Consider the following 144,179-nt stretch of genomic DNA (forward strand, 5'->3'; position numbering starts at 1 on the left):
TGCTCTAAGAAAGTAAATTGTGTTTTATTTAATAACAAATAATTAATCAAATAATACAATGCGGTTCCACTATGAATTGACAGTTAACACTATAAAAGTGTAATTATGTATAATTGAAAGAGGTAGGTAGGTACCTTTTATAATTGTTACAATACGTAAGTTAGCCGTCTAAACTTTCAAAACTGTCTATCTCGCTCTAAAAGTTAGCACAGCTAAGAGTGGTGCTGTTAAAACATCCCACTTCTTGCAACAATTAGGTTGTAAATTTTATAATACCTAACTACCATCCATAGTCGCCGATAGCAGTATAGAATAGATGTGCAGGTCCCTTGGACCTGACGGTTAAAATATTATTAAATTAGTTTTTTTTTTATGTAGTTTAGTTAAACAATGCCGTCAATCATACCTACAAGTATTATCATGGCCCCGTTACTTAAAACGTTGGGTGATTTAATTCGATTTGAATTATTGGTAAGTACAAGCTTGTTTACTGGATACCAGGCGGGAACAGCGGCAATTTTCATTGCCGATTTCAGCAAAATTCATGAATTCAAGAATGATAACCTAACCTAACCTAACCTAGCCTAATATCTAGCCTACTCTAACAAATAATCCGGTATATCGGCTATTTTCAAAATTTGTTTGTCGTTAGCTTCCACTAAATTGACGAAACGAACCAATTATTTTATGTAGTACCTACCTACCTAATTTATGAATTGAATCCACCTACCTACCTAATAGTTTCTAGCAATTTTTATTCGTACGTGTGTACGAAACTTTACCAGAATATATTAAAAATTAATGTGGTTGCGTGTTTTCCGGATTTGATAGCGGCCACCAAACAAAAAATGTTGCAAAATTATAGGACTGAATATTATTAAATTTCAGCATACGCTATTCGGCGGTCACATCAAGTTTGTCTGGTATGATTGTGTGTGATTTGTTTCATAGCGTGTTTCTGTTTATTTTGTCAGTGGCAAGTAAATTAATAGATTCAAATAATTTTTAATTAAATTTTATTTATATTACATAGGTATAATGAACATGACAAATTATAAATTCAAAGCATTCGCGACATGACATAAAGTAAGTATTAACAATTTTCAAATAAAAATACGGGGTAATGTAAGCAATAATTACAAGATAAAAAGAGCTTTTTATATACCACGTTTTTAAATTTTCTTTTGAATCATATAAACTTGACAATTCTATGTATCAATAAAAACTTTTTATTGTACTTGATAGAAATACTGAATAAATATTAGGTATAGAATACAGAAATGTCATTTTGACGTATATATTAATAATTTTGTTGCTAGGACCCCCTTAGCAACCGACAATAATAACTTTCCATACAAAACAGAATTAACTGAAAATAAATTCAATTCTGCTTAAAGATGGCCAAAAGTATTAAAAAAAATGCATTGTCGTCGTATTCTGATGTATCCTAAAAGTTTCAAATGTCTAGCTAGTCGGGAAGTTAGTTAAAAATCTTGGACAAACTAGAAAAAATTTGTACTGCACAAGAAAAAATCTGTACCGGACAAACAAGAATATGAGCTTATAAAAACGTGGTAAAAATAATAAAACAAGAAAAATAAAAATACATGAAAGCACACAGAGTGAACTAGGTTGATAGACCCTATCTTAAAAAACTGATAAACAACTCCCACCTAATTTCACTCACGTAAGTGGAATATATCAATATCCGAAGTGATTTGATTAAAAATAGTTATTGCCCTCCCAATTGGCATTACTAATAGCATGTTAGTTCTGCAGCGTGGGAGAACAAGCAATACATATGTACCTACTACCTACATAATATAATTTAACCTTCATTTTCTTTCTGTACCATTATAAGACGATGGCGATGATTTTGCCAATCGTGATTCCGGAATAAACAGAGATGGAAGGCTAACAAGATAGTCGTCTAGTAGGTTTTTTCGCCACCGACAATTAATACACACCTTATCTGAAGCTAATTTTGAAACCCTAACTAAACTAAGATGATCTTGGCAGAATCTAGACCATGGGTGGCCAACACGAGGCCCGCGGGTCGCATGCAGCCCGCTAGGTGTCAACTTGTGGCCCGTGGAGCAGTGAGAAAATAAAAATAATATCAAATGCTGCCGCTAGATGTGCTAATTTCGCAAATTGAGATTCGATTTTGGCTCAAGATTTTAAAAAGCACCGTGTACTTTTTACTGAATTTGCAACGCCATTCTCCGTAGACGTGAATTTATTACCGGTAAATTGACAAATGGAACATTGTGAAATATGTTGCGATGGACAGTTAAAGGAGAAATTCCATCAGGTTGGTTTGGAAGAGTTTTACAAAACATATTTGGACAAGGAGAAATATCCTGCATTTTACAAACATGGTCTAATGATGACTTCGCTATTTCGTGTGAACAGCGTTTTAGTCGGATGAAGCATATCAAATCCCGAGTGAGAACACGAATCACTGATGTGCATTTGGAAAACTGTTTGCGTGTAGGAACAACCTCATTCGATATCGATATTGATGCACTTAGTTCTGCCACACAAAATCAAACTTCTCACTAAAAATTATTATTTTGTTTATTTTTTATTATTTGAAAAAAAGTCTAATCTAATAAATATGTTTGATTCTCATTTTTGTTTTATTTTATTATACCTAATATATAATATATATTTCTTTTTTGTTTTGTATAATAAAAAAAATCGGTTGTGCGGCCCGGTAGGAAATCTCATTTTAAAAATCTGGCCCGGCTGCTGAAAAGATTGGCCACCCATGATCTAGACCTAATGCTCTGCCGACTGCCAACGCAAGTTATTGACAAATTTAAAAAAAATATATCGGCATACGGAAAAAAAACTTTGAGAATAATAGAATCAGAGTGGACATCGCACATGGCATGCATTTACAGAAAAAAATATGAAGTCCCTTTTTGATTTTGTACTTCTCGGAAAAAAGGATAAAAAGGAAACTCTACAAAAATATGTTCGAAAGTATTGGACCACTTTTTTTATACCATTTAAGTATTTACCGATATTTAGTTGAAATTCAATATATCGCGAGGGGCGTTCGTTAAAATCTGAGAATGCCTATAGGTAGTGATTTATCCCAGAAGAAAGAATGGCCAATAATCCATACCTACATGATGGCATAAAAGTCTTTGTGGTACAAGTCGGTTATGGGAAAGCCAGGCGGGGATCGTGCTAATTGTCATAGTCTATTTTGGCAACATTCATGAATTCAAGAATGAAAACCTAACCTAATCTAACTTAACCTAACCCAAACTAACTCAACCTAACAAATAATCCAGTATTAGTCGGTTATTTTCAAAATGTGTTTGCCGCTGGCTTCCCTATAACCGACTGGTATACCATCGTATCTAATGATTTTTTATGTAGGTACCTTCCTACCAGGGAACTCAGAAATAATGGGAACTGAAATACATAACGGGTAAGGCGATAGCAGGTAACCGACTCGAGTAAGGAAGAATCCAGGTTAAACTTACACACGTGTCAAGAATACGTTTTACGTCGAATACTGAAAACTGCTCTCGGTTTATGCATTTACGCTCATTTAATGTTGGTGTATTACACACACTATTGCACGTGCATAATGCGTGCTTCATTTTCGCAGGATACTCACACTTTCAAAAACCTGCATCAAAATGCGGCGTATTGAATACAGCCTATCGGTATTCTATTTATTATCGATTCTGTGCTTCCTATGTATATGAGTGTTTTGAAAAATACGTAACCTTATTTAAACTCATCGTTCAATTTTATGTTGTTAGTGAGTTTTTAAAGTCTAATTGAATTAGTGTGTCGTTGTCATTACTCATTAGTGTGTACCTACCTATTCATTAGTAGTAGGTAATATCACATTATCTTCTTATTTCTTTTAATATATCTGACAAGTGTGCTCTTTTTGTCATATCTCCAAATCGTACCTATTTCCAAAAGTCACCCTTCGCCTTTCACTAATAGATACTGAAAAAAGTTTAAGTCGAGATTACAGACAAATAAATAAGTTCCTAAATAATGCAACAGCCACGAATTTAAACTTAAAGGTTGATAATATTTTTCGGTACTAGTCGGATATCCTGGATACAGCGGCAAACACATTTTGAAAATAGCCGATATACTAGATTATTTGCTAGGATAACCTAACCTAACCTAAACTAACAAATAATCCAGTATATAGGGTATTTTCAAAATTTGTTTGCCGCTGTATTCCACATAACCGACTTTTACATATTTTACAACGTTTTTATTAGGTCGTATTCTTATTTGTCCGGTGGTTGTTTATCCGGTACAAATCTTGCAATCGATTGTTAACTAACTTCCCAAAAACTTTCCTTAATATATCAGAACACGATGCCAATGCATTCTTTTAATACTTTTAGCCATCTTTAAGTAGAATTGAATTCATTTTCAGTTAATTCTGTTTTGTATGAAAAGTTATTTCGGAAGAAATCCGTTAAAAGTAAAAACTATTATTGGTTGCTAGGGGTTTGGGGTCCTAGCAACTAAATTATTAATATATATTATGTGCGTTACTATGGAAATCAATATGAAATGTCAAAATGACATTTCAGTATTATTTCTATCAAGTACAAATTTTTTTGATCGTTTAAGCTAGTCAAGTCAAGTTTATTTGATTCAACAGAAAATTTAAAAGCGTTGTATATAAAAAGTTAATTATTTCTTCTGGAATTGATTAATGAAAATAAAATAAATTCTGATCATTATAACTATTAGATTTATCCTGTTGACCAAACGCAAGCAAAGTATTTTCAGCTGCCTATCGGTCAAGTTTCTCTTCTAACGACCCCCGCTAAAAAAATAATGTCCATTTTTTTGCCGGCAGCGTCCGCTCCTCGTCACGCTAAAAGACCAATGGTAGAATAAGAAGTAAGTGCCAATAGACTGAATTTATGGGCCGGAAAAAAACCGATTGAAAAAATCGATATAAGGAATCGATTATCGGCCACTGGTGACCGGAATGGCCTCTATTGAACAGGACAATGAGGGCGATAGTGATAAATAACCTTGGCACGATTTAGCAGTGAAGCTTTTGATAAAAAAGAAGCTACTTATTCCATTTTGCACCTGCTTTATATTTATAATATTTTATAATAGGTGTAGTTTGTTAATGACAATGACGAAGGGTGGAGGTAGGCTGTAAAGATCGGTTACATGTAAATTGTACGTAAAACATTTCACCGTGAGCTTTCTTATCGAAAAGAGATGACCATGTACCTACTATACGGTCTCCAATTTTATTAGATTCAATATGAACATTAATTCAATTTTCATGGCTGATTTTGGCAAAATTCAAAAATTCAAGAATGAAAACCTAACCTAACCTAACCTAACCTAACAAATAATCCAGTGTATCGGCTATTTTAAAAATTTGTTTGCTGCTGACTTCCTGTAAAGTGTAAACCGACAGGAACCGCGTTTTATTTAGACATGAATTGTATGTCAGTAGGTAGGTATCTACTATACGACCCAAAGAGGTACATAATATATAGTTGCTGTTACATCAACTCCGTGTCCGGAAATGTTTACGTATGCAGTTCGCCGTATCACACTTCACCGTGAAATGTTGTATTGGAAATAGGATGGTCGTATATTAAAGACCGTCCAACCTCTTCTCTGGGTCGTAGCTATAGTATCTACTGATATAAAATTCATGTATAAATAAAACACGGTTCTTGTCGGTTTAGAGGAAGCCAGCGGCAAACAAATTTTGAAAATAGCCGATATACCTACCTACTTACTGGATTATTTGTTAAGTTAGGTTAGGTTTCCATTCTTGAATTCATGAATTTTGCTAAAACCAGATATGAAAATAGAATTAATGTTCATATTGAATCTAATAAAATTGGAGACAGTATAGTAGACGCCAGACGGTCTCAGAAATAATGGGAACTGAAATACATAACGGGTAAGGCGAAGCACGTAACCGACTCGAGTAAGGAAGATTCCGGGTTAAACTTACACACGTTTTAAGAATACGTTTTACGTCGAATACTGAAAACTGCTCTCGGTTTATGCATTTACGCTCATTTAATGTTGGAGTATTACACACACTATTACACGTGCTTCATTTTCGTAGGACACTCACACATTCAAAACCCTGCATCAAGATGCGGCGTATTGAATATAGCCTATCGGTATTCTATTTATTATCTGTTCTGTGGTCATCTCTTTCCGATAGAAAGCTCACGTCGAACTGTGCTACGGTGAAATGATTTACGTAAAATTTACATGTAACCAATCATGTAACCCATCAATTCTCATTGTACAATGCGATAGGGGTTGATTTCGGTCCCTGTGAGGCACCAATACCTATATAACTAAGTACCTAGGTATGTACATATCGAATTAGGTAGTAGGTATGTCATTTTATTAAAGCATGGGTATTTCTGCAACCACTACTTATTACTGTTTACTGCTGCAAAAACGATATGTGCTTATTTACATATTTTATTTATTATTACATATTACCTTATTGATTTTGGCTGTTTGAAATATCGACTGCCAATAATTTGTCAATCATAACCTCAGATTATTTTTTTCTCTCTTTCTTTACAATCTTCTTAGATAACTCAGTCGCTTAGAGCAGCATGCACAATCTAAGATTTCGTTCCTAAGGATAAGTCGCCGAAAAGCATGACTTAACTATAGACAATCCTGAGTATAGAGTTAAGCAATCCTTAACCATATACTACTTTTGTTATGAACACGCCCCCTTCTGTATTACCATTATTTACCACTGACAGCTGGTGTCAAAATAAATTCGCATGTCTATAAAACAGTCCATACACTCAAATTCATTTAACAATGTATCTCAATATGGATATTGATAGTGTTAATTCGTGTATATATGTGTGTAAAATGTACTTGCAGAATATTATTTTACTTTTATACGCCAGCCCGCAGAAATATAAAATGCCAGGTGAAGAATGACACTTGACGCTAGTGTTACCATGTCAAAAAAATATCTTGCGGTGCCTGTGGAATCATGTATAATGACTTATAACGGAAACATAAGAATATTATAATTAAATATTATTATCTATTTATAGTTATTGCATTTATAAAATGCAGTTGTCATATTTTTGTCATCGTTTAATAATTATAAAATAATTTACCTAAACTATAGGAAAGAGAATTTTTAAATATGGTATTATTTTCAATAGAAATGAGATTTCGAATGAATTTCTTCTAAGGAAATTTTAGTTATGACAAATGTTTCTGCATTCCGCTCTATATCTTAAAATACATAACGCGGTCCAGTTTATATAATTCTGTAAGTTGGTATCTCAATAGACAAATAAATACCTACGTACCTAAATACCTATCTGACTATAAGAGGAAAAAACAGAAGCAGGAAACGCACCGTTTTCGGTGGACGGTCGCCGGGTCATTAATCATCACACATTTTGCCAAATGCTAAGGCTAATTGGCAGAAAAGACACTAATTGACATATTTTCAAGCACTGCTTTTTTAAAGGCCATATAATTGTACATACAATTGTGGATTAGTGGGTATAATAATAACTATAGGTAGGTACCTACAATTTAAGGCGACGTCTTTACCTAGCAGAGGCACCTAGCGGAGAACCACGAAGCTTGCAATTTGAGAAATATTTTTGGTAATTTACAATTTCAAATGTATTATTTAATAAATATGTATCTGAAAATATTAAAAAAGAAAAATATTTTTTATTTTAAGTCAAAGATAAGCTTAAAGTTCAAAAAAAAACCTATTATTGTTACATATTATTTTATGGTCATATTTATTATTAATATTTAGTTTATTAAGTTTTCTATTTTCTAATGAAGAGATTTTTGACCAATTCATAGTTTTAATATTTATATTTAAAAACATCGATTTTTATAAAAAAAAATGTAAATGGGTATACTTACTTAACTTGAAATCCTTTTTATTTATATGAAATCTTAATTAGGTATGATCCCAATATTGAAGGTACCTACCTACCAACTCGCCAATGCCCAAGGGTGGAGGTAGGCTGTTACGATCCGACATAAATAGTGCACACTAAACTTTGTCAGTCAGAAGTATTTATTTTGTTTTCATTGAACTAAGACTACAATGTATAGAATGTAGATAGTGTTTGTTTGTTTTTAAAATTCAATTACACCTTGCTTAATCCAAGCCATAGTAGGTAGCTACCTACATAATAGTAAAAAAATATTCATTTATCTATAAAATATCTAAATCTATCCCATTAAACCATACATAGATAATTTTATGGATATTTTATGGATAGAAGAATATGGTTTGGCATAGGTAGAGCTTAATTAATTTAAAAAAACTAATCATCACCATATTACAATGTATTCTTAATTCAACAAAAACAAATAACAATTAATGAAAAAGTGTGCACTATTTTTGTCGGATTGCCCATAGCATACCGAAACTACCATGGTTTAATTGAATTTTAAAAACTAACCAGCACCATTTGCAAATTATATTCTTAGTTCAATGCAATGACATTAATATGGACGAAGCATCTAGAAAATAAAATGACACTCACTTTGTGTCGGGTCTGCCGGATGGCGAAATTCATATTTTAATATCGGTATCCTACGCTCAAATGAACATTCTGCTTGCAAGCGGTCTGGCGACACCGCTGGGTCTGCCTATACAAAATTTCTGACTGTCAGGTTTCGACTCCACCGTTATTATTGTGTTACAAAATGCCAATGTGCCTAGTTAAAAATTGTAAAAATATCTACTAAACACTCCAAGAAAGATGGGATATCACTTTTCATGTGTTAGTATTATTTATTTTTTATAAAATGCCATTTTAAGATATTGATGAATGTTTATTCAATGCAATTGAATGACAGGAACTATTGGACAGTCAGTCGCCTGTGATTCGCTGGGCTCACTTGCGTCTAATCTCCGAGAAGTCGTAAGTAACCGAGAATCTGTTTCTAACGCAATGAGTCATGACACTAATACGCCATTACAATAAAGGTTATATTACTATAAATTCTCGAAGCTTGTATCGCATAATGGAAACGGATACGTCATATGGTCACGTGACATCTACCTATACATCTGTGAATGACTTTCATGCACAATTTCTCGTGCGCGCCGGGTATGAAGTGAGTTGTCCATTTAATATGTCATTGGTTCAATGAGAACAAATACGTATCTATGACTGACAACGTTTAGGTGCAGTATTTATGTTGAATCTTAACAGCCTACCTCCACCCCTCGCCTATTGTGGGTAGGTAGGTACTAAAAATGTTTTTAGTACCAAGTGGGTATTTCCGTTAATCCAACATTTGCCCTTTTTGTATTTAATTTAAATATGAATGGATAAAAAGACATAATAAGCACTTATCTCTGGATTCATAAATTTAAAATAATAGTCGTCCATTCATTACTTACCAAAGTTGACGTGAAATATGAAGGAATCCCCCGTGGAATTTTCTGCTGCATATTTTTACGCTGATCTGTGGAACTGGAGAATCAACCTTTAATTCCACAAAATAACAACTGGTGTGCTCCTCAAAATGTGAAGCCAAGGCGACCATTCTGGTACCATCCACTTATGTGCCAGTATTAACTAAAATAAAATTACCATCAATATCTCATTGACTTATTACATTTAACACGCAGATGTTATTTTTTACTAAGATTTTTAATGAAATTAATGAAAATAGCGATTTTTTGCTATCAATTGAACCATTAAGTATATAATTATAATCATGCCCCCTAACTTACCTATTATTCGTGTCCGGAAATTTGTATGTATGCAGTTCGCCGTATCATAATTCACCGTGAAATGTTGTATCGCAAATATATGGTCATATATTAAAGACCGTCCAACCTCGTTGGTCGTATAGTACATAATGAGAAAAAATTCATGTCTTGTCGGCTTACAGGAAGCCAGCGGCAAACAAATTTTGAAAATAGCCGATATACCTACTGGATTATTTTTTGTTGATTGAAAATTGGAACAGTATTGTCTGCAATGTTCCACGAACAACACGTATTTTTTTCATCTCGGTGCTATAGAGATGACCGTATAGCATCCCGTCATCTCTTTCCGATAAGAAAGTTCACGGTGAACTGTGTTACGGTGAAATTTAATACGTACTTACAATTTACATGTGTAACCCATATTATTATGGCATATAAAATCAATTAATATTTTGGATAATATGTACAATTAGGCATTTAAGTATCTACATTTTTCATATTCATAATTCATATTCTGTAAAAATTATATTTCATATAATTTCAACAATAAAAAACATATATATATTTAGATTAGTTTTATTCAGGAAGTACCTACCTATAACATTTAAATTTAAATAAATTGTAATCGTAAAAAAATATATATAAGTATGGCTGTCGAATTTTTTTTAAACCGTTGTGCTACTCATATTTGGCTCATTTGGTCCAAGAGTTTGCCGACCCCTGGGTTAATGGATACTTATAGTATCATATGAATATCTTAGAATAATAATTAAGGCATGCGTCGTATCCACAGCATCTACGCGCCGCACGCCACTGGTACGTAGACACCAACTAGTAGGTAATAAGTAATAATTAATCCTGAAACTTAAATTGTCGCGTGTGGGGAGAAAATTCAGCAAAAGTTTGACAAATGCCACGGCCATCGAGAAATCCTCAAATCGGCGCAGTTAATGATCCGATGTCCCACGGGATCGCGAACCCGGACCCCGGGCGTTTCCGCGATCGCATTTCCCTCTTAGCCATTTGACTTCCTCAGTTTTTAATGGCCGTCCACTAATGGTTCCTTGTTCACACGTGGTGATTAGATTACCCACTGCAAAACACGTGTCTTCGCGCCTGTGCATGTGTGCCGTGGAAATACACGTGTAAAAATTTTAATCTCACCTACCTATGGGTACATTGCAATCTTTCAGTTTACCTAAGTGCAAGAAGGCAGGCAAAATAATTACTTAATTGTATTTGGATCGCGTTATGTATTAGGACAGCGATGAGCAATCGTTCTTTTCACGAGGCTCATAAGCGTGTCCAGAAACTTGTAGTTCGCCGTATCACACTTCACCACGAAATGTTGTATCGCAAATATATGGCCCTATATTAAAGACCGTCCAGCCTCTTTTGGTCGTATATTACTGGCATAAAATTCATGTCTAAATAAAACACGGTTCTTGTTGGTTTACACTTAACAGGAAGCCAGCAACAAACAAATTTTGAAAATAGCAGATACACTGGATTATTTTTTAAGTTAGATTAGGTTAGGTTAGGTTTTCATTCTTAAATTCATGAATTTTGCCAAAATCAGCAATGAAAATTGAATTAATGTTCATATCGAATCTAATAAAATTGGAGAGCCTATAGTACACGGTCATCGGTCCGATAATAAAGCTCACGGCGAACTGTGCCACGGTGAAATGTTTTACGTACAATTATTTACATGTAACCGCTCATAAGTCAATACTTAGGTACCTACCCACCTATCTTTCTAGTTTTACCATATACAAACGGATTAGGTATTTACCTATACAAAACAATAAAATATTGTGATGGTTGATTTAGTTAGTAGATAAAGCAAGGATAGTAGGTACCTACCTACTTATGTTTCACCCAATGAATTTGTAGAAAATTGTAGAAAAAGACAAAACTATTAATTTTTAATTATTCATGTTTATAATGGAATCAAATGGGACAAGAGAATGAGTGACTCTTTGTTTCAAAACATGACTGAGAAGTGAAAGCATGACTCATTTGTTTTTATAACAAATGAAAATACAGTAAACTGCATTACCTACTGCTCAACCTTTCATTTATTGTAGTAGATTTTTGGGTTTCCACCGTATGTCCTTCTTCCTTCTTTTCTCGACGTTTCGGGCTCGTTGCAACGTTGAAACGTCGAGGAAAGAAGGAAGAAGGACACACGGTGAAAACCCAAAAATCTACTACGATAAAAAACAACCGTGAAAGCCTCAAACATTATACTTTCATTTATTATTTTCGCCAATCGATGTCACTACAAATCCATGATTTGGACACAATAATAATAACTACAAGATAAAAAGAACTTTATATACCCACAACGTTTTTAAATTTTCTGTTGAATCATATAAACTTGACTAGACTAGCTTAAACGATCAAAAAAATTGTATTTGATAGAAATAATACTGAAATGTCATTTTGACACTCCTATATTACACGTATATATTAGGTACTAATTTAGTTGCTAGGACCCCAGACCCCTAGCAACCAATAATAGTGGATTGATTGGAACAGAATTAACTGAAAATTAATTCAATTCCACTTAAAGATGGCTAAAAGTATTAAAAGAATGCATTGGCATCGTGTTCTGATTATTCTAAACGTTTCAAATGTCTAGCTAGTCGAAAAGTTAGTTAATAATCGATTGCAAGATTTGTACTGGACAAACAACCGACGGACAAATAAGAATACGACCAAATAAAAACGTTGTAAAAAATGTAATCTATATATTATATACTTTATTTGAATGAATCTGAATTTGTGTTGAAATTCTGATACCGAAAACTGATATGATATATACCTACATAAAATGATTTTCATATACCTAGGTAATATAATAAATTAATTATATGCGAATTGTTCTTTTTCTACTTAGGTACACCTACCTAAGTTTTTTTTTTTTAATATTTTTTATCCAACTCTTGTCAATAACAAACAATGAAAAAATGGTAAAGCATGTGCAATGTGCCCAATATATTGGTTATTCTAAATTTACAGGTAAAGAAAGGTTTGAATATTTACCTGCCTTTTTTCTCTTGACAGTCACTGACGGCAAAAAATGCAAAAGTATTAGGTATGTAGGTAGGTAGTTTTACCTAAACATAAAAAAATCTGCAGTGCCAGGGTCAAACTTAAGACATTAACACAATACGAGATTAAACTATAGAAATACCCAATTGTTTCATATAATAGATATTATGTATCTACGTGTCCAGCCGTGAACAAATTTATTATTTAGGTAAATTGAATATTACTTATTCTTATTCTTCGTCAGGATCTAATGAATTAACTGCGTCGGCCTCACTTTTCTCAGTATTCTACGACACCCAAGGCTTATGGCCGCTGAAAAACCCGCGGCACTCATAAATTGATACAGCGATCTGAGGAATTTAATGTTTGCTTTAATATTCCAATGCGGCATAAAATATAAAAGACAAGACAGTGTGGATGACACAAACAGACACTAAAGATCCTATTAATTATGACTGTTATGCTGTGATTACATTATAATGCACGTCGCGTACTGTCACATATAAAAAAGTATGTCAAGTCGTTTTTCTTGGTGTTTAAAATATTATTAGACTGATACTCCCATTCCGTAGCAGTTGTTTTGTCAGTTGGCAAAATCTGCCGAAATCATCAGATCATCAATGAGGTCACCTCACGCGTACCGCACTGCATCGACACCCAGATGACTCAATGCACGTTTTTTTATCATTTTCTTTATGCCTACACATTTTTGATTCATCTCAAAATCGCATGTTTTTTTGTTTTTAGCAGTCGGCACTATGTATTTTCTATAAGAATGTTGTAGGTATATTATCTATGGTCTGCAGGTTGGGTTCTGTTCAAAATATTATTTATGGAAGCAATATCGCAATTAATTTTAACGTACGTACACGTAGAATGTTTTAAAAATAATTGAAATTAGCATGAATATGTAATGAATAATAATTCAAAATACTATTACATTATAGTTGGCACCCTCCATCATTGAATGTATAGAGATAGTGATTGTTCAAAATATTCTGCAGAATGACGAAACCGTAGATTAAATATGTCGTCTTGACAGCATGACATTTAAGCGCAATCGATACTCACCTGTAAATTCGAAAGTTCACAATAAGTCGTAGGTGAGCGAGCATCCTTAGCTATATATTCAGGCCAGTTTTTTTATGGTTTAACTTAAAATGCGTATTGTCTGAGTATGAGGAATGTACCTGGAAAAGTGCTGTGTTCCGCGGGCGGGGTAAATATGTTAGTCAGTGGCGCCTGCTCTATTTTGTAAACGCCGACTCCCCTGGCTTTAAAATCAAAATGGTCTTACTATAAAATCACTGCTTTTATTCAATAACACAGAACAGATAATAAATAGCTATCTAATTTATCTACTGATCTATCTCTTTTTTATGTAATACTGTTTTATATTTCTTTGTTTCTAAATGTCATGTTGTGAACGTCTTAAACTTATAATTTGTAATGTCCACAATATGTTAAAAAAGAAATAAATTGAATTGAATAGAATTCAGATAGGCTTTATTCAATACACTACATTTTGATGCAGGGTTTTGAATGTGTGTGTGCGTTCTACGAAAATGAAAGACGCATTACGCACGTGCAATAGTGTGTGTAATACACCGATATTAAATGAGCGTCAATGCATAAACCGAAAGCAATAAATTGTCAGTATTCGACGTAGGCATGACGTATTCTTGAGACGTGTTTAAGTTTATCTCGGATTGTTCCTTACTCGAGATCGGTTACCTGCTATTCCTTACCCGTTGGGTATTTCAGTTCCCATTATTTGTGAGTTCCCTGTTCAAGACCCACCGTAAAAAATATTTTTATTTATCGGACATGTCAATAATTACTACAATTATTACAACATATACATAATGCTGCACGTGTAGTGGGCATTTTCAACACTAAGTGCAACTCTGAAATCGCTTTCACTGCGAATTACAAAACATATCCAAATAATGCAACCGGACGGGGGGGTTTTTTTTTTTTTGAAAACCGTCAAAGAAAGTTCGATTATGCCCGAATAAACACAAATCGATAATTTTGCACATGTCGCATATTTTCAATTTACCCACCTACGACTCTACACGATGTCATAATTTTTACGTAAGTAGGTACATACCTAGTTATTTTAAAGTACCTACATATAATATTATTAGGTATTTGGAATAGTCAGTGGCAAAGGGAGGAGATAGGCCGTAGAGATTCGACATAAATAGTGCACACTAAACTTTGTCAGTAATATTTAGATATTTGTTTTCATTTAACTAAGAATATAATTTGCATGTTTCACACGCATTTATGGGATCACGGGAAGCCCATACTGGTTGAACACTTTGCGCTTTAGGCACAGTGGAAGGTCACTTTTGAAGACATTATTGAGGTGGCCAAAAGAGAGATCCAGAAACTTAGAGTAGCACAACGTGGTATGGAGAGGTGCATGCTGGGCATAACGCGAAAGGACAAAAAGAGGAATGAGTGGATATGGAAGCAAACAAGGGTTTGCGATGTAATAGAGTTTATTAAAAGCCTTAAATGGAGATGGGCTGGACACATAGCTCGAAGAAGAGACAATCGTTGGACAAATCTAGTCATCCAGTGGTATCCAAGAAGTACAAAACGTCCGCAAGGTAGCCCTAGAGGCCGCTGGCCGATGGAAGTACGTGACAACGCAATGCACATGACCGAGAGCAGCTGGCTGCTTAAGAGCCAGGCCTTCATCCAGCAGTGGATAGATTCAGGCTGATGATGATAATTTTCAGGTGATACTGGTTAGTTTTTAAAATTGAAACACTACCTAAACCAAACCATAATAGTTTAGGTAGGTGTAGATACTATGGACGATCCGACAAAAATAGTGCACACTTTTCAGTCATACTTATATTATGTTTTGGTTGAATAATTAAGAATACATTAAAATAATATTAGATATTACATACATATTATGGTGTTGGTTAGTTTTAGTCCATTAAGCCTTAAGTCCCTGCCCATACCAAAACATAATTGATAAAATATAGTCTTCTATCTATAAGCATAATTTTAGATATTTTATAGATAGAGAACGAATATTTTTGTCTATTATCTGCTATGGCTTGGCTTAAGCTGAGTTTAATAGAATTTTAAAAACTAACCAACACTATCTACACATTGTAGTTATAGTTCAATGAAAACAAAAATACCTACTACGTTTGACTGACAATTTAATATTAGTGTGCACTATTTATGTCGAATCTTAACAGTCTACCTCCACCCTTCAGCACTGGTACCTATATAGATATTTAAATAATACCTACATATTATACCATTATATATAAATGTAATATAAATGCTACATAATGGAATATTTTTTTACATACTTCGATAATGCAAAATGTAACTCTATATCGACGGAAACTCTTTCGACCCTTTGTCTGCCTGCTGCCATTTCAACATTTTATGCGAAATATTTTTTTTCTATTTTCCCCTTTTATCCCAATCGATAGCTTTATCGGTATATATGTACTTTCATTTCATTTCTATCAACCGAGTAATAATACAAGGTAGTTAGAAAGTTGATACATATTGCCTGCCTATATTTAATTATTTATTTTGAAAAAAAAATCAAAACATTGTGGTTATAAACTGGACGTTTACAGCATGAGATTTAAATTGAAAAAAAAATATTGTTCTAATCGAACAAGTTAAATCAAAACACATAGGTAGGTATATAATACTTGTCTAATATATAGCAAATGTTTCCTTCACAAAAGGGAAGAAAATAAAATTTCAAAAACCAAATACACAGCACATCAATGAAAATGTATATGTCTTTAGGGAGCGCATTGACCAGTCTTGCACTTCTCGCTAATGGTGCCTAAAAAGCTTGATACGAGGAAACAGTTCTTACCCAGAATATGTCCTGGCTGCGATCACGTAGGTAATTGACAGGACGTGTCACAGAACAGATTTTGAAGCAGGTGTTTGAATGACGTGTGTGTCCTACGAAAATGAAATACGTATTATGCACGTGCAATATTGTGTGTAGGTAATACACCAATATTAAATGAGCGTCAATGCATAAACCAAGAGCAGTTGTCAGAATGAAGGACACGATTGGAATGACGTATTCTTGACACGTATTTAAGTTTATCCCACATTCTTCCACACTGAGATCGGTTGGCTGTTACTCCACACCTGTTAGGTTATTAATTCTATGTTCTCGTGAGAGCGGGCAAAAATATCTCAAGAGCAGAAGTGACCACAGAACAGATAATAAATAGATTACCGATAGGCTATATTCAATACGCCGCATATTGATGCAGGGTTTTGAATGTGTGAGTGTCCTGCGAAAATGAAGCACGCATTATGCACGTGCAATAATGTGTGTAATACACCAATATTAAATAAGCGAAAATGTATACACCGAGAGCAGTTGTCAGTATTCGACGTATGACGTATTCTTGACACGTGTTTAAGTTTATCCCGGATTCTTCTTTACTCGAGATCAGTTACCTGTTACTCCTTACCTGTTAGGTATTTCAGTACCCATTATTTCTGAGTTCCCAGGAAGTGACCTACGAGATTCATGGGAATGAAAAGCGAGCATGCCTTGTTGAAAGGCAGTCGGAAAATAATCGTTAGACGAATTTAAGCGATAGGTATTAACACGTGGATCAGAATTCTGGGCATTCAACAAACAGGATACATAAGGGCTTGCGCAGACAGAGCGCGGTCAGGCGGTCTGCGTTCCGCGTTCGGAGTTCGGCGTTCTTTGTGCTGTATGGACTTCATACTGTATGGGTACACAGCCGGCGGTCAGACCGCGCCGGTCAATTGGAACGCTAGAGTTCTGGAGCTCTATGCCCGGAATTACAAAGAACGCCGTACCTCCCGTCCAGTCCCGTCATAGGAATTTGAGCAGTCACACAACATAGAGCGAAACCACACGGGGGAGTGAGTACGCAACAGCGGTGCTTTCTCACTTCCACTTGCAGTCGGAATATAGCGGTCTCGCATTATGCAGCGCTTGTGTCAGTACAACGTTTGTAAACAAATGGAACGCTTATTGTTGACCGCCACCTGTCTGCTGTCCCTGAACGTTAGCGGTCAACGGTCGGTTGAACGCAGAACTCCGACCGCTCTCTGTCTGCGCAAGCCCTAAGAGAAATGTGAATATCTTTGAGAGTAGAGCTTTGAGAAGAATCTTTGAGGCTGTTCAAGAAAGTGGTATTTGGAGGTCAAAATATTTTAATGAGGAGCTGTACACACTTTACGGGGGCAAAAACATCACTTGTCATATGAAAATACAGAGACTGCGCTGGATCGGCCACGTGCATAAAATGCCGAAGGATATACCGTCGAGGCGGACTATGTACGCAACCCACGATGGCAAGAAAAGACTTGGACGGCCGAAATTGAGATGATTGGACTGCGCCACGGGAGATTTAAAAATGCTCGGTCATACCAACTGGAGCATGTCGGTGCTGTATCGTCCAGGATGGAGGAAGTTACTGAATGAGGCCAAGACCCACCAAGCGTTGTAGTACCATAAATGATGATGAAGATGAAGACGTAGGTACCTATGTGAGGGAATCTGGAATATGTGCTTTTTGGTCCGTGTCCGGAAACTTATAGGTACGTATGCAGTTCGCCGTATTACACTTCACCGTGAAATGTTGTATCGGAAATAGGTAGGTATATGGCCGTATATTAAAGACCGTCCAACTTCTTTGGGTCGTATAGTACTGACATACAATTCATGTCTAAATAAAACACGGCTCTTGTCGGTTTACACTTTTCTGGAAGCCAGTAGCAAACAAATTTTGAAAATAGCCGATATACTAGATTAATTGTAAGGTTAGGTTAGGTTTTCATTCTTGAATTCATGAATTTCGCCAAAATCAGCTATGAAAATTGAATTAATGTTCATATTGAATCTAATAAAATTGATCTCTTTCCGATAAGAAAGCTCACGGTGAAATGTTTTACGTAGGTACAATTTACATGACGTAACCTTTTTGGTCACACTGTTTTGGTCGTTTTGAACAAATAATAGTAGGTAGGTAGTTGCAATAACAAAAAACACCTTTCCCATCGGTTTACCATATTGCGAAGCAAAAAAATAACCCAATAGCTACCAAAACTATTGACAACAAAATAATTCTTTCTATAACAAAGGCGAAAGGTAGGTAGGTAGCTATGTACCTATCTAGTTATAACTATGGGTACAAAGGTCCTTTACCATTGTAACTAAAATTGGCAAAATGCATTGAAAAATAACCCTATTCTAATTCTTTAAATTTTAGATTCATATAGCTACAATTGCATATTATTATTATAATCTTTTCGCGTCAACAAAATGTGTGCAATTTTACAACGTTTTTCTTAGGTCGTATTCTTATTTTTGTCCGGTGGTTGTCTGTCCGGTACAAATCTTGCAATCGATTTTTAACTAACTTCCCGACTAGCTAGACATTTGAAACTTTTAAAATATATCAGAACACGATGCCAATGCATTTTTAGTACTTTTAGGCATCTTTAAGCAGGATTAAATTCATTTTCAGTTAATTCTGTTTTGTATGGAAAGTTATTTCAGAAAAATCTGTAAAAAGTAAAAGACTATTATTGGTTGCTAAATCGGTGGTCCTAGCAACTAAATTATTAATGTATACGTGCGTTACTATGGAAATCAAAATGACATTTCAGTATTCTATATTTGTTTGTTTTTTATTTACTTCATATCAAGTACAAGTTTGAGCATATTGAGCATAATAATTCAACAGAAAATTTAAAAACGTTGTAAGTATATAAAAAGTTCTTTTTATCTTGAAATTATTCGTAATTAAATTCAATTATTATTGCCTAAATTATAAGGAAGTATGTTGGTAGGTACCTATATCATCATCATCATCAGCTGTGGTTGATCCACTACTGTATGAAGTATGAAGGTCTCCTCTAGCTCTTCCCGCTCTTCTTGGTCCCTAGTTCTTTGCTACCACGTACCTTAATCCACCGAACTTTACTTTATAGTGCATTCTTCAAAAGTGACCTGCCATTGTGTCTTAAGCGTAGAGTGTTGGACCAATGTACGGTACCAACGCTCACGTATCAATGTGAAACATGAACTATTAACTCATTTAGTGCTAACAATGCGACTGGCGCGTTTGCACTAGTTGGCCATTAGATATAATTAACATGATATTTAAATGTGGTAATTAAAAAGTAATTAACTGGTCAGCAGTGAATGTATTTGTAAGAGTATTAAAAGATTTTTAGGTACTGTTCGGTTATACGGAATACAGCGGAAAACACATTTTGAAAATACCCGATATACTGGATTGTTTGTTAGTTTGGGTTAGGTTGGGTTAGGTTAGGTTAGGTTAGTAACAACACCCCCTCAACGATACGCCACTGCGCACTTCGTTGATGTATTTTCCTAGCTCAGTCGGTGGAGGGGTTATTAATAATAACGATGTTTCCTTTTGAAAAAGTCGGTAATGACTTGGTTTTATTTCCTTGTATGTAGCGTCTAGTAAATAATTTTACAGGCCAAATGTAGGTGAAGGCGGCAGACAGGAATACGTGACGACCGATGACTGCGAACGCGAGAGATGTTTCCCACCCGTAGGTAAACGGGATGTGAAACTCTCCCCGGGGAGTACTTCGGCGTTCAAGAAGCGAAGAGATGCGCGGCGAGAACTGGTGAAACTGGTCCAGAGTGTTTGAAGAGAGGCTGCTAGTAGAGATGAGACTTGTTCCCGAGGGAGGATCCGGTAGACTGATAAAAATCTCTCGGATGCGCCCTCTTTTATAGCAGCCTCCCTTATTCTAATTGGTCCAAAGAGTTTGAGAAGGGGTGACCAAAGATTCTACTATGTCCGTTAATTTCGTACTGCGTAATATCTCTTGTTTATTTAATAAGAATTTACTGGATTGTCAGAAGGACCAAGTATCAAGAGATAATATATTCTGTGCACGTGGATGGATATATTGATGTTATAAAATATCGTCTATCTAATTCTATGGATTTTATATGAATTTATTTAGAGCATTTAAATAGCTATCTCCGGCATAAACTCGCGGTTTTAGTCTTATGCCAGGAGTAAACGCACGATTTGATTGGCGTTTAAATTACATGCATTTACAACTACTTACTAGGTACCTATTGACATAATAATAGGCCCTGTAATCATTATCCATCGACCTTCACATAAACATTTGTGATTTTACGACGTAAAACCTGTCTGTTGCCTTTACCTTTTACAATATTACATTTATAATAATAACAGTTTAATCTTAAAACTACGTCTTATATAGTAATACGAAATAATATTTTACTATTTCCGAAAAATAGCAAAATACTACTTCTTCATAGAGGTAATTCGCTTGACTTTGACTTTTGATCTTCCTTTGGTGTTTTATGGGGCACTCCGGCAGTTAGCCTCATCCCCTTCATCTCTATTATTAGGTCGCTGGCAAGGATTCGCGTGATTCGACGTGGTGATGCTAGTCTCCGGTCCTTGATGAGGGCCGGGGGATGCAGCAGCCTCCAAGGTCAAGTGTTGTTCCTCCGTACAATCCATTCGGGTGGCGATGTGAGTTTCCCGGTTCTTGATGAGGACCGGGCGAGGCTGCTGTCTTCAAGTCCAAGTGTTGTATAAAAATATTCAATTTTTTAAAATTTTGCAATTTCAAAAATTAATTCATATAAGAGTGAGCTTGGAGCACTCTTCATTCGGCAGCGTCCGCCGACTGACACAGCTTCCATGTTTCGCGACATGGATCTTCCAATCTTCTCTTCCGTAGGTGGTTGCTCATCGGCGATTTTTCTTCTTTCTTCCTGTGTTTTTCTTCGTCTTCTTCGGTATGTCTTTACTCTTTTTCGGAGCTTCATCTGGGTTTTTGCCTAGTTTGAGTAGGCGGGTGTTTACTTCTTCTTCGTATTCTTGGAGAAGTTTCAGTGTTAGGAAACATTCTGAGGTCCAGTAGCCTTTGGAGTCGATATGGTGTCTTTCCTCTTTTATGTATGTTTTCTCATACCTTAGGTAATGTTCGTCTTGACTTTTATATCGTTTTTCTCTCATGATTTTGAAATTGTTGTGGATCTGTTGTGTTCTGTTGGGAGGCTCATAGTCATCCTCCTCTGTCGTCGTCTGTTTTTTTCCGGAGACAAGCTCCCATTTGTCATCTTGTGACTCAGGTAAGTCCAGTTCCGGGGTGGTATAGTCCGGTTCCGGTGTAGTATACATGTTCTCGTCGTCTTCGCTGCTGTTGTCAGCCTCCGGCAGCGGTTCGCTTTCCGGGGTCTCAGCATTTTCGATTTCCGGTGTTGTCGGGGTTTTCGTTTCTGTGGTCTCTGTTGCTTCGGATGTCGGGGTTTCCGGTTCCGGGGTCTTTGTTTCTGTTTCAGCGGTTATTGCAGATTTGATCTCCAGGGATTCTGAGTTTTCGGTCTTATGTGTTGCCGGAGTTTCAGTTTCCAGTGACTCGGAAACTTTGGTTGTGGGATTATCTGTTTCCGGGGTCTCTGTTTTTTTGATGATGATAATTTCCGGGGGCTCCGTTGAGATGATCGGTCTGGTCGGTAAGTGTGATATGACCGCGATTTTAGGTTTCGGTGTCTTGGTTATTGCTTCTTCAGTCGGGCTGATGTCTGCTTTCACTTTCCGCGGAACGGAAGCAATGGTGCGGTCCATTTCCAGAGGGGGCTCCGTGTGTAGTATGGGCTTGTCGGCGTCTGTCTGTGTTTGTGTAGTTGTTGTCGAGCTGCGCATTGTCGTCATGTTGCTGGTATTGTTGAGGTGAGTGTTTCTTATGCTTCTCGGGGTTTCTACGGTGATTCTGCGTCGTAATGCGAACTGCAGATTGAGTATCAGTTGCCCTCGGTCGTTGTCAAAGAGTTTGACCAGGACAAGAGGCATTGGATGCTGGCTCCTGCCCCGGGTCATCCTCTTGACGCTGACTATCGGGTAACCTCTGCGGAGGAGATCGTTGGTGATGTCCTCTGTTGACACGCCGATCGGAAAGCCCCTGATGACTACGGATATCCGGTCTTTTTCCCGTGTAGTGAGGGTAACAGGGTCTGCTTTCTTGATCGGCGATTGTGCTGGTCGTCTGGTGATGCGAGTTGGAGATTTGTAGTATGGCTGGCGGCTCCTGTTGGTCCAGGTGTGAGATAAAATGGTGTCGTGGTTTGTCCTCCAGGAGTGAGTTCGTGCGGGTGTGTCGGTAGCTGTCTCAGCCTCCTCTTGATAGGCAGTCAAGATAAGTAGGTGGAGTGTCAGGAGGTCCCGTAGTCTGGATGGTTTGCGTGAATACAGCTTGTTGATCTCGTTGTTGATTTTCTCCATTGTGAAGTCTTCTGTCTCTTTCCTATAGCTGTAGGTAGCTAGTAGGTATGATGTCTGGTCGCTTGTGTAGTTAGCAAGTAGGTAATTCTTGCTTGGTCGTCTTGAAGTCTTCTGTCTCTTTCCTATAGCTGTAGGTAGCTAGTAGGTATGATGTCTGGTCGCTTGTGTAGTTAGCAAGTAGGTAATTCTTGCTTGATCGTCTGGTGATATTTGCAGGTAGGTCGACTGGTCACTTGCGGCGGTAGAAGTAGGTATTATTGGCCTGGTCGGTATCTTGTTGTAAGAAGGTCGGTTGTATGCAGGTATCGGAGTGCGGGAAGAGACGTCCGCTCGCGACGGGTGCTAGACCGCAAGTGAATGAGGTAATTCGCTGCTTGCTTGCTTGGGGTAATGGCAATGTTTAACTGGGGCGCCGACTCAAATGGGAGTCATCCCCGTTATCTCTAGTTACTGTCGTTGTGATTGCCTTAGGGTATTTTTGTACCGCTTCTGAGTTCGTTGGGCCTCGGTGGCTTCGCGACCGGACCGAGGCCCAATTTGTGGTCTCGATTAAGTGGTCTCTATTGGTTTAAGGAAAAGTTGCTGGCGCATTCTCACTTCTGCCGTCCGTCGATTGTCGTCCGTTTTCAGCACCTACGCGTTTGGGTGTCTGTCCTCTTCGTTGTCGTCGTCTTCGCCTCTCGGTAGGCTGGTTTCTTCTGCGGTCTTGTGTCGCAGGAGTTCAGGGTCTCGGCTAAAGGATGATTGATGCAATTCCCTCGAGTAGCAATTTATCTTTTTTGCTTAGCCCTTTGTCTGTGTGGTTTGGTATTTATTATTTTTTAATACCTAGGGTGGGTGGGTTCTGAGACTTGCACTTAAGTCAAGTGACAGACTGGCCACCATCTTTTTTTATTTATTTTATACTCGAGGGAAGTTCGATCTCCAGGTGTCACAATGGGGTCCCGATTGCGGTCGCTAAGAAAGAATGGAAGGTCTGCAGGGAAGTAAGGATGTGGGTAGCTAGGGGGGCATCAGTAGAAGAACCTTTCTTGGCCGGTCAAATTCTGTCTGTGCGTGTATGTCGTATTGTAATAGGTGTGAAATTGTCGTGTTGGGATGGTTCGAGATGGAGCTGTAGAATTGCTTCGTGAGCTTGAGGATATGGGTTTGGAGGGTTTCCATGTTAAGATCGCTGTGTAGTGTTGTGTTCCTGACGAACCAGGGAGCATTGGTGATAGCTCGTAGTGTTTTGTTCTGTGTGATTTGTAGCTGGTTTAGATACTTAAGACCTGCGTATGCCCAGACGGGGCATGCGTAAGTCATGATCGGTCTGACTATGGCTGTGTATAATAGCAGCTTGCTGCGATAGGCAAGCTTGCTCCTATGTCCTATCATCGGTGTGAGCATGGCTAATACTGTGTTGGCTTGGCGTTTTTTATCGCAAATGTGTTCAAAGAATGTGAGTCTTCTGTCTAGCGTAAGACCTAGGTATTTGACCGAGTCGGTCCAAGGGATTTTAGTCTTGTTCATAACCAGGTGATCTATGGTGCGCTTTCGCTTTGCATGGCGGCGCGCGAAGTAAACGGCTTTGCTTTTATCTGCATTTATTTTTATACGCCATTTATCGCACCAGGTGGAAACCTGGTCGGCCGACCTTTGGACTAACTCTGTTGCTCTGTTTCTGTTTATGGATTTGGACAGGATGGCTGTGTCGTCAGCATATTGTGCTAATATGCAAGAATCTGCTGATGTATCTACTGGTATTGGGATATCCCGAGTGTATAGGTTATACAGGGTCGGGGCAAGCACGGAGCCTTGAGGGACTCCGGCCGTTGCTGGTCTGATAGAGGATTTTGCTCCATACAGTTTGACTGCGAAGCGTCTATTGGTGAGGAAGGAATTCAGTATCCTGATTGTTGGCTGATCTATTTCGGCCTCTGATAGCTTTACTACGAGTCCTTCGACCCAAACTTTATCAAAAGCTTTGGATATGTCTAAGAACAAGCCAACAGTGTAAGTGTGGTGATTAAAACCGTCTGTAATGTATTCAGTGACACGTAGCAACTGGTGATTAGTGGCGTGACCGGCCCTAAATCCATGTTGCTCGTCCGGTATGAGTTTTTTCTCAAAGATAGTGATTTGAAGTCTGGAGTTTATGATTCTTTCGAGAATTTTGCTCATCGTAGGGAGGAGACTTATCGGCCTATGGTTCTCAGGTAAGGTGTGGTTTTTACCTGGTTTTGGAAATAGGATAATATCTGCTAGTTTCCAATCGTCTGGGAAGTATTGTGATTCTAAACAGGCATTGATGATCCCTGTTAAGGCTAATACTCCTTTTTCTGGTAATTTTTTTAAGGTGAGGTTACTCACCCCGTCATTGCCTGGCGCTTTGCGATTTTTAAGTCGCTTAATTAAATATTCAACCTCTTAGGTAATTCGCAATTCAATGTCGAAGATTATATCGATCGGCGATATTTCCCCCGCATTGCCTTATTTTTAGCCGCTGTCTTTACACCGCACAGCTGCATAAAGGTCGTGATTTTAATTTATTTTATTAGAAATCGGCGAAGCTCCCGTCTGTTGCTATCAAGAATTTACTCTTTCTTAAATATGCGAATTTCCTCATGCTTTATATTACAGACGATAAATACCCTAATTAGGAACACAATAATGAAATAATATTTCCGAAAAGTTGAATTCTAGAGACTTTAAGGCGTTATTTTCTGAGTTAATCTGTGCGCCGGATACTTTTTAGCCGGTAACATTTTCGTATACACGCACAGAGGCACACCCATACCAACGCGTTGGTAGGTGTTGCTGCGTTATAATTTTAAGTGTTGCCACTCGCGGATAATTGATTCTATAATTATTAGTTTGCTATTAATGAGTTTACGAATCGAAATACTATTCGATTAGTGTGTTCCACATGACATATTAATTAATTATATACACTTTTAATACTAATCACTCGCTACCGCGTTCTTCTTCTTTATATTAACAGTTATTCTTCTTCTTTCATACTATTACAAAATATATTAAATATGTTACACTCTTATAATAATCTCTCGCTACTGCATTCGTCTCTTTATATTTAACAATCATTCTTCCCCTTTTATACTAATATACAGTTACATAATACATTTATATCTAACATTTTATAATAACATCGTCACAGGTTTTTTTATTGTACAGAACAAGGCAATTTTACATCCATCATTCTTTCACACTGCATTACCCTGCTCGTAGCAATCGATGCCCCGTTCGATACGTTTACATACCGAACGGGTAGCGGAAAAACCTGTGAACAGATAAACAATTTATATGTGATTCGACAAGGAAGCGTTTTTAGGCGTTTTACTAAGCCGTATAGTTAGAGATCAGGTTTACATGTCGGCTTATTACTAATCAATTTATTGTGCGAAGGCACCTACCTACAGGTAGGTGGTGACATTAGGTTTGGTTAGTTTAACCTAAGAAATAATCCAGTTTATCGGCTATTTTCAAAATGTGTTTTCCGCTGTATTCCGTATAACCGAACAGTACCGATTTTTGTTTTTACGATAAATGAATGTTAGCCACTTGCTCAACCTATTAGGTCCTATTAGGTCCATACACTGATTCCAAAAACAAATTGACAGACGTGCGTATCAGAATATTAATATGGCCACAGGCCTTGTGTATCGCAGAATGCCGAGAGGAGTGGAATACACCCGTTGAAAGGATGTTCGACAGTCAGATTCGTGGCCCCCACATCTTGAAGCGGGCCCCCCTACCCATCGCTAGAGTTAAATTAAAGGCAGTGGGACTTTTTACAGAATCGTTTTCTAAATGTTGTTTCGGGTAAAATTAAGAGTAGGTATTCGGTGTGTTATTAGTGATTTTTTTGTATTGTTGAATAAATCCATTTGGATTATGGGGTTGTCGAATATCGACACTTACTGGCGTATGCATATAACAGCATTCATTCATTCAAGCTATTTACTGCAAATTTGCATGCATAAACCTAATTTGAATCTGTCGAATAGTGACGTCACGTCGCTGACGTAATACGCGTCATGCCATGGCTAATGTTACCAACTTTTAAATTTAAATTTCCCGATAATTAATTTAAAATTTTGAAATTCTGAATAGGTGTAAAAATGTGCAAACGGTATCATATAAATTTAATAATTATAAATGAATAATTATCATGAACTTTAAATAATTTATTTGTTATAAAATCATATTTATTTTATACTTCTTAATACACAAAATGGTAAAGTATACCCAGTAAATATTTCCATAATATGGCAATACAGCTTCGCGGACTCATTGACAATATTACATACATCTCCATCGATCCACGATCTGTATACATTTTACTTTTCTGTAAGCATTTAGCATCATCATGACTCCGATTATAGCATAGCACAACGGCACGTTTCAAGTCTCCTACTAAACGCTTGTTGTGATGAACTCATTTTAGACGTATATTAAAGTGACACTGACAGCTCGCGCAGATCGCCGCCATTTTAAGTTTGGTGAGCATTCCTGTACTCATCTTCGTGACGTATGCATTTTTTATAGTTTTCTTATTTGGCCGATAAACCGCTTACTGCGTTGAATGCGGTTCAAAAGTGTATGAATACGGCAGATAGTTGGTAATCAAAAATTGCATCACATAATTAGACATTTTAAAATATTAAGACTCTACAAATAAAATAGCGATGCAGGCGAATTTTTTACCCATTAAGGCAAATTTGTGATGTTTGTTTATCTCACTTATCAGGTCTACCCCAGAGCTAGGGCTCCGTCAGCCCCCCCTTGTGGGGGCCATGGTCAGATTATTCAGTCACCTTCCATCCTCAGTACATTCACCTGGAGGTGGGGGAGTAGGTAGGTACGGACAGAAACGAAAATAATATAAAAAATAATTAGGTACTTCCTATAAACAGAATTAATAATCACTAGTTTTATTCACAACATGTTTGTTATGCAGAATAGTGTCCTATAAATAACCCTGCGTGTTTTGTTTATCAGTTAATTCAGACTATATTGCATTTAGAAATAACCTACTCCATCTGACAGTATGTGTTTTAAATATTGTAAAACGAATAAAAAAAACTGACAATTTACAAGGAAAAACAGAAAAATTTCGAAAGGTTTCCTATGTCAATCGGTGAGTCGTTTAAAAAATGCATAAATGTCAAACGCCAATCATCGAGTCGGTCGTTTGTGCCTCAACGAAGGCGCTGAAAAGAAAAACATCTTCACTGCATTATTTTGTGACCCCATCTTGTCACCCTCGGCCCCACAACTGTCAGGGCAGGTCAATTTAATGTTGTTTGACTACATTCGTAAATAGGGTACAGACAAATGGTTAGGTACACAGAACAGATAATAAATAGAATACCGATAGGCTATATTCAATATGCCGCATCTTTATGCAGGGTTTTGAATGTGGGAGTGTCCTACAAAAATGAAGCACGCATTATGCACGTGCAATAGTGTGTGTAATACACCAACATTAAATGAGCGTAAATGCATAAACCGAGAGCAGTTTTCAGTATTCGACGTAAAACGTATTCTTGACACGTGTGTAAGTTTAACCCGGATTCTTCCTTACTCGAGTCAGTAGCCTGCTATCGCCTTACCCGTTATGTATTTCAGTTCCCATTATTTCTGAGTTCCCTAGTTAGGTACATAACGTAAATTTGATGTAGGTACTTATGCAGTTTGCCATGACTTGTCCCGGAATCAGGTGGCCATATACCATTAAGATCAAAAAATGATTACTACGGTTCAATCATAAACCAACTAATTTATAAGGTTACATGTAAATTGTACGTAAAACATTTCACCGTGACACAGTTCACCGTGAGCTTTCTTATCGGAATCAGAATTTCCATAGCTGATTTTGGCAAAATTCATGAATTCAAGAATGAAAACCAAACCGAACCTAATCTAACCTAACCTAACCTAACAAATAATCCAGTATATCGGTTATTTTCAAAATTTGTTTGCTGCTGGCTTCTTGTATGGTGTAAACTGACAAAAACCGTGTTTTATGTAGACATGAATTTTATCTCAGTACTATACGAGCCAAAGAGGTTGGACGGTCTTTTAATATACGGCCATATATTTCCGATACAACATATGGCGTGTGATATGGCGAACTGCATACGTACAATCGTACGGTCTTCAATATAGGTACGCCATATATTTCTGATACAACATTTCACGGTGAAGTGTGATACGGCAAACTGCATACATAGCAGTGATGTCCCGTGGGGGTAGGCAGAAAATCGAGAAGAATCATTAGGTATATATAGAAATAGGTACCAAAACTTAGTAATAACGAAAATATCTTTCCATTAAAAAATCACCTCACTGGTTGGAAACAAAATGTATTAATAATTAACATAAAAGGTTTAATAGGACTGTATTTTTTTCGGTTTTGCGATGTCTAGTTTACTTCCGTTGTCCTTGGACGTAACGTCTTTGATGACCAGCAATGACACATGCAGAATTGCGATTTATATTTGAATTATATGTGGATACATACTTACCTAATTAATTTATCTGAATATTTTTGCCAGTCACTCGCGAGTTTTGAAAGTTGTCAGGTGTATTTTTTAATGTATTTGAAATCGTGGACTCTCAATACTGTCTATTAAAGTAGAGATAGTATTTAATGTATGTATGCACAGAACCAAAGAGATGGGAGGAGTTCAATCTCTTTGCACAGAACACATTTCTTAGACATAGGTGTAATGAAAGGATGATAAAAAATACTGTATAAAAAATTGGGTGGCATTTTGTCTAGGGACGTCACTGATGCATAGTCAAACCACTGATATTATTAACCAAATAATATTTAGAAATCACAGACGGAAGTATTGTTGTCAGTAAATACTGTAAAGTGGTTAAAATGTTGAACTTTCCTGAAGATAAAATAGTGCATTAGGACATTCGCGACGTGGCCTGTCATCACAAGTTAATCAAGCATGCATTTTGCACAACATTCACTTCACTCAATGTTCACAATAAAAATAGCGGCATTTTTCTTTACTGGCAATCAAAACACAACATAATTGCATTTTGAAGGAAGCGTGGCAATTCTGAATAGAGGCTTAAAATACATTTTGATTTGATGTTTGACGCATGTCAAAATTATTCATTTATATTGACATGGCAACATTGTATAATGTGTAGCTTTACAGTGGGGGGGGGGTGGGGTGGTAGTAGGCTGTTAAGATTTGACATAAATCTTGTGGATCGAAAATGATTTTTCTATGCATGAACGCAATCTAGAAGTTATACATAACCATTTACATTTAACAATAAATAGGTATTACTTTTATACAAATGTCATACACCACTAATTTGATTTACAAGTAGTAAAAAATTCGCCTGTGTCGCAATTTTATTTCAGCTATACGTAATGTATTAACATAAATGTGTGATTCCACCAAATTTTAATTCTCTGTTAAAAATATACCAAAACCTAAGTCTTATCTGAGAAAACTGGTGAAACTACATACCTATATCATATCACGAAACCTTTCTTGACCTTAGCGATGGGTAGGGTGCCCCGGCCCCGCTACAGCATGTGAGGCCCTTGTACCTATTACAGATCGGGGTAGATTCTTCAGTATCTCCTATCTTTTGCCTCGCAAAATCTCGCCAATTGGACACACCGAGAACCTGAAGATTCTTTTATATTTATCCCTGCCTAGTGCCTAGTGACCTGGTGCCTTTTAAAGTGTTTTTATTCACATGCTCATTTCAATTTATTTATTTATTTAACATATTGTGGACATTACAAATTATAAGTTTAAGACGTTCACAACATGACATTTAGAAACAAAGATATATAAATATAACAGTATTACATAAAAAAAGAGATAGATCAGTAGATACATTAGATAGGTACAAGGAAGTACACCGGATGAGTTAAGCAAACCCTATTTTAAGAATTTATCAAACAGCGTCCACCTAAACTCATTCACGTAGGCGGAATATATCAACACCCGAAGCAATTTCGTTGAATATAGTTATCGCCCTCCCAATTGGCATTACCAGTGGCAGGTTGGTTCTGCACCTTGGGAGAATAAACAACTGATTGTCTCTATTTCATGTGCCCACATGCCCAAGGCGATAGAGACCAGACTAATTTTACACATACAACTTTAAGAAAAATTTGCCTTGAATTTGTAATGTATAGTAAATTCACTTGAATTATGGAGTTGTCGAATATCAATATTTATTATAATAATCAAACATTCATTGCACACAACTAGATATTTTAAAATGTTAATACTCTGTAAGTAAAATAGCGCCGCAGGCGACTTTTTCACATTAAAGCAAATTTGTGATGTCTGTTTATGTCACTAATTATCAGGTCGACCCACCACACCGGTCCCCCCTTATGGGGGCCATGAAATAGACATTAGCTTATATTATTACATAAACGATCGAGCAAGCGCTTTTTTATTATATCCCTAGCCTTTCCATATAAATAAAATTACATAATAAAAATAAATTAATACGAGACTATGTAGTATTTTTTATTATCAATAATCGCGTCTTGTTGAATTTATTTAAAGTACATTTACTGCTTTCTTTCGGTTAATAGATAAAATAATTTGCCTACTAGAAAGTAGATTCCTATATTTATAAATAAATTGTATTTTGAAGAAATCTGTTTTACCGTCTCGTCATCCAATGCCAATGACAGCAAAGTCGAGCAGTGACTATACAATTATTCTACATAACCCCAAAAAGTCGGCTACTTTGGTGTTGTTTCTACTAATTTCGATAAGGTAAGCCGTTACATTTATATACTAAAACTATTTAAATGTAACCGCAGTGGATAAATTAGTTTTACCTTTACAATATTAACACGCTTAAACGTGAAGTACACTTGTAATAATGCTGTCTGTTATGATTTTACAAAATGTTTTTAACCGCTTTCACTAGTCATCTTACAGAATTTGAATAGGGTTCATAATATTGTTGTATCTACATTTACTGAACCTGTGTGTATTCCAAACTTTTACGCACTTGTTTATTGAATGTATTGATACATTCGTTATAAATACGGATTTCATTGTTTGTCCCAATAAAATTTTTTGACTTGTCATTTTTTATACAACTTAATACATTTTTTATAACCTAACTTGCGACCCTGATATTAATAATTATAAAAGCTATTGTTTATTAGCGTAATGAATAACGTTTGTTGACCCGTTTCGCGTTTATTCAAACCGAGTTTGTTTAATTTCTGTCACAATCTTTTCAGCATTTTCGCTTCACAAACTAATTCTGTCACCTGTACCTATATGCGTAATCCAGTGCTTTGAATAATTTGCATACGTAACTATTAAATCTGGTCTCTTTGTGTGAATGTCGAGAAATCCATCCTGTTGAGCATATTTTTGGGACCTGTACCTTAGTGCTAGTGCCTCTGTTGTAAAACTGTGAAACATTTGCGCAAGATAAAAATATTTTAGTGTAAGTCCGCCTCTGTTGCCATGTAGTAGTTCCATAAAGTATGCTGTAGTTGTCTATTCGCTAATAACCTAAGTACCTACTTACATATTTATTTAAAACGGTTACATGTAAATTGTACTTCAAACGTTTCACCGTGGCACAGTTCATCGTGAGCTTTCTTATCGGAACGAGATGATCGTATACTATACGGTCTCCAATTTTATTAGATTCAATATGAACATTAATTCAATTTTCGATTTTGGCAAAATTCATGAGTTCAAGAATGAAAACCTAACCTAACCTAACAAATAATCCAGTATATCGACAATTTTCAACATTTTGTTTGCTGCTGGCTTCCTGTAAAGTGTAAACCGACAAGAAAAGTGTTTTATTTAGTCATGAATTTTATGTCAGTACTATACGACCCAAAGAGGTTGGACGATCTTTAATATACGGCCAACGAAAGCAAACGATAATTACAGAAAATTTAATCTTTTACAGCCATCTTGGTATTTCATGGGCTTCGAATTGCAAAATATAATTCTTCAGCTGAAAGCTGAGAACTTAACTCACATTTTAAATATTTTTGAAGGGAGTTCTTTGAAACAGCCTACTTAAATTATTTGTTATTTGTATAGATAAATGAATGTATCATATTTCAGTGGGACTATTGATAAAAAAAATCATGCATAAATGGGTTTATATAAATAATAAATACAGTCGAACTTGGTTATTACGAGGAAGATGGGACCAACAAAATTTGCTCATTATAAGCATTACTCGTTATATCGTTGTATAAAATTTTTCGCGCCATGTTCTATTTAACCATAGAACATAAAAAATCTGAAAACCATCGTGAAAATCCCCGAAACAAGCATGGCATTCATAAACTACAAAAGAAGTTGTTTATTGTAATGAAGTGCTGAGCCGCCGGCACTGGTAGGTACCTACTGACTTCACAAAGCTTTGATTTTTTACATGCAATTTCAACCATATGCGTGGATACTTTTTCAACTTTTTCAATGTTGTCGGCTAAACCAATTAGGTACTAATGCTGTTTTTAAACGATCGACACATAAGCTAGTTATAAAAGTGAATAAATGTATGGAGAAAATCATAAACTTAAATTTCAACGAATGTTTCCTCATTACATTCGAGATCTCGCTATTTCCGTGATCGTAATAACCAAGTTCGACTGTAACTTAAATGTGATGTTTCAAAGAATAATTCTGTAAAATATTTCAAATGTCAGTTAGAAATAGAAATAGTTCTGCATGTAATACATGACGTCTAAACAGAAAATCTAAACGATAATTATGGCAGAATTAAAATGGCAGTGAAAGTTAAATAATAATGAAAAATTGAAATACCCTGTGCCACAGGCAATTTAATAAAGGGATAGAATCGGCCCGACTGATATAAAGCTTTTGAATTACTGATTTACATCCGGCCGCTGTTTAACTGAATGAATGACTAACCTAATCTTATTATTTATTCAGATTACACTGCTATCAAAATGGCTCTGCTAGCTGGACCACAAGCCCAGTCGATGTCGGACCAGTCTGACTGGATGAATGAGGAGCTCAGCACCGGCACGTCCATCATGGCGGTCGAATTTAAAGACGGCGTCATAATCGGCGCAGATTCCAGGACCACAACCGGCGTGTACATCGCCAACAGAGTAACGGACAAACTGACGCGTGTCACAGATTATATCTATTGTTGTAGATCGGGGTCAGCCGCTGATACGCAGGCTGTAGCGGATATTGTTTCGTACCATCTAGGTATGTTTATATTTTCTTCTATAAGTTAAAACCATAAGACAAATGACATGACTATGCCTAGTAAAACGCAGTGGTGGGGAGAAAGCAGCCCTCTAGCTGTAAAACTTGTTCCAGTGTTCCAAATACGCAATTTGATATGAAATTATTTGGATCAGGTGCAGCGCATCTATTCTGTACATAAGACTGTTATCGGCGCCTATCAGCGCTCGAAATGAAATATTTTACGAACCGGAACGCTCAATATTTTATGAAAATGTTAACATAGTTATCTAATTGCTTGTGTATTTTTTTAAAATAAGTGTGTTATGCCGTGTCCACATTGGCAACCAGTTGCTGGCAACCTCATTAAATTTCCATTAAAATAATTTTTGGTCAAACAAATTTTGATAATTATTGTAAAATTTAATGAGGTTACCAGTGTGGACAAAACTTTTAGAACTTGCGCAGACAGAGCGCGGTCAGGCGGTCTGCGTTCCGCGTTCGGAGTTCGGCGTTCTTTGTACTGTATGGACATCATACTGTATGGGTACACAGCCGGCGGTCAGACCGCGCCGGTCAATTGGAACGCTAGAGTTCTGGAGTTCTATGCCCGGAATTACAAAGAACGCCGTACCTCCCGTCCAGTCCTGTCATAGGAATTTGAGCAGTCACACAACATAGAGCGAAACCACACGGGGGAGTGAGTACGCAACAGCGGTGCTTTCTCACTTCCACTCGCAGTCGGAATATAGCGGTCTCGCATTATGCAGCGCTTGTGTCAGTACAACGTTTGTAAACAAATGGAACGCTTATTGTTGACCGCCACCTGTCTGCTGTCCCTGAACGCTAGCGATCAACGGTCAGTTGAACGCAGAACTCCGACCGCTCTCTGTCTGCGCAAGCCCTTAGATTTTTACGTTAAATGGCAAATCTAGCTCACTGTCAAATTAATATGTCCACGAGACGGAGCGATAATTTTGGTGATTTTACGAACCGGAACGGCGCTCCGGTCCATTACGAGCCCTCGCGGCTATCGAGTGTAGTTTTTCATATTTTTATATTGAGTATTATAATTTTTACAATAAGTTAGGCCCACGATGGCCCTGGTTTCGAATCCTGGGTCTGGCAAGTACAGTAAAACCTCCTTAATACGAATTCCATGGGACCGATAATCGAAATAAAATTCGAAATATGAAATGTATGAGGGAATAATATTTTTTTTTTTTTTTTCATTAATTTTGTTTCCGATCATAGATGTGCCTACCAAATTTCCGATACAATTCTTTCAAATCAATCAATCAACCGCTGTGTGTGTCAATTGGTCATAAAACGTCAGGATTATTTTTATTACCTTCATAAAATAAGTAATTTTTGATGTTTTAAGAAAAGTCTGTTAAAATTTCCATTAACTGGCCCATGAAATAGTGTACTTTATTACGATTTATTGAATATTTTTATATACCAGGACTCTGAAATCATTTCGAATTATCAGTGTTCTTACTAACTTTTAGAGCGAGATAGACAGTTTTGTCTGTTTAGACCAGGGGTAGTCAACCTGGTCCCTACCGCCCACTAGTGGGTGTTCCAGCTTTCATGGTGGGCAGTAAGGGTTTTAAAAACATTTTCATTATGAACATACATAATTTTGAAAAACACTTTCTGAGAAAATATATTATATTCAATTACTAACCGACGTCGTGGATTTCTCCAATATTTTTTAAGTTAAGTTTTAAAAACATGTATTCTCATAGATATTTTTTCCAGGTTTTCACCAGATTGAATTGGGCGAGATGCCATTAGTAGCGACAGGTGCCGCCATCTTCCGTGAGCTGTGCTATAAGTACCGCGATTCACTCACAGCTGGAATTCTGGTCGCTGGATACGATCAGCGCCTTGGAGGTATGGATTTCTTCAGATTTCCACAATAAGCCACATTCTTAACAGATACTTTTTTAAATAATTGATTGTCACAGTCCTTAGGGCAAGCTTTTTAACTCGGAAGACTTGTTTCCCCGTGGCATGCTTATTTTTAGTTTGATGTCCTATGACACATTTGATTTTTCTTTTTTGAAATATTTTTGTTGGAATTGATCCACGCTTCCCCTTACATCAGGTCTATTCTTAACGGTTATCACTTTCGCACGTTTCTGTTATTTTCATTGTTCCAAATCAACACAATTCTATACACTAAACGGTTATCAGCGGCTATCTCTAATTCGTAATACGGCGAAAATTTAGGATGGTAGTCATGTCGATCAAATTCAGATATGTTCGTGCTGCTGAACCCAAGCGGATAAAGCTGAACCAACACCATCTAGTCGGTAATGAGCAGAACACAAGAATTTTGTATTGACACGTCAGACACATCAACATAACCTACAATTTTATTAGCCATGTTATTGCGATAATTGCAGCAAAACAGTCGGATCTTGCATCTCAATTCTTAATATGTAAAATTGACATACTCTATCTCGTTCTCAAAGTTATCACAGCCAAGAGAGGTGCTGTTAAAAGATATCACCTTTTACTAGTTCAGACTATTAACTTTTTTACATATTTAACCGCCAGAATACGTAAAGTGATAAATGTGATATATTTATCACAATTAGCTCTTTTTGATGCTAAGTGATATGTTAGAATAAGCCTGCATATGTAGTATACAAAACCCAGGTCATTTCGCACCGTGAGTGTAAAACCAAGGCATCTGCAAATTTTTCAATTTCAAAATTAAATGCAAAACAAGTGCAAAAGTCGTGAACTTGATAATGTAAAAGTGAAGTAACTGAAAGAACATGCAAAATAACGAGGGTATACTGACAGAACGCATTATTTCAGTTTTTGCTGTTTTTCTGTTTTAAATGCCAAAATGTATACAATTTTACGCTCTATGTACTGGTAAAACGCACAAAGGCATAGGATATAATGGTAAGAAAATAGAAACATTATTAAATCATATTGTCATTTTTTTATTCTAATAGAAAGCATGATAATGACCTAATGCGTTCTGCGTATACAAAATACAGGACTTGTAACATGTCGTATATTGTGTTTGCCATAAAGGTTAGTCTTTATAATGTAGAAAAAATGTTTTTAAATCATAAAAAAATCTACGTGGGAGAACGCTTTGAAAAAAAAATTCAAGTCCTTTTTGCGATTATCTCAGAACTTGTTTTAATGAGTTAATGTTTTCTGTCAGTATACCCTCGATAATGTAGATATAAACCAAATATTATGGTTTTTTATTAGAAACTATATTTGTCCTAACAAAACGAAGACTTCAAACCCTAATATATCCAAAATATGTCTTGGTTTCACACTCACTGTGCGAATTTTGTTTAATCTAGGATCCCTTCGTCCTAGAGCTGTTTTTTTTAGTAAATCTTATGTCACATTACTGTAAATTCATAAAACAGACCCTTTTTCACTTATATACTCAGTTGTATGTATTTGTGAATATTTTAAATTGTCCGTAACTCATGCGAATTTTTACTGCTATAATTAAAATATTTCCCACCATCCAGGCCAAGTGTACTGTGTACCAATCGGAGGCATGTGCCGCCGCCAGGCCTACTCTATCGGAGGCTCCGGTTCCAGCTACGTGTACGGCTATGCCGACGCCCACTTCAAAGAGAACATGGAGAAGGAAGAGGCCGTGGAGTTTGTGACCAAGACCCTCGCCCTCGCCATGTCCCGCGACGGTTCCTCGGGAGGTGTCGTCAGATTGGGAGTCATCACAAAGGAAGGCATCGAGCGTAGGGTGGTGCTCGGAAATGAATTGCCCAAATTTTACGAGGGTTAGATCTTAATTGTATAATTAGCAATATGAAGTTGTTTTTGCACAGTAGTAATTCTGTTATCCGGACTTCAATTATCCAGAGGTGAAAACTAAAATAACTTATGTACCCTATGCATAGTTGCATTTAACAAAATAATAAATAACATGGTAACATTGCTTTATGGCGATGTCAGTGCTGCCATTTTTTAAATTCTGATTTTATTTAAATTTATAAAAATATCTCTATGGTGTGTATGAAATCTGCATAATATTGAATAATAACTATAAATTTATATGATAAAAACTTTATATAATTAAATGGTTTTATTAACAGAATTTTTTTTATGATTAATAGTTGTTAGCCAATCACACAACCCATTGGATCCTTATGTGTCAATGAGATTGAGCTACTTCACAAGCTGTTTGTTGGCGAATTTAAAAGCGCGCGATTCAGCTACTGCGATTGTGATGATGACACACAAAACTTTCCATTCGCTGAGAAGCCAACAAGCTAGCGACTATTTTGACAGAATGTAGTTTGTTTTTTTACCGGGAGGTCGCTACTATGCTCTACTGCGCAGACGCAGTAGGCCCACGCACCGGCGTGTAGCGTGTAAAGTTGACCGGCTTTCAACTTTTATTTGTAGATTGTTTACAATTTGCTTGTTAGCTTGTTCGATGATGACACTGGGCGACTTTACAGGCAGATTGTAAATTCCCCAACAAGCAGTTCATAAAGTAGGTTTATGTCATTGACGCTTTACACTGGTTGAGCTAATAAAAAACAAAATGCATTTTTTTTACCAGCTACCAATTAGGCCCAATGTGGGTACATAAATTGCATGCAAATGATTTTTTCTTGGTTGGTGTTTGCTTAGATAATCGGTATTTGATAATATTCTGATGTATCCTAAACGACATTCAAAACAATATTTACATGATTTTTGTGCAACAAACTATAAAGTTATTCAACCCTCTGGAATATTTATTTTGTCTTATCCGGATCAATAAAAGGTTCTGCTGTGCAAAATGGTGAATTGGTTTTTTGACACATTCAATCGAAGGGTTAAGAAATTTACATATATATACTTAATATTAATGTCTGCGTGCGAATGTTCCTTTCGCATACAGATATTTAAATCAATTTTTTTTGTTTTATTACCCTTTTCTAAACCCCATTGCATTGATTTACGCTTGTGTTGAACAGTTACTGAGGAAATCTTTGTTGGTTACATTTTGTATGAATAAATAAAATAATATAAAAATAAAATGCTCGTTTTTTTTCTACAGTTTTATTGACAATTTTCACAGATAATAAATACCAGTTATGGTAAAATATATTGACAATGTTTATTTTTTACAAACTATTTCACTAATTAATTACTAGAATGTATTTTGTACAATGAGATAATACTTAAAATATAATATTGAATGACATTATACAATTGATTTGTATATAAATTTATGTACGTTTACCAATCGCATGTCATGAATATTGATGATACACACATTATCACGTTGTGTGCTGTCACAGTAAGCTGTCAATACGGGAAAAAATGTGTAATGTCGTTTTTATTGGTATTTAAAATATTATCAGACCATGATTTGTATATAAATTTATGTACGTTTACCAATCGCATGTCATGAATATTGATGATACACACATTATCACGTTGTGTGCTGTCACAGTAAGCTGTCAATACGGGAAAAAATGTGTAATGTCGTTTTTATTGGTATTTAAAATATTATCAGACCAATGCTCTCATCCCGTAGCACATTTTGAACCTTTAAACGAAATCGCCAGAACAATGAGGTCACCTCACGTTATACTGCACTGCAAGACTCAATGAACGTTTTTTTATCATTTTCTACAAGCTTACACATTTTCGAATGTGAAAATCACGTGTTTTTTGTTTTTATCGATTGGCACTATATTATTTCTATAAGAATGTTGTCTATTATCTATGGTCTGCGGATTGGGTTCTGTTCAAATTATTATTGAATTTACAGACTTGTTACTAGGTTACTCCATCATTGAATTTACAGAGATTGTGTTCGTTCAAGATATTCTGCAAAATGACGAAACCATAGACTAAATTTGTCACGGTGACAGTACGCGACATGCATCTCAATATAATCTCAACTTTAAACGAGCATTGTCAGTTAGCAAAATCTGTCGAAATCGCAGAACAACAATGAGGTCACCTCATGCGTACTGCACTACAACATCATGAACCGCACTAGTCAGTGAAGGTTTTTTCTATTATCTGCAGGCCTACACATTTTTGACTCATGTCGTTCTTTGTTTTTAATGATTTTCTCTTGATTTTCTATTAAATTATTATTATTTACGTCTATTATCTACGGTTACCCGATTGGCTTCTGTTCAAAATATCATCTATAGCTGCAATATAGCAAGTTATTTTAACGTACGCACACATAGAAACTGTTAAAATTAATTGAAATTAGCATGAATAATGAATAATAATTCAAAATACTAATACATTAGAGTTGGCACTGTCATTGAATTTATAGAGATAACGATCATTCAAAATATTCTGCGAAACCGTAGACTAAATTTGTCGCCGTGGCAGTACGCAATATGCATCTCAATATAATCTCAACTTTAAACGAACATTGTCAGTTAGCAAATCTGTTGAAACCGCAGAACAACAATGAGGTCACCTCATGCGTACTGCATGCACTACATCATGAACCGCACTAGTCAGTGAAGGTTTTTTCTATTATCTGCAGGCCTACACATTTTTGACTCATGTCGTTCTTTGTTTTTAATGATTTTCTCTTGATTTTCTATTAAATTATTATTATTTACGTCTATTATCTACGGTCACCCGATTGGCTTCTGTTCAAATATTATCTATAGCTGCAATATAGCAAGTTATTTTAACGTACGCACACATAGAAACTGTTAAAATTAATTGAAATTAGCATGAATAATGAATAATAATTCAAAATACTAATACATTAGAGTTGGCACTCTATCATTGAATTTATAGAGATAACGATCATTCAAAATATTCTGCAAAACCGTAGACTAAATTTGTCGCCGTGGCAGCACATAACGTGATGATAATGTATTTGAAGCAATAGAGTGCAATTTCTGTGTTGCCATTGACATGCTCTTAGGAGCTGGCCGTATATGACAATATTGTCCTACGAGGGGGGAGAAGGTTTGATGCAATGAGATGATTTGTGAAGAAAAGGATAGTATTGGGTTTGTATAAAATAAGACATCTCAAAATCAACAAAAATTTTGGACTGAAGTGTGGGAGGGGGGTTTCAAAGAATATTGAAAATCATGTGATTTATAAACGACCCCATCAAGGAAATACAAATCTCTATTTCAGTAACATGTCAGTTAAAATATATAAACGCATGGCAAACTATGACAATATAAAAAATATATTTAGGTAATACTTTGCCTCTTGTTAATTAATGTTGGCATTTATCCATACGGGAGACAATGCAGTCAAAACATTGCAGTTTTATGAGTCCATACAGAACCCTCATGGAATGGTGAAGGATATCATGGCGAAACGAGAAATCAATATTTATATGTGGTGAACACCAAGTGATAACCCATGTTGTCAAGTAAATGCCGAGTCTCTTGAAAAAATTGATTATATTCTTGTGTTTGAAATTGCAACTGCATCCAAAGTTTCAAACAGAGTTGATATAAAATAACCTAATACCCCGTTTACATGTGCATGGATTTACTGTTGACAGTAAGAAAATGTAGGGGTAAACGTGTATTATCCTGCAGTTGTCAAGATTGCATGCGTAAATCAAACAAGTTTAGAAGCTTCTGAATCTTCATGTGACAGTAAGATTTTTTCGACCTGCGCCTGCATAACGAATTTTCAGGTTAACCGATTTTCACTAGCTGTCAAATAGTACCATTAAATGACAACATCGCGTCTCGCTCACTCTTAAAGAATGAATTGGAGAAACAGTCAGCACTTTTATGTGTAAACAGTTATTGTTATGATAGTTTAATAATTACAAGATAAAAAGAACTTTTTATATACGTTTTAAAATTTTCTGTTACATCATATAAACTTGACAATTCTATGTATTAATAATTTAGGACAAATTAGGCAATTGTCAACAAATCATTTTTTGCTATTTTGCAACAAACAAATATAGAATACTGAAATGTCATTTTGATTTCCATAGTAACGCACGTATATATTAATAATCTAGGTGCTAGGACCACCCCCTTAGCAACCAATAATAGTGGAATGGATTACGGATTTTTTCCGAAATAACTTTTCATACAAAACAGAATTAACTGAAAATGACTTCAATTCTACTTAAAGATGGTTAAAAGTATTAAAAGAATGCATTGGCATCGTGTTCTGATATATTCTAAAAGTTTCAAATGTCTAGCTAGTCAGGAAGTTAGTTAAAAATCGACTGCAAGATTTGTACTGGGTAAACAACCACCGGACAAACAAGAATACGAGCTAAGAAAAACTTGGTAAAATTATAACTATTGCCGCCAGTAAATCCATGCACGTGTACAGGCGCTATAAAACTAAATCCACTCAGCGTACAAAGTGATTATTGTATTATCAGTAATATACTGCAATACATAAATATATGTATATATCTTTATCTCAGTCAGAGCTTTATGGTGATGAAATGAAAACTTTTTTTTTTTAACACCAACAGGCCATGAGTTTTAATAATAGAAATGTAATTAGTAACAGAAGTGAAACAATCACAAACACCCAGGCTTTGAGAAAATCAGATAAATATATTATGACCCCACCGGGATTCGAATCCAGAGAAAGGGCATATACATAATACCAGTGGCAAAGGGTGGAGGTAGGCTGCTAAGATCCGCCATAAATAATGCACACTAAACTTTTTCAGTCATACGTATTTGTTTTCATTGAAATAAGACTACAGTTTACATATATGGTATTGCTTAGTTCTTAAAATTCAATTAAACCCTGCGAAACCAAGCCATAATAGTCAAAAAATACTCATCTAGCATAAAATATCTTAAATTATGCAATTAAATCATACTTAACTTAAATACTTCGCACCCGGGGAATACTAGTGGCACAAGTCTAAATTTGTCATTTTTGAGTTAAGTTTGCAGAAATGTTCCAAGATATCATTTCTATACGCACAAATAGTAGCTGCATAATTCTTAAAGATATAATGGTGGCCTTAAAAGCATTATCATATTATGACATTTTACTTGAATTCAAGCAGAAATAGTGGCACTCATTGTGCCATTATTATTGCGGATAACATTCAAAATGAGATGACTCAAGTGTGCCAACTTCACGCTATTATAAAGTGAATTAAAAAAAAAACTGATTTAACACACCAACATAAAATATTCAAACTGCTCTCCTGCAAAAACAAGTTTTTCGAGTTGTGCCACTATTATTCCCCGGGTGCGATTTTATAGGTAGAATACTATTTTTATCTATTATAGTTTGGTTTATGCAGGGCTTAATGAATTTTAAAAAATGAACCGACAATATGTGCAAAATGTATTCTTAGTCCAACGGAAAGAAAAAAGTATGAATGAAAAAGTGTGCACTATTTTGTCATATCGCCCAAAATATAGCAAAACTATTATGGTTTGGTGAGGCTGGGTTTAATTGATTTTTAAAAACTAACCAACACCATCTGTAAAATTGTAGTCTTAGTTCAATAAAAACAAGTATGACTAACAAAGTTTAATGTGCACTATTTATGGCGGATCCTAACAGCCTACCTCCTCCCTTCGCTGCTGCATAATACTGTTTTTAAATAATATGTCCGTTGCATGGATTTGTTTAGCAAGTTTTCATGGATCATTTTTTTAAACGATCCAATGTGCTAAGGATGCACATGTCGATAATAGTAATACATTCAGTAAAAAATCTAGTTTATGAGTTTTACAGATAAATGTTTTGAGATCATAAGCCGGCTCTCACATTAAAACTCGTCTCGTGTGCCGCACAGCCATAAAACAAACCTTCCGAGAGATGAGGTGTTGCTTGTGAAGACCGTGCACATCTATCTACCTAGCGACAGTCGCGCGTAGCCTTCGAAACAAATAGATGTTTGAATGCGGTGATCGGCGAGCCTGTATAGAAATGACCAATTCCTAGGTGTTTGTATGTGACTTCGACTCAGAGCCCGAGAAAGATGCAACTTGTCTATTGCAACAGTAGATGTTTTTTTCAATCGTTAAGTTGCATTCACCATTCTGCGGAGTTTCATTTGGCAACTTGTGTTCTAGGAATAACGATGACGTATTCGACACGTTTTAGGCGAGACAAGTTTTGATGTGAGAGCCAGCTAATGATTGCTTGCAATGAGTTGCTGTATTGACAGCATAAGTGTTTGATAATCCTTGAGAGAATGTTTCACGTCCAAAACTAAACAATGCAATCTATGCCACAGAATAATGGATCCAACACATTATTTAAAAAGTCTTTAGCAAGAAGAGCCAATCATTCCCAACTCTTCCATGGTGGCCAGGTCTCGGAGAAGCATCTGAATGGTTTGTTTGGTTCGAGGGTAGAACTCTGCTGTCTCGTCGTCTTCCAGGGATGGATCTTGAGACTCCAGTTCTGAAGAGAACAAAGATATTACAATTATAAAAATATTGATCGATGGTAAAGGAATATTTGAAGTTTATACATATTTTGTAATCATGGAAACGGTGACTAATAAAAGGGTTACCAAATGAGCTGTATTTTCATGGCAGATTTATTAATAGCAAACTTCACATTATGTATTATTGTATCGCCCGCATCTGTCAAAAACTGCAAGCATTTCAAGCTCAGAGTAATGATATACAGAGAGGGCCTATTTTTCAGCAAAGTGAAGCCGTGTTTCAAGCGTATAACGCACAGTAGAATAACGACTTTATTATTATCAACTTAACTATGAAACGTTATACCATCGTGTTGCTTCTCAGTACGACTACCAAATTTAAACACAACATAGTTAACCATAATAATATGTTATTGTTTTATTAATTAGTACCATACTTCAATATTGATAAATACAATCTTTTGCAATTTAGCTTCGACAGTTTTCTTTTTCAATACATACTCGATCGCATGGCTGAGGTTTCTCACGAATAATATCATCTGTAAGGGATCTTGGCATTAGGTTTGATAGTAAACTGACATTTAGTGCCCATTTGACTATGTTTTTATTCAATGAATAAAAACTTGCATTTACACACCTTATACATAATGACCTCTGCATTTCTACCTTATAACGACTCTTGCACCCACAGTAGCCGCGGGGCTTAAGCGTTGGACTATAACGCCGTGGGTCCCAGGTTCGAATCCTGGGTCTGGCAAGTACACATATTGTTTTTCAATTTGTGTGTGAGTCAGGGTATGGACCTAATAGTTTGAGCAAGTGGCTGACATCCATTTCTCGTAAAAACAAAATCTGTAAATACAAACCTCTACTCTGTGGAGGCCCATATGATCCTATTAGGATTGGACATGGTCGGAAAAAAAAATAATGACCTCTGTAAAGTGCCTGAAATGTCAAGGAATCCAACCCAAAATTCTATTACGACAATAATACACAATATTTGGACAGTATTATACAACAAGGAACCAACCCTCAACATGTTAAAATATGAGTTAGTACTATAATGTAGTCCGCATAATTCAATTCGTTGGGAGAGAAAATACTAACAGAACCAACCAACATTAATCTATGGACTGTTTAAATTTTACAACAAAGAACCAATCGACATGTTTTGTTAAAAAATTCAGTAATTTCCTCAGATAACGTTAAGTACCTAGTCAATATAAATAAATTATTACTTTCAACATTTTTGCAAAATATTTGTTCATGAATACCACATTTTTTACCAACACAAAAGTTAAAGGCATTTATATCAGAAGTTGATTTTTGTGGATTGGTTCTTTGTTGCATAACACCGTCCATATGTAGGTAACATTCATTATTGAACATACACAATTCGGAACACACTGGAAACATACCAATCAAAGTAATCGTATATTTATGAGGTATTCCGAATTATATGATATGTTCAATGACGAATTATACTAAAATTTACAAGCTAATTTTTTATGTTTGTAAATCAGACACACCCACGATGACCGCGCAGCTTAAGCGTCGGCCTATAGCGTCGTGGGCCCCAGGTTCGAATCCTGGGTCTGGCAAGTACACATATTTATTTTTCAATTTGTGTATGAGTCAGAGTATGGACTTAATAGGTGGAGCAAGTGGCTGACATCCATTTCGTGTAAAAACAAAAAATCTGTTGATACAAACCTCCACCATGTGGAGGCCCATGTGATCCTATTAGGATCGGACATGGTCGGAAAATCAGAGTAAAAATTAGTATTTTCCCATTAACCCATCGCGCCCTATCGGCGCCGGTGTTACAGGATGCAGGACATGATGAAAATAAAAAAAAATAATCATGTTTTGATTTTTTTGATTAAGTTGAAATTACTTAATAATATATGTAGCTATCATTTTATGATGTTAGTTATATACAGTCCAATATATTTTTTTAGAAATATTTGATTTATAAAATCTACTTTTATTTAAATTTGTCAAAACAATGATCAGTTCGCTAGGTATGAGGTGTTTAAGACAGTAAAAAAACATAAAATGGCCCTCCATCTTCTAAATATATCGAAGAGTATTATATTTAGCTCCAGTTTTAGTATATCTTCCTTTTATTATTTACATCGGACTTTTTATCTGTCATTTTGTATAAAAAAAGACTAAAAAAACCCAAAAAACTATATTTGACATGTTTTTTTCATTCCACTTATACACAAAGTTTACTTAAAATGTAAATACTTAATAGAAAAATTCAAAACCTATAAATATTTAAAAGATTTATTTGAATTGAATGAATAATACATTTGTGTGTGCCTTTTTAAGTGATCCAAAAAATTAATTCTGTCTGGAATGGGTTAATACTGTACTTTGACTTACTGAACCTGTATTTCCTGAATATGGATGCATCTAATGAAATAACCAGAGCCTGTACATACCGGCAATCTGTGCTTCAATGGAATCGAGTCGAGCATCTAAAAGCAGTTGAGTTCTTTCTACATGTTGGTAAAGCCGCATTCTACACTCTGAAGGGTCAATGGCGGCTTCCGGTTGAGGTGCAGAATCTGAAACAATATGAAGCATTGATTAAATCAGGGTTTCCCAAACCTTTTCTGCAATGGAACACTTCGCAAACCCGGAAATTTTATCGGAACACTTAGTTTATTTATTAGCGCAGCTAACCGTTCTGCCAATTTTGGAAACTGTCGTTAAACTGACAAGACTTATCAGCCGGTCAGTTAAAAACAATATACCCTATCTTTTTCATGCGCACGGTGTGAGAAAAGATGGTCCTCTGTCTGTACCTAGATTATGGCCCCCACATCCCGAAGCGGGCCCCCTACTTATCACTAAGGTTAAAGGCAATGTGACGATCTACAGCTGCATATTCCAAATGGTAAAATTCCGAGATAAGAGAGGGTCCGGAGAAGAGCTCCCGAGAGGGAGAGGAATCCGAGGTAAAATGAAGGGTATTTTTTAGCGATTTTTTGTATTTTTAATACACCCACTTTTATGTTGTTATGCACAATAATGGACATGTCGACAATAATCAAAAATCGTAAGCACCTATGGCAAAACCACATATTATTAAATGGTAGGATGCTTGAAGTGAAACAGCGCCTACTTGTGAAAATTTTTTTACTATTAGTGCATGTTTGTGATGTGTGTTTATCTCACTTGGCTGGTTGATTTCTCACGCCGGGCCCCCAGGCTAGAGGCCTGTCAGCCCCCCCCGCCTTGTGGGAACCATGACCTATCTAGATACTTGACGTCATAAACATTAGTGGAGATTGATCATCACTCTCCTTTCAATATAAAGTAGATATTTTAATTATTTTACTTCTACTTATAAGATCTTTAAATATGTTGCAGTGTATAAAACCTTTCCAAATGGTCGCAGTACACTGGTGTTCCGTGGAACATAGTTTAGGAAACCCTGGATTAAATGATCATTTGGGACTGAGGTATACCTAAATGACATGAGCAGACTCACAGATACAATAATCCACGCCGACCGTCAGTTTTGAATCATTTCATGACTGGAATAGAATAAAACCTATTTTTCGCGCATGACTCAGTCGACATTTGGTGACAGTTAGGTCGAAGATTACCGAGAACGTATGAATGTAAGCTTCCGAGCTGATACCGAGATGAATAGAAACAGGCCTTACTCTTTATTCTTATTCCAGCCCAAGAACATCTATATATTGTGAACAATACTTTTCATTCGCGACAGAATACTAAAAAAAGACATTTATAAAATATATAAGAACATTTTAAATGTTCACAAAAAAAATGTTTGTTACAGTTTTTACACAATGTTCATTTGTTCACACACAGATGTATCCTGGTTTAAGCCTCGTTGACATGGTCCAAGTACGATCCAAGTACACTTGGACCGAGTGCCATCCAAGCAACAGCTTCATACTAATTATTATTCCTATCCAAGCTACTCGGACCGCGTCCTACTCATCCAAGTTAGCTTGGATAGGAATAATTAGTATGAAGATGTCTCATATGAGTGCGCTTGGATGGCACTCGGTCCAAGTGTACTTGGACCGTGTCAACGTGGCTTTAGATTAGGCATCAGGCCCTTGTGTGTCCAGAAATTTGTACGTATGCAGTTCGCCGTATCACACTTCACCGTGAAATGTTGTATCACTAATATATCGTCTCTGTTCTGGCAGAACACACTAATTGGAGAATACTAGTTTTGAGTAATTTGACTTTGAAGTTGTTAAAATGTTTGAAATAATGGTCTATCATGTGAGTTTATTAAGTAATCGTAAAAAGGATGACTTTAAAATAAAGACTGTTCATTTATTAAGAAGGTTTTCAGACGGTAAAGTTTGAAATAAGGAACATTTTGGTACTAACTCAATATGTCATTTTTTCGAATTAGTGTCTTCTGCCAGAACAGTGACGATATGGTCATATATTAAAGACCGTCCAACCTCTTTGGGTCATATAGTACAGAGATAAAATTCATGTCTAAATAAAACACATTTCTTGTCAGTTTATAGGAAGCCAGCGGCAAACAAATTTTTAAAATAGCCGATTTACTGGGTTATTATTGTTAGGTCAGGTTAGGTTTTCATTCTTGAATAGAGATGAGATACGTATAGTATACGGTCGTCTCTTTCCGATAAGAAAGCTCACGGCAAACTGTGCCACAGTGAGATGTTTTACGTACAATTTACAAGTAACCTTACAAAATAGCAAGTATGTTCTACTCACTTTGGACCGATTTAGCTAGCGTCTCCAGTTCCGAATTGGTAATCGGCAGGTGAATAGGTGTTCCCCCGGGACTCAATAGCAGGTTGGCTAATATCGCTGTTGCAGACGCCTGACTAACCACTCCGTCCGCCCCGACGTCCTTATTCATTAGCTCCAGATGATCTTTAGTGGTGACAATAGTCTCTTCGGCCACGGGAGGCATTTGCAAATCGACCTGGTCTCCGTTTCCTTGAATCACCTGCATCTCCAGGCATTCCTCCATGGGTATTTCGCTGGTGGACAACTCGATTTCATTATCGCACTTTGGTATACCGTCATCCATCGATGAATCGTTGATGTCGTCTTGTAAAGTGATCCCGTTCTGTGATACGTCTTCGATTTTCACTTCGTCAATTGTTATTTCTTCCACCATGGACTGTTCTTCGACCATCTGATGTTCGATTGCTTCTATTTTGACTTTCTTCGATGATTTTTTGTTGTGTTTCGCATCACGTTCCGATTTTAACTCGTTCATCACTAGGGTATTGTCTTCCCAAGGTTTCGACCATAGATACAGTTTCGGATGGTCTTTTTTCCTAGAAATAAAAACAAAATTATTTCATTGGTATAATTCAAACACTGTTTCGTATACTCACCAAAGACAAGTTTTAAGCAGAGCTGTTTGAACCCCCAATTTTTTTTATAATTTCGGTTCCAGGGAAAAAATTGTATGGTATTAGGTACAGTAGAACCTAGTTAATAAGAACACGGATAATTCGAAATTCACCGTAATTCGAAATTTTCGCGAAAAAAAAGTCCCTTGAACATTATTTTAATATAAAACTGATACCGGCCTTTCTCCGTCGAGGAGAATGGTGAAGGCCGTATCACTAGCAGGCCAGAAGCGGGGTGGAATGAAAGAAACGCACATGTATGCTGTTGAGGCTGGTGTTTATTATATTGTCACAGTTAGTTATTTGCAGGGTATTGTCGTTGGCGGTTTTAGACGCGGTTTTTGCTGGCTATTGGCTTCACTGCTGAAGGCTGCTTTTCTCGGCTGAAGGTGCTTATGCTTGGGGTCCGAGGTAAGAGAATCAGGGCTTGCGGCTTGCCGATGCCGTCTTTTGGGCTGGGCTGGAGGTGCTTGTCGCTCGGCGTCCGACTCCGAGGTGAGGGAGAAAACAAGTTCATCGTTTATAAGCGAAAAGTTTAGACTAATAAAGGGACAGAGAGGTAGACAAAGAGAAGGTAATAAAAATAATCCTGACATTTTATGACCCATTAACACACACGGAACCGAAAATTTGGTAGGCACATCTATGATCGTGAACAATATTGATTAAAATCAAAAAAATTAAATTTTTTTTAAATTTTAATATTTTTCCCCCATACATTTCATAATTCGTAATTCGAATTTTTTTCGATTTTCGGTCCCGTGGAATTCGTATTAACGAGGTTTTACTGTACATATCCTTTACAAAAAAACTAATACAGGTAACCCTCGTTCATTGCGACCCCGGCGAGTGCGGATTCGATATAACGCGATCATTTTTTTAAACTGGAAATTGTGGAAAGGGGACCTATCCACCAAATTTAATTTTTAATGTGGATGAGACGGGACTTTATTGGAAACGAATGCCAATACGTACGTTTATATCCATAAAGGAGAAGACTGCTTCTGAATTTAAAGCATCCAAGGATCGTCTAACTCTTCATCTCTCAACTCATTGAAGAAACTGATGGAGGTGATAGAGATACCATGCGGGTTTGGTGGAAACAATTTAATATTATGAAAGCTATCAGAAACATCGACGAAGCGTGGAATGAAGTCACCCAGTCGTGTATGAAGGATGTTTGGAAAGGGTTGTTCAAGTGAAACTGTTGAAGTTCACTGCAATTATGAAAATGATATTCAAAATATCATCGAAGAGATAAGTCAATAATAGGAAATGGACTGCCATACCTACATCCCTAGAAAATGACGTCTCCGAACCTGTTCCTGTGCGGAAGTTAAGTGTTAAAACCATTGAAAAGGCCCTTTCTCTTCACAATCAATGCATGGAGTTGTTAGAAGAGAACGACGAAGATTACAAGCGAGTGAATGCTGTAAAACGTGGCTGTAATGCATTACTTGACAGAATTTTGCACAATATGTAAACATAGAGAGGTCAAACAATGGAATCCCCCCGTTGATCGCGAAATTTCGCTTATCACGACCAAGTCCAGAACGTATCCCTCGAGTTGAACCTGTATAATTACCTACTTATACGTAATTAAAGGCAGATTAGGGATTTTTCTTTTTTAATTTCCCTAGGAACCCCAACATTTTTGATGGGTTCCGGTTCAGAGTTTTCAAGATTTTTATCCAAGGTCTGGTCCCATTTTTAGTTTCAAAATAATTGAGGGATTCTCAGGGTTTGGTTGCGATTCCATTTCCAGCTTTGGTTTTAATTATTGAGAACAGTAAAAATTATTGAGGCATCGTACGATTTGACCCGCCAACTGAAAGCTACTAATGATGCTATCTGGCAGTGACGAAGGGTGGAATTAGGCTGTTAAGATCTGACAAAAATCGTCCTCAATAAACTTTGTCAGTCATACATAATATTATGTGTTTTCATTGAACTAAGTCTACAATTATTTACGGATGGTGTTAGTTAGTTTTTTTAAATTCAATTAAACACTGCGAAAACCATGCCATAATAGATAATAGTCAAAAATATCTAAAATTATGCCATTAAACCATACATCATTTTGGATATTTTATAGGTAAAATAATATTTTTATCTACTATGGTATGGTTTAGGCAAGGCTTAATGGCTTTTAAAAAACTTACCGACGTACGTATGTGTAATATGTATTCTGCATCCTCGATAGAATAGTTGATAACAATGGTTGATGGCTTCAGTGTTGTTTTGGAGAGACAAAGCGCTGCATTGACACGCATTCGGTTTCTCGGTTTCGCTTTACTAACTGACAATAGTCTTTTCACATATATTTTTTTTCCTGCATCATAATGCTCTCTCTTATTAGGTATAATCAAACTATTTAGTCACACTACTTACTCGGCCACATCCATTTTACAGCGCAGGGCATGCAGAAGGCCCTGTAACTGCAGCAAGTTGCCGGAAAGCTCGTGGCTTTTTTTGAGGAGAGGCACATAGCGCGGAGGGGAGGCCCCGTTCACCGGAGCACTGATGCGGGGCAGGCTGCCTTCGTAGAGCCACTCTTGGTCATTGAGGTGGCGCTGTGACCTTCGACCGCGCAGGGGATTCTGACAGATACGGCAGATGTATTTTTCCGGTACCTGATCACAAACATCAAAAAGACACTCAATGTTAATAAAATGCGGCGATTTGGAACATTTATGTGGAAAGATAATCTGACGAATTTAACAAAGTTTAAAGCCGAACTAACCTGTGATTCCCTCTCGATATTGTAGCAAATGCCGTGCTGCCAACATAGACACAACTCACACTGAAGCATCAGCCCATCTTCCTCTCCGTATCTGAAAAATGAACAGATTAACATTAAAAAAGTAGATTGTCACTTTCGCTGCAAAATGGAGCAGGCTTTTATAGAATTGAGGTAATTTGGTTGAATATATAATATAATATATGGCTGTGCACAAATCACATTTGAAAATTAGATACCACACTTATCACTAGAAACGACTCTCGATAGTGTAAGGTGTTTAGTCTCAAAATAGAGGACCTGTATGATCAAAAGGGTCAGAGCTAATTAAACTAAACTGACTGGCTGTGAAAGATCTGCGTGAGATATCAATTTCGAAGTCAACATAAGAGTTAAATCCTAATCTGTCTACATAGTGCATGCGGTGTCCAGTCAATGGTCAGCGCCATCTATGGGTCGCTTTTCGAAGTTATGCCTGCTATAACGCCTAACTATTTCCATCATTGTCCCAATCGTATAAAAAGAGTCATTAATTTCTTTTTGTCGGTGGCAACACTGCAGTTTCTCACTCACGTTTATAAATTTATAAGGGTAAAATATTTCTGAAAGCGGAGGTGAAGGGAGCGACTGCACGGAAGCATATAGTTCTTGCATTATCGACAAAAATTGAACTTTTAAGAAATATACGGAATTGTATGAAAGTCGAGGACCGCCAGTATATTATTAATGTTATATTTCACTAAAGCTTTCCCTTAAAGAATAAAACTGATGAAAACCATACCTGCAATCACAGTTGATAATTTCTTCACGCTTCATATGGACGATCTTGATTTTTTCACCAGCTGAAAGACATCAAAATATAATATATCTCCGTTTTGATATTTGCAACAGATAAAGTGCGAAAATTACAAATGTTATAGCCGCCGTCGTGGCGCTGCGATATATTATGAAAGGATTGCATGTATAGGAGACTTGTTTTCCCTACTTTGGTTCAGAATGTGCTACCTACCTACTATGAAAAACAAAACCAGATAACAATATTTTTCCAATCTGTCGGGATATTTTTTAGCTCGTATTCTTATTTTTCCGGTGGTTCTTTGTCCGGTACAAATCTTGCAATCTATTTTCAACTAACTTCCCGACTAGCTAGACATTTGAAACTTTTAGAATATATCAGTACACGATGCCAATGGATTTTTTTAATACTTTTAGCCATCTTTAAGTAGAATTGATTTCATTTTCAGTTAATTCTGTTTTGTATGAAAAGTTATTTCGACACCATTATTGGTTGCTAGGGGTCTGGGGTCCTAGCAACTAAATTATTAATATATACGTGCGTCACTATAGAAATCAATATGAATGTCAAAATGACATTTCAGTATTATTTCTATCAAGTACAAATTTTTTTGATCGTTTAAGCTAGTCAAGTCAAGTTTATATAATTCAACAGAAAACTTAAAAACGTTGTATATAAGAAGTTCTTTTTATCTTGTAATTATTTAGTCATGTGGTAACACTGAAATGTCAAAGAATATCTAGCTGTCATTGCAGCGACTATCATCGACCTTAATTATAGTCCGATCGTAATAGATTTTTGGGTTTCCACCGCGTGTACTTCTTCCTTCTTTCCTCGACATTTCGGGATCGTTGCAGAGGCCATTATCAAGAGATATAAAGTATAATATACATGTCGTTTTTTCAATGTGTGTTTGGATCCAGTGTAATAAGTAAAGCTCAAGTTACATTGGCAGATTGCGTCTGGCCCGATCGTCTGCCACGACTTTCAAAATCTATTCCCTATGGTTTTCAAGGATCGTGAGCGATCGTGAGTGAAGTGGGATAAATTCTATTTTCCGTCGTCCCGATCGTTTTGATGTAAATTTGCGCGGGAATACTGTTCAGTGTTGCCACCAATCTAACGAAGAAATAGTTTTCGGTCAACCTATATTTTTAATAATAGCAACACTATGTTTATTTTAAACCAATCAAAAACAAGGACCAACGCGATTAAATCGTTGCGTGTAATTGCAAATAGTGTAAAAACGTTAGCCACGACGGTATGCATGAATCGTTGGATCGGGTTGGGTCTGCGCATCTGCCAATGTAATTAAGCCTTAAGATGTAGTAAGAAAATAAGTAAGATGTAGTTATTGTGACCTCACAAATTTAATTAAACTATATAAAATAATTGATAGTAATATGGGCTCTATGTTACGACCGTACTCCCTGGATAAACGTCAGATTTCTATATTCAATACTTGAAAGCATCTAAGCGCCACTTTTTGAGCATAGACAATCATCGGAAAAATTGCTATTATATGGCTTAGGCGCTATTATAAGCGTAGACAATAAAAACAAATATAAAAATCTTTTACAACGAATAAAATTCAAACATTTTCAATTACCTAATAAAATTCGCCGTTTTCAAAAATCAGTATGGCATATTATAGTTCGCCAATGCATTTCATAAAATTTAAATAATTATAAAGTAATCTTTGACACAAAGACACTCGTGCTTAAACCTTCGTCTAAAAACGCTCTGAAAAGGTAGGTAAGTAGGCGAAAATAAGGAACATTTTTCAAAATAACGTTATAGATAACAATATTTTTTGTATAAAATTTTTCCGTGTTACATAACTAAACGATATTGTTATTATTTCAGATAATTTCGACTCAAATTTAATCAATAAAATAAGAAATACGAGTGAAAATGGCTTGAATTGTTCTTATTTACTCTTTGATTAGTGATTGTTTTTATAAGATAATAATATTTATCCATAGTCAGTATTCCGTATTTAATTTATATTCATTTAATTAAATGTATAATAAATAAAACAGGCTCCAGCTTATGATATTGAATATTCCGCTTCCACAAACAAATGGCCCGGTCAAATAGCCTCGATAAAACGGCTCACACTGATTGAAATTAAACGTCACTGGTTTTCATTAAAATGCCACTTTTCCTACTTAAAACTTACCTTTCGGCATAATATACATATCATAAATATGCATGAAGCGTGTTATCTTTCATATTAAATATTATACCAAACTGACCTCGTATTTTTTTAAATCTTAATTTTCTCGGTAATGCGTTAATACGGAATACTGACTATGGATATAAATATTACAATCTTATAAGAACAATCACTAATCAAAGAGTAAATAAAAGCCATTGAAGAAATTATAACAATGTCGTTTAGTTAACACGGCTCAATTTTATATATCAAATATTGTTTTCTATAACGTTATTTTGAAAAATGTTCCTTATTTTCGCATACCTGCTTATCTATTTAGAGCGTTTTTATGTGAAGGTTAAGGCTCGCACAAACCAACGCGAATATTCACCAAGTACCCCGTCAAAATATCCCAAAAAAAGCACCCGCCATCGGTACGGAAGGTCCGGTCAAAAGAGTATCAAAAAAGCCTATGCCGCTGTAATGCTCTATACTTACCTGTTGTTAATGAACAAACGTGACATTTATTCACGCAGGGGATCTAAAAATACAATGAAAGCCATCAATTTGTCATATATTTGGCTATTTTTTGAGACTCTTTTGACCGGACCTTCCATATTGATGCGGGTGCTTTTTTCGAGTTATTTTGACGTGGTAAATGCAAATGGATGGCAGTGTCGGAGCAAATAATTGTATCTACCGAAACGTCAAACAATCGCAGCGCCCCATATTGAACTTTGTAAGATAATAACTTAATTCCCTTCCGAAATCTGAACGTCGCGTGCTCTTTCCCGTAAGCCAATACGAGCTTGATTGGCGAATAATTCGCTTTGGTGTGTGCACGAATGTTTTAGGTTACTTTATAATTATTTAAATTTTATGAAATGCATTGGCGAACTCTATTATGCTATACTGATTTTTGAAAACGGCGAATTTTGTTAATTTAAAATGTTTGAATTTTATACTTACATTGTAAATTATTTTTATATTTTTACTTATTGTCTACGCTTATAATAGCGTTTTCGCCATATAATAGCGATTTTTTTGATGATTGTCTATGCTCAAAAAATCTCGCTTAGATGCTTTCAAGTATTGACTATAAAAATCTGACGTTTATCCAGGGAGTACGGTCGTAACATAGAGCCGTAATATGTATTGTACTTACATTCATTAAACATTCCAGACAAAATGCTGAGATCATTGAGATTATCGTCGGGAGGCCTGAGGGGCTCCGCGATTCCTTGCTCCACCTTCACATCGTCAGGAATGGGATGGGGCACCGTCTGCTCGGGCAGCGGTCCAAAACTGGACCTGGTCTCGTCGTGGTCCCCCGTGAACGCCTCCCACACGTCCATCCGATTAGGATTAGTCGGCGGGCGCTTCTTCTTCGGCGGAAACACTCCACCGCCACCGCTTCGTTTACTGCTCGGTTTCTTCAATTTGGGCTGCAGGATGTTCGTATTAAACCGAGGGGTCAGATTCAACTGCGGAGAACTGACGACGGATTCTTCTTTCTTAACGGCGATCTCATTAATACCGATAGGCGTATCGATAGTTTGATTTTGCGTTTTGTTCATCACAATTTTAGGGGAATTCTTTTGATTAAAACTAACAGTGCCCTTTTTGATTGTCAAAGTGGGTAATTTCTTTTTAGAAGAATCTCCCTTTTTAGAATCCTTGCTGTGCACAGTTTTATCATTTTTTTCCATCAGCAGACCTTGAAGGGTAGAAGCGTAGTTACTGTCAATATTTTCAGTTTTCGTATTGATTTCACTTTTTAAATGAGGCGTTTCGACTTTTACCGATTCAAGAAGAGCGTTCCTCAACTTAGGCGAAGTCTCTAACTCTTTCAAATTAACAATTCCCGTCTTCGCAGGCGATTGTTGATCATTTTTGGCTTCGATCAGAAGAGGTGGCTGATTCTTGGCAAGTTCCATCGCTTCTTGTTTTACATTATCAAGATCGAACTCCACTTTTGGTGTCAGGAGATGCATTGGTTGTTTTTTCTCTTTTTTAATCGGTTTCTCGTCAAAGTTTCGGCTCTTGGGTGAGGCGACCTGTTCGACGATGGTGCGGGCGTAGGCCAGGTCTGCAACGTTGGGCGTGTCTCCTAGGAACTTCTGCAGCTCCGTGTGGTAGTGTTTGATGTGCATCTGCAGGAGATTGTCTTTGCGGAAGTTCTTGAAGCAGCCCTCTTGAGGACACCGCAGTAAGTTCTCGATGATTTGCACTTTCAGAGAGCCAACATACACTGCAAATTGAGACATGTTTATTCAATTTCTATTCATTAAAAATGTTTTGACTTCCAACAATCAAATAATATTACATAATATTAATAACTCAAAATGTATGTGTTTAAATTATTTGATTTTTTGAACATAAATAAAAAAAAGAATGCTTTAATATGATTTAAAAGACAGAAAAGATAAAAAAATATATTTAAAGCGAGACAGGGAGGTTCAAAGTTCAATAAATAAAAACTTTCGTCAATTTTTCTTCAGAATTTTAAGTTCAGTGCTAACTATTATTAAATTTATATGCTGGAAAAACTGTCAAACGAATGTGTTGTCTCTATTAGTCCCTAAATAATGATAAAAATAAATAAATACATACCATATCCGTCCTCCAAAGGCAGCAAAGGGGTGGCGGAAAGAGATTCAGGAACTGGCGTCGGAGTCACGGGTAGTGCTTTCATTACAGAGGAATGTGCCGGCGAAGAGACTGTAGCCGCAAGAGGGTCATGTTTCACTATTTCTTCCTTGAGTACCTACAAAATGAAGCAACATTCAAAAATCATTCACAATTTCAAAAGATTTAGCGTTAGAAATGGACAAGTTCCTCACATTATATAGCTTCTATCTACCTCCACCTTGCTACGATGACAATGATCTCTCAACTATGATGGATATCAATCATGGATTTACTTGCTCCAATAGTGTGTATTTTAAACCATCACGATAATAACTGTTTACATGTGCTGACTGTCTCGCCAATCTCATTCTTCAATAGTAAGGGAGACGCAATACTGTCATTTTAGAGTACTATTTTACAGGTCGTGAAAATCGGTTAACCTCATAATGAGTCTGCGTGGTGTAGTTCGTTTTATTATCGGCAGGTTCGCCACTGTCGCATAAAAATTCAGAAGCTTCCAAACTTTTTTGATTCATGCATGCAATCTAGCAACTTGCATGATAATACATGTGCATTTTCTTGTTATGACCGCGATGATACATACTGTCAGCAGTAAATCCATGCACGTGTAAACAGGGTATTAATCAGGAATGGATTATACAGTTTGCAGATTCTCCGTGCATAAATAAAGAAGAAAAGTCAATGAAGAAAACATCAATGAGGAATGCAGACATCGTTTCCACTATCGGTCAACCAAAAGAGGATGCAAGTAATGAACAGATTCTCAATTGCATTAATCACAACACGCATTGGCTTCTGTTGATAGTACATTATTGGAGTACATCGAACAATGGGAATTCAAATACTACGATGCAATTAATAGATAGTTCTAAGGAAAATCTATATTGATATTATGTATTTGAAAATCATTAAAAGATTTATTTAACCATGTATTTTAAATGAGTCATAATATAAGACTTCAGTTGCTGCATAGCTGTTGGTTAATTTAGTTATAATTAGGTATGGCATGGATGGCTTGATTGGTAAAGCACGTTGGCCGAAATCCAATAGATTCAGGTTTCAAATTCCGCTACGCACAAATATTTTTCTAATATTAGACATACAGCACCGTCCGGGCGCTCCCACCACAGCACGCAGCAAATGTTATCACACGGACAGCAGAGAAGGGGTCGTCTATTTAACTATATAAGACAATGTTTGTCCTTCAGTTATCAATTAGAATTGAGTCGAGCTTGGCTTCGTCAAGAGATTTAATTCACCTAGTTCACTACAGTTAAGGCTATACCTCAGCTGAGGCATGGTCTAAAAAGATCGTGACTAGGCGATGCGCGGAATGCGGGTCGCGGGTGCAAATGATGGAAGTCGAACGAAATATAATTTCTCATAAAAGTTCAACATGCGTCCTTTTTATGTTATGTTTATTATTATATTCGTAATAATAATAGTATATTCGTTGACAGGTTTTCTTTTTCAGTATATATGTAAAGTTTTTTAGTCATCTTTACACGATTTAAGAATATTTTCATCCGACGCCATGACAAAACGAATCGACGTGCAGACGCCTCGACTATCGCTCTCCGAATGACAACGCGGCCGTAATTTCATTCTACATACAGTTGAAAATTATTTGCCGTTTCACTTATGTACGCTCTTAAGTAGTCTTGCTTGCACTCTTGCAATGGATAAATGAGGTTAGCCGTAAGCCCTATCAGAGTCAAAGGTCAGCACAAAACATAGCACACGTATTTATAGCTTTATCCCTTTTTTCTATTACACCATACATTTCGGTCCACCAATTTTGAAACTGTCTGCCAGAATTACTACTGCATTACTAGCTTACCAAATGTTTCTTATTTGGTGCAGTCGTTTTTTGTGGGTAGAAATGAAATTGTTTGTTAATGTATTAATTAGTTTGGTTCTTATCGCACAAATTGACACGAGAATTGCTCCGATCAGATGAGGCATTCTCTGGCTAGTGATCTCAATTATCGTAAATCGATCAAAATTAGAAGTTCGCGGCGCGGCATCCTCCGCCACCTGATGAGGTTAGTGTGATAATATTATATGTGACACATAAAATCTAAGGACTGACCTATTCAATTATATATTTACATTAAACGTAATGCTTATTCTTGAAGAGTATTATTCCTGCTATTTTTTATTTATACAACGCGACTGTCATTTATTATTATTATATGTATTTTTTTTCTCTTCAAACGCATTGCAAAGGTTCGCCACCCCTGAACTAGGTAAATGGTCTGACTACGCCTTAGTTTCAGTATAAAATTAACCTGCAAACCTATTATACTCGCGTTCCATCAAATTATTGTAATACTAAGGGTTAAAAGATTCTCAAGAACCAACAAAATAAACAGATTTTTAAAACATGATAAACAAGTAAAATAATGAATAATTACAAAATGTGCTTCTTCATATTAAGTAAAATAAATGTACATTACGAAAGAATCTTTGGAAAATCAAAACAAGTCTCTTCCTTACCAACTGAGTCACAGTCTCAACGGGCGGTATAATGACCTTAGAGGTGCGAGGTTTCCTGGCGACGGGAGTGGCAGCCTCTCCCGAGTCCCAGCCGAGTCTCCGGGCCAGCTTCCTGTGCACGCTGAAATCCAAGAGGCAGTGACTGTGCGCAACAAGCTGTTCGTGGTCGGCCTCCAGTAAGCGTGTTCGCATTTCAGCTCGGGTCCTGTACCTCCGGCCAGTCGGGCTTGAGAGAAAACAAATGCATCGTTTATAAGCGAAAAGTTTAGACTAATAAAGGGACAGAGAGGTAGACAAAGAGAAGGTAATAAAAATAATCGTGACATTTTATGACCCATTAACACATCCATGGCACAACTCCACTCAAAGGAAAAACAATAACTCACATGTAGTACTGTAGGTATTTAATTATCAATTGTTTATTGGATTTTCACATAGTTTCACTGGAGAACCAATGCCAAACAATTGTGTTGAAAAATTGGAAAAATAAAAAATACTTCGTATTTTTTTATAATTCTAGTTAACACAAATCGTGGTAAATACCTACCTACATTACTTGGTAACTTCAATTAATGGATTAATGACGTTTTTCCCCCCATACATTTCATATTTCGTTATGTGAATTGTTTTCGATTTTGGTAAAATTTCGATAAAAAATTGTATTGATAATCTCTGCAATCCCAAATTTTACAAGAATTAGGCATTTTATTATTCAAAAAATGGGCAAGATTAACACATTGGAAGATAATTCTAAAGATACCAATTATAAGCTATGTCTTTGACCATTCAAGTGTGATAAACATCTTACGAAAAATGATTGCTTTATAATAATTATTGACCTAAGAATAAGGTAGTGTTTTTTTGAAATACGCCATTTCGTTTGGCATTCCCCAGTGGTTAAGCCACAACATACAGCCGTAGCCCTAAATTGACAAACTAAAACTGAACTAGGGAGTAAAATCATGTTAACACGCGTGTTTGAACATGTACCTAACCGAAAAAAAATATTTTTTTTTTTAAACGTAAATATTTCACTATAATAATGTCAACATAAATTATACTGATGGTTTTATAAATGCGTTTAAAAATTAATAAATGTAAAAGATCTTAACACCACTGCACATTTATGTAATGAAATATGACTATATTCTAAAACATCAGAGCGGGAGATTTAAAAGAATACTATTTTATGTAATAAAAATACTTTATGCAGTCATCAAATGTTTAAAATAAATATAAAGGATAATAAGGCTTCAAAATTATATAAATAGATTATCTACAACGATTAAGGTATGTCCAGGATCATGCTTTGAAAATAGAACAAAAGCTCCATTATGACCTACGCTGAGCATGTCCACCCTTAAATAACAGATAAATCTCATCCAGCCGCAACTATCGAGGCCACGAAGCACATTATTGATGTTACCATACTAACCATATCAAAACTACGTCCCATTTCCCGGCCGACTCTCCAACACTTCGTCTGGTCAAAGTCTTCACCCAGCCGGGCGGCAGTCGGTGGTCGTCCACCTTCACCGAGATCCTCTCCAGTCCTGTCGAGGCGCCGTCTTCAGAAGAGAGGAGATTCCCTGTGGGGCCGGTTACCCGCTTGCTGACTTCACCGACGGGCTGTCCGCCCACCCACCGGCAGCACCATTCGTCTTTGAGCACGTCGGCGGCTTGCAACTGCTCGTCGGGGATCGACTGATCCATGACCGGTGCCAATATTTTGGGAGGCTCTTGCTCGATGAGAGGTTCCACTTTTACTATAATAAGAATATGAGTAAATTAATTTTTATTTATTTTTAGTAGGTAAAATATGTTAAGTACATAATTTTACGAATTTTCGTGAAACCTCTGACATGGCTTGTAGAGTCCTGGTTGGAAATCACTGACCTTATATGTTTCGATGAATAACACTCTAAAAGAATTCACAAGATCCTTAACCGGTTCTATGCCTTCAGTGAGTATTCTCGCTCTATGAGGCTGTGATCGACAGACCGCACATCTCGTTTGAGTTTAAACTTAAATTACTAGCCACTGTTGATTGATTTGCATAATACTAAGCCACAAATTATCAGTATTACAGCGATTTTAGTAAAAGCTTCGCTCTACATTCAACGTGTGTCGTTAAAAGCCATAGTAATATGAGGCATAGAAAAGGTTAAGGCTATCCTCATGTAACTAAATTTCAGCCAAAATAAGTTAGGGCCCATATTACATAGTGATGTATGGTGAGTTTTGGTTGAGGACATATTTTTTAAAATATATAGATACTGATTTGAGTTACCCCATCTCCGCTTGCCATGTAAATGCACCCGCGAAAGTGATACTAGGGCTTATGGTATCTTATAGGAAATGGTAGGAAACTGGACATTTGACACGATTTGAGGGGTAGGTAAGGGACTGTGGGCATTTGATTTTCAAACAAACACATTTATATAATAATTATACAAGTTATGGGATAGATTCTGGCCTAGATAGATCTTATTGGCCAAGATCACAACGAGCTCTCTTGGTCCAAAAAAGAAGCCTCTGGAAGTTACATTTTTGAATCGGCTACTTGTTAGATCCACCAAAGATAACTCCGAGTAACACTGAATTACCAACCTAACATTATTTTATGTAGTGTACGTCGGGACTTCAACGAGATAAGTTGTGTTGGACGAGTGCCAGCTCTGCGATTTAAAATGAAAAATTTACCATATTAATACTATCGACCAAGGGTACATAATAGAATTTGAAATTAAATTCTAATGGATTTACTTATACGTAATGTCATACAGTAAACTCCCGATTATCCGGTTTGTGGATTATCCATGCATGAATTTAATTTTTTTTAAAATTGCTCGCTTTCGTAAACATGAACCCCGCTTTGGAAAATTCGAACTGATATTAGAAAGCTTCTTGCAAACAAACCACAGATTTTTTTAATAAATAGAGAGTATTAAACATGTTAGAATAATTATTGTCTGCTTTAGAAATGTGTAATATGAAGTATTTTAAAAAGAAAAACCCATAGTTCGGACTATCCGTGCCGCCTCTCCTCACCATTAGCCCAGATAATCGGTTTAGGAGATAAACGTAAATAAAATTTATTAACCAATCAATACATAATAAATAAATTATTATTTCATGCTGATACGCACCCACAGCATATGAGGCGTCTAATTCCAAAAAGCGATAAGTCCACATTTGGTCAAAGAGAAAAAAATACGCACGTATTCTTTGTATAATTCTACACAATATGTATTGATCTATAAATTCCAAAACGCGACATAACCCTACGAAAAAAAATATTTTAAGTCTCGATTTATTACAAAAAGCGCCAAGTCCATGTTTCATATTATTTAAAGCTTGGTTGATTTCGCGCGTGTTGAAGTCAACCAATAAGGGAACGTTCAATATTGAAATCTGTAGCATCTGGTAAACTCATGACAGTGCCACGGACATATGTGTCCTATGCGGAGTAAATTAAAAAGTGAGATACAAATAGCGCTACGTCCAATTTTATTTTGCCTATATTTATTAGATTTAAGAGTTTATCGACTGAAACAAATTGCCATTTGGTTCTAATTTCGACATAGAATACAAGGGAAAAAATAATCTCACGTTAAAACAAATAATTGAAGCTTGAAACATAAAAACGTTGTTTCCCGAAAATATTGAATTGTGGACTTGTCGCTTTTTGTAATTAGACGCCTCGTATAATAATATATTGTGGATCACTGATATGCATAGGTATTTATAATAAAATTTAAGCTTACTATCTATCAATGAAGGCTTCACATCGGCCGTGACATCAGCAGGCTTGGCCTTCCTTCTCCTAATCTTCAAAGGATTCGGCTTAACGGCCACGCGACTCTGACGCTGACCGCCACCGAGAGGGGTTTTCTTCTTGGCAGAGAACAACTCCTTGACATTGAGCCTCCTCTTCATATCCCTCCGCTCCTCTTTACTTCCCAAGTGATCTCTGCTCGGGTCGAAGAGATGATTGTGGATGGGAAGTGGGGGAGTCATGTCGGGAGGGGCGGAGAGTGTGGCTCCTTTCCGCGTGCCGTAGGGGACAGGCGAGGTGACATTGGGTGCTGTTTGATTACTGGGAGAGTAAGAAATGCTGTCCAGCGAGCGGACCTTGGAAATCATCGGCCATTTAAGGGTTCGGACGAAGCTGTCATCGAATATAACCTCGTAACGACCTACAGAAAAAAAACATACCGATAATTAAATCGAAATAAAGAATTTGAGATATAAAGTGGTTGAAACAGTCACAGTGCAGTCTTTTGTATTTCTCTTTCACTCGTCTTATTGCAGAGGCCATTCTCAACAATATTTGACATTATAAATGAGATTCCCCATTCTGTGTTATTAAGGTTAAGGCCACACAGGCATTTATTCACGCTGTACCCCAAGAGTACGTCTACTGTACCTTTTCAATATTGCATCTAGATGCTCACCTCTTCCACGGGTACCTTAACTTTAAGTCATGTAAATTCAGTCAAAGCACATTTAGGTGCATGGTGACCTTAGTCTTGGGTAACTGCTCCTGAGACATTCCCAGTCATAAAAATGATGTTTCACACCATATGTAGGGTTCCGTGATATGCCCAATTAAGACCGATTAAGTGTGGTTTGGTGGGGCCATTAACTTCTATATACCCAGGCGGGTGAAAGTTCCATACAGCGAACGTGACCACCTAATACTCAGTTTTCAGAATAGATGGTAGCACGGTCACACACGAAGTCACATGATACAAGGCCATTTCAATGACCAATCAGAGCTCACCCATGGTCCAGCCTATCAACATTCGAGCTTTCGATCAATCTTTTCAAATTTCATGTCAATTCTACATGATATTTTCAAAACAAAAGCAGTCTTGCATTATTTTTCGAGTGGACATTAATGTCAACTGTCAGAATAATCCTGCTGTTCGGCGTTTTTAAACCATGTTGATAAAAAGGTTTTGCAATCCGATGGCTGATAAAATAAGTTAATGGGTAAGTCTACTTTTATTATATTCCGTTTATAGGTATTATACGCTTGTATGCCCCTTGAAATTTCTTTGCAGTCGTGGCATCGAAATAATGATAGTACCTACTTATTGTAATTTTCATGTTTGCAAATCTACCAACGCAAACATAAAAAGTAGATAGGTATATAAAGAAGATTATGTTTGAGTAAATTACGTACCTAGCTATATAAAATATCTATATTATATTTGCGCATTCTTACAAAAATGTAAATGGCGACCGTTGTCATTTTATATTTAAGTACGTTTTAAGCTTATTGTTTCAGAATCTACATCAATATGTTGTCGATCATGGGGTTTTGAATGCGAGAATAACAGCAAACGATGAAAATTTATAATGAAACACAAAATGAAATAATTAATGAAGTCATCAATCTGACAGGAAGTGCTGACAAATAATTTCCATGGTGGGAGTGCGTTACTATTATTATTATTATATAATATTATGTCCTTATAAATTTATGTTATTATTCATAATTTGTCAATATGCTTATCATTGCAATAAAATGTACCTATCTGAATTGAAATATCGACGTTTATTCATTTTTGTCACAATTTCGTTTTTATAATTATAAAATTTATAACTATATAAACGAAATTGTATTAAATTATTTGAAGTATTATTAAAAGTATTTAATACTTTTTTGGGTTCGGATCTATGGTTCTGTCATAGTCAAAACTTCTAGTCACGCCAATAGATGGTACCAATTATAAGGGGCATCTTCTTGTATGGAACTTACGAATCTATATATCTCTATATATATAAAAATCTCGTGTCACGATATTTGTGGTCGAACTCCTCCGAAATGGCTTGACCGATTTTTATGATTTTTTTTATGTATATTTGTTAGATATGAGAAAAGGTCAACAAGTATATTTCATACCGCTAGGTGATTAGGGTATCTCTATCCAGAAAATTTTTCTTTTATTTTTTTTGACATTTTTTTTTTGTATTTTTTTTATTATTTGGCATAAAAAAATACCTATAACCCCAAATTTTCACCCTCCTACCCCCACCCTCCCATTTTTTAATCGCGAATATATTATTTTTGTATGAACAAATTTAACCGTCGTTCGTATTTCAAACAGAACGAAATTGTTTATGTTGTTGAATGACAGATGGCGCTACGTCCGAGAAGAATTTAAGAGAAGCGTCGCGTCATTTTGACATTTCATTCGGCATATCACAACGCAGTGCGTGCAAAATTTTGTACGATTTATTTTAATTTATCTATTTTTATGTGCGTGTATTACAGTGCATAATGCCAGCAAGACGCAAGGGGGGCCATTTGGGCCGTCGAACGAATAAAGCAACAAACATGCAAAATAGTAGAGCAGAAAGAACAGACAAACAAATCCAACAAGATAACAAAAACGTGCGTGTAAGCATGTCGCAATTGCGTGCATCTCAACCACAAGAGACACGAGCTGAACGAAATCAACAACGACAATTGGAACGGAGCCAAGCGCGCCGGTTCGTAGTTAACACACGCAGAGCAAATGACCGACAACACCAACAAGTAAATCGAACATTTACATCCGCTTCGTTCCTTCGTCTCGCATTCGAGTACGAGCCAGATATTGAATATTCCGCTCATCCGAAAGTGCTGATTGGTGCTATGGACAAAGAATGTCCCCATTGACATGCGCTCAAATTCAAACATGAGTCAGCCGGGATGTGTTGCGCATCAGGAAAAGTGCAACTACCAGAAATTGAGATACCACCAGAACCATTGAACGGCTTGCTCATCGGCACGGTTCCAGATTCAAACCTGTTCCAAATGACTTCGTTCGGAGCAACAGAAATAGTTCACAATACTACGGCATATGTTCAACAATTCCATTCTACGTTCAAAATCAAAGGCCAAGTATACCACAAAGTAGGCTCATTGCTGCCAATGCCAAACGAACCACATATTTTTTTACAAATCTACTTCATGGGCGGTGAGGACATCAATCATGTGGATGCACGTTGCGGCTACAATAGCCTCAATTCGCCTAATGCCAGGCGCATCGTCGGCAAACTGGACGCCCTGTTGAATGAGTACAATGAATTATTGAAATTCTTCAAAGCACACATGCACGAATTGCAAAGTGACAATCACGCTATTGTCATCAATCCTGATAAAACACCAGCTGGAGAGCACGTGCGTCGATTCAATGCGCCTGTTGTTGACGACATTGCTGGAATCATGGTTGGCAACCGCACATCGACGCGAGAAATCGTGATTCGAAGAAGAAACAATAATCTGGAGTTCATCGCTGACACACACCGTTCATACGACGCTCTCCAATATTCGCTAATTTTCTGGAAGGGACGAGACAGATATTGCATAAACATTAAACAACGAGATCCTGTCACAGGTAATTCATTCATTATGAACATCATTACTCATTTTGAATTGAGACAGTGAATGGTTGATGTTTTTTTTTGTTTTTATCGGCGGTCATCGTCTACAGCGCTCTATTCCTCTTTCTGTCATAGATTCCATCCCCACACACTTACGATACATTCGTTATTTTTTATTTAACAACCAAAGTATTCACTAGAAATAATTTATATGGCAGAACAACGTTTGCCGGGTCAGCTAGTAAATATATATATATACGTCTGTTATCTATGTATGTACCTCAAGAGTGTTTTCATGCAGAGGGAAATACTGAAATATTCCTAGCCACACATACATGATTTCGATGTCATGATTGTGATGTCACACTGTTTGCTCCTATTGGCTCACCTAACCTAACAAATAATCCAATATATCGGCTATTTTTTAAATTTGTTTGTTGTAAAGTGTAAAACAAGAACTGTGTTTAATTTAGACATGAATTTTATGTCGTAGTAGTATACGACCCAAAGAGGTTGGGCTGTCTTTAATACATATACGGCCATATATTTCCGATACAACATTTCACGGTGAAGTGTAATACTGCGAACAGCATACGTACAAGTTTCCGGACACAGTCCAAATTACTGTGGTCTATATTTTTGTCATTTTTCCACGCGGAATTTGAGTGTGTAAAACACCCATGTGGCATTACGCTAAACGTTATTTCTGATGAATAAAGTGATTATTATCATCAATATCGCATTGAGTAGGTAATAGATTAAGAGTCTTCTCGCTTAAAATCATCCAGGAGTACCAATAACACATAGCTACTATAACAGTAATTATAATAATTTACTACATATGTATGACTTTTAGTTGCAAATGATCTTGATGCAATATCTTACCATTGGGCAGAACCTTGCGAATGGTGGCTGGAAACCTTCTGTTATCCGACCATCTGGCGAGGCATCTCTCTCCGACCTGATAATAAGGGGGCTCCGATGTAGGAGAGACGACGGGAACTTCTATTAAACGCAGACGAGGGCTGGTCATGCTAATCCACTCATCGTACCTATAAATATTACTTAAATGTTAGTTATATCCAGTGGCGGCTCGTGAGTAAGATATTTGGGGGTGCTGCAGTTGATTAAAAATAAAAATAAAATAATTAATTATATTATTAATAACTAAAATAAAGAACTTTGCATAAATTGCTTGCAGAAGTAAATTTTAACAATGTCAATGTAATCATTATAGCGTGCGACGCAGAAACGGAGAAATACTGAAATCGGACTGTCTGACCGGCAGTACCGATTAGGCGTCCAGCTGCGAGCACCGCTGCCCGCGCCCCTCCTTCACCCACTCGAGAATATTCTATTGAAATCGGTACTGTGCAAAATCAAGTACCTACGGCGGTGTATAATAATATTATTGGACATTGGATGTATCGCTGCGCGGGCGAGCTTAATACACGCTTAATAATATTGATATTTTCATATAATATACATAAATTTATGTATATTATAATATTACATTTTTCTCAATTTGCTTGGGGGTGCTGCAGTTTCGCAGTGCATATGGACGAGCCGCCACTGATTATACCTAATCCCGGCCACAACAAGACCAGCACATTAAGTAAAGGAAGAAAGTGTTTTTCACTGTGGCTGGATGTTGGTCATTTGCAGCTCAAAAATTCAATTAGAACACGGGTTCCTAACCCATGCCCCCACATCCTGAAGCAGGCCCCCGGGCTAGTATCTTTGGCAGGCCCCCCTATCCATAGACTAATATACTAGATACTACCCTATCTATTGCTAAGGGTAAAGTCGGTATGAGGCTTTATAGTAGTGTTTTCTAAATGGTGTACTCAGTAAAATTAAGGAGTATTTTTAATACATCCATCTGAATTATGGAGTTGTCGAGTATCGACACACAATAAAAAATTCTATCACACAACCACAAACATATTTTAAAATAATAACACTATTGAAGTAAAATAATGCCGCAGGCGTCTTTTTTTTACGATTAAAGCAAATTTCACTTATCTGGTCGACTTGCCATGCCGGGCCCCCAGGCTAGAGCCCTGTCAGCCCCTCTTAACTCATGGTGTATGACCACAGAACAGATAATAAATAGAATACCAATAGGCTATATTCAATACGCCGCATGGTGAAGCAGGCTTTTGAATGTGTGAGTGTCCTACGAAAATGAAGCACGCATTATGCACACGCAATAGTGTGTGTAATACACCAACATTAAATGAGCGTAAATGCATAAACCGAGAGCAGTTTTTAGTATTCGACGTAAAACGTATTCTTAACACGTGTGTAAGTTTAACCCGGATTCTTCCTTACTCGAGTTGGTTACCTGCTATCGCCTTACCCGTTGTGTATTACAGTTCCCATTATTTCTGAATTCCCTGTGTATGACATTGACGGGGGTCGCTAACTTCTTCGGCCATGTCCGTCCCTTAGCTGGGGCATATGGACACCACACAACACCTCCAAGAATACCTGGTTTTAACCGAGTATAGTCGTGAGTATCACACACTTTGCATTGAGTTGAATGTTGCTCCAACCATTCCCATTCGGATAACGAGCTCTTTTTGCAAAATGTCATCTCAAGTGATGTGCAACGTTAAATTTAAATTGCGGACAACACATCTGAGCAGTGGCTTAACTAGGGGTGGTGTCACCCTTCACCCGGTGCGTTAAATTTACACCCCCCCCCCACAAATACATAGTACATACAATTTTTCATTCAAATTTATATTTTTAAGGTAAAATATGTGTGTGGACATATTTTGGCGCGCACACCTTAGAGCGAACATTGGTGATGTGTACCCCAGGTATTTGAAGCTGTCGACATACTCGATGTTTTGCCCGTCGCTAATCAGAGGGAAATCTCGATCTCATGCAGCCTGTCGATTGTCTCTTGAATGCCCTCGATGGAGTTGTCGAATAGGGACAGTACCCTGGCAGTGACTTTTTTAAGACCAGCTCAACGATCAAATTTAATGTTATTTATAGAGATAAGAATATTATGTTGTTAACGTTACCTCTGAGACCAGTTGTCATAATGAATGAGGACTTCCATTTCTTCCTGGTCGACTTCCACGATCCTAGCCACGTACCAGCACCCATTGAAATCTTTTGCCTCCACACGTGTCCCCTGCACCATTATACCTAAATAGAATAACATTAAAATTAAGTAAAATCGTTTTATATAATATGCTTGTCTATTTTCGAAAACAAACAGAAAAATGTGTGGGTCGAAAATATGTTAGGGAAAGTTTCTGTCGTAAACAGATGTTGCGGAAAATTACAAATTCTCTGGAACCGTCTGAAGAATCTCGACAGAAACAATCAAATTTCATTTGGAAAATTGCAGCAAGTAGAAGTTCAAAGCATCCATCTTCATTCTGTGACTCCCCCTTTGCGAACTGCCAACTCAACGAAGGCCATCGCAAAGTAGGGAATCGAGATCCAAACTCACTGAACTATATTGGCTCAAATAAAATCACAATCTAGGAATTTAAGTAAAGTCGGTGTTCTGCAAACTTCACATCAACATACCCAGTCGAAAAGTCCAACAGACTACTCACACATTCAGCCGAGACTCGCGTACCATAATTGCAGCTGTGTCATTTCAAATTAGTTCAAGGCTTTAGCCCTCAAACATTAACTGGCCATAATGACCTCACAATAATACATACAAATGCAGTGTCACCAAATTACAAATATGGCCGCGATCAACTAAAGATTGTTTCATGATCTACAAATCAATAGCTATTGACCTGTTTGCATTGCACTTTACTTCTACACCGTCAGTCATGAATATTATCTACAGAACTGACCTTTAGAATCATTGCCTGTCGGGCTATTTGAATACTTCTGCGAAGATTTACGTCCAGGAGACGAGCTCTCGGACCAGCTGCCCGGCAATCTAGTGCGGGGTCTGGTCATGGGGCTCTTGGTCTTTTCGATGAGGGCTTTTAGCATAGGGCTCGGCTTCACCGTGGCCACACGACTAATGGGAATATCGTCTTCGAAATCCGCATCTATACCTGTAACCAAAATTTACATTAATGTTAATAAATTAACATTATGGTTATTGATTTCAATACATCATACGTGAAAAAGTATCCACGCATATAGTTGAAATTTCATGTAAAAAATTCAAGCTGAAGTCAGTAGGTACCAGCGTTCATTACAATAAACAACTTCTTTTCTAGTTTATGAATGCCATGCTTGTTTCGAGGAAAAATTCTAATTGTGTATTTTTGTTTGAATTGTGACTTTTTGTGTTATGTTCATGCTCATTTAAAAATACCTATTCTCTGATATGACGAGTAATGCAAGGCCTGAACAAAAACGATGCATAAGTGCGAGTGAGAAAGTATTCGGCACCCTTATAATCTCTGCGACACGCGCAAGAGTAAGTTAATAGGTTTACAGATGTGTGAGATGATTTGTTGTGGTGTCGCCGACAAATCTTAGTTTGTTGCATAGCTAAGCGTCGATAACCTGCGAGCGCGTGTTGCTAAAATTGATATTTTTTGTGTTAAACATGAAGTCAGTGGGAAATATTTTTAGTTAATTAAGTAGAAAAGATGGTTCTGTGTGTTGTATTAAAATTTGGTAGCCGTACTGATGAGCAAGAAGATGGTATTACGTTTCATAGGTAAGTTGATACAAGTTCGTGATAATTTATTTGTATATTATTATGTATTTTAATACCAGTGACCTAGTGTTTCTTTAAAATAACTTAAATTATGGATATCTTTACCGAATGGTTGCATTTTGACCGCTTAAAAATACTATATGACGTAAAAAAAATAGAAAATTATATTTTAATTCTGAGCGTCTAGTGCGAACACTAGCGAAATGGTCTATGGTCTCAAACATGTGTACGAATGCGTTCGCTCGCCCACAAACCAAACGCACAGCACGTAGCTTCATTTAGCAATGCAATGGGCCTAGACGTATCTATAGTCTAAGGAGTAATGCTTATAACAAGCAAATTCAGTCGGTCCCATCTTACTTGTAATAACCAAGTTCGACTGTAGTTACATTTGCATTTGAATGAGAAAGTTTTGTTTCAAAAGTTATACAAGTTGACTGAAAAATATAACGGTGCGGAAAGGGCAATGGGCTGCAACATCTCTCATCTCAAGATGGATAATGCATGAATACTGCCACGAAAGGAGTAGATTCGATAAATTTACTATATTTGTTGAAAATGAAGGGCAAACAGAGCAAGAGTGGTAGAAATCAAAGGAGTCCTTCATTAAGTAGTTTAATCAACGTACACTATGCAATATTACCTATGTTAGGAGGGTCACACTCCTCGCTCATGCTTCCGCCTTCTCTGTTCATGAAGGCAGACTCGTCAAAAGTGCCTTCGATACCAGGAAGAGTCGCGTCCGAGTCCTGATCGTCAATCTCCACCTTCATGACAGAAACATCTTTCAATTCCTCACTCGTAATATTCAGTCGGGGATCGACGCCTCTGTGAATGCTCTCATTCATGTTCTCCGTCATCGAGTTGAAGATCAACTCGTCGTTCATTTTGGCGCACTCTATCTTCAGCACGCGTTTACCGCCCGAAACAACCGGAGCACCTTGCTTGACACGCCGTCGATTTTTTTTCAAAAGCCGAATGGCCCCTTTCTTATTTCCTACAACATTTTTCACCGTGCCCAGCTTTGGTATGTTGACTTTTACGACGTTCAAAAGGTCCAAACCGATTCCTGAAGTAGACGGCTTAGTTTTAATCTTCGATGTCAGGCCTCCGATAACTTTCCGGGTTTGCTTCAAACGTCTTTTATTTCTGGATAACCGAGGTGGTTGTGTTTCGTTTCCAATGGAAATTTTAGTCCCAGCATCATTGTTGATTTCCTTGACAACCTTACAATCTGACGCTTCTTTCTCAATAACTACTGATTCTGCATTACTTTCAACCGTTTCCGCTTTTACAATAACTTCACCTTGATTAATGCTTTTCTTATTTCTTATGGAAAGCCTTCCGTTACCTTTTTTCCGTCCAGTTTCACTTCCGCCAGCATTAGAATCCTCATCCTTCACCGCACTATCATCATTAATACTTCCAACACCGTTCGATGCATCAGATTCGACGTTAGAAGACTCTGCATTTTCCCCTTTATCACCAAACAAAGCTGCGACTCCCAATTTCGAAGTACTAGCGGACTGTATTAATTTCCTCTTTTTTCTCGGCGAAGGATCTCCGATTGATTCTAGACAAACGTTAGGCGTCGTATTAAGACATATGACTTCCACTACTGAACTCTTGGCTTCGTTTATCAGGCTGGCCATTTGATCTTTGGTAAATTTTTTGTCTACTTCGTCTGGTTCCGATTTAGAACTTGCGTCCTTAACTTCTTGATCGATAAGCTTGTCTACAGGTGCATCTTTGGCTTTAAGATTGTCAGTTTTGACGTCCGAAGATTTTGGAGTAGTGGGATTGTCAATTTTTTTGTCTTTCAATAAACCAGCATTTGCAGCGGACTTGTTGACAGCTTCCAACGGAGTAACACCCCAAGGAAAAATGGTGGGAGTGGCTCCTGGAAATAAATAAATCATCAATACAAGCTGAACCAGCTGGCAATAGCGAGCAGTCTCACTAATCGGTTAACGCTGATTATTCAATATAGCACTGCAATTCATAGAACTGAGAAAAATGGTTGGAGTTTGGAGAGGAGACCTTCATCCCGCAGTGAATTGATTCAGGCTAATGCTAATATAAACCGGTATATATATAATATCACAACACAATGCATATGACCAGGAGATATAGTCAGCTTGCAGAGACCTTCATCCAGCAGAGGATTGATTTTGGTCGACGATAATAATGATATAAATTGGAATATTATGATATCAGTAGTTAAACCGCATCCATTTCATAATAATTAATTCACTTTGGTCAATTATTTTATTTCAAACTGATAAATATATGATTGAGATGAATTAAGATACTTATACCTATTGTAAAATAATATTTATGGTAATTATAATAAATATTAGAAGGCTACTTCTAAAAATTAAATTTAAATATCATTTGTTTCATTATTTAAAAAAAAAATAGCTTGTTTTAAAAGTAAATTGTTAATAGCCATAAAAAATATATTTGGAATGTCAGATAACATGCCGTATATTTCCTTGATAATTGAAAGACAAATGAAACATTGTTTATTATTTCAGTGATTTACCATAAAAAATAGTTTTGGTAGATTTAAAGGCATCCCAACTGCAAAAAATCATTTAATGCCAGGGTTGTAAAGAATATCATGTTTTACAATTAATAAAATAAGTCATAAAATTAAAAATGTATGCAGGTAACAAATTCTGTCATGTATTTACACATTTGGCGTTTATTAACATTTTGGTGTTTATTAACAATTGTTGTTTATTAACATTTGTTTGTTAACATTTATCTTATCCATAAGATTTATAAGGTACAAAAGACCAACTATATCTTGAGAAGTTTAAAGCTGTTTGTGAGGTCAAAAAATGCCAGATTTAAAACCATACGCTAGATGGGAATTTATGCGAATTTTTCAAGCAAGATGGCTTTTAAAAAATGCTAGATCTGGCAATAAAAGTAAATAAAGTCAGTAACGCTATTTCTTACTCTATAAAGGTGTTTTTAAACAATCAGTTTTGCTATTCAATCAGTCTGCGTTTCTGTGGAGCTGTCAGTTAACTGACGTGTAAATGCAAAACTGAAGCGGCCGACTGAAACCAAAACGGAGACGAGACAGGATGGGTTTTATATCAGTTTTCATTTTTAGAGTTGCCAGTTAAATCGACATATAAATTACTGTGTAGCCATATTTGTCATACTAATTTTGGTTGAAATATTAAAATTTATTTAAATATAGGTACTGCATTACACCAATCCATATGTTGAGTAGTTATAAAAATAATATTCATTTTTAGTGGATGAATTTACACCGCCGATTCCGAACTGACCTGGCATCTGAAACCTCGACTGAACAGACAACTGATCGTCTAAATACGCCGCCGTTTCAAAACTGAACGGACCAAAACGGGATCCTCGACTGAACGGATAACAGAACTAACGTTTAAAAGGACTTGGTACTGTTCGGTTATCAGGAATACAGCGGAAAACACATTTTGAAAATACCCGATATACTGGATTATTTGTTAGTTTATAATCCAGTTTATCGGGTATTTTCAAAATGTGTTTTCCGCTGTATTCCTGATAAGCGAACAGTACCAAGGACTTTAAATGAGCATTTTTTTCTTGTGAATTTATTCGAACTTTCTCTACTTCAGGCAAAAGGGGGGACATTCGAAAACTATGTCTTCCTTTAGGATACAATATAAGACTACTCTTAGTTCATTTGTTTATACCCGAAAAAATCCTTTTGTAAAAAGATATCACAACTACCTGCTCTCAGTGTGTATATTGAAGGTGTTTGTGATTCGAAGTCCACCTTTCTAAAATGCCTCGAACATACGTAGCTCAATTTGTTTTTTACGACCTCCGCATTCAAACGAGCATATTTCTGCCATTGTGAACGCAGTGAATAATTTTTGGGTAGCCTGTGAAACGTTACACCCTTGTCTTGCTCGCGAGATGTCGACGATTTGCAAGGCAAAACACAGCACTTCTTCGGATTCATTCTAGAAAAAAGCAACACAACAACAAAGCATATACTATATGTTATCTTATAAAGTTAACAGAAACGATCTAAACTAGGGAAAACAGCGATAAAAACAATAAATGCAAACGAATATTTAGGTTATATTTAATGACGCAATGAACAAAATGTCGAATGCAATCATATTCAGTCACCTTTGTTGAACGTACTTTATTATTGGTAAAATTTGATGCACAATTAATGACAATACATAATTAATATTGGGAAAAAATCAACTGTAGTTGGCGTAATACATTAAAAATCGTTTTACAATTTGCGTCAGATTGACAATGTACAATGCAATAGACAATAATACATTGTTTTCTAAATTATAGATTCACTTAATCTTGCCATTATTTAAAAATACTATCAAAACCAATAGACAATAATTATTAGTGTCAGGTTCATTTCCAATTGACAATTACATTGCACAAACTTGGAAGGATAAAAGAGATGTGACCCCACACTCCAGAGTTTGTCGAAACAGGAAAAAAAAAACTACCGAACAGGCCAGCCTAAAATGAAACCAATCGCAGCGGTGGAATATAGTAAGCACACGGGGAAGGTTGATAGAAGCGACATGATGATATCATTTGTGAAATCGACAAGAAAAACTATGAAGTGGTATAAAAAAATATTTATGCATTTAATCGACCTTTCCATGTTTAATGCCCATGCTATGTATATGGTAACAACCGGAAGACGAATGTCATTAGGAGACTTTGCTTTGAAAGTTGTCAAGCAATTGCTTGACAAGCACAAGAAATTAAAATCCCGTAAACGAAAATCAGTGGCATTACCATCTCGGATAAGGGCAAATACACATTTTATCGACACATTGCCACGCACTACACCCACCAACCCAAATAGTACACCCGAAATTAGTAGACGATGATTTGTTGTGTGTTCTGCTTCAAAGAAAAGATAAAATACAAAATGTATTTGTAATGCCAGCGCTCCATTGGCGAGCCAAAAGTCCGACGACAATAAGTCTTCAGATTTTTCTACGTTCTGCTACTGGCCAACAGACGTTCAACGAAACGAGTATATAATTAATTTGACGAGTAAAACAGTCGACTTTGACAGCATAGATAATATACGTATATCTGACAGTTAAATCGTGATGGCGTTAAATGATACCGACGTTTTATGTTTTTTGGGTTATTGGGTGGCAGATAATGTAATAACGAAGCAAAGGGTACACAAATACTGGGTGAAACATTGGATAAGGAAACGAACGACATTATCCCACACAAATTTAATACGAGAATTGCGTTTGCAACCGAGCGATTTCCGCAATTATTTGCGAATGTCGGAGGATGTATACACAGAACTGTATAATTTGGTCTCCCCATTTATTAAAAAAAAAAATACTATGATGAGGGAAGCTATTTCTCCTCATGATAGATTATGTGCAACCCTGCGATTTTTGGCTGCCGGCGGAACATTCACTGACTTGCATTATAGAACTGCGATTGGAAGACAAACTCTGGGCAAGATAATTCCCGAAACTTGCCAAGTCATCATTGACGTTTTGAAAGGAGAATATTTCAAGGTGTGTATTATATTATACGTCATCTAATAAAGTTGGGCAAATTTACAAATATATCATTAACAAGTAGACATTGGTTGGTCTTATAAAGTGAACGTTTAGTGGATTGTTTTACCTATATAAATCATAGACGGCAACATCATAAGAATGGCAGACAAGATGCATTTGAGATAGGTATATATATAGTCACAAATAAGGCCATCGTTGACATGCTAAATATTCAATAGACCATTAGAATGCTGTACCTAGCCAGGACTCTCCATATAGGCTGTAAGCAAGCTGCTGAATTATTCCTGTTGAATGTATTGTAATACTAGTCATATTCTTCGAAAAGCAAGCATGGAATTTGATTTCTAAATGAGGCCACATAATAATATAGGTTTGCTAACATAGCTCAAATACTTACCATTTGTTGTATCGCTTAAGCTAAGGTTTATAGGCATAAAAACAAACAAAAAAACAAATATTTTTACAAGATATTTATTCATACAAAAAACATTAATTTATTATACCGGCTTTTGTACATTTTTGCTTAATATACGATAAACTGGTTGAGTATGAACAGTAGTTGCTGGCATTATTTTGTCACTTTGTCCCATAAAGGCAACTTCATGCATCAGCTTCTCGGCCAGCAATCTTTGTCCCTGTGACATCGATCGTAGTTTCATGGCCATCATTTTGCCAAAAACATCAAATTCATCTTCAGTCTTGCTTAGTTTGTCGGTGATTAATTCTAACACTTTGTTGGCGCTATCATTCAATTTTTTTCGTTTGAACGATGGGGGTTCTGGTGCTCTATTGAGATTCGACCTTGGAGTAGTCGACAACGTGGATGTTGAAGGCGAATATTCTATCTGTAAATAAAATGTTGATTATTTTTTGTTGCAGTTCCCTGATACGCACGAAGAAATGGAGACGATTGCAGAAGAATTTAATAGTAAATGGCAATTTCCAAATTGCCTGGGCGCAGTTGATGGGAAACACATTGCAATCGTGCCACCTGCAGGCGCCGGCTCCCACTTTTATAATTACAAACATTTCCACAGCATTGTTTTGATGGCGATTGCAAATGCTAATTATGAATTTATTTATGTTGATGTTGGAACAAATGGACGTATTTCTGATGGAGGCGTACTGAGAAAATCTGATTTTTTCAAACGTTTAGACGAAGGCAGATTAAAAATACCTGCACCAAAAAAACCTACTGCTAATTCTGATGCACTGCCATTTGTTTATATTGGCGATGAAGCCTTTGCATTACGTAACGATTTCATAAAGCCGTATTCACAAAGGCAATTAAATCACAGTAAAAGAATATATAATTATCGGACATGCAGAGCCAGGCGAATTATAGAAAATGTTTTTGGCATTTTAGCTGCTAGATTCCGCATTTTTCAAGCTCCAATAAACATGAAAATTGAAAATATCAATACAGTTGTATTAACTTGCTGTGTGCTGCACAACTTTCTTCGTCGCAAATCAACACATACTTATACTCCTTCTCATGACCTTGATAGGGAAAATCCTGAGACAGGTTTAATAGAGCTCGGACTGAGGTCACAGGACACCTTAGCGCCTTTGGAAGCAACGACTAATCGGAACTCGACTGCCAATGCTAAGAAAGCGCGAGGAGATTTCGAAAAATATTTTAATACTACCGGGGCTGTCACGTGGCAAGAAAGTATGATAAGCAATAGATAAATTAAACCAATGTAACAATTTAGTTAAAATGTTTTACCTCAATACAATCTTCGTTGTTTAACGAGTTGGAGTAACTCTCATCAGGAGACATGTTTTCCAAATCGTCCACCATGCTGGATATTGAGCTCGATTCTGTAAAACAAAATGTAAATTGTTAAAATACAACATAATACTCAAACTTGTTTTTTATTATCTCTCCCCTAAGTACCCATTCCTTCATACGGTTAATATTGACATTGGTATAATTGGTGTAATCCAGTATATCGGGTATTTTCAAAATGTGTTTTCCGCTGTATTCCTCATAACCAAACTGTACCATTAATTTTGATTGATGATTGACGATTTATTGATTGTCTCTGAAGGAACCTAACTCGAGCGATTTTTGATTTTATGATCATTTCTTTTCTTCTTCTTTCGACCATGTCCGATCATAATATGGACCTCCACGGAGTGGAGGTTTGTATTGACAGATTTTGTTTTTACGAGAAATGGATGTCAGCCACTTGCTCAACATATTAGGTCCATACTCTGACTCATACACAAATTGAAATTCAATGTGTACTTGTCAGACCCAGGATTTGAACCTGGGACCCGACCACGACTCAATAAGCCGCGCTTCCACCGCCATGATCGTACCTATATATTATTATTTCTTACCTACCTCAGCAAAGAATAAATAATTTTATTGTGACTAGAAATGATTCATAGCTGTATGTTTTAATTGCTTAATAGTAGCTAATCTAATGCGATGTCACTTTCAGAGATACGACAATGTCATAGTCTGCACGTGTATAATAAATAGCTTTAAAGCATTCCCTCGTACCTATATATTATTATTATTTATTACCTACCTCGGCAAAGAATAAGAAATTTTATTGTGACTAGAAATGATTCATAGCTGTATGTTTTAATTGCTTAATAGTAGCTAATCTAATGCGATGTCACTTTCAGAGCTAGGTACGACAATTTCATAATCTGCACGTGTATAATAAATAGCTTTAAAGCATTCCTACGTACCTTCCATTTGGTCGTTCAAGAACTCCAAATTTTTATAGTACCACAGTTTGGGTAGATAAACTGCGTCTGTGCCGGCTCCGCTTCGATATGATGTCCTTACTTTATTTCTCTCCTTTCTGTAACCCGACCTCAATGTCTGTATTTTCTTTTTAACATCGTCGACCCTTGCCTGCGGCTCCACCTTGATTAAAATCTCCAAAAGTTCCGCATACGCCAAGGACTTGGCATCACGATTCTTGTATAGTGGGCTGGTCGTCTTCCACAACGATGGGTTGTCTTTAAAACAACTAATAAAATCTTCCAAGAAACTTTTCGAATGCACTCGTAGATCTACCATTGTTGTTATCGATGTGAGATGTCCGAACACTTTGAATGACAGTAAAATAATGATGGCGCTGTCGTCCGTCGGCATAGATATAAATAATGTGACGGTAAAGCGTGGTGAACGTACGAATTTCAGCGGCTCGGCGAGTAAAATATCAAACATGTTTGAAATCCAACGAGCCTGGTCTGCGGATTAAAAAGTCCGCAGACCTGGGGTGCTCCACGCGAAAAAAAAGTCCGAAGACTGTAAATCGTCTGACTTGCGTGCCAATGGAGCGCCGGCATAAGCAATGTAATGTACCTACGAGGGTGGGTCAATAATTCCTTAGAAAAAAGCATTAATAAATTAGACAATAAAAAAAGTACACTCGTTATAATAATCGTAATAAATATTCATAAAAATAATAAATGTTGTTATAAATTTTAAGTGTGTTTGTTATAAGACTAAATATAAAAGACATATAAATTCTACCTGACTAAATTTTCTATCGCTTGAATAGTCATAAAGATTAGTTCCAATTTTTACCGATAATAGAAATTTTGTTAAACGTCAAAATCTTAAATCGCGCTCTTTCCGGTTCTCCATTCGCGTGTGCTTGTTCTCTTTGAGCTAAGGCCGTGTGGCAACTTGCACGATTTTACAGAATAAACAACAATAATGGCTAACAAAACTGAATTAGCGTGCGTATATTCCGCACTCATCCTTGTGGACGATGATGTCGCCATCACCGTGAGTAAACTTATAGAATTGTTCAACTTAGAATTTTTTTGACAGGACTTGTCACGTCGTAATACTATATAATACTATGTCGAGAATCTGTGTAATCCTCTTACTTCAACGAAGATTCACATAGTTTTTTCATTTTATTCGTAAGATGGATGTTCGATTGATGTTTCATGATTATTATTTTTATTGTAGGGCGAGAAAATCTCCACAATTTTGAGGGCAGCCAACGTAACCGTCGAGCCCTATTGGCCCGGTCTGTACGCCAAGGCTTTCGAAGGTGTCAACATCCGCGAACTGATCACCAACATCGGTTCGGGAGTCGGATCCGCCGGACCGGCGGCATCGTCAGCCCCAGCCGCCGCGGCTGCTCCGGCCGCTGCCGCAGCCAAGGAGAAGGAAAAGGAAGAAGAACCAGAGGAATCTGACGATGACATGGGCTTCGGTTAGTTCTCATTTCTCATATTACCATACGTGTTTTATAAAAAGTGTATTTGTGAGTGAAATTTAGTTGGGTTAGGTTTTACCAACAAATAAGTATGGTTAGGTTAGTGAAGCAATAGTGACTTTAAATTTGTTTTTGTGAATATGTTGGGAGTGCGACAGGAGTGAAATTGGCTCAACACAATTTAAATTACCTTCAGCTCAGATGGTGTATTCAATGGGAAATATCAAGTTGTAATCTTATCATAATTTGTGCATAATTGAGGTTTCTGGATAACACAGACTTTCATTCTGATGGCCAAAACAGTTTTTCCGTTACTGTCGCCCTCGGTGGACCCTGGCTGTCTCATGCAAACTCCGATCTTCCGAAAGTTTCTTTTTAGGCTATGCAGCCACCAAAGTAAACAGGATTGAAGGTGCCTTAGAAATTATAGCACATATTAGGGCTTAGTTAAACATTAAAGCCTTCCGCTCACGAGAATACTTAAAAAACGAGACTAGAATCTCTCACTTTCAAAACATTCGCTAAACTGAAGAGACGTGACATGCTAGTCTCCCAGTTTCTTAGTTTCCAGTCTCCCTTAAGACAGTGGTGCCCATATCAGTAGATTCGATGAAAAATCATATTTTCTTACCAAAATTGGTAGCACTTAGCTTAAAGATATTACGGAATAAACTTAGAATGAAGTAGGAAAGACAATAGGTTTGACAGTTTGAGGTTCTTCTTTGACCATGTCCGATCTAATAAGATCATAATATGGGCCTCCACGGAGTGGAGGTTTGTATTAACAGATTTACTTTTTTTTTTACGAGAAATGGATGTCAGCCACTTGCTCAACCTATTAGGTCCATACTCGTGACTCATACACAAATTGAAAAACAATATGTAACCATTGTGGGACTGTTTATTATATTATTGCAGCCTATTCTAATCTGTTAAAATATTTACAAACCTTAGAAGCGATTTTACATAAAGGATAATACAGGCAAGTTGGTTTCAGTAGCGCCGAGTGCAAAGCAAGTCATCGGCCAGTTGATGAGTTCCGTCAGCAACCAGTTCGTCAGATTTTAGTTTCTCAATGAGCGAAAGACCTTCGAAACAGTTATATTGATTCTCCAACTTTATCCAATTCTACCTCCTCAGTAGATGATCGCAATATGCGTATTCCCATGCTAGTTGATTTCTAGCATTCTGAGGTTCTGTTCTCTGTGTTTGCGAGTGTTCAACTGAAAACAATGAAATGTCATTGTGTTACCCTGACAAAACGAATATTGGCAGTTTATGTTAACTAAAACTATACATGAATTCCGCTGATTTTTAACAACCCGCTATTCATTGTTTTGTTGACGTGGGTTCTAAGCCTGATTAAAATCTAATGTAGTAAATGTTGATCTCCTTTCTGCTACCTCACGATTATTGTCCATCAGGTCAGCTGTGTGTAAGGGGCCTTATTAATATGCAAGGCTAACGTGATTATTATTTCGGTTGCTATTGTTGATTTTACTTCCATGAAACCTATTGCATCGTTTTCTTGATTACAGCCTCCTACATGTCTTGTTTTGCGCCCAAAACTATCCAATATCACAGTTTTGTCGTTTATTATACCTAGTTATTTGCAGTCACACATTGTAAAGTCAATATTATAGAATACTTTAAAATAATTACCGAAGATTCACGAGTTTCTATTAAAATTCATTGTGAACAGAAAATATATCCAAAAGAATCAAATATTCACTGGTAATATTGATTTAATTGTTGCAAATGTATGACTTTTACTCGTTCATCGTCATCATCTGGGGTCGAGCTGCTGCGGGGTGAAGGCCTCCCCCTAGCTCTCCACTCTTCTCAGTCCCTAGTTCGTTGCTGCCACCAATGACATATTAAATGGACAACTCACTTCATACCGGCGCGCACGAGAAATTGTGCATGAAAGTCATTCACAGATGTATAGGTAGATGTCACGTGACCATATGACGTATCCATTTCCATTATGTGATACAAGCTTCGAGAATTTATAGTAATATAACCTTTATTGTAATGGCGTATTAGTGTCATGACTCATTGCGTTAGAAACAGATTCTCGGTTACTTACGACTTCTCGGAGATTAGACGCAAGTGAGCCTAGCGCATCACAGGCGACTGTCCAATGGTTTCTGTCATTCAATTGCATTGAGTAAACATTATCTTAAAATGGCATTTTATAAATCTGTGGCTATTTGGCAGAAGCAGATATGACCATTTCACCTACTTTTCAGGGGAGCAATTTGAATGTTGTGTGTCTTGTGATAAATCCTATGTATTTAATTATGAAAGAAAGTTAATGTAATATTATGAAGACATGAACTGAGTTTTAATTACTTATAAGCATTTGTATTTAAATATTACAGTTTTTCTTAAAAATCACTTTAAAGAACATATCAGGTTTTGGCAAATTCAATTTTAGAAATAATGTACCATATCTCACACATATCTAGGTTAGGCATATTATTATTTTAATGTTACAGGTAGCTTAAAAATAACATCCAGGTTTTAATCGTCTTCGCTGGTTTCAGCATCACCATAATTGGGTACAGAAGGTTGCGTTTCAAGTAAATTATAGAAAGTATGATACACGGGATCTATCAAATACATCATGCTCAGTAAGTCCTTCTTTTTTTGAGGATTTATTGGGGCAGGTGCCATATGAGTCCTCGGTATTATAGGAATATGTGGACGCCCTCTGGAATTCCTTAAGAACTGCATTGTTCTGTTCTGAAGGGCTCCTCATCATTCAGAGAGTATTTGAATTTTATATCACCGACTTGTTTTTCATACCGTAGCCACTTTATACTGTGCCAATTGATCGGTTGCTCTTCAACACATTTTAACTTCTTAATGAAAGTGGTTTTCAGTAAGTCTGAATAAGAGAGTAGGATACCGATATTAAAATATGAATTTCGCCATCCGGCAGACCCGACACAAAGTGAGTGTCATTTTATTTTCTAGATGCTTCGTCCATATTAATGTCATTGGCTGCCACGTACATCCACCAAACTTTGAGAGTTTGTCTATCCAGCGGGTTTTAGGGTGTCCCTGTGGGCGTTTAGTGCCCCTTGCCATTGTATAAACCTAATCACATCATGTACTTCGTCATTGTCTATGCTTAAAGTACAAATTGTTTCGCACTACCCGTGAGACTAGATAGTATGTAAAATAGAAGGATTGTTTATTATGTACCCCAAGACTCATAATTTGTCACGAGATCTCTTCGAAGCGACCAATATCTATATTGTAGAGCCAATCAGAAAGAAAGTTTTCAAAATACAGTTACAAGTAATGAAGAATGCTCGTACTAAGCCAGGAAAGATGCACTTTTAGTATTTAATTTATTTACGGATACCTACTACAATGTATTAAGGATCTTAAATGTCCTAGTGCCTCTCCAGCGGCCCCTGCACTCCGCATAGCTGAAAGCATGAAGACCTATATTGTCTGTCACTTGGTTGGAACATCATATAGATGACATCCTTCTGCGTCGACCCTCAGGCATTTCCGCTGACAATGAGTCTTTCCAAATTATTGTTTTATCCCTTCTGGCTATCTACTTGGACATGTAGGCCTCTTAGGAGTCCCTTTTTTTCGACATAACTTTTGCATGTTATTGAATTATGAAAAGGATGTACCTATTAATCAAATGTAACATGGGTGTCATCCAAGGCCTGAACAAAAACGAACCATAAGTGCGAATGAGAAAGCATTTGACAAACAACAAACAAGTAAGATTGAATTTCCATGGCTGAATTAAATATTTTTTGGGAACGTAGCTGGTAAATATTGATTTGATTGATTCCATTTAGTTAAAAACTGCGAGCACGTGTTACTGAAATTTATTGATTTTCTATTAAATATAAAGTTGCTGGTGATTATTTTAAGTTAATTTAGTAGAAAATATGGGTAACTATGTTGTGTTTAAATTTGGTAACCGTACTGAGAAGCAACATGTTGGTATAACGTTTCATAGTTAAGTTAATAATAATAAAATTGAGATTCTGCTGTGCGTTATATGGGAGAAACACGGCTTCATTTTGCCGAACAATACCACTCTCTTTCAGTGGCGAAGGGTGGAGGTAGGCTGTTAAGATTCGCTATAAATAGTGCTCACTAAACTTTTTTAGTCATATGTATTCGTTTTTATTGAACTAAGACTACAATTTACAGATGGTGTTAGTTAGTTTTTAAAAATCAACTAAACCCTGCCTAAACGAAACCATAATAGTTTTAGTCTAATTTGGGCAATACGACAAAATTGTGCACACTTTTTCATTCATAGTTATTTGTTTTTGTTGGATTAAAAATACATATTGCACATATTCTTGGTTATTTTTTTTAAATTCATTAAGCCCTGCCTACACCAAACTATAATATATATAAAATATTATTCTATTTATAAAATATTCAAAGTTATGTATGATTTAATTGCATAATTTTAGATATTTTATAGATATACATGTATTTTTTGACTATTATCTATTATGGCTTGGTTTCTCAGGGTTTAATTGAATTTTAAAAACTAACCAACATTATCTGTAAATTGTAGTCTTATTTCAACGAAAACAAATATCTATGTCTGAAAAAGTTTAATGTGCACTGTTTATGGCGGATCTTAACAGCCTACCTCCACCCTTCGCCACTGCTCTCTTTATACTATTACTCTGAGAGTAAGACAGTCCGAGGTAGATAATCTTGCTTTATTAGTTACACTACGAGATACCTTTAGATCCGATCCGTGCATATTTTACACCATTTTTCAATTTGGCTTCATTTTTTGAATGTGATCCTTGTTTTTATTGTGTATTATAGAGCGTATATCTTGTTTTCTTGCCACCATTAATTTGATTTGTTTTCTTTTGTCCACAGGTCTCTTCGACTAAGCAGTACAACATTCTTCAATATTTTATATTTTTTTGTACAGTTCTAATGTACACTAAATAAACTAAAAACCTAAAAAAACATTTGTTTTATTTCTTAAATAACCGGTGGAACATAGTGATATTACATTACTAATCCAGCTTGCACATCAAAACTTTTCTCATCTGCAACATGTCGAATACGTCAATGTGACATCATCGATATTCACAATACACACTTTGCCAAATGGAGCTCCGCAGATTGGTCGAATGTGACTTCTTAGTTCAAAAAACATCTAGTGCTGCTATCAACAAATTTCAAGATGCGAGTCGAAGACGTCAGAACGCATTCACACACCTACGAATTGGTCATCCCTATACCGGTCGCCGGATGTTTACATTGCACTTTGTAAACTATTCAATAAAAAAACATTTTCACTAATTACACCCAGTAATACACTCATTGACGAAAAGTAACTCTGTTTCATTCGGCTAGCAAACCAGTGGAACCTCTTCTATAGTCTAGGCCAGCGATACTCAACCTGCGGCCCTTTAAGCTTTTATGTGCGGCCCGAAACACATTTATTATCAGGAATTTCGTATATATTGAGACAAGAAATGAAAATATAATTAATATTAAATTCTATAGGTTTTTAAAAAGGTTTGTCGATAGCTATTTCGGTTGTAACACCATTATCAAGACTATTCAAATAGGCCGTTTGCCTTTGTTTAAATACTATACGTTTATAGATAGAGACAGAATACATTTTCTTATTCTATCCAGCAATATTATGAATTTGTACACTTATTATTAATACTTTGAAAACCCTTAGTGTGTTTTTTAATGGATATCAAAATTACAGTGTTCGAGTACTTTGGTTATTTATTGGCATTATTAATCAATTAAATTATTAGTATAATTGTCTTAATCGTGTGTTTAAATTATAATTAATAGTGGCGACGAATGCATTACCAAATTTTCATTAATTATGTGATTACTTTTGGATAATTCGCGATTAATTTCCAAATGTCAGAGTAAATTTAATTTTAGACCTTTACATATATGCAAACATTCTGGTGGTAATAGTAGTGACACCCGATGAGGATTGTCATTATGGTCCACATCAGATCTGGTATAAGAGTGTTGCTATTGCACACGTTTAATTTAAAAACACGCATGATTTTTAAAATCTCAAAAATGTTTTGTAAAAAAGGGGGGGTTTCATGATTTTTTTCGTCACACCAGTAGTGATGTGGCCCGCGTTATTTTACAAATATGTATTTGGCCCGAAGAAAAAAAAGGTTGAGTATCATTGGTCTAGGCTTAGGCCTTAGGTATGTTGCAGAAATTAATATCCAGAATTTGTTTTGAGTTCAACATGATACGGTTGTACGAGAATGAAGTAATCACTGATTTGAAATTTGACAGTGGTGAAGGTTCAAGGTAGGCTGTTAAGATCCATCATAAATATTGCACACTAAACTTTGTCAGTCAGATGTTGATCATTGCACAAAGATTACAATTTACAGACGGTGTGGACAGTTTTTAAAATTCAATGAAAACCAAGCCATACTAGATAATGGTCAAAAAATACTCATCTATCTATAAAATTTAAATAAATTTAGATATTTTATAGATAGAATAATATTTATCATCATAATATGGTTAAGGCAAGGCTTAATGAATTTTAAATAAATTAACCAACATGACGTGTAATATGTATTTCTAAAGTCATACCACCGCACACCCAGTATACGTCGCAAACATCTGTTTTCGAAGCTCAGTATACGGTTGCTCTGAGCCTTCGTAAGGTGCCATGATTCGCTACCGTAAAGCAGCACCGTCAGAATGCAAGCGTCGAATAGGCGGCATTTGGTTTTGACCAAGTACAATCGTGAGTCCCAGACATTTCGCATCGAGTTGAATGTTGCTCCAGCCATTCCCATTCGGATAGCGAGCTCTTTCTGCAAAATGCCATCTCCCGTGCTCTCCATGTTTTGTCTATCGTTAATGAGAGGGAAATCTGGATCAGGACAGGTGCTATTGCACAAGACATTGGTTTTCTTCGCGTTGATTTTCAAACCAACACGAGAGGAGTTGATATGCAACCTGTCGATTGTCTCTTGAATGCCCTCGATTAAGTTGTCGAATAGGACAGCATCATCGGCGTATGATATATGGCGTAATAAATAATCATTCCAAATTTTTAGGGTTACAGGAACCCAATTAGATAATAATTATAGGTCTAACATGCCGAACCGTATACATACAGCTTTTGATAGTACAAATCAATCTTTTACATCAGGATACATGGAAAAGGAATCTTGAAATAATACTTCAAAATAATATAATAAATTTAACAGTATAATTATTACTAAATTACTATTCACATTCACAGAGGTATTATGAAAAAACCATAACGCGTACACCAAACTTTCACCACATGGCACGTTGCACTCCAGCCAATTTATTGTAGTCAGCAAGATGTCTCCACACAATTCGGCTCATTCTCCACGGATGCACAATACCTCTGGGTCTGAAATAGAAATATTAGAATTGGCAAAGATGTTAAAAAAAACATTCCATAGTAGGGACTCACAACCTGTCGTGCCGGTGGAGCTCCATGGGCAATTGACAACTATCTGAAAAAAACAAGCTTTGACCTGGAGGAAGAAATTAGTTTTTCTGGAGGAGCATGAATATTATCAGAATCAAGAATTCGCCTAAATAGGTTTTGGTTATCTGAGTATTTTCTTCCAAGGAAAAGGGAAAATGAGATTGCAAGTTCTTAGCTTTATAGCGCCTGTACACGTGCATAGAATTACTGTTGGCAATAGTGCTTATTACTATCATGCCAATAACTGTTTACACGTAAAAGTGCTGACTGTCTCTCTAATTCATTCTTTAAAAGTGAGCGAGACGCGATATTGTCATTTTATGGTACTATTTGACAGCAGTGAAAATCAGTCAACCTGAAAGTTCGTTTTTTTGTCGGTGGGTTCGCCACTCGTTCTACTGCGCAGGCGCAGATTGAAATAATCATGAAATAATCTTACTGTCGCAATGGAAATTCAGAAGCTTGTTTGATTTATGCACGCAATCTTGCCTACTGCAGGATAATACACGGTTTCTTATACATTTTCCTGTGCACAGTAAATCTATGCACGTGTAAAGAGGGTATTATACCCCGTATTATCGTGCAGTTGGCAAGATTGCATGCATGAATCAAAAAAGTTTGGAAGCTTCTGAATTTTCATGTGACCATCCATAAATTGGCAAACGATAACTGAAGTAGGGAGTAAGATCATGTTAACGCGCGTGATTGAACATGTACCTAACCGAAAAAAATGATTTTATTTTAAATTAATTTTTTTTTTAAAAAAACAATTATTCGAAGGATGTTTATCACATTTGAATAATCAAAGACATAGCTTATAATCAGTATCTTTAGAATTATCTTCAAATGTGTTAATCGTGCCCATTTTTTTAATTATAAAATGCCTAATTCTTGTCAAATTTGGGATCACAGAGATTATAAATATATTTTTTTATCGTAAATATTTCACTATTATAATGTTAACATCAATTTTACTAATGGTTTTATAAATGCGTTTAAAAATTAATAAACCTAAAAAATCTCACCACTGCACATGGATGTACTGAAATATGACTATATTCTAAAACATTAGATCGAGAGGTTTAAAAGAATACTATTTTATGTAATAAAAATACTTTATGCAGTCATCAAATGTTTAAAATAAATTTAAAGGATAAAAAAAGCTTCAAAATTATATAAATAGATTATCTACAACGTTTAATGAATGTCCAGGATTATGCTCTGAAAATACCATAAAATCTCCATTTTGACCTATGTGGACCCTTAAAGAATCATTTATTGTTTTTATGTTGAAATTCCTTTTTCATGATGATGAATAAATATTGTATGTCTAAAAGTTCAATCCCACAATGGCCGCACGGCTAAAGCTTCTATAGAGTCGTGGGTCCCAGGGTCGAATCCTGGGTCTGACAAATATTGTTTTTCAATTTGTATATGAGTCAGAGTATGGACCTAATAGGTTGATCATGTGGCTGGCATCCATTTCTCGTAAAAACAAAATCTGTTGATACAAACCTTCACTCAGTGGAAACCCATGTTATGATCTTATTAGGATTGGATGATGAAAAATAGTATTTTACTTACGGCCCATCAATTTTATATTCCTAATGTGGCCCTTTATCTAAAAAGTTTGCCCAGGATTGGTCTAAATACACCGCTGTTTCAAAACTTAACAGACCAAAATGGAAGCCTCGATTGAACGAACAACAGAACTGACTTCTAAAACGGCCATAAGATGTGAGGTCTGATTGGGCCTAATTAAGACTGGGTCCGAGTATTAGGTAAGTATTAATAAAAGCAAATACTGATGATTGCCAATTTGCGGTAGAAGATGGCACCAAGCAAAGAAGATATCAGCGTCTTATATTCATGTTAGTTTACCTAGATGTGAGAACGCAGCGCTTGTTGATTCTGAGTGGTGTAGAATTAAGGGGAAATGCATGAATCTCTTTGTCAGCGATTTCTCTCAATTCGATGGGCAGAATATCATTTTTCCTCAGAGAATTCACTCTCAAACGATCCACATAAAACTCTTGATTCATTCTTCTCCGTTTAACGTCTCGTATCATCATCCAATTGGCCCATTTGAATCTGATCTGCTGGAACTAAAGTTTGAGGTTATTTTTTATTATTTCAATAAAATGAATAAACATAAGACAAAACTATGGTTTTAATGTGTGAATTACTTACACCGTAACCAGCTATTTGCGGCAAAGGAAATGCTAACTTATTAACAAATGATATTCCTTTTATAAGAGACATTTTTCGTATCGGCGCCCGGTGACAGTTCGCGCTGGTATTGCCAGCTGTTAAAAATGTAATCCATATCCATAGACTAATATGTATTGTCGATATTTTTGGTATGTTACGATTTCTTTTTTCTGTTTTCAACACCCATTTAAAATCATAAAATAATTTTATTTGTGAAATTCGCAGTTGTTTGGAATCGTAATAGATTTTTGGGCTTCCACCACGTGTTATTCCTTCTTCTTTCATCGATGTTTCGGGCTCGTTACAGAGTGTAGGTACTCTGTAGAAATGGGTAAATTAAAACCTGTGTGCTGATTACGGCATGTAGACAGCACCTTTTTTTGAATATTGCCTCACAGTGTGGAAGCTCTGAATGAGTTTTTGGCTCACTTGAATAATTTATAGTCAATAGCGGCCTTTACACACATTCTTTACCGCATGCTCAAGGGCCTTATGTAAGAACTTGCGAGTTGTAGTCGCCCGGTCGACATGACGTCATATGACATCATTGTGACGAACTACCGGAGTGATAATAGCATTCGAGAAAATAACGCTACTCAAATACTGGCGTTATTCATTGTCCCCATACACAAATAGGTGTTTCAGCATAATAATATCTATGGTGAGCAGTGTGTGTTGGGCGGCTTGCCTCGAGCGTGTATTGGCTTACGTCATGTCGTCGGGTGACTATATATCACCAGTTATAACATAGGCCTGCAGGAGCGTACGCGCCGGAACCCAATATTGAGCGCATAATATCACACGTGTCATATGTTTGCTGCTACAATTTACATGTCAACTAACTATATCCTACGCGATAGCACAACGATTTGCGCATATTTTGAGGAGCGCGCTCCAGGATTGAGCGTCTCAAGGCATATCGCGCGTTCATTACGGCGTGATCGTGGAAGTCGTTGGAGCGTACAACAATTCAACGGTTTTAGCATGGTTTTAGGTAGAGTGTGTATGAGTGTGTTATTTTGACACACTGCATTTTGACATTTAGCTCAAACACAGATTCGTAAACAAATCATTCTTGAGATAAAACAATTCAATCAAATCCTTCCGCACATAATAACATAACCAAAATATCACGCGTGAACAAGTTTAGCTTTATTTTTATACAAGAAGGCATCTGTTCACACTTAATTTGTACATTATAAATCAGGGGTGGGCAAACTGCGGCCCGCGGGCTACATGTGGCCCGCCGGGTATTTTTTTGCGGCCCGCCATCATTAATTGTACTTCTGATTACGAATAACTTTTTTATAATTTTTAAAAAAATATTGACAACAGATTAAAATTTGAAGAATTTGTTGTTTCGTAAATGTATTATCTCAGTACGTCTTCCTTGCGTCTTGTCTCACACTATGTAGCCACTATTTTCTACGTTGAACATCGTGACACATTTAAATACTTTTAACTCCGCGTTGTAAAGAAAAAAAAATATATGCCCATGATATGGTAAAAAGTTTGAATGGATTTCAATTAAAACTCAAGTAATTCCTTCGACGAATATGGAACAACAACGTGGACCACTTTCCAACTTTGAAGTTGCTGAATATAATATCAGAATAAAAATTTGACGAATATGGCAAAATTATTAAAGCTCAGAATGACGATTTTTCACAAAGATTAGGTAGGTGACTTCCAAAAAATTGAGACAAGTTTAGCAATAGTACGCGATCCATTTTCAATAGATATTGATAGTGTACCGACAGAGCTACAACTTCAGATTATTGATCTGCAGTGTGACACTGATTTAAGAGAATTGCATCGTCGTGAAGAAATCTCCAAATTTTACAATGCCCTTAATTCAGACAAATTCGACCAACTTAAAGATTATGCAAGAAAAATGTTCGTTATTTTTGGATCAACCTATATATTATGTGAACAAACATTTTCGATCATGAACCTTAATAAAAATTCTTTACGATCAAATATCTCCGATGCCCATTTACAAGCAGTTTTGAGACTATCAAATACAAAATTAACACCTCAATTAAAAAAAAATGTTAAAAAAATGTACTTACAACAGTTTAATTCTTCTCTCTATTTTTTTGTAATGTTTATTTTTCGTGATAATAAAATATAGTGTATAATTTAGATATTATCTAAAAATGGTATTTTACTTGCGGCCCGCCGCTCATTTTGAATTCTCGAATTTGGCCCTACATCCAAAAATTTTGCCGCCCCCTGTTATAAATGGATATATAAAGAAGAAATATTATACTAGCTGACCTTGTGCAGGCGCAAGTATAAGTTTAAGTCAAAACGAAAAACGAAGTCTGGGTTAAAGACTATAGAATGATGGTGTTTTGATTATTTTTGATTAGTTTTGATTGACCTTAATTCGTGAATTACGTCAAAACCAATGACATTAATATGGACGAAGCATCTAGAAAATAAAATGACACTCACTTTATGTCGGGTCTGCCGGATGGCGAAATTCATATTTTAATATCGGTATCCTACGCTCAAATGAACATTCTGCTTGTAAGCGGTCTGGCGACACCGCTGGGTCACGTGACATCTACCTATACATCTGTGAATGACTTTCATGTACAATTTCTCGTGCGCGCCGGGTAGTCCATTTAATATGTCATTGGTCAAAACTATCCAGATGATTTAAAAAATTATTTAAGAATGAACAGTAGTTCATCATTTGATTACAGATTCATCCTCAATATCCCCGATCTCCTAATCCATATTTGACATGTTTGCCGTTGGAGGCTCTTGGTCCTTCGTAAAGAGCAGCAGATCGTAATACCACAATGATGGTTCATATACCTACTTCATCTCTTCCGCCACCGCTACGTCGACTTTCCTCTACTTTTTTTTAACTCTTTCCGAAAACAGCCCCTAAGGCTATGAATTTTTTTACTACAAAATCTCTATTAGCCTCGGGAAATCCTCTCACTTTGAGAGAAATTAATTAATTTTGCATACGCCATATCGCGTAAATTTCTATTTTCATAATTATGCCGCCGATTTGATTCTCCACAAACATGGGGATATTTTATACATGTCCATAAGGTCCGTAATAAATTGGCGAGAGAAATCGCGAACGTCCATTTGTGATGAACGTAGTAAAACGATTTGACGTATGGCACAAGTGAGAGATTAAACGTAATAAAATGTGTTAATAAACGACTTGACGTACGGCACGCGTGAAAGATTGGACGCGATCAACCCCACTCTTTCCGCTGTTCGCTATGCGATTTTAGACACACGATCATTCCCGTGCGACATCGCGCACACGAGGCTTTCACGCAGACAAGATTGTGTGTGTGCCGGCCGTTATTGATTAAATTTACAATGGAGATTTAACAAGGTGGAGCTCTACCATTTCTTGATGTAAAGGTTATTAGAAAGTTATGTGGTTCTTTATAAGACAAGAGTCTACAATAAACCAACCCACAAAAATCGTAATGCCAACGCTCCATTGGCGAGCCAAAAGTCTGAGGACAATCGTCCGATTTGTCTATGATCTGCTACTGATCAACGAACTGTCGAACGAACGAGTCCCCAAAAAGTGGAATAGTTTAAGTAAGACAGTTAATCACTTTCACTAAGTCTTTTAGGTTTCGTAATTACGAATTTAAATAGTCTTTATACTTGTAAAGGTATAATTTGCTATTTTATTATTATACAGAGGACTATGAAAATAGGAAAATAGAAAAAGTTTCTTTTGTTTTGTCAGGAATAGCGAAAGAGAGCGGAAATGTTCACAGGAGATATCAAATTAAAATAGAAGAACTTTTGATAGATGCTTGATTTATTAAACGGATAAGAATTACAGTAATACAATTATTACAATTGACAGAAAGCCAACTTACACTACTAGAGGTACAATGGTCGATGGAGAACTAACAAATTCATTACGTGTGCAATTGTTCATATATGAAAAAGAATAATGTTCTAGAAGTTTCTAATTATCAACACAAATAACATATATTATTATTTTGTGGTTTTCTGGAATTAATTAGAATAATTGAATCAATATTTAAATTGACAATATTATTGATATCAGAGGATGCTGTTGTTATCAGAGGAAGTTGCGGTTTCTCTAATTAGAATCTAATATCTACTTATCGATTTTATGCATAACAGAACGAATAAAAAAATCGAGCTGTCAAAAGCCAACATTTGCGATTATCGCAAAGAGATTGGAATCTTTTTGGATTATCGTAATGTTTTATATCGTAGGTAATAAGTTTTACGTTTTATTTCATGAGTTTCATAAACACAAATAAGAAAATAATTAATAAATCCCACATTTTCTAATGTGTAAATTAACAAATTAATCAATGAAAATTTTTAAAACAATTACAGTTTTCTTTTCGGTCTGAATGATCGCGTAAAGTCAAATCGAATTAGCATAGTGATCGACGGATGGAGTCTGGGAAGTCGGTGAGTAAAATATCAAACATGTTGGAAATCCAACGAGCCTGTTCTGCGGATTAAAAAGTCTGCAGATCTGGGGTGCTCCACCCGGCAAAGTCCGAAAACTGTAAGTAAATCGTCTTACTTGCGTGCCAATGGAGCGCCGGCATTACTTACATGCATCATCTCACCATCACTCTGGTTAAAAATTGGGTTAGATTTCGACGTTGTTAAGGGCTCAGGGAATCGGCGAATCGCTGTACTTAGGTATAGGAATGCATTTATAAAAATTGCGGACGTGAAGATCTTTTCACATGGTTTGGTATTTTCGTACCTATTGTTTTAGTTTTGTTGAATCATTTATTTTTGTTAATTTTCCGTGCCCCTCTCTCCCATGGGCACTTTTATTATAAAGGTCTGTAAACTCAGTTAATGCACATTTGAGTGCGTGGTGACGTGGTCAATCTTGAGCACCTGCTCCTGAGATATTCCCAGGCGTAAAAAACTGGTGATACGCTAAATTAAGACCGAGTGTGGTACGGGGCGGTTTGTTTTGTAAGGTACTAGTTATTAGGTAGTTCGTACAGGAGGCTATTGAAGTCCATAGGAATCCATAGAGACGATGGTTAAAAATGTCATGGCTTTGGCGCTTTCGGCGAAATCCAATATTCGATCTGGTCATCTTAACAGCTGCTGACACGGCACATTATCACAATATTTTACTCTGAGCCATGTTTGCTCTCAGCTAAACGTTTCCCTTTTGACAAACTTAGAGCTGTATTCATATAGGTACTCCTCAACACATCATCTCTTGAGAATGGCCCGAAACGTCGAGTAAAAAAGAAGGAAGAACACGCGTTGGAAGCCCTAAAATCTATTCGGTTAAAATAATTATAGAAACACAACTTGCAACATAAGTATTTAGTAGGTACTAATTGTTAAAAACACTACAGCACGGGCAAAGCGACTTGCAGCGAGCCGCTATAATTATATACCGAATCATCTTAATACGCGTGCGCTGTGACGTGCCACGTATCTACAGCTTTCGGGCCTAATCCCTTGGTTAGGTACATTGCATTTGATGTTTGGTGTTCAAAGATTACGATAGGATGAAAATCTACTAAATTGGTACAAACAATGATAATCTGCGCAAGTTTTATCACTTTTATCGGTATCGTGTAGTAGGTAGGTACTTTTTGAGTTACAATGGAAAAAACAAATTTAAAAGATGTAGGTATCATGGAATAATTAGCCTAACATTTGTATCTTGTTTAATTCCCTTCATATTATAACAAATGGATATGTATCGTTTAGACTTTAGAATATTCTGTACTCTATACATCAGTGGCGAAGGGTGGAGGTAGGCTGTTAAGATTCGTTATAAATAGTGCACACTAAACTTTTTTAGTCATATGTATTTGTTTTTATTGAACTAAGACTACAATTTACAGACGGTGTTAGTTAGTTTTTAAAAATCAATTAAACCATTCCTAAACGAAACCATAATAGTTTTGGTCTAATTTGGGCAATACGACAAAATTGTGCACACTTTTTCATTCATAGTTATTTGTTTTCGTTGGATTAAAAATACATATTACACATATTGTTGGTTAATTTTTTTAATTCATTAAGCCCTGCCTAAACCAAACTATAATAAATAAAAAATATTATTCTATTTATAAAATATTCAAAGTTATGTATGATATAATTGTATAATGTTAGATATTTTATAGATTGACATGTATTTTTTGACTATTATCTATTATGGCTTGGTTTCTCAGGGTTTAATTAAATTTTAAAAACTAACTAACACTATCTGTAAAATGTAGTCTTATTTCAATGAAAACAAATATGTATGTCTGAAAAAGTTTAATGTGCACTGTTTATGGCGGATCTTAACAGCCTATCTCCACCCTTCGCCACTGCTATACATACATAACTCTAAAGCTAACTATTTATTTTATTCAACGAATAATTCACCTGACTTAAGAATGTACCTAGGTACCATTCTAATTATTGAACATACACAATTTTGAAAAATACTTCTGAGAAAATATATTATAACCAAATAGAAAAAATCTTTTCGAAAAAAGTAAGACACCCGGCAGGAATCAAACCTGCATCTCCTGGGTTTACGCCGCAATCCGCGCATTATCCTTTATGCTACGAGGTGACATACTAATGACGACAAACTTTAACTATTGGTTTTTTAATAAGATGGATGACAGATCATTTTGCACTGTGCATGCGCAAGTTAGCTCTGTTTTCAGAAGAGATGGCGCTTATGGATGACAGATTGTTTTGCACGAGTCCGTATAGTGTATGATTGCAGCGGCTCTAATGCTTTAGGCTTTTTAACAAGAACCAAGGATTTTAATATTATTCTCCCAATACAATTAGTTGGAAGAGACAGCTGCTGTAAGCAAACTTTCAAAGGAAACGTTGGACCTTTATAAAGCTGCGTAGGAGTACGAAAAGCGAGCAACAAGTTGCAAATGATCTCGAGTACTCTACGCTGTGCAAAACTCTATGTAAAAACATACGAGAAGATCTTCGTAAGTTCAATATGAACCTTGTAAAATCAATTGTTGCACCAGGAAGGAGCTTACACAAGAACAAGCAGCATCTATCAATATGGAGACGGCAGATCACGACACTAAAAACGCAAGATGGAAGTATGTGCGTAACTGGGATCATCTACTGGACACTGCTGTAAAGTTTTACAGCGCTCTGTACAAAGATGGCACTGACATCAATTCAGGTCTTCTTGTGAACGGAGAATATGGAGATCCTCTTCCCGAGGTTACTACTACAGAGGTGGAATATGCTATAATGTACATGAATAGTGGGAAAGCCCCCGGAGAAGATGGGCTGACTATCGATGTTCTCAAACGGGCCGGCAGGACGGTGAGCGAAGTGTTCGCACTTTTGTTCACAGCTTGTCTGCACGAAGAGAATATCCCAGAGTCATGGAAAAATGCCTCCATTATTATTCTCCATAAGAAAGGAGACACTGAAGATCTGAAAAACTATCGACCAATTAGTCTACTGCCAATTCTGTATAAGGTTTTCACGAAAATACTCTCAAACCGTCTCGAAACAGTTCTAGACGAGAACCAACCAAGAGAACAAGCCGGAATCAGAAGAGGCTACAGTACTATGGATCATATACAGGTCGTCGGGGAAATTAGCGCTGCCAGGAATACAAACTGCCATTATATCTTGGTTTTATAGACTATGAAAAGGCATTTTATTCCATCAAAAATTCTCAATTATTTGCTATTGACTCTGAAGTCCCTTGAGATGTTCATCGTATTTTTTGCCTTGTGTTCTTCTCTGCTGGCCTCTTTTTACCCCCTTTTCTTCTCGATTATTTATCTCTCTGGCTGCTCATCTTGTTTAGCAGGCTGGCAGGACTGACGGTTCTTTTAGTGGCGTCCTTTGTCTCTGCTTATTCATAGTTGATTGTTTTTCCTTTGTTCAACAAGCGGAAAATTTTGAGTCTAACGAAAGTACAGTTAAATTGTAAAATTTGTGCATTAACATGGAGCGTAATGAAAATAGCAACGTCGCGGAGGGACTGGCGATGGAGACCGACTCGGATGAGTCAGAATTACTGATAGAGGATCGAGTGGGTGAGCTGAGGCGTCAGTAATGTAACTGGATTATTATCCAGATAGGTATCGCAGATTTTTTCAATCTTGACCCAACAGGGTCTGCCTGCAGTGGTACCTACTCCGCAGAGGCCGACGGTAAACATTGACTCTCCGGTAAGTTTTTTTACGGCCGCCCGCAAGGCCCGAAACAGCGGAAAAACCCAACAGGATTCCGTTGCCTGTATTTAGTGTCGTAGTACATGAGCTTGCTTTTCCGATGCCAGACAAAGCTCGGGTAGCGGAACTTACCAGACTCCAACTTTTCGACACAGATAATTGAGCTGGAGTTCGCTATGCTGAAACCCAAAAACAATATTTGGCGGCCCCGTCCTTCGTTGAGTTGGGACTCAACGATGAGTTACGCACCTACGATCGTTAATCGCACACCATACATCTAATGGAGCGTACGATTGCCGGCTTCCAAAATGCAATGCTTGCTCAAAAGGAGTGCATTTGGGACGCGTTACAGCGAGTTGTCGACTCTGTCAGCGACCACACCATTGGTACAGCTCTTTTTGAGACGGTCGTAAAGGAGTTCGGGAACTCGTCAGCACTCAACAAAGTGTCTGAGGACGTCACCCGAATCCTTTGTGGAAAACGGGCAGAGTAGGCTCAGATGAGGCGGCAGAAAATCATCTCGGTAATAAAAGACACCTTTACGCAAGAGGCTCTTAACAAGATCCTACTTAGCGCCAAACTATCTTCAACAAAGATAAACTGGCGGTTTTCCTAGAAAGAGGTGGGGGTCGCGAGAAGGTCTTCGATCAGACCACCAAAGCGGTTGACCAGGGCAGGGAGAGTCAACCTAGCACTTCGTCAGGTGGACACAAGGACACATTTCGGAGGCAGGGATACACGAGGAGGATATCAGGGTGGCTTGCCGAGAGGCCCATGCCCATCCAACCGAGGTTTTCCCAGACGTAACCCAGGTGGTACGAGGGGCACTTACCCTAGACGCAGGTGACCGGGTCTCACTCACCACGTTCACAGGGGGATGCCTCCAGCATTTCCAGGAAATCACTTCACAAATCGCGGAACTGAAGAAATCGGGAGTATTAGAATCGGCAGAGCCATCTCCGAGCTACCTCTCAACCCTGTTCCTAGTAAAGAAGCAAGACGGCAGTCAACGACCCGTCTACAACCTAAAACGCCTAAACGGTTTTGTACAACCATGGCCGTTCAAACCACCATTTCAAGGTCCAGACATTCCTGTAAAGGGAAGACTGGTTAGTAAAAAAAGACCTAAGCCAAGCGTACCTACATGTACCTATAGCTATACAACATCGCCGATTCCTTCGGCTAGTTTACCAAGGAGAACTTCTTCAATTCACATGTCTCACAATGGACTGTTGGCAGCACCAAGACTGTTTGCCTCATTAACAAACTGGGTGGCCGAATACCTCCGGAGAAAAAATATGAGAATCGTCACTTACTTAGATGACTTTCTGATGGCAAATTAGTCCAGAGAGATTCTTCTGTCGCAACTGACTTATGCGATCCATACACCAAAGCGAATATTCGCCAATCAAGCTCGTATTGGCTTATGGAAAAGAGCACGCTTGCGCGACCGCCTTGCGTCTTGAGTGCGAATTTGCAGCGAATAATCGTTGCGATTTTCGGGAACGCTGTCGACAGCGAATTATTATTCGCGACGCACAGATTTCGGAAGGGAATAATTAAGTTATTATCTTAAAAATCAATACGGAGCGCTACGATTGTTTGACGTTTCAGTATCGAGCATTCAAATATATCAATAATTTTATATTATCATTGATGGAATTTGTCTCCAACACTGCCATCCATTCGCATTTACCCCGTAAAAATATCCCGAAAAAAGCCCCCGCATTGGTATGGAAGGTCCGGTCAAAAGAGTCTCGAAAATAGCCAAATATATGACAAATTGATGTTTTCATTGTATCGTTAGATCTCCTGCGTGCATAAATGTTTCTTTTGTTCATTAACAACAGGTAGGTAGGGAGCATTACAGCGGCGTTGGCTTTTTTAGAGACTCTCTTGACCGGACCATCCGTACCGATGGCGGGTGCTTTTTTCGGGATATTTTGACGGTGGTACTTAGTGAAAATACATTATTGGGCTCCTCAAGAAAGATTCACAGGGCAACTTACAATCACTTCCTCATCACAGACGCAGTCGATTCAGGCTGGGGAGCGCAGTTAGACGAGTACCACCTATCAGGTACATGGACACAAAGCCAATCCACGTGGCACTCCAACCAAAAAGAGCTGTATGCAGTACTCTCAGCGATACAACTCCGGAAGCAAACGCTCAGGGGATCAGAATTACTCCTACAAACCGACAACAAAACAGTGGTGGCCTACATCAACAACGAAGGGGGCACAAAGTCCGCAACCCTACTAAGTCTTTGCCGACAGATTCTGGAAATCGCCAACCAGGCCAGTATATAATTATTGACTGCACAATATATTCCAGGCAAATACAACTGCGTGGCACAGACCATCTCTCACGCAGAAAAATTATCCCAGAATGGCACCTAATTATGGCGGCTACAACTCCCCTATTTCAAAGATGGGGACTCCCAGACGTAGATCTGTTCGCGTTCAAAACAGCCCACGTTGTTGCAACGTATGTCTCACTAAATCCGAACGATGCCTTGCACTGTTCCACAATGCCTTCAGTAGACAGTGGGACTTCAAAATAGCCTGGATATTCCCGCCACCGAATCTAATTCCACAAGTATTGGCACACCTGAGCACGGCAAGGGGAAAATATTTACTAGTGGCCCCACGGTGGAAGCAGTGTTTTTAGAGCGCAGACCTACATCAGAGATTACTGGAACCCCCATCCGATCCCAGTCCTAGTCATTTCAAGTGGACACGGTGACAAACCATCCACCTCCACAAGTCCGGGACCTATCGCTCCGGTTATGGATAATTTCGGGTGGGCAGAGTTAGTTTCTAGCTGGTCGGTAGAGGACAGATCACTTCTCACTTCCGGCTGGCGACCATCCACTTTGAAGACCTATAAACCTGCATGGGACAAATGGAAGACATGGTGCATGGACAACACGATAAGCTATAATGCCCCCGAGCCGATTGAAGTGGCTAGATACCTGGGTCACTTATACAATAAGGAAGGTCTTTCATATAACACTATTCTTGTACATAAGTCAGCCATAGCTACCTTTTGCAAACCTATGATCAGTAAAGACATCAGCAGTAACATAGTAGTGCGTCATATGTTAAAAACCATATTCACCCGCAAGACTAAACCTACAGAACCACCGATTTGGGATCCAAGAATAACCGTAGACTACCTCAAGAAAACAACACCACTAGTATACAACCCATATGGAGTTTCACGCAGAACAGCTATATTATTATTACTCGCATCGTGACGACGGGTTTATGACCTTACCCTACTCAGTGTAGCGGATAATGGCCTAGTCGATAATGGCGACCATATAATTCTATGGCCAGTGTTTGGTTCCAAGACAGACACATAAAAGCACCGTCAATCTGGATGGAAATTAAACGCTTCCAGTTGCCAAAACATCGATCGAGTATTTTAGCTACGAAAACTTATCTGTGTTTCTAGTGAGAGAAGAGAATAAGGTGGTATTCCGGCATTATTTATCTCGTCAAGAGGCCCCCCAAAACCTGCGACTCGAGCAGTCATCGGAAATTGGGTGAAGTCAGTACTCGCTGATGCAGGGGTACAGAAATCACCAGGCAGTACCCGATCAGCAGTCGTCTCCCTAAATTGGTTAGAGAATTACCCTATAGATGACATCCTGCAGAGAGGTAATTGGCGCCAAGAAGCTACTTTTAAAACATTTTACCAGAGACCGATAGACACACAGACTTCTACGGCGGGGGAACAAAATATGAATACGTGTATTAATTAAGGCGCTAAGTACCAAAAAGTAGTTTTGATTGTGGCTACAAAATACTGATTTGTCAAATAAAATTGTATGAAGCAGACATTTTGAAAAATGTAGTTACACAGTATGAAGCAATTTCGGCAGCTTCTATAATTTTAAAACTTAAATTTATTTTGAATTTCCACAGTACATAGCTTTGAAATTGACATTTCCGGTCAGGGTGTAAGTACCACGCAGAGAATCTTATTTTAAGGTCTAAGTACTAGCTCAGGGACGCTGGTGGGATCTAAGTACACACTGATGACATTTTCAATAGAGATGGGTAAAATATTATAAATTAAAAAAAGAAGGTTTTTCGATACTTTTGTTTTAATAATTCAATTATTTATTTACCTACTCCTAATACAATCATTCTGCGTTTTATTTCGGCGATGTGCATATGACCCTAGAGACTATAGAGCAGTGGTTTCCAAACTTTATGTTACTATGCCACCCTTTTAAAAATAAACTAATCTTGGCGCCTCCCCCCCCTTTATTTCATTAAATAATACAGACACCTTTTTAAATAGTCAACAATGTACTAACACAAAATGAAAAAAAATAAACAAGGTTTTACTAAGTACTTATATATTCATTTTAAAATTAATTTATTTTTCATGCGATGAATGTGCTTGTTTATAATGCACATACAATTTCAATATAAGTCAATCCAAATTTATCATGTTCATTGACAAATGGATTCTATCATGGGCCCCTTATTCTGAAGCGGGCCCCAAGATCAGGATCTTTCAACTACATATTTAAAAGCCCCGAAAGAAAACAGCGCCGCAGGTGACTTTTTTACAACTGATAAAATAATGTTAAAAGTGCATTATCAACTATTCTAGAACTCTGCAGTAAATAGGCCGGCCATAATAAAATACTTGTTATGTTATGTCGTTATGTGTGCAGTGATTCCCATTATCCTTTACCTGTAAACAATACCCAGCCTGTGTCCATATTAAAACAGATACTGGTGATAAAACTGATAAATTATCAATAATTATTTTGAATTTTGTTTTGTATTAAGTAGGTACATATGTGAGTCAGTCAATATCACACTTTGAAATATTTTAATTTAAATAGTAGAACAATTTTTTTTTATTTGATACCGTACAACTTAGCAATCATGAAATAATTAATATAAAATATATTCTTTATTAATTAAAGGATGTATATTTCCCATTTAATTCAATAAGGCATAATTAATTAATATTATTATATTCTGTAAATTATTGAATAAGTAGGTACAATGTGTTATATATATATATATATATATATAACTAGCTGAAGTACCCGGCTTCGCACAGGGTCGCTTCGTGGTTATATTTATCTAAGATATTTAAAAAATATTAAGAGGTAATTATTTTTTTAATATTAAAATATCTGTCTAATACAATATGGCAATATAAAAATAATTCTAATAGGAGTAAAGGTCAAACAAAAGAACACTAAATTAAAATCAAATCCAAAATATGAAAACGTTAATAATGTTATTAATATGTAGTAAAAAAAATCAAAATTGGATGGAACAAACAAACAACAAACTTTGTATTTTATATAATACTAATTAAGAAACCTTCGCAGGTGTGCGCACAACAACATAGTGACAAAAATTTCATTGCAATCGGATGAATGGTATAGGAATGCATACGAATTTAAGAAGAAGATGATTTTCTAATTCAGAAACCTTTGCGGGCGTGAGAACAACAGTTGATCAAAATTTCATTGCAATCGGATGAATGGTATAGGAACGCGTACGAATAGAAGAATAAGAAGATAGTTGTACTAATTCAGAAACCTTCGCGGGCGTGCGCACAACAACTGGTCAAAATTTCATCGCAATCGGATGACTGGTATAAGAACGCATACGAATAGAAGAAGATGGTTGTACTAATTTAGAAACCTTCGCGGGCGTGCGCTAACCAACTGGTCAAAATTTCATTGCAATCGGATGAATGGTATAGGAACGCATACGAATAGAAGAAGATAGAATAAAAGAAGAAGATGAAAATGGTTGTACTAATTCAGAAACCTTCGCGGGTGTTGGCACAATTACTGACGAAAATTTTATTGCAATTGGATGAATGGGATAGAAACGCATACCAATAAAAGAATATAGAATAGAAGAAGAAGAAGATGGTTGCACTAATTCAGAAACCTTTGCGGGTGTTACCACAACAACTGACGAAGGTTTCATCGCAATCGGATGAATGGTATAGGGACCATACGAATAAAAGAATATAGAATAGAAGAAGAAGATGGTTGTACTAATTCAGAAACCTTCGCGGGTGTTGGCACAATTACTGACAAAACTTTTATTGCAATTGGATGAATGGAATAGGAACGCATACGAATAAAATAATATAGAATAGAAGAAGAAGAATATGGTTGTACTAATTCAGAAACCTTTGCGGGTGTTACCACAACAACTGACGAAGGTTTTATCGCAATCGGATGAATGGTATAGGAACCATACGAATAAAAGAAGATATCATGAAGAAGAAGAAAAATATAGTTTTTCTAATTTAGAAACCTTTGCGGGTGTGCGTACAATAACTGACGAAAGTTTCATCGCAATCGGATGAATGGTATAGGAACCATACGAATAAAAGAAAATAGAATTAAGAAGAAGAAGAAGATGATGATTTTTCTAATTCAGAAACCTTTGCGGGTGTGCATACAACCACTTAACAAAATGTCATCGCAATCAGATGAACGGTATGGCAGCGCATAAAATGCGAATAAACAAACAAACAAACAAACAAAAATTGATTTTTATATATTAGATATACTTCATATTCTGAATTTCAAACCAAGAAGAAAAATGTATTTAAAAAAAAAAGTTGCTTAATATCGATATTATAACATTTATAACGATACGCATTGAACATCACTAGCGCTTTCTTGACAAATTAGCGGATTGTGTGAAACAATTATAAAAATGTAATAACCTCAGAATTTCGAGGTTTTTTGGCTGGAATCACTTTACTATTAATTGTGGAGTACTCTTGGCCACTAGTTTTTAGTTTTTTTTTTACATTTTGGACACTTCCTTCATCTTTTTGGCGACGTTTTTTAACAGAACTCGTGAGTGTCAACACACCGTTTTCAGCCATTTTATATGAAATGCCGTTGAACACTGCAGTGGTACTTACACCCTTACAAATAAAACACGCCAATGGACTTACATCGTCGCCAGATTTAAATATTTTATTGTATTTTTTTGACATGCTTAAGACACTTAGACCATAGTTAATAGTATTGGCGTTGGTACGTAGAACAGTTTTCTATAAAAATGTCAGTTTTAAAAATGTTGGTACTTAGCGCCTTAATTAATACACGTATTCATATATTGACCTCTCTGTTCAGCCCGGTGCACTGAGCCTAAAAGCAAGGAATATATACATAATTCTCATGTTATGTTTGATCCATCCTATCTTGCAGGATCTATCTTGCTTTACCAGGTGATAACAAACAGATATCTCAAGGGACTTCAGAGTCAATAGCGACTCCTTGACTCTTGTTGACTCTGAAGTCGAAAGAACACCTACCTGGTTTCCTTGAGACATATCAAAATGAATGAGCAGAGACAAAGGACGCCACCAATAGAAACGTCAGTCCTGCCAGCCTGCTAACGAAGCTGAGCAACCATAGAGATAAATAATCGAGAAGAAAAGGGGGTAAAAAGAGGCCAGCACAGAAGAACACAAGGCAAAAAATACGATTTACATCTCAAGGGACTTTAGAGTCAACAAGAATAATAAGAGTTTTAATGGTAGGTAAAACTCCTTTCATTATAGATGCCCTTAGCGACCAAGGAATTTTCAGACGCTACATAAACATATTGAACAGTATATACAGTATGCGTGAAACTCCACAAACGGTCGTCTAAATTCCCCATTAACAAAGGTGTCCGGCAAGATACCATTTCACCTAAACTATTCACCGCTACTCTTGATGACTTATTCAGGAAACTTGATTGGGAGGAAAAAGGTGTTCTAATTAATGGAGAGCACCTCAGTCACCTGCGCTTTGCAGATGATATTGTTATACTCTCACAAGACCCGAAGGACCACCAAGGTAGAATGCAAGAACTCGTGGATGTCAGTCAAACAGTCGGCGTAAAGACAAATGTCTCAAAGACAAAAGTGATGAGTACTGTTTTTTCGGACCCTGCGATTAACTGTATTAATGGCACCCAACTCGAGCAAGTCAGCAGCTACGTCTATCTCGAACAGCAGCTGGTGCCAATAGACGAAAGTATGCACGATGAAATTGCTCGAAGAACAAAGCTGGGATGGAATACTTTCGGACGACTGAATAGTATCTTCAAAAGAAACCTATCATTATGTCTTAAGCGTAGGGTGTTCAACCAATCTGTGCTACCCGTGCTCACGTAGGTATGGCTGCGAGACTTGGACCTTCAACACGAGAGATGTCCAAAAGCTAAGAGTCGCACAGCGAGGCATTGAGAGATGTATGTTGGGCATCACGCGAAAGGACCGTAAGAGAAACGAATGAGTTTGGAAGCTGACAGGAGTACGCGATCTAATAGACGTTGCCAAACAGCTGAAATGGAGATGGATGGGGCACATTGCTCACCGAAAGGACGGCTGCTGGACAAATGCCGTCATCCAGTGGTACCCAAGGGGCACGAAACGGCCACAGGGTCGCCCTAAAAGACGCTGGATTGACGAACTGGTAAAGTTTGGCGGAAATACGTGGCAGCCAAAGACAGACGACCGAGAGAGTTGAAAGAAGCTTGGGTAGGCCTTCATCCAGCAGTGGATTCATCCTGGCTGATGATGATACTTAGTTTAGGGAAAATATTTTGAATTTATGGTATTCTTTTTGATTTTTGAGAGAGGGCAATGATTTAATTTCAGCAGCCATCTTTCTTTCACGTTTCCGTCTTGTGAAGTGTAGGTGCGTGCTGATGTCGAAATTATTTTTTCCCGTTTTAAACAATTCTTTCCATTGCATAGTTGGATAATTTGGTTTATTGTTTATTTCAGGTGCAACCTAATCAAAAGCCATCAAAATGGTCGCCGTAAAGAAAGAGGTAATTATTATTTTCTTAACTTAACCTGTATCCTTCACGTCCACGTGTTTTCTCATACGGCGATAGTGTCAGATGACATTTTATTTCAGCGCATTGAATCGTTTTTAAAGTGAAAAGGTATTGGACGGCAATTCATACAGAGGTACTTGCATCATCGTTGCGAAATACTATTTGGGTACCATCTGTTCTTCGATTATTGGATATTTTTTTTCATGGCTCAGGTTTTCATACCATCTGTCAAAATCTACGGAATAGCTATGCAATTCATCATTTCTTCACCGGCGTATATCGTTCGGCGCTCTTTATATAATCGACAATAAATAATATTAAATTCAGTTAACTTATAGTGCTCCATATCGTTTTTGTGATCGAGGTTTTTTTTGAGACTAAAAGCCAAATCAAAACCCACTTGAAATAATAATTTCATAACCTCAATCTGTCAAACCCATTGTCTTTCCTATTTCATTCCAAGCTTTCTCCGTAATATCTTTACGGGGAGGTATTAGAATGGTGGTACGTGGCGGGCCACGAATTTCTATGAAATAATAAAACCTTGGAAACATTTAGAAATACAGTCGAACTTGGTTATTACGATCACGGAAATTGCGAGATCTCGGATGTAATGAGGAAACATTCGTTAACATGTTTGTTTATGATTTTCTCCTTACATTTATTCACTGTTATAACGAGCAACTTATCGGATGTACCGAGCAAAAAATTTCTTAAAACTGTCTTTTACATAAAATGTGTCGTTCGTTTAAAAACATTTCGACCCTAAAGCGTCAATTACATTGAGCTTCTTTACGAGCTGTTTGCTGGCGAATTTAAAATCAGCCTGTAAAGTCGCCCAGTGTAATCATCGAAATGTTAGCTTGTTCGATGATTACACTGGGCGACTTTGCAGGCAGATTATAAATTCGCCAACAAACAGCTCGTAAAGAAGCTCAATGTAATTGACGCATAAGCATTAAAATCCGACCGGACAGGATGCTGCCGCGATCGCATTACGTTTATGACACTAGTTAAGTGTCTCAAGTACCTACCTAATAGGTGTTTTCGCCGACAATATTGAAAAAGTATCCACGGATATGGTTGAAATAATTAAAAAATCCAAGGTTTGTGAACTCAGTAGGTATCTACCAGCGCCGGTCTCTTTTGTAGTTTATGAATGCCACGTTTGTTTCGGGGATTTTTACGATGGTTTTCAGATTTTTTATTTTCAACGCTTTTTTGGCTTTTTTCAGCTCATTTGAAAATACCTATTCTCTGATATAAAGAGCAAATTCAGTCAGTCCCATCTTCATCATAATAACTAAGTTAGACTATATTATAAAACAGGCGAAATTGTGACTTTGAGAACCCAATTAGATCAAAATCACAAACATCTCTGCAGTTATTATCAAATGATAAATGTTTTCTACAATGCATTCAAAATATATTTTTTATTGTCCAACAGAAAAAGGACAAAGAGTCCATCAACTCGCGCCTCGCCATGGTCATCAAGTCTGGCAAGTACTTCCTGGGCTACAAGCAGACCCTGAAGACCCTCCGCCAGGGCAAGGCCAGGCTTGTCATCATCGCCAACAACACCCCTCCCCTCAGGTGAGACTACTAAGAAGTAGAATTTCCCACTCGGAGACACTTGAAATTGTCTCTTCGTTGAATCGGTAAATTGGCAACACTTTCACAAACCGTTTGATTTATCGCTTTGATCTTGTTACAAAGTATTTAATTTGAAGTATGAATACACTTTTTATCGCATGCTCTGTAACACTATTTTAAGATTACATCTGGAGTGGTAAATCTGACGCGTGTCAGTGTTTCCTCGGTAATTTGTTATCATGAAAGGGAAGCATATGGAGTCATTCGATTAAGAAGTATGGTTTCCTTTAGCGATAGCCCCATCGTAATCTTCGATGGGGCGTGCAAAAATTGAATTTGGGAAATCTATGGAGTAGTCGATGTTGCCACATGTGGAACTTTCCAGATTGATATGTAAGTATGTCAAGTAATAGTATTTTTTTTTATTTATAGTATTCATTGGCAAGTCTAGAGTCATCGGTGTGCCAAGATGCTTCCAGATCCCAGCTGATAATATACTTATTCCAAAAACATATCTCAGTGTGATTGTATTCGGTCATATTTTGTATCAGCACACATTCTATGATCAGTTGCTAACTGCATGTCAGGCGGAGCGCTCGTTTGATCCCTTTTTACAATACGGTTTGTGTTTTAAAGTGTCCACACCAGTCTGAAGTATCATGTATTTTTTATGTTTGTAGTTTATTCTCAAAATTAATAAAAATAATCAGAAGTATATAATTGTTAATACGTACCTATATTGTTTTTGGGACTAATTTTATGTTTCTAAAATAAAAGTCGCAGCGTACATATTTTGAGACCTTCAAGATGACATTTTAAACGATGTAACCCCCCCCACAAATAATCACACAATTATCTGAACATTCTTTCAAGGTATGACTACTTCAACTTAGGATGTTTATGGGTTAGATTCCAATTACCTCGCTTACCAAAAGCTAAGTACCCACGCACGTTTTTGCTCGACGGTTTCGCTCGATTGAACATGTTGACTTGTCGTTGCGTCGACACACTCGACACAAGACGCTCATTCAAAGCGCACACATTGAGACATGTTCAAGCGAATTTCTGTTGAGCATCCAACAAGAATTATGGCCCTTAAATCTTTTTCGCATCGAGCCGTTTGCTCGATATCAAACAAAAAAACATTGAGTGAAATATCCAACAAGAATTATGGCCCTTAAATCTTTTTCGCATCGAGCCGTTTGCTCGATATCAAACAAAAAAACATTGAGTGAAATGGTACACACGTTAAGACATGTTCGAATGAGCGTAAAACCATCGAGCAAGAACGTGCGTGGGTACTTGGCAAAACATTCTTAAGGTGACGCATCAGTGAAATGCCAAATAATTTTCAACTGTACGGGCGACGAAATTTTGGACTCGCTGCCATTCACTGAGATAAAGTTGACCCAGGAACACGTCACTTTGCTGCGTGATGGCGACGGGTCAATTAATTCTAAAATCGTGTAAAGATGACTAAAAACGTTACTCATTTACTTTAAAAAGAAAACATGTCAATGAATATATTATTATTGTTACTAATAGAACAATAAACAGAACATAAAATGGACGTATGTTGGATTTATATGACAATTAATATTTCGTTTGACAGGCGTCATTTTCACCCGCCACCCGCAATCCGCGCATCGCCTAGCGACGATCTTTTTAGACCGTGCCTCAACTAATGCATGGCCTTAATGTACATCTTATTAACCATCCATTGATAATGGAATATTGGTACGAGGGTGGGTCAATAATTCCTTAGAAAAAAGCATTAAAACAGTTTTTATTTTTGTATTTTTTTTTTATTTCTCAACATAATCTCCTTGCAGCTCAATACACTTGGTTAGACGTTTCTCAATTTTTTTTAAACCGTCAGAAAAATAAGTTTTCGGAAGGTCCTCAAAATAAGCATTTGTCCGATTGATGACTTCTTCATTTGAAAAAAAACGTTGTCCACTTAGCCATTTTTTTAAGTTTGGGAAAAGGAAAAAGTCACTGGGGGCTAAATCTGGCGAATACGGTGGGTGGTCGACCAATTCGAACTTCAATTCTTCAATTTTAGCCATTGATCGTAAACATGTGTGAACACGGGCATTGTCCTGATGAAAGAGGATTTTTTTCCTGTTTAAATGAGGCCGTTTTTCTTCAATTTTGTTTTTTAGCTGGTCGAATAAAGATGCATAATAATCCCCTGTTATTGTTTTTCCTTTTTTCAAATAGTCAACGAAAATAATTCCACGTGCATCCCAAAATACAGTAGCCATAACCTTACCAGCTGATTTTACGGTTTTCGCCTTCTTTGGACATGGTTCGCCTTTCGCAATCCACTGCTTTGACGGTTCTTTCGTCTCGGGAGTATAGTGGTGTATCCATGTTTCATCTACAGTCACAAAGCGACGAAAAAATTTATCCGGATTGCGTTGCATGAGCGACAACAGGGCTTTAGAGGCTACCACCCTATTGCGTTTATTGTCGACTGTGAGCAAACGCGGCACCCATCTTGCAGAAATTTTTTTCATGCCCAATTTGTCATGTAAAATAGAAATGACGCTACCTTTTGAGATCCCTGTAACCTCAATTATCTCACTCAACTTTAATCTTCGGTCACTTAACACCATATCGTGGATTTTATTGATCATTTCTGGTGTAGTCACCTCTACAGGACGTCCTGAGCGTGGTTCATCCTTTGTTGATGTACGACCACGTTTAAATTCATTTAACCAGTTATAAATAGTTGCAAGTGAAGGAGCAGATATGCCGTGAACTAAATCCAACTCATTTTTTATTTCCTTTGCTGTTAACCCTTTTATATTAAAATGTTTAATAACAGCTCTAAACTCAATTTTCTCCATTTTCCATTTTCCACAAGCAATTTTTTTTTTAAATGTACGAGAAACACGCAACAACCCGACCAATCTGATTGAAACTTCGCAGCATACTGAATCGGTAGTGCCGCTGCATGAAAACAAACCGCTTACAGTACTAGTCGCGCCACCTGTCGGCTTTTCTAAGGACTTATTGACCCACCCTCGTACACTAAAACTCATTTAGGAAGACTAGTTGTGATTCAGAGAAGAAAAATATGCTCTTGATTTTGATTGACTAAGAATAGTACCACTGCACTGACACGACTTGTTAAATGTCGCAAACTACAAGGTTTTAAGTATTTGTCCTTAATGAAACAAAAGTAACAATGAGGACAAACAGGAACAAAAGGAACTTAGAATATCACTTCATTGTTGGGTTTGTTTTCTCAAGGACGTACACTTGGAACCTTGTATAAGGCTCCCGATGTGTCACTCTTGACCAGTGGCTATATTCAACAAAATTGAATCAGGTAGATTTCATTTACGTGAGATGAGTTTGAATAGAGTTCTTCCAAAGCATGGTGAATTTTTACTTCCACAATTGGTCAAATTGATACAATCATTGCTGAAGGTAATATATTCATATGTATTATGTTGTCAAAATCATCGTATAATGGTGATTTTATTCTCCAGGAAATCCGAGATTGAATACTACGCTATGTTGGCCAGGACCGGAGTTCACCACTACACCGGAAACAATATCGAGCTGGGAACGGCGTGCGGAAAGTACTACCGCGTGTGCACCATGTCCATCACGGATCCTGGAGATTCTGACATCACAAGAACCCTCCCTGACAAACCATCCGGTGCTCCAAGCCAGTAACTCGATGTATTTGGGGTGTTTATACGATAATGTACATTTAAGATGAATAAAAATATGAAAATTATAATCGAGTCTTTTATTGGATGCCTTACATTCTATTTCCTGAGACTTATCCTGGAGTATAAGAAACTACATAACTCAAGAGTTGACAGATTATTTTTACTGCTTTTATATAATATATTGACTGATTTTTACGACGAATTATGTTGGCTATCCGCTTATAGCCATCATAGCGAAAGAAGTGTCAAAATAATTAAAACTAGCGTAAAAATACGAAGCTTCCATTAAGTTTGAGACATTTTTAGTAATATAAATTTTAAAGTTGTAATTATGTAATAAATCGACGGTGATCTGACAATAGTATCTATCTGACATATAGTCAATTTTTCAGGGGTTTCAAAAACTTTTTTCGGTACATATCAGTATTATTTTTATTCTTCAATGGGAACTGAAATACACAACGGGTAAGGCGATAGTAGGTAACCGACTCGAGTAAGGAAGAATCCGGGTTAAACTTACACACGTGTCAAGAATACGTTTTACGTCGAATACTGAAAACTGCTCTCGGTTTATGCATTTACGCTCATTTAATGTTGGTGTATTACACACACTATTGCACATGCATAATGCATGCTTCATTTTCGTAGGACACTCGCACATTCAAAATCCTGCTTCACCATGCGGCGTATTGAATATTGCCTCTCGGTATTCTATTTATTATCTGTTCTGTGAATTTAACCTTGTCACGCCAGCCAATTTTTACTAGGTGGACACCTATTTTCGGAATATAATAATTCCCTTAAAAAAATGAAATAGGACCAGAATGATGAATATTTGTGAAAACTCACCAACAACATGTTTATCGAGTTTATCGTGAATATTTTCACACTAAAATCATGAATATTGTGTAGAAAATATACACAGAGTTAATTCAGAAGTTATGACGTTACAAGAATCCACGAGTTAGCTCGTCCGTGGCACATCAGGTAAATAAATATGTTTCTGAAAACCAATGATGGACAACACATTCAGTACAGTAGCTAGCAAGTAAATTCGCACATGTTTAGGTAGACGTCACGTGACAAAATTTTGCAATTTCACGTATCGGGAATTTATAGCAATATCACCTTTATTGTAATGGCGTTAGAACAGTGTTTCTAGTGTCAATGTTCATTTGAGCGAGCGATATTGATATTAAAATATGAATTATGCCATTCGACAGACCTGACAAAATGCATCGGGAATTTATAGCAATATCACCTTTATTGTAATGGTGTTGGAACAGATTATGCCATTCGGCAGACCTGACAAAAAAGTGAGTCTTTTTTTTCCAGATGCTTCATCCATATTAATGTCATTGCTGAAAACATTAAAAAGATTTTTTTTGAAGTCAAAGATAAACTTACAATTAAAAAAAAAATGTGAATTTGTTATGTCAACAGTTGCTTTATTATTACATTATATTTTAATTAAAATTTAGTTTATTAATTTTTCAATTTTTTACTGTAGATTTTTGACTAATTCGTTTTAATATTTTTTATATTTATTTTAAAAAACATTGATTTTTATAAATATAGTTTCTATTTATGTATATATATTTCTAAAAATTGTTTTTTTTTGATTCTTTCAGATATTATACAGTTGAAATTGTAAATTATTATTATCAAAAAAATGACTCAAATTGTAACCTTCGTATTTTTCCGCTAGGTGCCTCTGCTAGAATAAAAATAGCTGGCCTACAATGTGACCACCTAGTAAAAATTGGCTGACAGTGATAAGGTATAATAATAATATTATGTAAATTATCAAAACAAAATGTCAAATTGCAAGCTTCAGATTTTTCCTAAAAATAAAAATCTTTACAGTAATAATTACAAGATGTTATACAATCATAAAAAAATATGCATTTCATTTCATTGAAATTGCAAGCTTCGGAATTCTGTCACTAGATTTCCATAGTAGTTGCATTTAGGCTGGGTGGGTTTGCTAGAAAATAAAATGGTTTTTGGATCTCAGCACTGAATCGTCTTTGTTAGACTTAAAAGTAGGTATAAATATTGATTGCAAAAAAACTTTTCTTTTTTTTCTTTGTGAAACATAAATTAGATAAGTAGTAATAAATTAATATTGTATTGAATAATAATTTTGGTAGGTAGGTACTATATTAAAATTAATATAGTAAGTTATATTTAGTATAATTTTTGCATATTTAAAAAATAAATTTAAACTTAAAACACCAAAAAATAAATTTATTGGGTATTTGGAAGAAAGTACGTAGGGTAGTGTTGAAAAGTTGATTGATTATTTTAAAATTAAAATTTTTTTGCTTACACAATGCGAACATTACACATAAGTTTAAGACGTTCACACCATGCCCTGGACATATTACACAGAAACGATTATAGGTACCTAACACTACATGCATAAAAAGTGTTATAAGCAGTGGCGTCCATAGATAGAGTGCAGCTTCCCATTAATTTTTTTGTTACAGTTTTTTGCAAATTCGTTATGTACTTACTTATTTTTTATAATTTATTTTCGGCTACCTATCTAAAACGGACAAATACACAAAAAATCTTTAAATTGATAACATCATCGATTGATAATTAGGGCATTTCCACGAAACCTGGTCTCATACAGTGTTGGTTATAGGTTTGTGTAGGTCTGTGGATGGCTGCGGCGCCGAAAGGCTTGGAGACACCCCTGTGATACTCTTGCCTGTGTGATAAGCTGCAATGGCGAATTACACTGGGAATGGGTATTAAAATACAATAATCGTTATGCTGTTAGTATTTTTCCATTATTCTTATATTACTAAGATGTTGATTGTTTTTAAAGAAGTGACCGCATCGTTAGCTTCATAGATAACAGTAGGTACTCAAAAGTTGTAATGTTTGTATTCGTTCTTTTATTCGCCGTCCATACGCAACGCATGATCTGCCTACCCGCACGGGTCGTCACTGGATATATGAAATGATAATGAAGTACACCAAGTGAGCCAAGTAAATAGAACATAATGGGTAGGTATGTTAAAAAAGTATAAAAAAACCAACCAAGTAAACTTACCTCACGCAACAGATACCCAAAACGATTTGGTTGAATATAGTAAGTTATAGCCCCCTCAAACGGTGTTATCAATGCAGATTAGTTCCACACATTGGGAGAACAAACAAAAACAACCGATGATTCCGATGTCGTAAATAGATATTAGCCGGCTCTCACATCTAAACTCGCCCGTCCGCCCCACAGTCATAAATCAAACCTTAACATCTTCTTGGAACGTTGCTCCGATGTTGCATATGAAGACCGCGCACATAGGCACCTAGCGACAGTTGCGCGTAACCTCTCGAAACGTGATATATTGGGATGCGGCGACCGGCGAGCCAGTGTAGGAATGTCCAAGTCGTAAGTGTGCGTATGCGACTCGCAGCCCGAGACGCATGCGATTTGTTTCTACATATTTTTTTTAGCAGTTGACTAAAAAGTCGCATTCCACCAATGTGCGGAGCTCCATTTTTTGGCAACGTGTGTTTTGTGAATAACGATGACGTCACATTGACGTATTCGACACGTTGCAAACGGACGAGTTTTGATGTGTGAACCGGCTTAGGGACATACGGATTTGATCCGCTAGTAGCAAGAATATGGCTGAAAGTGATACTCGACCAACTTAGGGGAAATGTTTATAATTCCTATAATATTTAGTAGGTAGGTATGTCTATGTAAAGGTCAAAAAGATTTGTAGCTACCTACCTAGTTTAAGATTATAGTTTTTGTTGGTTAAATACTTTTCACGATAGGTATCTATCAAAAAAAGTGTCGAAAATGGCAATACCAACTGATGGGTTAATCCAGTGTTGCCATGTCCACTGAAATTTCAGTAGATCTACTGAAATTTTAGGCAGGAAAAGAAGAAATTATGATATTTGTGATGAATAAAAGTCACTTTTTATATGAATTTTTAAAAGACAATTGTGAGATTATGTCAATATGCACGCCTTCACCAAACACAATCGTTGAATTTCATACAATTTTGTCAATCTACTGATATTTTGAAGAAAAAATCAAAAAATCTACTGAATTTTGAAAATTTTAGTTGGCAACACTGGGTTAATCTATGAAGATTTATATCAGCGGGCCAAACATGTTCCGAGTACGCCTCTGGCAAACCACGTAACCCAACTCCAAAAGTCCAAAAAAGTTTCCATAAATTTATTTCTGCAGGACACCGAAAACCCCAGGCGCTTTTTACGGTCCACCCATGCATGGCTGTATCCCCAGAAAAACATGCTCGGGACATGTTAATAGGGCACTTACCATACGCAAATAGATTTGCAAAACGAGAAATACAAACATATTCTATATTTAAAGGATTGCCAGTCAGGGCTAGAATTTTTTTAAACGGAGAACCAGATATTTATCAAAAAATTAAATAATATGACATGGAAAAATGCTAAATGTCATTAAATCTCCGACATGTAGGTATATCTACTGAATACTGTATACTCGAACAACATCTTTTTGGGTACGTGTTAAAACTGTGTTAAAACAAGCTCCTCCCATTTTGAACCGCAATTCCATTATAAACTAACAAGCTCCTCTCATTTAAGCCTCAATTACATTGAGCTTCTTTACGAGGTGTTTATTGGCGAATTTACAATCTGCCTGTAAAGTCGCCCAGTGTAATCATCGAATAACCTAATAAGCAGGTTGTAAACACTCTACCGAGAAAAGTTGAAAGCCGGTCAACTTTGCACGCTACACGCCGGCGTGTGGGCCTACTGCGTCTGCGCAGTAGAGCGCAGTACCAACCTCCCGGTAAAAAAACGAACTACGTTCTGTCAAAATAGTCACTGGCTTGTGGCTTCTAAGCGAATGGAAAGTTTTGTGTGTAATCATCAAATCGCAGTAGCTGAATCACCCGCTTTTAAGTTCGCCAATAAACAGCTCGTAAAGAAGCTCAATGTAATTGAGGCTTTAGTCGACATCAGCGCTTTCCGGCTTTTGCCTAAATACTTAGGGTATAAGCGTATTCATGAGGGATGCCTGACGGTTCTTTAAGCGTCTACTCCCGCAATATCTAGTGCCTATCTGTGTGGGCGCTTGATTGATGATGGTGAGACCCGGCCTCGGTGGCTTCGCGACCGAGCGAGGCCGGGTTGTAGGTCTCAGTGAATTGATCTGGATGATATTAAAAAGTAAAAGCAAACTTCACGCAGGCGTCCGTCGATTGCTTCGAACACCTCTTGTTGCTTCTAGCTCGTTCTCTTCATTTCCGGTCTTCGCCGTAGCCTGGAAGAGCTCCGAGTATCGCCGCTCGGAGCTCTGCTTCTTGGCGGTTGGCAGGGTTGGGCTGGGTCCTGATTCTTGCGAGTGGTCTGGAGGCTTACTTCTTTTTCAAGAAGTAGGCGCGTTGAGTGGTCTCTCGGCAGTAGTCTTTGTCTGTTTTGGGCGTCTTTGTCTTCTTATTTTTCTTTTTCTTTGGTTTTTGGTCGGGTGTTGGTGATGCAGGGGTGATGGTCTTCTGCGGTTCGTCGGGTAGTTCGGTTGAGGTGTTGATCAGGGCAAGGCGGTAGTTCAGGGCCTCAAGGTATTCGTCTATTAGGACGCATATTCTTAGGTCTGAGTGGGAGTTTTCAGGATCTAAGGGTTCCTTCAATTTTGTGGTGAGGTCGAAGTCGTCTCTTAGTTGATTTTCGGAGAATACGGTTGAATGATTTAAGAGGTATCCGATTCCGGTGCGGAACGCACGTTCACGGTCGGACTCGGGTTTTGATGATCTGATGCTTTGGATCAGTTTGTCCCGTGTGTCGGGGTTCTCGTCAAGTTCCGATTCGGGTTCGGTTTCCGGGTCTGTGAGTTGTGGTTCGTCTTCGCTCAGGGACTCATCGGTTCCGTGAGTCGGGGACTCGGGTCTTTCTACTTCCGGGGACTCTGTCGTCTCTGTATATGAGTTGTTGGCAGAGTCGGGCAGAATCTTAGGTGTTGTGGTTGCGGCCGGTTGTGTATCCGGGGATCCGGGTTCGGCCTCAGCGAAGGAGACATCCACTTCCGTCGAGGTCTCCTTGTGAAGTCGAACGTCTGGGATTAATGCTTGTGTCTGGGTAGACGTCGTTGCAATGCCTTGGTTTGTGTTGCGGTGAGGGATGGCGTTGGTGGTGATCTTTCTCGGTGTTTCGATTGTGAGGCTTCGGTGAAGTGCGTGTTTCAGCGTGTGGATTTGCCTCCCTCTGTCGTTGTCCAGGAGTGTGACCAGGACAAGGGGCATTGGATGCCGTGTCCTGCCCCGCGTCATTCTCCGGACGCTGATGATCGGGAGGCCTCTCCGTAGAAGATCGTTAGTGATGTCCTCCGTGTGCGTGCCGATGTGGAAGCCCCTGATAACGACCGATAGATGGTCGGTATCGTGTCCTGGATGAGTGGCTGGGTGTGCCTCTTTGATCGGCGCGCTGTTGTGATGTGATGATGTGTGATGGTGTAGAGTGGTCTTTGTCCAAGTATGCGGTGATGGTCGTCTTGGCGGGTTGATGCTTTTCCTCCAGGTAGGAGGAGGACGGGTAGGTGGGACTGCAGGTGACGCCGACTCGGCCTGCTCCTGATATGCCGTCAAGAGCAGGAAGTGCAGCGTCATGAGATCCCTCAGTTTGGTCGGCCGGAATGCGGCGAGTCTGGATATTTCGATTTGGATATGCTCCATCTTGTCGTAGGCGGATGATCGGAATCACTTGCGGTGGTAAAAAAATGGGTAGTTTGCTCGGTCGGCAGGTAGCGGCAGAAAAGTAGGTAATATTTTGCTGGTCGGCAGGCGGCGGCAAAAAGTAGGTAATTCTTTGCGGGTCGGCAGGTAGCGGCAAAAAGTAGGTATCTTTGTTGCTGTTTGGCGGGGTGTAGCAAAGTAGGTATTTGCTATGTCGGCTGGTTCTGGTTGAAGGTCTTGATTCGGTTGAATATCTCAGCTGGAGTCGGAGCGCACGGAAAGGCGACTGCTCGCGACGGGTGCTAGACCGCAAGTGATTTTGCCTAAATCTTCTTGTTGGAGGTATATAAATACATTGTCAGCGTCGCAATTGAATGTGTTTTTTTTTCTAAATTAGTCTACTAGTGTGTTTCCCGACTAATAAACATGATTATTTATCCAATATGGCGAAGGGTCGCATGTTACTTGGCTATCACAAAACGGGGTCGTGATCATTGCTTCATAATACCTATGATGCCAAGTGCCGATCAATCATGTGGGTTTATTTAAATAATTACAAGAACTTTTAATATACAACGTTTTTAAATTTTCTGTTGAATCATATAAACTTGACTTAAGGGGGAGAGGCATGCCAGCAGAGAACGTAGCGGAAAAAATACGAAGCTTGCAATTTGAGATTTTTTTTTGATAATTTACAATTCCAATTATATTAATTAATAAATATGTATCTGAAAACATTAAAAAGATTTTGAATTTTTTTTTTTAATTTAAAGATAAACTTTTATTTTAGGCATGGTCCCAATATTGAAGCTCGATTCGATATAAATATAAAGGATTTCAAGTTATACACATTTATATTTTTATAAAAATCGATGTTTTTTTTAAATAAATATAAAAAATATTAAAACGATGAATTAGTCAAAAATCTAAACAACAAAAAATCTAAAACTTAATAAACTAAATTTTATTAATAAATATGACCATAAAATATAATGTAATAATAAGATGTGACCCTGCAACGAATTCACATTTTATTACATTTTTTTACAATTGTAAGTTTATCTTTAAATAAAAAAAAAAAATCTTTTTAATGTTTTCAGATGCATATTTATTAATTAATACAGTTGAAATTGTAAATTCTCAAAAAAAATCTCAAAATGCAAGCTTCGTATTTTTCCGCTAGGTTCTCTGCTGGCATGCCTCTCTCCCTTAACTAGCTTAAACGATCAGAAAAAAAATGTACGTGATAGAAATAATACTGAAATGTCATTTTGTCATGTCATACGCACGTATATATAAATAATTTAGTTGCTAGGACCCCAGACCCCTATCAACCAATAATGGTGTCGAAATAACTTTTCATACAAAACAGAATTAACTGAAAATGAATTCAATTCTACTTAAAGATGGCTAAAAGTAATAAAAAAAATGCATTGCTATCGTGTTCTGATATATTCTAAAAGTTTCAAATGTCTAGCTAGTCGGGAAGTTAGTTAAAAATCGATTGCAAGATTTGTACCGGACAAAGAACCACCAGACAAATAAGAATACGAGCTAAGAAAAACGGTGTAACGTTGTAAAATACCAAAGATCCCTAAAAATACATGGAATACCCTTTGTTCTACACGGAACCCTGGAGTTCTGCGGAACACTATTAGGGGAGCAGTACCTACTGTAGAACATTTCACTGCCATTAACTTTAGCGATATGTTGGGGGGCCCGCCAAATATCGTGGCATGGGGACCCGATTCAGGATGTGGGGGCCATGGCTGCGACTTTCCTCAGTTGACTTTGGCACGCGCGTATTACCCCAGTCACACATTGAAAATCGTCTCGACTGGGATATTATAATCTTAAATCAAAACTACAGTAAGCTGTTTTATAAAGATTTATTCTGCCAAACTTAGCGAAAATCTGACATAAAGTATTTGATAAGTAATTATTATTATATTATGCTTAACTTGCTGTAACTTGCTTTATAGATTTATAAAGTAAAGTTACTTCCCTACTTTATAAATCACCATTACTGTGGAACCGGTGGGCGGTTAGAAAATTTTACCACTAACAGAGATACAACAGTGGGTGGTAGGTATAAAAAGGTTGACTACCCCTGTTATAAACGGTTAACTTATTGTAATTGTTACAATAAGTGCTAATACGTACTTCGATACAAGCCTACCCTAGATAGCTGCCGTAGCGGCCGAAAGCAGTCTTGTGTATAGAATAGATACGCTGGTCTTGTCAAATATTGTTTTGATTAAATTAATTTGGACGATTTAAAAGATACATAATTATTGTCCACACAACATTTAATTCAATTTCAATGTTTACAGGTGTGGTCAGTGGACGTTGAGTTTTAAATTTTTCATACAGTGAACTGTGTATGGGAGAGATGTTTACAGAAAATTTATACAATTTGTTTACGCACAGATGTATGTTTGTTTGGACTTTATATGCATGTATAATATATTTTAGTTTTCGCCCGTCGCATACATAGCAGAGTGGCGCAGCGGAAGCGTGCTGGGCCCATAACCCAGAGGTCCGTGGATCGAAACCACGTTCTGCTAACATTTTTTTTTCAATAATGTTTATTTTATTAATTCCAACTAAATGCCATGTATATAATTTAATATGTATATATAACACTTCTGAGAAAATATATTATAACCAATAGAAAAAATCGTTTTGAAAAAAGTAAGACACGCAGGAATCGAACCTGCATCTCAAGGATAAAAAATATAGTTAATTATGTTAATTATGTTAATTATGTTTTTGTAGTTCGTTGATGACTTGAAACTCTTCACGGAAGTGGTCACCTTGAACGATTGTCGAAATAAACGATACATTCAAGTTTTAAATGCATTAAATAATTTTAATTGATTGAATAAATATTTAAAACGCGAGGCCTTTGTTCAGTAGAATATATTTATATCATTCTCGGGGTAGATCGAGTGTTTCTAATAAAACTAGTTAGAAACTAAATTAAAATTGAAAAAGAGCTTCTAAAGTTGTCATTATAGTGAGATACACGTCGCGTACTATCACGTGACGTCAAAGTAAGCTGGCGCTACGGGTAAAAGTGTGTAATATCGTCATTACTCTCTCATCAATCAGAATGATGCTCCCATCCCGTAGCACATTTTGAACCTTTTTAAACAAACATTGTCAGTTGGAAAAATCTGCCGAAATCACCAGAACAACAATGAGGTCACCTCACGTTGTACCGGACTGCATCGACACCTGCATGCCTCTATGAACGTGTTTTATCATTTTCTACATGCCTACATATTTTATTTATCAATGTACATTTATAATAATAGGTACAGTACTGTCTCAGTAATCCGTCACCACAAAAACCAGACAAGCGTCCAATTAGTGAAAGCGGCGGATTATAGTGCATACATACAAAATATGGTAAAAATTAAAACAGGTTTTTCGTAAAAATAGTTTTTTTGAGAAATTTGTACTAGCAAATTATGGTATTTTTATAATCAAAATCAAGTATTTACTAAATTATACATATTTATAAACTCAGTTTATTAACTAAATAATAAACAGTAAGTCATTTGACACAGCCAGTTGTTCAGTGAGGCAGATATTCTTGAATGGCTTAAGATTCCTGGCTTTTGCCTATGACCAAAAGCTTCAATTTGTGTATCCCGGTTGCATTGGAGCACGGGATAATAATTGTGATGCGGTCCTTGGGCACTTTCCTCCCTGGTACATTACTTTCTTCTCGATGGACGTACGTTTTACGAAGGAGAAGTTTCCAAAATAAACCCGTCTCATCTGCGTTGTATACTTGTACGCGGCGGACTACTGAATTTGACAATCGAATACCGGCAAATTATTGAGCTTGATTCTGTGCTTTCAACTAGTAACAATAACGGCGGATTAAGTAGTTGTCGGATAATCGAGCGGCGGATTACTGAGAGTGTACTGTATGCTCTAATCGGGCCTTGCAGTTGCTATTGCTAGGACCGGCCCTGGGTGTTTCTATGTTTTTTCTCACTCTAATAAGAACTTACGAGGTGGGTCAATAATTCCTTAGAAAAAAGCATTAAAACAGTTTTGATTTTTGTATTTTTTTTTTATTTCTCAACATAATCTCCTTGGAGCTCAATACACTTGGTTAGACGTTTCTCAATTATTTTTAAACCGTCAGAAAAATAAGTTTTCGGAAGGTCCTCAAAATAAGCATTTGTCCGATCGATGACTTCTTCATTTGAAAAAAAACGTTGTCCACTTAGCCATTATTTTAAGTTTGGGAAAAGGAAAAAGTCACTGGGGGCTAAATCTGGCAAATACGGTGGGTGGTAGACCAATTCGAACTTCAATTCTTCAATTTTAGCCATTGATCGTAAACATGTGTGAACACGGGCATTGTCCTGATGAAAGAGGATTTTTTTCCTGTTTAAATGAGGCCGTTTTTCTTCAATTTTGTTTTTTAGCTGGTCGAATAAAGATGCATAATAATCCCCTGTTATTGTTTTTCCTTTTTTCAAATAGTCAACGAAAATAATTTCACGTGCATCCCAAAATACAGTAGCCATAACCTTACCAGCTGATTTTACGGTTTTCGCCTTCTTTGGACATGGTTTGCCTTCGCAATCCACTGCTTTGACTGTTCTTTCGTCTCGGGAGTATAGTGGTGTATCCATGTTTCATCTACAGTCACAAAGCGACGAAAAAATTTATCCGGATTGCGTTGCATGAGCGACAACAGGGCTTTAGAGGCTACCACCCTATTGCGTTTATTGTCGACTGTGAGCAAACGCGGCACCCATCTTGCAGAAATATTTTTCATGCCCAATTTGTCATGTAAAATAGAAATGACGCTACCTTTTGAGATCCCTGTAACCTCAATTATCTCACTCAACTTTAATTTTCGGTCACTTAACACCATATCGTGGATTTTATTGATCATTTCTGGTGTAGTCACCTCTACAGGACGTCCTGAGCGTGGTTCATCCTTTGTTGATGTACGACCACGTTTAAATTCATTTAACCAGTTATAAATAGTTGCAAGTGAAGGAGCAGATATGCCGTGAACTAAATCCAACTCATTTTTTATTTCCTTTGCTGTTAACCCTTTTATATTAAAATGTTTAATGACAGCTCTAAACTCAATTTTCTCCATTTTCCATTTTTCCATTTTCCACAAGCAAAATTTTTTTTTAAATGTACGAGAAACACACAACAACCCGACCAATCTGATTGAAACTTCGCAGCATACTGAATCGGTAGTGCCGCTGCATGAAAACAAACCGCTTACAGTACTAGTCGCGCCACCTGTCGGCTTTTCTAAGGACTTATTGACCCACCCTCGTATATAAAATAATAGAAAATTGTAAACGTCTTGAATTTATAATCTGTATATTACTTTATCTAAAATAAATCAATTTCAATTTGAATGGGTTCCCTGTGTTAATGTAGTATGTTGTTTTATGATTTATAGTCCAATTTTAAGATACATACAACACTGGAAGCGCTTAGTTTCAAAACCCCCTAAAATGATTTTAGGTAGTTCTGAGAAAAATGTGAAAAACGATTTTAGGTAGTTTTGAGAAAAATGAGAAAATCTCATATCTTTTAAATCTGTGAACTTTATGTATTTACTATTTAATTCGTACATTCTAAAGAGTATTTTGGCTTATCAATTTTAGGGGTATTTGAAAAGCACACCCAACCATTTTAGCGGGTTTTGAAATTGACTCTAATTTTTTATCATTCCTTTTGACGGTTTTTGACGTTTTTTGAAGTTCAATTTTTGGCCATCATATAGGTAACAAAAATGTTATCCATCTAAATACATATTATCTAACTCAAAAATTTTCAAAAACCGTTTTAGGGGCTTTTGAAACTAGGCGCTTTGATCCACAGTACAATGTAATCCTAGGGGAGAAAAATAAATGTACCTATATGAAATTGAAACATATATCATTCAGTCCGATATGACAATAATATCTAGGTACATGTACCGACTTACCTACCCACCTACTAGATACGTAACCCGTTGGTCCAGTGGCGTCACGAAATTATTATTCGTTCGCAGAGAGGTAGGGTTCGCTCCCACTAGAAGTCGCCCCGGGCAGCACAGTAGCAGCGCGCGGGGTGGGGGCGAAAACAGGCGGGAAACCAGGCGCTTGGCGGGAAACTCTAGGAAGGGGATGCTGCGAACCCCCCAGCTGACACCGGCCGCTCAGGCGACTTTGGCTTGCGGAGTGTTTTTGGGAAATTTTAAAGATTTTATTAAACTGTAGAATATTAATTTAGTGCCCTGCCGTTGATGTAAGAATCTAATAATCACTTACATAACTTGAAAACACCTCAGATTTTTAAATTAGTAGTAAAATTATCGTAATTAGGTTGTATGCCTGTAGATTAATTGGTTGAGGCATATTGGCGCGATCCCAGTGGATATACGTGTTTGAATCCCGTCAGGCGTCGTATTTTTATCAAATGTAATTTTTTCTTTCTTTCTTTCGACCATGTCCAATCCTAATAGGATCATATGGACCTCCACAGAGTAGAGGTTTGTATTAACCGATTTTTTTGTTTTTTACGAGAAATGGATGTCAGCCACTTGCTCAACCTATTAGGTCCATACCCTGACACACACAAATTGAAAAACAATATGTAAGTTGCCAGCCCCAGGATTCGAACCTGGGACCCACGGCGTTATAGTCCAACGCTTAAGCCGCGCGGCCGCCGTGGGTGTCAATTTTTTCTAGTGGGTATAATATATCTGAGGTGTTTTATACTTATGTATGTTCAATATATTATGGAAGGTTACATTAACAAATCTCGTGAATTATTCGTTGAATAAAAGAAATAGTTTATTAAAAACTTAGGTTTTAATATTGACAATAGTACCATTATAAGACCAAGTTTAATTTTGTATAATAACTACGTTACGAAGATGAGGTTACCTACTATTGGACCAGCATTTTTTAATCTTCATATTAAAGCGGAACTGTTAACCCAGTGCCAAATGTGATAGGCTTCGCCTTTTGAGCCTGCCGTATTTCATACAATACGGTAGACAAGGCTGAGACGTGGTAAAGTTCATTCAAAAAATTCTGACACTCATCGCACAATAATACATAGGTACAATAGTTGAACAGAGATGGCGCTGAGGCATATTTTTTTAACCTTTGACGGATGGTTTTGTATATATTTATAATACATTTCTACATACACAACAGATGTCGTTGGCAAATTAAATTATTTTTATATTGTATAAAATAATTAAGTGCTTATATAAATACGTCAATATGCAATAATTTTTTTATTCTTAAGAAGGTAGTCGTTCAATAATATCCTATAATGGAGTCTTAACACTGTCAGAGACGTACCTAGGCAAAGTGCCGCCCTTAACTTAAGCTTAGAATTTCATTTTCAGTTACAAATTGTCTGTCAAATCGTTGGATACCTACTTACCTATTTTATTATTTATTTTCATCTAGGTATCTTAAATAGACAAATATAATACAAAACATCTTTAAATAATTGATGTACACATATACTAAGAATTGAACCATTTCAACGAAACTTGATCTCAGACAATGGTAGGCTAAGGTACGTGGAGATGCGTGGCGCTGACAGGTTTGGAGGAACCCTTATGAAAAAAATTATCTGCGATAAATCGCCCATTACAATATGTATTGTAATGGTTTTTATACAACAATATGTAGTTATGATTTTTTTTGCTTAAATTGTTTTACTAAGACTTACCGCCACTGCTCTCAAAAGTTGTATTATTTATATTCGTTCCTTTATTCGCCGCCTCTACGCAATGCACGACCTGCTTACTCTCCCGGGACGTCACTGCACACCCCATATTATTTCATGTGGGCCAAACAAAAAAAAAATGAGCCGATAAAAGGCCGACAATATTCAGGCCGTGGCACTGAATTGAAAATTACGATAGTAGTGTCAGTTATTGATTATCTTCAAATGCAATACGGTAACATGTTCGCAACAAATAAAGATTTTCGATTGCATATAAGAAAAAATGGCATTCAAATCTTTTTAAATCAGTACTTATAATAAACGGTGTTTAAAAGAATATTGAAAACATATTGTACAATTTGAAGGGTAGATTAAAAAACAACATATTGTGCCAGTTTTTTTCTTATTTTTTGAGATTTATATGGCATTTTGTTTTTTTAAATGTTGTCAATATTCTTTCATTTACCATTCTTTCAAAAACACCACATAACACGTGTTAAATGGTGTTAAAGTTTTTTTAATACAGCAAAGAAAATCATTTGACAAAAGAGTTTATACAAATACATCATAATAATTAAGTCAAATGACATATTGTGTATATTACATATTTTTCTGATTATTATTTCTCATTAAAAAATAAGCACACACATAAAAAAAATCATAATTCACAAGGAAGAGATTCTATTAAGTTTTATTTTTGCTCTCCTGTAGGATTGTTCAGTTCTGACATAATACGTTGTTTTTGCAAACCACCCTTCATTTACGTTTACAGTATTTGTGAATGTTTTTTTTTTGATAGTATAAATTTATATGGATACACAATTTTAGGTTCTAATAATGCAAGGATTGCGATTCCCAGTCAGATTTTTGCCTTTTTTATCCCAACAGTGAAGCACTATTGTTATAACTCAAAACTGCGAAGACTTGCGGGGGATGAAAATGGCCACCCTACATGCCCGGCCCGGAGGTTCAGCCGACGCCAGCCGTCCCAGTTCGATCGGCGCCCCGCGGCTGACGCTCGTCCCGCGAAGCCTCCAGCGAAGCGTCGAAGCCTCCGATTCGCACAACTGACTGTTTTGCGCGCACGCACACCACACAACTGTTTTCGAGAGAATAACAAACACATTATTAATAAATCACGACATGTCAAAAAACACTATCTGACAATTCGAGTGCCGCGGAAAGTTTCCGAAGAACGATGTATGTTGTTTAAGTGATTGGATTATTTAAAAAATAGTGTGAATAAATTATTGTTAAGTATAATTCATATTAAAAAAAAAAACAAATACTTACCTAACAATAAAATAGAAAACAAAAATATTTTAAACACTTCAAAAAAACTGACAATATAGTTAGTTACCTTGAACAAAAATGTAGAACTATAACATATATTATTTATTCAAGTAGAGAATTTTCATACAAGCAAAGGATGTTACGTAAAAAGTTATTTAGATAACAAAAATATTTAAAAAAAGATTCTCTACGTGCATATAAAATTTTGGTAATGAACGTAGAAAAAATACACATTGGTTTAAAGTGTATAAAAATAATAGTTATTTATATCCATGATAATATATACTAAAACGGTTTATTAAGTATATTTAATAACTACATATATATATATAAAAATATATTTAGTTAACGTAACTTAAGTGACAAATTATATATTATTATACATAAGTGTTTTTTTTAAAACTCCAATTGTGTTATAAAATTCGTGTGTATTATATTTTAAAGAATTAAAATAAATTGTGTAGGTATTGATAATAATTGTATTTGTATTTATTTAATGAAACAGATGTAATCTGATTTAAAATAGTATAATGTGATTATTATTTAAAGCATAACCAAAATCTATTAATTAACATTAGAAATCATTTTAAAATATAATTTATTTTTAATAAGATAATGTTTTAAATTATATAAACATAATATTATATTACGTATTAGTGGTAAAATAATATATTTACTTTTTTAAATACTCTTTAAAACAATTGATAATATTAACTATTAACGTAATTTTTAGTTTGTGTCAGTAATATTATTGATTTAACTAATTCAATGGTTTGTTTGATTTGTAAAACATGTGTATATTGAATTGTGAATGTCGTTGGAAAGTTTTAAAATTTCTTTTTATGTAAGTATATTAAGATCTATTTTTATTTTGTAGTTAGTTAATTTATATATTTTTTCATTATTGCAGGGGTCTGTATCAAGCAGTGGTGAAGGGTGGATGTAGGCTGTTACGATCCGCCAAAAATAGTGCACACTAAACTTTGTCAATCATACGTATTTGTTTTCATTGAAATAATACTACAATTTACAGATGGTGTTGGTTAATTTTTAAAATTCAATTATACCCTGCGAAACCAAGCCAAAATAGATAATAGCAAAAAATACTCGTCTATCTATAAAACATCTAAAATTATACGATTAAATCACTTATATAACTTTGGATATTTTATAGATAGAATAATATTTTTTATATCATTATAGTAAGTATGAATGAAAAAAAGTGCACAATTCTGTGGTATCGCCCAAAATGCATCGATATATGGTTTAGTTTAGGCAGGGCTTAATTGATTTGTAAAAACTAACCGATACCATCTGTAAATTGTAGTCTTAGTTCTATAAAAACAAATACGTACGACTAACAAAGTGTAATGTGCACGATTTTATGGCTGATCTTAATAGCCTATCTCCACACTTCGCTACTGGTATCAAGTCCGACTATAGAAGCTGCAAATTTCGATTGTAGCATTAGTTGTTGCCTTTCTTCGAATTTAATATAGTAATTCGTAGGTGAGCACCCATGGTTCTAGCTGCAGGGTAGAGTTTATCTCTAAACTTAAAGTGCGGAGTGTCTAGGTGTGGAGTATGTACCCGGAAAAGTGCAGACGTCCCCGGGGTAAATGCGGAAGTCAGTGGCACCTGCTAGATTTTGTTAACCCCGCCCCTCCCGCCGCATTAAAAAAATCAATCAAATACATATTATGGATATTTTTTCCTAATGGATCCCCCTATAAGCATATTATATTTGTGTTGGACCACAAAGCAAACTATAGTTAGGCCGCGGCACGAAACTGTGAATTTCGATCGTATTGTTTTCAGACTTGAATGACTGAAATGATGATTGTTGTAAAATGGTAATACGGTATGAAATATTATTCAATCAAAATTTTTCATTTACTTGAGAATAGGTTACCGCATTATATTAAAAGATAACCAACACTAATACCATCGTAATTCGCTATTCAATGCCCCAGCCTGACTATAGTCGGTCTTGGTGTGAATTGATAGTAACATGACTACATACTGCGTTGAATTTACTATATTATGTATATGTATAAAGGGTCTATAAGCCAGTGGCGAGGGGTGGAGGTAGGCTGTTAAGGTATAATATAAATAATGCACACAAAATTTGTCAGGCATACATATTTATACAGAGCGTTGGAGCGGACCCTTTTTTGAGTTGCTCCGCTCCGGGACCTAATACTTGCTCCGGCTCCACTTCAGGTTCTGCTCCGCTCCGGGTAGGATATGTATACAAATGTTAAAAAAAGGTAGTTTTAAAATATCGTCATTTTCATTATTAATTCTATAGAAAATACTGACAGCAAATCGTCTTTGTCTCTTCTGTCAAAAAGTAAGGTTATTTATCACTCGGCAGTGTTGCCATATTTCAAATAATTCCAGTGTTGCAAAGTATCGAAATATACGATTTTCATTGGATTTTAGGACGAAAATTTAATAACAAAAAAAAAAAAACATCTGGAGCAGTGAAGCACTACAAAGTTTTGGTGCTTCGGCTCTGCTCCTGCTCCGGGCGAAATCCCATTGCTCCAGTACTCCGTGCTCCTGCTCCGTGCTCCTGCTCCGAGCTCCGCTCCAACGCTATGTATTTATATAGATTATTCTAGTTATTTATTGATAGGTACTTATTTTTTCCTATAATATAATTTGACTAAAACCGGTATTCAATAAGAAATACCGGTATTGAAATCCCTGCCTGCACTACTACTACTGTCATTGGTCCTGATAATATATTGTAGTGTTAAAAAGAGAAAAACGAACGGGTCGAAAATGGTGTGATTTTGGTTTATTTTATTACCATTGACATTAGAAACCCGGTAATGATGGCAGAGAAATTATCAGGCCATTAAATCTAATGATAGCCATTATGGCCTATAGTATCTACATATATAACGCATACCTTGATTACCTGTACAGATTTGGGGTGAGGCCATTATACTGTGTACCTTGCTAACGTGGATAATATCAACTGTGAGAGGGTGCAATATAAAATAATTTTTCATTAATTTGTTTTTACCTATGTACGTAGGTGCTACATAGTAGGGTTCCCAAATATCTCAGAAAACCCGGGTTAGTTCCAGATTTTTATAATTACATGCAGGGGCGGCTCTAAATTAAGGGTTCGTAGGGACCATCCCCACATAATTATCATGTCAAAAATTAAAAACATAAGAAATTATAAATTTAAAGCGTTCACGACATGACATAAAATAAGTGTTAACAATTTTTGAAATATAAATACAGAGCAATGTGAGTTAATAATACAATAAGTAATAAAATAAGAAATAAAATAACATTAATAAAATTAGATGGAAGCACACAGAGTATACTATTGATAGACCCTATTTTAAAAACTTATAAAACAACGTCCACCTAAATTCACCCTCATGTAAGTGGAATATATCAATCTCCGAAGCGATTTCATGAAACATGGTTACTGCCCTCCCAATTGGCATCACTGATGGCAGGTTAGTTCTGCACCTTGGGGGAAACAAAATACACGTCCGATGTTTTTATCATTGTCATAAATCATAATATACCTACTTAATTACATGATTATTTTATCCATTTAAACCCGTCGCAATTTTATAGAGATATTTAATATTAATACACAAATATATAAACCAATGATTATAAATTAATTATGTAATAACACAATGCTGATTATGTGGTATTAAATAAACAAATTAAATTAAATGAGCCCTATTTCAAGGTGACACCTATGTACATATTAAGAAAGCTATGGCGTCTATTCTTCGATGGCCGGGGTTACACAGTCCCATCCTGTCGCCGCGGTACAAATCTCGTTCTACAAACGATGTGAATGCATTAGAATTAGTATACGCATACTGGGGAGCGAATCAAATACCCCCATGGTGAATAAAAACGCTCGCTGTATGTCGTTGTTCAATACTGACAGTGGTAAGTCTATAATAGGTAATTATTACTATTAATTAAGTTAATATTTTTAAGCACGATTTTTAGATATGATTAAGTAACGACTGTGATAATCATATTATTTATTCCGAAAAAGTATTCATTTCTACATTAATAAAATCAAAATAACTATCTTGGTATATAATGGCTGTATAGTATGAAAAAGTAGGTAGGCATGTATATTTAATAATTACTTAATGGCTAAACCCCAGCACCTAGAAAGTTGTCAAGCCGCCACTGATAACAATGTCTATTTCTAAAAATAAGATGATGGTAAAAATCACAGTCGCCTGCGTCATAGATTTAGGGGTATGTTTTAACGTAGAGTACGTCTTGGGGTTAGGGGCTGTGAAATAAAACGACGATTGCACCAAAGTTATGAAGTCAGAATCTTTTTAGTACAGAAATGTCATATGAGAAGTATGAAAAAGGGATCCGAACTATTTTTTATTGCATATAAATTATGTAGATACATTTTATGTGTCGACCGCATTTGGTATGTCAGTCTCTAAGCCGGGTTGCACATCTAAACTCGTCTCGAACTGTAACACGACGAATATGTCGATGCGATTTCGTTGGTATTCACAAAACACATGTAACCTAATGTACCCCCGCACACTGCTCGAATCCGACATTTTTTAGTTTGAAAAAAAACTGCTTGTGTCGCAAGCAACATTCATTCGACATGGAGTCCAGTTTATTTAATTGTACCATCGGCATTATTACGTGCAGCAGCTGCTTTTTCATTTAATTCGGCTAGCAGTGTGAGGTCACTATTTCTACAAGGCCTCGCCTATGCTAAGAAAGATGCAAAATTGCGCCCAGTTTTGATTTATGACTATATCCCGGTCGAGACGATTTTCTTTTGTTTGTTTTTATGACGTCACATTTTGTATAACTCCCCCTATTTGATTATCTTCGTGACATATCAGTCTAAATACAAATATATCAGACCCCCCAATATGATGTGGAAACATATGGGTGTGGTTCACAATAATTATGGATCAAGTCCAATTTTCATAAAATTCGATTGTTTTGTTTCATTGGCTAGATAAAACTGATCTCTATATTGTGTGTTAATATCACAAGCATGGCCCCCACATCCTGAAGCGGGCCCCCAGGCCAAGATGTTTGGCGGGCCCCCTACCTATGGCTAAGGTTAAGGGCAGTGTGATGTTCTACAGTAGTGTTCCCCAACTGGTATTCCGTGGAACCCCAAGGTTCCGCGAGGTAAAATTAGGGGTATTTCGTCTATTTTTAGCGATAGGTACTTTGTATTTTTAAATAAATCTAGAATAGCTGAGTTGTCGGCACTTGGCATCATATTATGAAGCACTGATCACGACCCCCTTTTTTGTTGTAGTCAAGTAACTTGCAAACCTTCATCATATTGGAAAAATAGTCATTGTCATTAGTCAGGAAATACACTAAAAATAACTATAACATAAAATTTTACACTTGAATTGTCATATAATTATATCAATCATCATAATAGTACACTTATTGCATCGCACAGTCATTTTAAATGGTACTATTCTTTAAGTAAAATAGCGTCGATTTTTTTCAATATTACAGCAAATCTGTGGTGTATGGTTATCTTACTTAACTGGTCGAATCACCACCCCTTTAAGCCCGGCCCCCCAGGCTAGAGCCCTGTCAGCCCCCCTTTGTGGGGGCCATGATCAAAAGCGTAGCTCTACAATTTTCCGCATAAATGACAATACTAGTATTGATAAGACATCAAATTGAATGTGAACTATGTCCATTTTGACGGTTCCTTCAGCAGTATAAAGAGGAATTTGCTAACATTTATTCTCTAATATGAATAAAGCATGAATATACTTTATGTTTCGACTATTTATTTAAATTCATCCATGTACTATCAAATCAGTGAAAACATTCCGGAATTTTAAAGGAGTTTTAACTATAGGTCCAAATATCTCAGGTTCCATTTTGATGGACTTGATCCATAATTGTGAAGCACCCATATATGGATGATTATTTCTTTGAGTTTTTTTAAAAATAAAATTCCGAATTATTATTTTGAAAAAAAACGGAATCCTATACACTGTATCGAGAGAACGACCGATGATTGAGTATAATTGGATTTAAACTGGATTAGCCATGTATTATGGATCAGGATTGCTCGGCTTAATTGGACCGCGTTATGCATTAGCAGACAAACAAAAGTACACGAATTATGAATGCAAACTGGCAGTAAAATAAATATCCCAGAAATTAAATAGATACAGAAAAATAAAATAACCAAAAAAGAATATTGATCCGGAAAAATACTTTGAGGTATAATTTTAGGGGATGAAAGTAGAATCCTGACTCACTAGGGGTGTCCTAAAAAGTTTGAAAATCACTGCTTTTAAATTTTTGCGACATATTCAAATGATGTTTCAGCCGACTCATTGTTTTAAAATAATATGTATACATGTTTGTATATATTATGTACCTATAGAATATCATGTACAACATTTTGGGGGCGGTTCGGACCCCCTACCACAGGCCACTGCGTCGTAGACTAAGTAATAATCATTGCAGGACACAGCATCAACTATACTAACCTATGATTACATGTTATACCGACGCAGTGTGCTGGTATCAGTACCTACTTATGCACACTTTATCTGGCGTTCGAAATTTGAAAATGAATTCAATTATTCAAGTTCTGATTTAAAAATCCATGTATATTATAATTTATCACATAAAATCTATGACTTTATTTAGATATATACCCCGTTTACACGTGCATAGATTTACTGTGCACAGAAAGAAAATGTATGGGGAAACATGTATTATCCTGCAGTTGGCAAGATTGCGTGCATAAATCAAACAAGTTTGAAAGCTTCCAAATTGTGATGATTTTTTCCGTGCAAGTAAGATCTGCGCCTGCGCAGTAGAACGATATTGGCGAACCTGCCGGTAAATTTGAGGTTAACTGATTTTCAATACGTCCTGTCAAAATAGTCAACTATAAAATGACAACATCGCGTCTCGCTTACTCTTGAAGAATGAGATTGGAGAGACAGTCAGCATTTTTACGTGTAAACAGTTATTGTCATGACAGTTTCAAATAAGCACTATTGCCGACAGTAATTCCATGCACGTGTAAAAGCGCTATTACATCGTAAATTTTAATAACGATTTCAAAATAAGAACGCACAAAATAATAATGTTGCCAGAAAAAAAAGAGCAAACATGTGTGTAGAAAAAAAATCTGCTCTATTTTCAACACTTGGGTTAATAATTAATCTTTTTATATGGTTCTGCTTCTATTGGATGTTAGACAAGCATCTTCGCCTCTTGAAAAGTAATTCGTCAAACTGGGAAAATCTAATTAACTAGGCAAACACATTGAGAAGCGTTGCTTGTGACAATTTGAATTAGATTGTGTACATATCTGATAAAAGACAACAACATGTTAATGTTGATTATCTCAGTTTCCTGAGAGTTGCTTTGTCTACATAATAACAGAAGTGGGAATTTGTTTGTTGTTTTGATGGAGTTTTACGGAAAAATAGTCGCGCACTAGGTAGGTATCTACCAGTGACGAAGGGTGGATGAGGTAAGCTGTTAAGACCCGCCATCACGATGGCCGTGTGGCTTAAACGCCGGCCTATTGAGTCGAGGGTCCCAGGTTTGAATCCTGGGTCTGACAAGTACACATATTGTTTTTCAATCTATGTATGAGTCAGAGAATGGACCTAATAGGTTGAGCAAGTGGCTGACATCCATTTCTCGTAAAAATAAAAATCTGTTAATACAAACCTCCACATATTATGATCCTACTAGGATCGGACATGGTCGAAAGAAAAAAAGATTAATCATGAACCGGGCCCCAATCCTGGTATCTTTGGCGGGCCCCCCTACCTATCGCTAAGGGTAAAGGCATTGTGATGCTCTACAGTAGCGTTTTCCAAATGGTGTACGCGGTAAAATTAATGTGTATATTTACTGTTTTTGTTGTATATTTTTGTCGAGTGTCGATACACAATTAAATATTTTATCGTACAACCATATCATTTTAAGCAATAACATCAATGAAGGAAAATAGCGACTTTTTTACTATTAAAGCAAATTTGTGCTGTGTGTTTATCTCACTTATCTGGTCGACTGGCCTCGCCGGGCCCCTCCTGAGCCCGGGCCCTCGGGCTAGAGCCCTGTCAGCTCCCCCTTGTGGGGGCCATGCCATTAATACTCCACACTAAGCTTTGTCAGTCATAAGTATTAATTGTTTTCATTGAAACAAGGCTACAATTTAAAGACGGTGTTGGTTAGTTTTTAAAATTCGATTAAACCATGTGAAAACCAAGGCATTATTTATAGATAATAGTCAAAAAATACTCGGGTATACAAAATATCTAGAATTTTGCAATTGAATCATACATAACTTTGAATATTTTATAGGTAGAATACCACGTTTTTATTAACTCGTATTCTTGTTTGTTCAGTACAGATTTTTTCTTGTTTGTCCAAGATTTCTATTGGACAATTGAAGATTTTTAACTAACTTCCCGACTAGCTAGACATTCGAAACTTTTAGAACATATCAGAACACGATGCCAATGCATTCTTTTAATACTTTTAGCCATTTTTAAGCAGAATTGAATTCATTTTCAGTTAATTCTGTTTTGTATGGAAAGTTATTATGATTGCTAAGGGGGTCCTAGCAACTAAATTATTAATATATATACGTACGTTACAATGGAAATAAATATGAAATGTCAAAATGACATTTCTGTATTCTATATTTATTCAATATTTCTATCAAATACAATAGAAAGTTTTTATTAATACATAGAATAGTCAAGTGTATAATGATTCAACAGAAAATTTAAAAACGTGGTATATAGAAAGTTCTTTTTATCTTGTAATTATATTTATTATAGTTTGGGTTAGGCAGGACTTAATGAATTTAAAAAGAATGGATCAACAATATTATGTGTAATATGCATTCTTAATCCAACGAAAATAAATATGCATGAATGAAAAAGTGTACACAATTTTGTCATATAGCCCAAAATATACCAAAACTATTATGGTTTGGTAGGCAGGGTTTATTTGTTTTTTAAAAACTAACCAATAACATGTGTAAATAAATTGTAATTAATCTTAATTTAATAAAAACAAATACGTATGACTAACAAAAGTTTAATGTGAACTATTTATGATGGATCTTAACAGCCTACCTCCACCCTTCGCTACTGGTGTCTAATGTGACCGCTATCTCTCACGTTACGTTCCATAAATATAATACAAGAGCCACTATGGGAGGATTTCTTGTTTGGGGGTCTGTGTATTTATTGAAAATACCTTCCCTTTACGATGCTAATAAATTACGTCCGTTCCGGTGTTGTCACCTTGGGTTACCGCTCGATATTGACAATATTACAGTAGGTTAAAGAAAAATGGCCATTTTGGCAACATAAATAAGTCTAATAAGATTTTATCATCATTATTTGTAATTTGTTTTATCTATAAAATAATCAAAAAGGTATCAAAACCTAATTAAATATATTCGAGTATTTCTATACATTGTTACAGCCTATAAGTTAGTGGTCTCCAAACTCAATAAGGATGTGAGCTACTTATAATAAATTAGGCCATCGGACTTATAAAACATAGAATGGGTACTTTCATTATTTGTTAAAAACAAAATAATATTTGAACAATATCTTAAAATAAGTGTGAGTAAAAGTAAAAATAATTAGTGAAAAGAGTGGCATTCAGTTTCCTCCACAATATTTTTCAATAATTCTAGGTGAGTACCTTGCATTGATATACTACTAGATGAGGAGTTCCCATACAAGTGTCATTTTAATAATGTACGAGTACCACAAAAGAAGATATTACGAATATCGTCTTATAATATTTCCTTGTAGGTATAATGCGTTAAGATCGTTAACATGGATTCCCGAGTTTCACCCGTATTGCCCTGGCTGTAAAACTAAATTTGCTTTCTTGGAATAGTGACCCTAAGGGTGTCTGCAACCCAAAGCTTGCAAGCTACCAAAAATTCATGTCAGAGCGGACAGAGCAAGTCGTCATGCGCTGAATATTAGTTAGAGTAAGATGCAAGCTAGATCGGGCTTACTCATAATTATTGCCAGGTCGTTTTCGAGACAAATATTAAGTGAGCTTATATCGAGTTAAGTCCGCTATATTATTATATATATATTAACGCCCACGGTGGCCGCGCGGCATAAGCGTTGGACTATCACGCCGTGGGTCCCAGGTTCGAATCCTGGGTCTGGCAAGTACACATATTATTGTTTTTCAATTTGTGTGAGTCAGGGTATGGACCTAATAGGTTGAGCAAGTGGCTGACATCCATTTCTCGTAAAAAAAAAAACAAAATCTGTTAATACAAACCTCTACTCTGTGGAGGCCCATATGATCCTATTAGGATCGGACATGGTCGGAAAAAATATATTGATATTAAAACAGTATGTTTTAACACTGGCCGAGTCGCTGAAAATTGGGCGTCATTTTAAGAAGCATATGATTAATCCAGTAGTATTTCAATGGTACCTTGTCTCCCACCCGAATGCAATTATCAAGATGTACATATTATGTTTCTGTACTTATTTTTGGCCACATTCATAGTGGAAAACGCTAATTCACATAAGTAGAACAAAACAATAACTTCATTCTAGCGCAATTCGAACTAAAATTGGATACTTTTCTGTTGGGACGAAAGGTCATACAGATTCTACAGTTGAGGCAATACTTTTAAGCGACAAATCAGATTGAAATTCTATCAATTATTCCATTTCTGATGAAGGGCCATCTTCTTCAAAATTTTCGACGATACAGCTGGATAGTTTTTTTTAGAGTAAGATTTATAAATATGATAAAATATCCTAGCGAGCGACCGTTTGGCGATCACTGCTATAAGTCATAATACTATCTTGATCTCATCCCCTACTTTCATATCTCTTTCTCACAATTAAGTATGTCTCTCTTTGTCACATATACTTTTAAATCTATATCTTTTGTTCATAATGGAATGCGACGCTCTGTTTGCAATGTGAATATGCTTATACTTTATGACAGGTAAATGAAAAAAGTGTCTTCAAAAGTGACCTTCCACTGTGCCTAAAGCGCAAAGTATTCGCAGAATAAAGCTAGACTAAAGTGCTTTTGGCCACCTGAGTAATGTCTTAAAACGTGACCTCCCATTATGCATAAAGTGCAAAGTGTTCAACCAGTGTGTGCTTCCCGTATTCACATATGCGTGTGAAACATGGACCCTAAGTAAAAAAGAGATCCAGAAACTTAGAGTAGCACAACGTGGTATGGAGAAGTGCATGCTGGGCATAACGCGAAAGGACAAAAAGAGGATTGAGTTGATAAGGAAGCAGATAAGGGTTTGCAATGTGATAGAGTTCATTAAAAGCCTCAAATGGACTCGCTGGACACATAGCTCGATGAAGTGACAATCGTTGGACAAATTTAGTCATCAAGTGGTATCCAAGAGGTACAAAACGTCCAAAAGGTAGACCTAGAGGCTGCTGGATTGATGAAATGATAAAGTTCTGCGGAAGTACGTGGCAACGTAATGCACAGGACCGAAGAGAAGTGGAAGCAGCTTGAATTGAAGAGGCCTTCATCCGGCAGTGGATAGATTCAGGCTGATGGTGATGATGATGATGAACTGAAGACGAATATCTATCAATTATATGTATTTACTGTAAAATGCCATCGATTTTTAAAATAATAAAATTTTAATTAGTTATAATGATGATGACGAGCCGAAATATGAAGCTGACGAAGTGCATAATTGGGGTGGGTAACCTAAGGTGACATTACAACAGTACCGAAGGGTGGAGGTAGGCTGTTAAGATCCGCCATAAATAGTGCACATTAAATTTTGTTAGTCATACGTATTTGTTTTTATTGAACTAAGACTACTATTTACAGATGGTGTTGGCTAGTTTTTAAAAATCAATTAAACCCTGCCTAAATAAAGCCTTAATAGTTTTGGTACACTTTGGAAGATACGACAAAATTGTGTAAACTTTTTTATTTATACTTATTTGTTTTCGTTGGATTAAAATTACGTATTACACATATTGTTGGTTCATTTTTTAAAATTCATTGAGCCCTCCCATGTCCGATCCTAATAAGATCATATGGGTCTCCACAGAGTGGAGGTTTGTATTAACAGATTTTGTTTTACGAGAAATGGATGTCAGCCACTTGCTCAACCTATTAGGTCCAAACAAGGACTCATACACAAACTGAAAAATAATATCGACAGTTCTTACGTAAACTCGGACATCTACAAAAACTTAATTTTACACGGGAGCTATTTGAAGTAAAAATAATTTGTTTTCTACTGAATTTTTGTGTTTTTAATACTAGGCACCTGAAATTCAGGGAGTATTATAAATACTATTCACAGTTTATTTACTCATTATTACGTTCTTTTTAAACTGTATACTTTTTGTAGAACAGTAGTTGTCCGACTTTACGTCGACTTTCAAACATTCAATAATGAGACAACTACCACATGTCTCACTTACGTGGGAAAGAAGTAATATCAATTATTACCAACTTTTCGTAACACAATAATTGATATACTCATAATTTTAACTATTTAGAAGAATATTATCTTCCTATTAATTTTTATTTAACTAAACCAACTATCATGCGGCCTCTTTGGCTACTCGTGTTGATCATTATTATTGAATTTCAGCGAATAAAACAATAATAACGCTATTTCCCAAACGAAGACAGTCAAAATAATACACGAGCATTTCTAACGTACTTTGTTAACGACCGCCTGCATGGAGTATATAAAGACAACTGGCATTTATCCGTTTATGTGACTAGAAGTGATTTTCTGGTGTCCGATGTAAATACGGACATATTAACATGTCCGTGTTTACGCGGTTCATTTAATAAAATTAGAGTATATGTCCGTTTTTACGTACATTTTTTTCCGAAATTAAGTGAGATTTTTTTTTCCTCTTAATTTTATATCAAGTTATTTTAAGTGTTTTGGCAAAAATGCTTTTTTAGTAGATGTCCGAGTTTACGTAGGGACCGTCGATATGTGTACTTGCCAAACCCAGGATTTAAACCTGAGATGCTATAGGCTGATGCTTAAGCAGAGCCAGGGGTGGGTTGGTTTGGAGAGGTTTATATTATATTTGTGTTATTCGTCCATCTGTGAGTGGTATATGTACGTAACTCTTTAATTTCAGGCCTAGTATTAATTCTTGTCAAACAGCGTGATGGATATATTGTCAGAATCAAATTAGAAATTACATTAACAGGACGACAAACAAAAAAATCTACCGTTATTTGCGTAGGTACAATTGTTTTTTGTGTCTGTTTGGTTTTTGTCTGTTGTCAGCGCCGCTGTTAATTCACAGAACAAAATGGAAGTGTTTTGTAGAGCAATTCATGAGAGATGATTTAATTTCATGGCTCGCGATTATTTGTTTAGGTACAGAAGATCACCATTTCCGCGCCAAGATGGACTTGGACTTAAAAACTAGACAACACCATCTATGAATAATTGTAGTCTAAGGCATAAAGGCCACCAAAAAAGCGTTCGGTGCGCTCACTACTGAGTGGGCCCCCTCCCACCCGCGCATTACCCTTCACCTATGTAATAAGGGGCTCAAGGAGCACAAAATAATTATTATTATAA

At 36.6% G+C, this 144,179-nt stretch overlaps 5 protein-coding genes and 1 non-coding gene across 7 annotated transcripts; 4 read left to right on the forward strand and 2 right to left on the reverse strand.

The window, feature by feature from the left end:
• Positions 1-31,807: 31,807 nt before the first annotated feature.
• On the forward strand, positions 31,808-39,391 carry Prosbeta1 (proteasome beta1 subunit). The gene is made up of 4 exons (XM_085950960.1): positions 31,808-31,913; positions 34,083-34,367; positions 36,111-36,245; positions 37,868-39,391. The coding sequence occupies exons 2-4, from the start codon at positions 34,100-34,102 to the stop codon at positions 38,143-38,145; spliced, it is 681 nt and encodes a 226-aa protein (XP_085807086.1). The 5' UTR covers positions 31,808-31,913; positions 34,083-34,099; the 3' UTR covers positions 38,146-39,391.
• Positions 39,392-42,751: 3,360 nt separating this feature from the next.
• On the reverse strand, positions 42,752-77,309 carry LOC147069240 (uncharacterized). Its single transcript, XM_085950933.1, has 17 exons — positions 77,161-77,309; positions 76,753-76,988; positions 73,646-74,902; positions 72,176-72,385; positions 71,378-71,504; positions 69,225-69,391; positions 64,727-65,158; positions 62,395-62,725; positions 60,960-61,185; positions 58,422-58,575; positions 56,974-58,059; positions 53,636-53,696; positions 52,858-52,948; positions 52,506-52,747; positions 49,462-50,036; positions 47,163-47,288; positions 42,752-44,726 (listed from the first exon to the last, which is right to left on the reverse strand). The coding sequence occupies exons 2-17, from the start codon at positions 76,985-76,987 to the stop codon at positions 44,590-44,592; spliced, it is 5,457 nt and encodes a 1,818-aa protein (XP_085807059.1). The 5' UTR covers position 76,988; positions 77,161-77,309; the 3' UTR covers positions 42,752-44,589.
• A 4,860-nt stretch (positions 77,310-82,169) lies between these two features.
• On the forward strand, positions 82,170-88,123 carry RpLP1 (Ribosomal protein LP1). 2 transcript variants are annotated; one of them, XM_085950962.1, is made up of 3 exons: positions 82,170-82,329; positions 82,519-82,768; positions 87,665-88,123. In XM_085950962.1, exons 1-3 carry the CDS (start codon positions 82,258-82,260, stop codon positions 87,676-87,678), a joined length of 336 nt encoding a protein of 111 aa, XP_085807088.1. In that variant the 5' UTR covers positions 82,170-82,257; the 3' UTR covers positions 87,679-88,123. The 2 variants fall into 2 exon arrangements, with proteins under 2 accessions (XP_085807088.1, XP_085807089.1); XM_085950963.1 differs by lacking the exon at positions 87,665-88,123 and having other exon boundaries at positions 82,519-82,773.
• A 1,875-nt stretch (positions 88,124-89,998) lies between these two features.
• Positions 89,999-92,589, reverse strand: mRpS14 (mitochondrial ribosomal protein S14). Its single transcript, XM_085951130.1, has 3 exons — positions 92,463-92,589; positions 92,154-92,377; positions 89,999-90,191 (listed from the first exon to the last, which is right to left on the reverse strand). The coding sequence occupies exons 1-3, from the start codon at positions 92,532-92,534 to the stop codon at positions 90,092-90,094; spliced, it is 396 nt and encodes a 131-aa protein (XP_085807256.1). The 5' UTR covers positions 92,535-92,589; the 3' UTR covers positions 89,999-90,091.
• Positions 92,590-109,365: 16,776 nt separating this feature from the next.
• On the forward strand, positions 109,366-114,892 carry RpL30 (ribosomal protein L30). The gene is made up of 4 exons (XM_085950961.1): positions 109,366-109,394; positions 109,484-109,530; positions 110,987-111,132; positions 114,636-114,892. Exons 2-4 carry the CDS (start codon positions 109,510-109,512, stop codon positions 114,823-114,825), a joined length of 357 nt encoding a protein of 118 aa, XP_085807087.1. The 5' UTR covers positions 109,366-109,394; positions 109,484-109,509; the 3' UTR covers positions 114,826-114,892.
• Positions 114,893-124,017: 9,125 nt separating this feature from the next.
• Positions 124,018-124,089, forward strand: TRNAM-CAU (transfer RNA methionine (anticodon CAU)). Its single transcript has one exon. It is a non-coding gene; the product is annotated as a tRNA-Met (tRNA).
• The last annotated feature ends 20,090 nt before the right edge of the window (positions 124,090-144,179 follow it).

Source organism: Rhyacophila brunnea, unplaced genomic scaffold (assembly GCF_057557595.1).
Source record: "Rhyacophila brunnea isolate RB1 unplaced genomic scaffold, BYU_Rbru_1.0 scaffold_24, whole genome shotgun sequence".
In the NCBI taxonomy this organism is placed as follows: domain Eukaryota; kingdom Metazoa; phylum Arthropoda; class Insecta; order Trichoptera; family Rhyacophilidae; genus Rhyacophila; species Rhyacophila brunnea.

Excerpts from the sequence above, each read along its gene's own strand:
- Prosbeta1 (XM_085950960.1), top strand. The coding sequence starts at position 34,100 with ATGGCTCTGCTAGCTGGACCACAAGCCCAGTCGATGTCGGACCAGTCT. Across the intron at positions 34,368-36,110 it reads TATTGTTTCGTACCATCTAG|GTTTTCACCAGATTGAATTG; the intron begins GTATGTTTATAT and ends TATTTTTTCCAG. Across the intron at positions 36,246-37,867 it reads ATACGATCAGCGCCTTGGAG|GCCAAGTGTACTGTGTACCA; the intron begins GTATGGATTTCT and ends CCCACCATCCAG.
- LOC147069240 (XM_085950933.1), bottom strand. The coding sequence starts at position 76,987 with ATGAATCCGAAGAAGTGCTGTGTTTTGCCTTGCAAATCGTCGACATCT. Across the intron at positions 74,903-76,752 it reads AATATACACACTGAGAGCAG|GAGCCACTCCCACCATTTTT; the intron begins GTAGTTGTGATA and ends ATTTATTTCCAG. Across the intron at positions 52,949-53,635 it reads ATTATCAACTGTGATTGCAG|ATACGGAGAGGAAGATGGGC; the intron begins GTATGGTTTTCA and ends TTCATTTTTCAG.
- RpLP1 (XM_085950962.1), top strand. The coding sequence starts at position 82,258 with ATGGCTAACAAAACTGAATTAGCGTGCGTATATTCCGCACTCATCCTT. Across the intron at positions 82,330-82,518 it reads ACGATGATGTCGCCATCACC|GGCGAGAAAATCTCCACAAT; the intron begins GTGAGTAAACTT and ends TTTTTATTGTAG.
- mRpS14 (XM_085951130.1), bottom strand. The coding sequence starts at position 92,534 with ATGTCTCTTATAAAAGGAATATCATTTGTTAATAAGTTAGCATTTCCT. Across the intron at positions 92,378-92,462 it reads CGCAAATAGCTGGTTACGGT|TTCCAGCAGATCAGATTCAA; the intron begins GTAAGTAATTCA and ends CTCAAACTTTAG. Across the intron at positions 90,192-92,153 it reads CGCTGCGTTCTCACATCTAG|ACCCAGAGGTATTGTGCATC; the intron begins GTAAACTAACAT and ends TTTCTATTTCAG.
- RpL30 (XM_085950961.1), top strand. The coding sequence starts at position 109,510 with ATGGTCGCCGTAAAGAAAGAG. Across the intron at positions 109,531-110,986 it reads TGGTCGCCGTAAAGAAAGAG|AAAAAGGACAAAGAGTCCAT; the intron begins GTAATTATTATT and ends ATTGTCCAACAG. Across the intron at positions 111,133-114,635 it reads AACAACACCCCTCCCCTCAG|GAAATCCGAGATTGAATACT; the intron begins GTGAGACTACTA and ends TTTATTCTCCAG.